Consider the following 144,179-nt stretch of genomic DNA (forward strand, 5'->3'; position numbering starts at 1 on the left):
ATAAAAAAAAGCTAATTAATTAAGCTAACTTTGTTTGTATTATATGCCAGCTGTTACCAGCAATTAACGGTAGATCTAGCGTTAGCAGCTAGCAGTGTTAGCAGCTAATCGCTAAGTGCCCCAAATAGACTGCCGAGAGCCGCTAAATTGCTTTACAAAGGCAGTAGAAGAGGTGGAAATTTGATACTGACCGCCTGACACAATTGCCGTTCCCTACTGATAACTTTTTAGCAAACCAGGCTTAATCAAATGTGCTGTTTTAGCCAGCAAAATCGCTACTGTGGTTCTAACATGACTTTGTCTCAGAGACCAAAATATATGGAAATTAATTACACTAACATTGTTTGTATTATACGGCGACTGTTACCAGCATTTAGCGGTACAGACGCTCCCCAACTTACGAACGAGTTACGTTCCGAGCGATCGTTCGTAAGGTGAATTTGTTCGTAAGTTGCTTCAGTGCTATATTTTGTATTATAATTTATGTTTAAAGAGAATACGTACAGTACTGTACTACGTATGTTAGAGAGAGAGAGCGAGAGACACACACAGTATGTACATGTACGTAATAAGATAAATAAAATTAAGTTTAACTTACTTTTGGAAGATGTACTCGATGCTTAAGGATTTGATGGAGGAGGAGGAGGAGGAAGAGGAGGATTTTATATCATGAGAGGTTCTTCGTCGTCGCTGGAATGGGCTTCAAAAGTTACTTCCTCCTCCGTAACTTCAATGTAGGAAGAAGTTGAGGGTCGCGGAGAAGAAAATGAGGGTTGATGAGTATCTTCCTTGGAGGATTTACTAGAAACTGGCCGAAAGAAGCGATCTAACGACGATTGCACAGTTTTCTTCTTTTTTCATCATAAATGATGCGGTAGCACTGTATGGCATCATTCAATTGATTTGCAACCTTTGTGCAACGTTCAATATTTGGGTCTTGCTGCTCGAAGAGTGCGATGGCTTTATCTATGAGCGACAGGCGTTTCTTCTTCTTCCCCCTCCTCGACACGTTGCTGAGCCTCCAATGCTGGGTGAGCTCTCACAGCGCCAAGCGTCGGTATTAGCGGCGGGAAGAAGCACTACAGTACTCGGAAAAAGGTGCGAAATACAAAATCTAACTTACAGCATCTCTTTCCGAACATTTTTTGACATGCGCGCAGACATGTTCGTATGTACCGTTGTTCGTAACACGAATGTTCGTAAGTAGGGGAGCGTCTGTACATCCAGCATTAGCGGCTAGCAGTGTTAGCACTGAACTCTGCGTGAACATCTAAAATATCCGCAAAATCATCAGAGTTCAAACAGAATTCCCCCGGACGGCGCAACGATCAGAATGTGAGCCAAGCATCTGAGCTGGTCCCGCAGTCTGGGAAGTGATTGAGAGGAACAAGGCTCCCAGGAGACGGCGCTCTAAGTAAGAGCGATTCTCTGGGCTCTCCTCAAAGTACCAACCTCCATGCCAGTGACCTTCTCCAAGCATGCAGGTGGAATTGGATGATTTCTCGCTGCGGCTGAAGAGGAGTGACAGGTGGCCTGAAGGAGAGCCAATCTACTCAATCCACTTCCCCACCGTCGGCATCTTCTCATGTGGCCCCTTTCGTCCGCTGTGATCAGGCAACATCACACAACGGCATCACTTATTTATAAACACATGACAAGCTATCTTTCCAATCTCACTGGACATTTTCGATGAATCCATCTGCACGTGCGACTGCAAATGGGATTTAATAAAAATGCAATCATAAGTGAACCCCGGACTGTTTTTCATGTCGGAAGCAAGTGACACTGATGTTGCACTTCTGGGCGTCGTGTTTATTTACGTGCTTATTATATAGTATGCGTCTTTGAAGGTTCTAAATTCTATCTTTTTGTTTTTCTGTGCTCACAACTCAGTTCTGAGTTGTTTTCTTTTTAGACATCTTCTACTGTGAAGACATGCGAGATTCTCCCTTTAAGGTCTGTACAAGCAAAGGAGGTGAGAGTCTAATCTGTGTTGACATGTTGATACACCACTCGGAGCTGCTTCATTGACCATGAATGGGAGAATGACTGACTACTCATACAATGTTTGTATTGATATTGCTGGAGGTTGCAATGCCACAAAGAAGCCCTCTTTTTTTTTTTTTTTTACTAGGTTGCAGCCTACCATGCGTGCGTGCAAGACGCTTCCTCACGATCATCAACCCTGATAAGTCACCTGACATTAACGTGCAACGTTCTTCTGCTTCGCGCCAATATTGTACAAATGAGTCCTTCAAAGAAACGCAAGCGGGACGGAACAATGGAGTCGCCCTCTGTCTACTGTCGTCTTTGCTCTGAATTTGCTCGGCATTGTGAGTGCAAACCTGCTCACATTGCTGTTCTATTCACAGACAAAATAAGGGAATAAATAATGAATTAAAACCCCAGGGAGGGCTTTTAAATCTACATAATCTCAAACTGTAGCGCCTTTCTTTATTAGTAACAAGGCATACTGTATTGGGTTGTGTGATGTATTTCGTGCATGACTAATTACGAAGATATGAATTATCTTGCGTCCTTTGCAATTTAACAAATAAACCCCAAGAGAGCTCATTTGATGCAAGAAATAGGCCATATTTCTTCGTGGAGAAACCACCGTGCGAGTTTGGTTCCATAGGGGATTAATGCAACCAAATCACTCCTGTAAAGAAGCCAAAATCAAAGCACCACACAACCACAACCTTGTTTACTCGGAGGTAGCGCTTGTACTTGAGCTCAGACAGAAATCTGGCTTAGTAACAACTCTCCCATATGTCAACACATTTGTATTCATTTGAAATGGCACATTAATAATCATGATAACTGCTGTTTGATTTTAAATATAGACTCGTGCCGTCATCTTATACATTATGTGTGATTTGCAAATCCAATACCTTTCATTTATTTGCTTGTAGAGTATGACTGCGCTGCTTCAGACGAAAAAGTATTTTTGCCTTATGAATAGACTGTACAGACAGATATCCTCTTACTTTATCAAAAGGGTTAACTCCGAGTGCATCGCCTCATTCTTAAGCTTTTGACCGCAGAACTGGAACTGGAGAAGTTTGTTCGAAAACGAGATGCAGAAACAGAGCAAGGAGAAAAATTCCCCACCCCCCTTGATTCAACAGACCCACAACCCCTGCCCAGATGCAATGTTTACTGGTAAAGGTAAGTATGGCAGACAGCATCCAGGTAAATAATGCATGTGAAACAGTGAAAGTAATATTTTAGTCATCCTCAGCAACATTTAACAATAATTTTCTAGGTGCCACTGGCCATTTGTTATTATTCAACTCAAAAAGTATATCTTGGACATTGATGCAATACATTTATCCCATAGAAATGTGTCATTAAAATTAATATATATCTGACGGAGGCCCAATTTGCTGACGAATGACAAATGACAAAAAAACTGCATAATGTTTACCAGATGAGTAGTTCTAATAAAGGCTTGTGTTTTCCTATGAGAACATGGATTTTGAAATTTAAACAACTTGGATGCGATCCAGTGCTGTATAAACTTCCAATGTGAATGACAGAGATGATAATAAGATCCATCCATCCATTCGTTTTCTATTACACTGTCATCCTTGGTCTCGGATAAACTGTAGTCCATCCTGTCTGATTCAAGGTGAGAAGCGGCTTACACCGTAGACTGGTCAGCTGCCAATCATTGGACTGACGCACTGAGACTAGGGAGAGAAGAAAACTGCTATTGGCTTCTCAGTCCGTAAGGACTTGGCATACAGCCAAAGGGTCACAGGTTTGAGAACTGAACTGGCAAGGACGGATCTTTTTTTAAATTGGAACAGGTTGTTGAACAGATGTTAGTTCCATTCCTGAGCACTGTCAAGGTGCCCTTAAGCAAGGAACCAAACCCGCAAAACTGCTTAGGGGGGGGGACTGTTATGATACCCCCTTTACTCTGACATCTCTCTCCCTTGACTGCACTGCATTCAATCCATTTTTGTATCCATGGATTAAAGTGAAAAGTGATCGTCCAGAAAATTTCCCAATTGCTTAACAGTAAAATAAGTTAAATTTAAATATGTAGACCTGTTCCGCAGTGAGCGCACACTGCTGTGACACACTTCCCCAAAAATTTATTTGGAACTAAAATTGTCTGGGAATCATCCCCTGCGCTACCGTTCACTCCAGTTTTGCCCCAGAATTTCAGTTTGCATGACGCCCCTGGACCAGCAGGTCAGTTATTCTGGGCTTTTCTGAGCACGCAATGGGCAGCCCTGCAGCAGCTGCTCTCCCTGGCTGAGACCACTTCGGACAGACTGTGTTAATTTGCATTGACAAAGCTGTCAGACGAGAGGTTGCCTCCTGCGTGGTGATGGATGCCGACCTGGGAGTGTGGGGAGGAATGAGGAAAAAAGAAGCAAGGGCTCAGGAAAAGAGCATACGCACACATTTGATATGCGCATGTGAAAAGCTAAACCTTATATATCATTATATAATCATAATAATACTGAATGATCAGCATCAAAATGTTAAGAATTCTCTCACTTCACTACATCTTTGATTGAGGAAATAATGTCAAGGGAAAAGGGCAGACCTCTGCCAAGGTCAAATAATCCAAGAAAAAATACAGAGTCCGCTCTGTCCAAGGCCGAGAAGACTGAATAAAAATGCCTTTGATTTCCGAGACGACACCAAGACCCTTAAAAAGACTCCAGACCAAGACCAATTTCAAGAACTACAACAATAGTAATTAGAGCACCTTTTAATCACAACCTCTTCTGCAGATGAGTACCGCTTTTTGATCTCAACCTCCAAAAGTCTTGATCTTGTTTCAGTGTCAACTTCCAAAAGTCTTGGTCTTGTCTCTGTCTCGACCTCAAGAAGTCTTGGTCTTGTTTCAATATCAACCTCCAAAAGTCTTGGTCGTGTCTCTGTCTCGACCTCAAGAAGTCTTGGTCTTGTTTCAATATCAACCTCCAAAAGTCTTGGTCGTGTCTCTGTCTCGAGTTCAGAAAGTCTTGGCCTTGTCTCAGTGTCCATACTCTTTAGTCTTGGTCTCGGTTGGTGTGGTCTTATAACACTACGAACTACTAAACACAAAACCGTCTCAAATGTGAAAAGGTTTAAAACATATCAAAACATCTTCTCAATTTGTTGCAGCAGCTCTCAATTTCGGAAATAGTTGGTATATGGACAAAGTTCTCTGTGTATGTTATCACATGACTACCAGGAAAATATTCCCTACTTTTCCCCAGCGGTCCTGTCCTTTCTTCACTTTCCCTAACTTTTTGAGAGGCATTGCTGATCAGATGCTCACTACACGCGTGACCAGGTGTTGGATCTTTCCACATCTGCGCCCCCAGTGCAAAGCCCGAGCGAGATTCCCCTAGAGTTTGAAAGGAGGCGCATACGGTAACGAGGGTGAAATGCCGACCATAAAGTACGGGCGAGGAAGAGACAGTCGAAGCACTCCGTCTATCATCGTGGGCATCATCATAATCACTAACAAATAAAATGGAGAAGCGAGTTGACACACTGATCGCAGAAGGAATACCACGAGCGCAACTTAGGCATTATTGTGACGTGGCTACATGAGAACATCACTGATGTCACTAATTGTCGTCCACCATAATCATAAGTGTGCATGCCACCCTCTTCTACGGAGGCAGCGGCTTGTGATAGAATTCATGTACCTGTTGCCAGGTTACAGAGCCTGCACCAGAGGCTCTTGTCATCATAACTGGGGAATTTTATCACTGCAGTTTCGACTTGGTACTACCTACGTTTCACAAGTATGCCTTCTACACAACAAAAGACAATAAAACTTTGGACATGCAGTATGCAAACTCCAGGGATGCATACCGTGCTGACCCCACTTGAATAATCAGACTACAATCTCATCCTGTTAACACCTAAATATGTTCCTGTAGTCCAAGGATTTTTAAGAGGTGGAGTCAGGAAGCCAGAAAGACGCTGCAGGGCTGCTTAGAGTGTACAGACTGGACATACTCTGTTATCCACATGGCAATAACAGACGACAAAGATTGTATCACTAGATACGTTCATTTCTGTGAGGATGTCATCATTCCAACCAGGACTTTGCACTGTTTTGCCAGAAATAAATCCTTGCATAAATCCAGGACCTTCTTAATCAAAAGAAGAGGGCCTTCAGATCTAGCGCCAACTCAATGCATGGTATTTGGCAGGCAACGATTATTTGTGCTTGGTCAGGGAATCCATGACATTCATCAGCACAAAGGTTGGAAAGAGCTGGATTGCGACACGTTCCGAATTTTGTACAATTTTGTGTTATGTCGCTGCTGTAGGAACGGAACTCCATTGTAAGTCAAAGACTACAAGTCCATGAACACCGTCATTTATAATCAGATCATCTGTGGGAAGTCAGGGTGCAATGATTTGTGAAGTGCCCTTCCAATGCATCAGTGTCCTGGGGCCTCATGTATGAAGGGTGTGTTGGCACAAAAAAGTGGCGCACGCACCTTTTCCACAGTCACGTTCAGATGTATTGTACGAAGGTTTTCCGATCACAAATTAATCACTGACAAAATGATGCCCCTTAAACTGCATCCGGCCTCACTTCATAGACGGATGTCCTCTTGCGGCTCTCAGACGTTTTTTTAAGTATCCGGTGAGATCAGTGGAGCTACAACGCTGAATGGCTGAATCCGAAGTTAAGCGGCTACATGCTACAAACACTCAAAGTGCGCATGTGCAGCTAGGAACGAGCACGCACGACGTTGTTACGGCAGATCGATTGAAGGGATTGCGAACCAAATCGTTAAGATGATACACCCGGAAGACGCAGCGACAAAAGATCCAACTTCCGCTGTTTTGAAATGCTGCATGGAGCAACAAATGGCAAAAACAGCACATATTCTTACCTTGCGCTCTTGTACCCCTACAGCAATATGAAAGAATACCTCCAGGAGGCATCAATATTTGATGCCTTGACTGTGACAGTTGAGGTGGTGGCAAGAACTAAATCAAGTTATAGGACAGCCGGACAGGAAGAAACTTCTTACCCTCGTAGCTTTAACTTCCTATGCAGAATGTGCTTACGCCGCGTCTCCGGGGCCAACTGCTGTGCGGTCTCTTGGGCCCCCGGTGAGCAGCTCTCCGCGCCTGTCACCTCGACTAAGGCTGGCCCACATCAGCGGGAGTCAGAGCCAGAGCCCGGGAGCTGCAGCTTCCCCACTCCTCCTGTCACCTGTCCCCACGCAGGCCAAGGTGACTTTAATTCCCTCCCGTTGAAAAACTGTCTACTCAGTAAGGCAAACATCAGAGAGTCAAAGACACAACCAGCTAACCTTTCTATGTCCTTTTCCCTCATTCGTTATTTCTGGCCTACTCTGTTTGGATTCCTGCAGTTTAACGACTGCTCCCCCCTCTGCTCAGCGTATGCATGATGAATCTTCAAGTTATACGCTGTAAGTATTCGTCTGCCGCGTAAATGGCATAAAATTAGGAACACAAATATTTATATTTGTTTTCAACAGTATGCCCTAGTTAACATGCATTTAGTGAAAAATGTGTGCCTTTCTGTAAGACTCCTGCACAGCATGCTAGGTAATAGAGAACGAATAGGCCCTTTTGCACAGTACTTTCTTCCCATCCAAATGCAATTGAAATCCCCCTTGTCCCAGTGAGGGATTATTTCACCTGTCACTGTTCAATGGCTTGAGGCAGACCAATATGGATGCCATTCAATATCTGTAGCTCAGCTGAGGGATGTTGGGAATCAAAGTCTGCTGTTATTTTTTCCACACAGTCACTTTCCACCAATGGAAGGCACTTGCATCTCCCTGTTTACGTGTTCTCTGTAATATTTTAGGTAAAGTCATGTGGATTGCTTTGTGCGGTTTGTCATAGTAGGCTAGCGTCTGGCTCATTAAAATGACACAGGCCAAACTCTTTAGTAAAATTCTGAGGGACCAACTAGGCCCATTCCTGTTGTGTCACTAGCTAAAACGATCATAGATTTTAAGACATTTCTCGTGTTAGGAAAAGTATACAGTTGGTGCTAAAATGACCAGGAAAAATGATTGCACAATGTTTATTTGAAGATACAGCCACCTCTTATAATTATAGAGGCCCACCTGACGTGTGAAGCTAAACATCCCCAAACTCCCCATGAGCAACAAGATGGGCACAACCCACTGCCTGCTCCTAAATGGAAAAAAAAATGCATATTTTATGCTGTGTTAGCATTCAAGCTAACATAAATTGTTTTTGTTTTTTTATCACACATCTTACATTTTTAGAATATATTGTGTTGTGTTAGGATTAGCATTAATGCTACCATTACCAGCTATAATTACCACAAAATGTTCATTTCAAGATACATCCATGTTTTATGTTTTCTTAGCATTAGCACTGGCGCTAACAATACAACACAGGGAAAATAATCACACACTTTTATTTCAAGATACAAATTGATACTATTTTGTTAGCATTAGAAGTAGTACTAACATCACAAGATAAAATGATCCGTTTATTTCAAGACCGATAGCTATAGTATGGACGTAAACATTTCCAGCTAAATTGTTCATATGAACTACATTTTAAACATACATACAAGCATTAGCGCAAATACTACCAGCTCAAGAAACATTTACTCCAATATACACCACTTTATTTGCATGAAGTAGCACTAGTGCTAACGGCACCAGCCATAATGTTTAACTATAATGAGAACTTGTTGCACATTATTTCCAGATACCTTTTGTATTGAGCAAATATTCACATTTGGTGTTAATAGACATGTAAAAATTTTGTAAAATATAACCGTGAGTACCTTTTTGATGCACTAATTGTTTTTAGGGACACTAACAGAACTTTTATTAGTCCCACAATGTGAAAATTGGCAATGGGCGACTGGGTATGGGAGAAGACTGGAAAAAGTGGAAAAAAAACAAGGTTTATTCTTTACTGGTGCTTTTATAGTTGTAGTGGGAAATGTTTCTTTTAAGTTATAGAAACCTCTTCAGTATGACTCGGAGAGTAACTGGTGCAACATGGATGACTCACAGTTGCAACACATTGGAAAGCGCCGGTGATTTTGGGTTCTCTTTCTAAAGCTCACAATGTTGTTTTCATACCAGCTTGATTTTGTCTATTCTTTAACCGCTGCACTGCAGATTGCATCCCGAGCTTTTGAGCATCATGCAGAAAAAAAAAAGTCTGCTGTCAGCGCAGTGTGTCACCTGGACAATGGTTACTGAAATCCTGTTTTGATTTCATTTAATGGGATAAAAACCTGATGAAATGGAACAGAGTTGTATTGAGTGGGCACCCACACCGAGCACAAGAAAAAAGGACAGCAAGAGCAAAAGAGAAAGACAAGAAAGATTTTTGTGTTTTCCATTCTCTTGAGCACAGCAAGCACGATGTGCATGGGACTCACGCTGTGATAAAAGGAGGGAAAGCAGACATCAAACTATGCTGTCCACCTGCTGTCTTCTCTCCCATTCATCATGACATGAACCTGTCAAACAGGCTTTGCGTCACTCACACCTCGCCATCATCTATTTCCCAACATGAGACAAAAAAGTGGCAATCTGCTGCGATGAATGTCGCTCTCCCACTGGTCACAAAGTCTCAAGTCAAGGCTCGGGGCAAACTTTGAAAATTGAACACAAGTAACACATTAATTAGTGCAGCCAGCTCTTGTTGAGTACAACTAGGGTCGCAAGTGGGCAGAGCATTTAAAAGGAACCCCGATTGTCATGACAAGTTGTTACTAACATGATTGTGAGATTCATTTTTCAAAAATCATTTCCAGTTTAATACATTTTTTAAAACTTTATTCGGACGTATGCCGCCATTGTTATTTACGTCGCAACGCATTCCGTGCGTAGTGACGTAGAATGGCGGCAGACACTTTGCCGAGCAATGTGAAACGCCTTTAAAGAAAGCAAGTTAAGCCTCGTAGCGTTCCTAAAGAAACAACATGCGATGGGTAGAGTCACCTTCCCCCCACTTCGTGCTCTCGTCATTCACCAGACGCGTTCAAGAGTTTTGATTGTCCCTTTAGGAACGACACGGAGAGTTACCTTGCTCTCTTTATAGGCGATTCACATTGCTCGGCAGAAAGTTGCCGCCATTCTACGTAACTACGCATGGAATGCTTTGCGACGTAAATAACAATGGCGGCGTACATCCAAATAAAGTTTCAACAAAATGTATTAAACTGGGAATGATTAAAAAAAAAAAGAATCTCAGAGTTGTGTTAGTAACAACCAAATAAATAATATAGAGCAAACTTGTCATGACAGTCGGGGTTCTTTTTAAATTCACTTTTAATAGGAGGAACGTTGAAAATTCATTTAGGTGCCCTCCATTAGAAATGATCATTATTACAGTACAAACTTCTCAGTCACTGAGGTCACAAGATTTTTCAAGGGGAGCATTTACTAAAACGTTCCTCTGAAAAAAAAAATAAATAAATAAAAATACTTGGTCAGCTTAATTAGAATTAGAATAAAAATTCTGGAGGATGTGCATCCATCCACTCCCTAGACTTTGTCCGAATGAACCACATTTTAGGATTTGACTTCCGACAGATTGACCTTTACACTTTCTGATAGCTCAGGGATTTTCCAAATGATACGCGATAAAGGGCTTAAACTTCAAATCGCCTCATGCATTTGCAAAAACGCAAAAAGTCTGTCCTGGGCTATTGATCCAATATTGTTTTCCATTATGCGATGATCTAGGTCCAATTCAATTTCTTCCATTGCAGTATGTGGGGGAAGTGTCAATTGTCAACATTTCTGGAATTCCTTATGATATTCTTCTGTTGCAGAGCTTGCTGCCTCTATGAGAGAGTTGTTATGAATGTTTATCCTTTTCTTGAATTGAGCAAACCAGCCACGACTAGCCTTGAAAGTTTCCTCTTCAAATGATGGATCGGATTTCTTTTGCCGTAGGTCGACTTTTCGCAAATTAACATTCCGTTGATTGGAACTTTCACTAGCATCTTTTAATTCACTCAGATAAGCGGCAACTTCTCAACATCATGCAGTACTTTTGATCCTGACTTTGTTAAGGTTCTGTCCTCTCTACAAGACCCCGGCCTTGTTCAATTCATATTTCCTCTTAAAGCTTGCTGCGATGAGGTGTGGCCGTATTCACGTACAAGTTGTGTCACTGTATCTTTTAAGAAATTATGTTTAAATTTTGGAAAACATTATTTACAGTAGGACAATTTAGTTAACTATTTACTTGCTTAGTTTTTAATTTAGCTTAACACAGGCTGATGACTCTGGAACACCTTCTCAATTTTTGTTAGAATTTTTAAACAAAGCTGTCAATTCTTCATCTGTTTAAAATTAAAAGAAAAAGTCATTTAAAAAATATTATTTTTTTCTCTTTTACTGCAAATGAATATCGGCTTGAAATATGGGTCATCGGTCTCTTTGACTACTAATAATCTGCATCGGTATTGAAGGAATATTTTGATTACTATATTAAGTGTAATCTTTGCGTGTCCAAAATAATTGTATTCGAGATCTGATGAAGAAGGTTCCTTGCAAGGATTTATTTAGAAGCTTCTAAAGACACAGTTAGGACACACACATCTGAATGCGATGTGGACCCCCCAAGTGTGTAACAGTCTACAGAACATCGACTCATTTATACTCAAAGGATAAAAGGATCCTCCTCCCGGCTCTTGATTGAACAAAGGACAGACATGTCATCTCCTAGATTGAACAAAGGTGTAAGGTTGATGGTAAACAGACATCTTTATACAGTTCCCTTTCTTGATTGGGGGAACAGAAGTAATCAAAATCTGACCCCAGACTTTCAGTCCCTAAGTGACAAGAGACTCTGACAACATCATGCACATTCCCCCTCCAACAGCATTGAGGGTACGAAGATCAAATAAAGTTCACAAAATCACCATCCCACTGTATTCTTTTAAACACTCATGATTATATCACATTGATATGCCTATAAGTAAATTCAAAAACAGTAAAACATCAAATTGAAAATGTTAAATGTCTTCAGTATCTGCCTTGAAAAAAAACATATCAGTCTATCACTAATCATGAGCAGATATTTTCTTTCTCCATATTTTGGACTTTCCATCACTTTGGTGGAGGTTAATCTTGGTCTAATTAGTCCATAAAACATTGTTCCATATTCCAAATCAGGACATTCCAACTTGTTGCATCAGCTATGCCCAATATTTGTGCAATAGCGCCGATCGATTTCCCCTCTTCTCTCAGATTTAAAGTGGTTTGCTTTTCCTCCATAGACAGCTCTCTTGTCTTCATGTTTGCATAACAGCAAATTGCAGTTTTCATAAAAGAAATGCAAAGCCCAAAACAGGCACTTCATAATGTTTAAGCAACACCTGAGCAACTGTAAACGCCCATCAGTCACATGTTCCAATTCTTTTGCTCACTAGAGGCATTTATGTAAAATGTAGCCGATCAAAGTGAATGCATAATTGTTTTGGACATGAGCACTTTTTCACAGCCATAACGCAGCACTGCATTTGCGCTATGCTATCTAACAACCTCATGTGGACTCATTTAGCATCTGGCAGCACTCATCGCTAGACGCCACACGTATCTCAGCATGTGGAGGCAAGTGCTTCAAGTTGTCCACATTTTCACCTAATTTTCAAGCTCATTCACACCATTGCTGTTGATGACCTGTGATGACATCATCACTGTGCAGTGTGCGGGAGGGAAGCATCTGCTGAGCACTCGGTCCAAACGCTTATGGACAGTAATTTGCTTTTTGAAATTCCTTTTTGGGATTTCATCATGTTTTTTTTTTGTTTGTTTTTTTCTTCAGGGGCAACAACATAAGAGTGTTGAATGAACGATGTCTAGTATGCTTGATTTTGTTATTTCCTCTTTGAAGCGCAGCTGTGAGAGAGTCATTGCATCATTGTGCAACATTCTTGCAAAGATAGTTTCGTCAAAACAAGATTTAATTAGCTTTATTTGTTGAGATTGTGCTGCTTGTTTCTCTACTCTGACCTCTTTAAACATATTTTTTGGTACTGATTTGCTCGCTAATGATGTAACGAACTACAATACAGAGACTTGAAAGGAAAATTAATGTTTTAGGCCTTTGAAGATTAAAAGCCAATTCATCTGAAATGAATTGATAATTTTCCTTGGAATACAATGCTTTTTCTGATGTTGCTCTTTACTAATCCTTTTTAACGTGTCATGTTCATTCTTCCAGACGTCTGATAAATGCATTTCTTTCTCCCTTTTTTCTTCTTCTCCCGAGCTGTAAGTCAGGCGCGCCTTTATTCACTATTCCTTTGGACTGAAGACTGAAGGCTCCGCTTCTCCCTCCAAGCAGTGATATTGTTGATGCCGCTCATGGCAGCCATTCACCTAAAAGATAGTCTCCTCTTAGAAGCTTTATGAATACTGAATGGTAACAGAACCATCAAACGGCACCAACAAAGTGTTCTTGTGTGCAGCTCGGAGACATTGAGACTTTGATGACATCAATTGGACGTTATTACCAAGCGTACATGGTCATAGTGAATGTTGGCGAAAGGAAAATATGCGCTAGAATGCAGTTGGACAGATTATTAATAAAGTAATTTTGTTGTTGTAAAAGCAAACCGTATTTTATCCGTCATCATTGTCAATGAGAGACTGGCCGATGGCTCCGTTTGCGCTGTAACATTTTTACCATGAACATCATGCAAATCAACTTACGATTGTGATTGGTCTGCTAGGATCCAATCATGAACCTGAAGTGTTGACATCATCCAAATGATGCGTTTTTATTGGTTTCGACACGCAAATATGTCATGTCCACTGCAATCATCAATGGGTCCGAACAATTTCCTCCGAACAAAGGGCTGAGTGAACTATCTTTTATTTATTCATAGCACACTGCAGGAATGTGTGATTTAATGCATATATAATTTTTAACTGGTTTTGCATAGGTTCAGTTGTGGGCTTACGCGTCACATTCCTGGACTATGATTTCTGAGAACAATCCATTTATGTAATAAAAGTTAGCTACAACTCTTTTTGTTTTTCTGATGGCAAAAGACAGGCTGCTTGGACACATGAAGTAGGCCGGTAGGCTCCTAAACACCTATAGGAGCCTAATTAGCTGGACGAGGGCAGCGCCTGTTCAATCCAGCTACTTTCCCTCGAGAAGGACTCACCATATACACACACATGCAGGCATCTCACAGACAGGGACACCTTTTTTGCCTGTGCAGAAGTTACTAAAACACTGATTTATACTCAGGTAGACTTAAGTGTGTATGCCAGTGGTGGCCATCTGGATGGGCATAAAGAGGCATAAAAATACCCATTCTATCACAAAGAAATGCAAAACAAATGTAGGCGTGACTCTTTATGTCCAAACATTACTAGTCTTGAAGTGGTAAAAGTAGTCCACAAGGCAGCCAACTATTAGTTTAGGCTTACAGTTGTGAAGAGCCCGATAAACAGAGAACCCCCCCCCACCCCCCAACCTCTCCCTGTGTTTAGAACGATCGAGTTTGTGTGGGGGGGAAATGACGCTTGTGACCTTGGCTTTCAGCATGGTCAAGCGCTTGCTTCATTTCCTCTCAGTTGAGAGGCAGACAAGGCTGGCACTCGGAAAAACCACTCAACGGAAGGTTTGGTAATTACACACTGGAAACCAATCAGACTGAGCAGCGCTTCTTAATTAGCTGAACAAAAACAATAGTGCATGGATTGAAGGAACCTGGAGGTCACACTCTCCCCTCAGGTGTCCCACCAAAGTGCACTTGAAAGAGGCTCAGCCCTCTTTCACAACGGCCATCTCGTGAACACGGATGGATCTCGGCAAGCTACTGCATACAAACAAACCGCACTGGATGAGGCCGAAGGAAACGTTGACGCTGTCTGAAAGGTAGAACAGATGAGCATTTAAGGTCTCTCTTTATGGATGCCCGCGGGGGCGAGTAGAGGTCACCTAATCCATCCTAATCAAGGCTGCAGCAGCAACACACATGGTCTTCATTAGTAAACAAGGGAAAGAGCTGTTGTACAACAAACAACTTGACCATAATTAGTATGGAGAGGGTCTTCCCATGGACAAAGGCTCTGATAGGGGTCAGGGTAAACAAACTTCTATGTGGCAGAGAGCCACCTTTTACTTACTCTTATGATCACACAGTGCGCTTTCAGCTTTGATGAATGCCTAAGCCGTGTGCAGTCCTCATGGATATTAGCCTTTTTAGATCCTTGGAGAAGGTGCTGGAGTGCACTCCCGCTGTGGACTCTAGTTCTGCTTGAGAGGCCTGCAGGGCAGCATTGGGACGACTATCCCCACCTCCCCACATAATGAAGTTATCAAATGAATTCTGGACAAAATATTAACTTTTTACTGCTGAAAATGGCTCACTGAGTCAAGTATCCCTTTAAACATAAGAGCGTCAGTATCAGGACACCCTGGGCCACAGTTCGATGATCAACTTTGTAGTCATGTCATTGACTTTCAGTAGTGTGTCTTGGTAGTGAAGAGGTTAAATTTATTCCTCTTTTGCGTGTTCCAAAAATATGAAGACAGATTTCTTGTAAGAAAAAACACCATTGCAAAGATGATTTATTAAAACAGAGATCTCCGGACATCGGGACGACCCTGAACATCACGTAGGAGGTGGAATTTTCAGAGTGCCCATTGTGCCCCCTCCCTTACGGAAGAGGCTTCTTATAGTATCGAGCTTGGAAAGTGAAACGCCTTTTAAAACACGTTATACAACAGATTTGCAGCTGTGCCGATCTCCAGACGAAATATACTCTCCGGGTACTTTTTCTCAAAACAATATCTCACAAACAAGTTGAACTAGATTTAGAGTGGCCGTGAGCGATGGCGCAAACAGAGTGTGTGTGTGTGTGTGTGTTCGAGGCAGATTCTGTTCTCACGAACAGAATGTGTTTTCCCACACTGAGAAGGAATTTTAGACTAATCAAAGTGTATGGTTTAGGTTAAGGTCAAATTATACTGAGTTCAACACTATTTCACCTACTTTACACATCTATAAAACATTTCAACATGGTTAATATATGAAATAAAGAATTAAAATGTTAATAATGTCTAACAGTAGACACGTTTCGCTTTAAAAACATTACCACAGCTAATGCTGAAATCAATGTAAAATCCCATTGACATGCTCACGGAAATTAGCAAGCGGGAGTGATACTCATTCAAAAAGGAATATTCACAAATAAACACATACACACTGGTAATATAACAATACTCAAAAGGCAAACATTCTTCCTAATCTATGAAAAACAAGTTATATTAATAGAGCTCAATTGCAACTTTCTTCTTCTACTTTTTTTTTTTAATCTCATAAGTGTGCATGCGCGGCACCACGCTGCCCCTAAGAGGTCAACACGAGCACATCAGGAACAACCGCTACGTATTTTAATGATTGTTTTTAATTGCTATTATTTTACTTTATTTATTATTTCACTTTGTTATCATTATCTGGTAGTTCTAACTGTATCTGGTATATCTTTCAAGTTATATTTAAAGTTGAGTTTTCAAGGAAACACACATTTCCACATGATATGGCATGAATATATAATATAACATAATATAAGATACCCTGAGTCCCAGTTTCGCCTAGGAAGTCCCAATTGTGAAAATAAAAATACTTTTTACCTGAAAAGCAACCTCCTGAGATTTAATTTAAAAAAAAAAGACAAAAAAAGAAAGAAATCCTTAGGTGTGTGCCAGGCCTGACAGAAATTGAGTAACTCTTTTTATAGTTTTCAGCCAATAATATAACCCAGCCAAAAATATAAAAAAAATTAATTCACAAGTTCGGATTCATAAAAATGATATTTAAAGCTTTTTTTTTTTTTTTTTAATTGTTATTTATATCAAATACAAGCATACAGGAGTGTGTGTGTGTGTGTAAGTCAGGGAGCAATTGGAGCTGGCATGCCTGCCACAGTTTTCTGTTATTCTCCAATTAACTTCTAGTGAGAGCATGCATGTAACCGTTTTTGCATGTCTGTGAAAGCCTTTGTCTAAAGTGTGCAGCTACAAGTAGAAGAATTAAAGCTCCGAGCAAACTGGATCGCCAAATTAACTATTCAATAGCTCACGTGTGTTGGTCAATAACTGCTGTGATTATTATTAATGTGCTTTCTCAGTATTGATCAGGCCATATACTGCAGCATGGAGAAGTCTACATGATTGCAAAATACCAGCTGTTAAACTATACGTAGTGCTATTGGGTATCTCAATTTGCACTGCTCACAATTGAAAAAAATGTGCTTTCAGTCTTCTCATGATTGCAACTCATAGTTGCCGTTCGCCCTGCTGTGCTTATTCAATGTATTATGTTGCAATGCAGGCAACTATTGTCGGCTCGTTCTATTTCCAAGCAATAAAACCCAGAGCAGTCGTCTTTCATTTATGTCTGTGAAAGTGGATTTAACTGAATTGATTTAGGCTTGTGAGACAAACAAAATAGAACTTTAAGACTGTGTGTGTATGCACAAACTCACTGAAAAGGCCAACGCTGATACCGCCTCGCTCTATCTACCATGTGTTACTAGTTTATCACGTTTTCATTTTTTTTCTAGTAGGTGTCTGTAACAAGATTAGGCGAGGCGCTGTTGTGTTTAAACAAAATGTTGAATGTGTGTGTCTCTCTCATCTTCAAAATACAGTCATCCGACGAGAATGTTAAATATTACAGCATTACACTACATAGCGTAAAGACTGGTCGCAATCAAACTACCATTCAGACTCACGTCCACAATGAGGGTTCTATTTTCACGCCCAGTGCAAGTCAAAATAAAGGAAAAGGAAAGCTGTTATATTGGGTTATATAGGTCTTTCTTTTCAAATCTAGTGAAAGTTATTTAACTCATTTGCTCCCAAAAACGTATAAACACGTTCTATTTTAAATATTGCCATCATCCCAAAAACATATTTATAAGTTTTTTATGTTTTTTTTTCTATGTTAGAGCATACAGAAGGCTTTAATGCAGCCTCTGACCTCAAGAGGTCGCTTAAAGCAATGATAGTTATTACAAAAAAACGGCCAGCAGGTGATTAGAGATTATATATTATTATTATTATTATAGTATTAGAGATCAACCAGGGCCATGTTGCAACAAGCTCTTTTTGCCAGTGTTTTCAACAGGTTTGTGAATAATGATGAAACTTAGCTATATTCTAATGCTAATTGCTGCAAAACGAAAGCAGATACAAATATACTTTTTTTTTCCTGATGAATGAAAAGACTCTTTTGGTAAGTTCTGTTTTTATAGATAGAACAGAATGTTCTGTGGGCGTTGCATAATCAATCAAAATCCAGTAAAACACCCGGGAGCGAAGGGGGTTGCTTCAGTTAAAATGGCTGGGATTGAATGAGTTAATAATTGAGGAATTGATTGGATTTCTAAAACAAACATTTTAACAACGCTAATTTCTGGGGTTAGACAACTCATTTATTTTTAAATGCATTGTGAAACTATTGTAAAGTAATTCAATGCACGCACCATGTCAAGGTACTCAATCTAGAGATACGACTATTGAGCCATTACAGAAATAGCAACGCTTTGGGGGGGAAAAATCATCAGACAAAACAATGCAATAATCAATTAAAGGGCCTTTTACTCAGCAGGTTGGCATGGTGATAATTAGACACACATAGCTTCCCTGAGGACAAGACGGCAGCGCCTCCCCCATCTTTCCGACGCCATATTGAGTGCCAAGTTGATATTTCAGTTTCAGCTATGTGACATTTGGCTGACTGAACGGAGGTGTTGGGGACAGCCATTAGCGAGAGAGCAGTCAGTGCAGAATAGAGCGGAAGTAACAGACCACGAGCGGGGGGGAGAGCCGGTGAGGGTTAAAAAAATCGTCGTATCTGTCATTGTCATAGCTCCCTGTGGTTTTCCAAATGCCTCTTTTCATATATGAAAAGGGGTGTATTAAATGTGATAGCAGGCATTTTTGTCCGCAATCCCACTGGGCCCGTTCAACTCCTCAATGGCCACGTAACCGACCAGACGAGAAGACCTCACCAGCTTTGAAACATTTGCTGCTTGGAGTTAAGAAAATACATGAAATGGAATAGGTTAAACGGAAGCAGTGGAGTTTTTACTGTAAATAAAAGCAAACCGTGTGGCATCAACCATTCATGCTATTTTTCCACTCCATCGGTATTATCTCAGCTTGACAACGCTACTGAGGTACCGTTTGCAATACAACTTCAGAAGAGCTTCCAGGTAAGGTTGCAGCTATAGAATATTTTAGTATTTGAGTATTCTACTCAAAATTCCATAGGGTAATAAAATAAAATATATATTTTTAGGGGCACCAGGCGCTTTAAATTTTTAATCGTAATTAATCACGTGACTTCAACAGTTAACTCGTGATTAATCGCAAATTTTATATCTGTTCTAAATGTAGAGTAAAATAATTTTCATACTCTTGTTAACATAAAAGTGGAAAGAAATGTTAAACTGCATCTTTTAGTCATTGATACAGTAATTTCATAATTCATAAAATTAAAAATATGTACTGTAAAAAAATAATTTGTGTGTTTGTTGGTCATTTTTCTGCCACAAGATGGCATAATTGTATTTCTATGACAGCTCAGTGCATTTTTCTTTTCATATTAAGCGATAAATCTAATCTTTAACATGAAGTAACTTGCGAAATTCTGCACATTTTTAAAATTGTAATACAACTTGACCTCAGTCTTCACAAATATATGTATGCATTATTTATGCATAATTTATTCCTGCTAAATTTTGACATGGACGTGTACAGGCTTTCTAAGTAAGGGGCGGTCATTAATCACGCGTTTAAAAAATTTGTGGTAATAAAGGAACTTTAAATGAACTCAAAATTAACGCACAAATTTTGACACCCCTAATATTTTTGTTTGGTTAAGAGCAATTATGAATAACAAGAGAATAAAACAATGAATTTAATAATGAACGACCATCCATCCATACAAATATTAATACATTTCAGTTTAAACTTAGAATTTAATGAACGTATCTTTTTTCATCGATCTACACCAGCGACATATAGTGACAAGCAGCACAATCAAATCCTCACTCCAAATGATTTCCTCCAGGTACTATGGTTTAAAAGAAAATAACGGATAGAGTAAATGTTGATTGTTATTCAGCACCACATCCGACAGTTTGAGGTGTTAACCTATTAATATATTGAGTGAAACCATTAAATACTTACTTTTGCATCCATACTTTATGTATTTATTTACATAAATGTATGTACATGGAATTTTTTTTTTAATCAATTTTAATTCTGTTGTGGGACTCCCTTTACTGTGTCATGTGTAATCTCTGGAGGTAGCTGAACTGTCTACATGTAGGCTAACTATCTTAAAAGTGGAAATAGATAACCTTGCTCCGCAGCTCGTTAGGAGTTCAGTTTGTAGATGTAAAATCGTGAGACGCATGAAGCATGAGATAAACAACTTTAATGAATTCCCTTCATAAGACACAGAATGTGAAGGGGGCCACACTGACTACATCATTGACATACTTGTGTAACGTATGCTCAGGTTTTACGTGAGCTATTTATATAATGTCAACATAATCCAGGATTTATACGATTAGTAAAACAGAGGCACTACTTTAGGGTACCAGCTGCAGTGATAGGGTACATATAAGAGTGAACCTGGTTCTTACCCTCGCTGGAGGTACTGGATTGCAAATCAGGCAATTAGGACGCTAACTCCCATCACTCAACTCCATTTTTATAGAGCACTTTAAAACAACCACCACTGTTTTCTTAAGATGGAGCCCAGGGGAATCGGATACAATGAAAACAGCTGAGGCCCCACAATTGAACCCTGTGGAACACCGTTACACATGCAAATTGCACATATTTGTCGGACCACTATCTTTTCTTTTTTGCTTGACTTACAGTAGTTAATAGGAAGGGATGGCAATAATACAATAAAATATACCCTGACTCACTACTACGTGAGGTTTTTGGGTGTCTTAAATTAATTTAAATTAAATTTGTTCTAACAGGAATAATTTATTTGAGATTAGGAATACATTTAGTTACAATCTTGGTTATGTAACAGATTACATTTTGAAGTCAAGGTACCACTGTATTTGATCATATTCAGCATTCCTATGTACAGGGCGTCCTTGGGTTACAACTAGGGGTGCAGCAATTAACCAGTTTTACGATTAACTGCGTTTTTTAAACTTGAGGACTTAATAACCGCAGCACCGGTTATTTCCGCTCACGTGCGGCGCAAAACGAGCCATGCGGCATAGTTCATAGCTCTTATGTTTCCACACGGCCCATTTAGCAGGCGCACAACAACACAGGACTCAGCTTTGAACACCGCCCGGGGAGAGTTGCGTACCCGATGGCTGTGGGTAGGCTTCCGAGGCGATCGGTCCGCACCGGCACCGAGCGTCCCCGCGCCGGCCGCGGCCCGGCCTGCACCATGTTGAGTGGACTTGGGGAAAGGGGAGGCGGAAACGAGGCTGCTGCAAGAGTGGCGGAGGCCACGCGGGACGCAACGGTCGGGCCTTTCGGCTGTCGCCGCCATCGCCGCCGGCGGTGTTAGACATTATTAACATTTTTAATTCTTTATTTCATATATTAACCATGTTGAAATGTTTGATAGATGTGTAAAGTAGGTGAAATAGTGTTGAACTCAGTATAATTTGACCTTAACCTAAGCTGGTACGTTGTTTGGTCTAAAATTCCTTCTCAGTGTTTTGCGCACACACATTCTCTTCGTAAGAACAGATTTTGCCACACATACCCTGAGAGCACCATCACTCATGGCCACTCTAAATCCAGTTCAATTTGTTTGTGAGATATTGTTTTGGGAAAAAAGTACGAAAAGTACCCTGAGAGTATATTTTGTCTAAAAAGATGAACACAGCTGCGGACTGTGTACGAAAATAATATTATGTAACATATTGTGTGAGAACCAATCTGTTTTACTTATTCATGATGGGAGGTGAATAGGTGTTCTCTTACTGATTTGGATTCTTTAAAAGCTGTATTCCGCAAAAGAGGGGGCACACGCGCACCCTTTAATTCCACCTTTTACGTGATGTTGAGTGTTGCCGTGACCGGAGATTCTCTGAAATAAATCATCCTTGCAAGGAGTTTTTCTTACAAGAAATCTGTCTTCAAATTTTTGGAACACGCAAAAGAGGACAAATAATTAGCCTCTTTCAGCGGGAACCACCGGCACACCATTCGCCGTTCCGTCGCCACCGACCGACCGCCGGCCGCCTCCCCAATCCCGGGGTTCCGGTCCGCGACAGGGCGGGGAGCTCCCGCGAGCCTCGCCATCCACGGCCGCCCCCTGGAGACGCCATAGGCCGAGACTTTTAAAGCCACAGGTCGGCCATTTTGGCACTCCTAGGAAACGTATCTCGGCATACGCATTATGGCTGCAAAATGCCTACATGTGTAGCAGTAAACTGCACAAATCGCCAGCTTAAAGGCTGTGGACAAACATTTCTTCTGTAAGTATGGTTGAAATGGAGAGAAATTGAAAGAAAAAGAGAGTACATACCGTCCACTTTTCTGTATTTGTTTTGAAAGGCAGCAATTTAAAAATATATACAGTATATATTTTCAGTTATTTTTTGTTGTTAAAAATAAAAAAAATCAAATGATGCTGATGTGATTTTTTTATGTCTACAATAATAACCGGAAAAAAACGTAAAACCGCATTTTTTTTCTCAACAATAATCGTACAATACGTAAATCTGAAACCGTTGCACCCCTAGTTACAACGGAGTTGTGTTCCCGTGACAACACCATTTCTTTATGCAAATTAGATGTAGCCTCTACCTTTATCCAACACTAATGAAGCAGTGAATTGATGACAGTAATTATTTGGATGAGAAACATTTCTAAATATAGAATTAGATGAAAAGCAGTTATAAAAATTCCTTTTTCAATTAGAGAGCAAACTGGTTCAGTCATAAGCGAAGCGTATTTTTATATTTGTTTTTTGTTTTTTATGGAGGTGTTGGTGCCAAGTGTCAAGATCTCACAACATGTCTGAGCTTGTTGCGTTCACTCCTCCACTAACTTCCCACTTGTCACTCAACCAAGATAAAAGTCATTTCACTCAGAGGAGAAACTACTGTCACAGTGTTTCCCACATGACTTGACTGAAATGTATCAGCGTCGATTGAATGTGTTGGGAAGTTGTGGTCTGAACTTTTCCAATAGATCTTAGCAGTTCATTAACACGGGATGCAACCTGGTTTCTTTTTTTTTTTTACTCTTTAGGGCCACCGTAGTTCATCCTAGTTAGTTAAAGAGATCATCATCAACTTGATAAAATAAATGCCTATCTTCAAATACTATAAACGCCACATCAACAAACAAGTAAGAGATGTTTCGTTTCCATTACCAATCCTGATAGTGTGCAGTTTTAAGAGTAAACAAAGGCTCTTGCTGATTTTCTTTTGATTTTTTTTAATATTCACAGCCTGTATGGGGGTTTTCGCTGCACATATAACTTGACTACTATCAAATCTTCTTCTTCGCTTTGTGTATCATGGCTCATTCCTGTTCCTGCTGTTCTTGTCAAGTCTATCAATATTAGGGCTGGGTATCGATTCTAATTCTTCTCAATCAATTTAAAGAGTTCAGTTTGATTCGTTCTCAATTATTCCCGATTCAATTCAATTCAATGTGATATTGAACAATTACGGAACATCAATTCTTCTTAAAAATCTACATGATTTTTTTTTAAACTCCACAAAAATGTAATTTTGTAGAGGCAGTAAGCAATCACCTAAATGCAACACAAAAATGTACATCAGTAAGGATGAGATGAAGATATTTCATATTTCAAATTCAATAATTGTAAATATAAATTGAAAAGATTCTGAATTGTGCTTACGTGCAATAAATCAATTCATAAATTTAAGAAAATACTTTTAAATTCATGTGAACAGTAAATTTCAAGAAACAGTAAGATACAAAAACACTGGCATTTAAATCGTTTTTTCTTAAGAATTTATGGGGGGGGGAAGAGATATTAACTCATTCACCATTTTACTAGATTTTGACAGATTTTGCAAGGCCCACAGAATATTCTGTTCTATAGCTATAAAAACATGCAACCTATCAAAATAAAAATTTGAGTTTCTTATTTCATCTGGAGTTTTTTTTTTTAAATCCGTTTATGTTTTGCAGCCATTTTTTATCATTATTCACAAACCTGTTGAAAACAATGGGAAAAGCTTGTTGCAACTTGGCCTTGGTTGATCTCTTATACTCTGCTGCTACCTGCTGGCTGGCAGTTTTTTGTAACTACTATTTCTTTAAGTGACCTCTTTAGGTCAGAAGCTGCATCAAAGCCTTCTGTATGCTCTAGCATAGGAAAAAAAATATATATATATAAATTTGTTTTTTGGGCGTGCAGGACAAAGTATTAAAAAAAACATACTTTGGTTTGAATGAGTTAAAATAATCGACTTATGGTTTTATGAATCGATATCATGCTCAAAAAGGAAAATCGATTCGATATTGATTATTCCCCCAAAAAAATTTGACCCTGGCCTAATCAACATCTATTTGGGATTGAGCCCTATAAACCATGGCTATCAAGAAAGGGCAAATACGTGACATGGAAAAGCAATACTGTGGATTTACGTGTCTGCTAGTTGCTCCCATTTCTTTCTAAATGTTGTTAATAGCGCACTCTTCAAACCTCTTATCCACTTCCTCCAGTCTCCTCTTCTTTCTCAACCTTGACCTATGCCTCACCCATCTCATCCATCTCTGCTCAACCCTCCTACGGCCAAGAGGCTGCCCACATTACTACTTTGCCTCCCCCGGCTCTCCCACTTGCACTTTGCAAAATGAGGATCACAATGAAGGACAAGGTGCTAATGATTGTCATACAGTTTAACCACGAGTTTGGGAATATATGTCCCGGATAAATCCTGAGACATCAACAAGTTAACCTCCACTTAAGTGTGGGGTGACTAAGGTGAGGGCTGATGGGGTGGAGAGGAAGTGTGCTCATGGCTGCCTGCGCTAATCCTTTAGTCATTCTTCCAGCTCACTATTACATAACATGAGGATTACACATAAATCCAACACAATTTGGTTGGCTTCCAATTTAAAAAAATAAAAAATAAAAATCCCAAGGAAATTGTCACTAATTAGTCCTAGGCAAAAATATTTAATAACTCGACAGGTGAATCATGAAGTAACATTTTGACATGCTTTAATGCAATATAAGAGGGGTAAACCACTTCATGATAGTACAAAGTAAAACTAATCCCATCCCTGACAGACACATCAATGGAGACATAACAGGGTGTTTGCAGCATCATTAAATATGCAGCTTTGTGGTTGAATATCCTCAACACGGTTTGTTGTTTTGGATTCTCGCTTCTCTGGTCATTTTCATACTAATTCTTACCCATTTTACTTTCAACGAAAGGTCTATTTATGTTCATATCTATCTGCTAAGTAATATATATATTAGGGGTGTCAAGCGTTTAAATTTTTAATAGTAATTCATCGCATGATTTCAATAGTTAACTCACGATTAATCACAAATCATATATCTGTTCTAAATGTACAATAAAATGCACAATAGGTTTTCATACTCTTGTTAACATAAAAGTGGGAAAAAATGTTAAATCGAAATATGGCTGCATCCTAGTCATTGATACAGTAATTTCATAATTCATAAAATTTAGTTAAAACTAAAAAGATGTACTGTACTGTAAAAAAACGAGTGTGATATTGATTTGTGTTGAGTTCCTTTTTCTGCCACTAGACGGCATAATTGCATTTGTAAGACGGTAACAACTCAATGCATTTTATTTTCATATTAAGAGTTATCAAATCTTTAAATTGTAAAATACAACTTGAACCCAGTCTCCACAAATATATGCATTATTATTAAATTTACAACTGCTAAATTTTGACTTGGACGCGTCTGCTGCGTTGCGACTGAAATTCCCCCAGTGCAGGCTTTCTAATCGTGCGTTAAAAAATTAGTGTCATTAAAGGAACTTTAAATTAACTCAAAATCAACGCACTAACATTAGGGGTGCAACAAAAAAAATTTTGAACTGAAAAAAAAAAAAATTATAAAAAAGAAAAGAAAAAACGAATCGTTCCATTTTTAATTGGATCGAGATACGGATCAAATCGTCTTTTATTAAAGAGATATACCTTAGAAGAAAATGGCACATTTACGGTACTGAAAAATTCATTCAAATGTTTTTGTTCAAAAAAGTAATTGCATCATAGGCTCAATATCAAATCGTTCCACAAATTGAACCATCCTTGAATCGTTTTACATCCCACGTATTGAAAACTGAATCGAATTGTTTTTTGTGGAAAGAAGCTTAATCTATTTTTTTTCCTAAATACATTTCCAACATTGTAATTTCCTATTCTGCGGTTACCATGGTTATGGTAACACTTCTACACTTTGCCATCATTGGTAGATCACACAAAAAACAAATACTTTTGAAGTTAAGTTCCTCAATGCTCACTGAGCTAAACTCTCACAATTTGTGATCACGTCTTGATGGTGGTTTGACTTTTGAGGCAAATTTGTACCACTTTTCAGGTGTGCGATTTTCGAGGTTCCACTATAAGAGTTGAAAACGATGCGTTTGGTCTCGATGATTACATTCACAAGTCTCACCCCAAACCTCCACTATTCTTTCTCTCCCTTCACACCTTCTTTTTCTCATCAAAGCTACTTTAAGAAGGAGCCAACGCACCAATGTGAAGTGTTAGCGTGGCAGTAGTTTAATAGTCAGGTGCTAAAAAAAATAATAATAGTCTTTTCATAATTTTGGTTATTTATATGTGCCGTCTGGTTTGTTTTCTCTCTGCTTTCTGAAAAACACTTGGCCTTGGAGAAGCAGAAATAAAAAAATATCGCACCCGTGGATGCAACAGCTCAGACAGACGTCGCTGATTTCCAATCCAATTACATTAATCAACCATAGAAAATCCATACGGAAACTTGATGAACAATCCTTCGCAGCAAATTTCAGGGATTGGATGATTATAATTAAAGTTGGCTTTGCTTGTCACTATGTGTCAAATGAAATAATCTTGTCGAAATAACCTTCTGACCGCCATTGTGACAGACGACATTATCATACGATTAGATTTTTTTTCCCTGAATAAGCTCAGTGTGGAATGTCAGTCAAATGTGACAAAGACGTCATGATAGACGACAAATGAAGAAAGTCAAAGAGGAGCCCTTTGTAAGCGTTCTACTGACTATGTGTGTATTTAAGACATGAAGGTTATGCACTTTTTAAAAGAAGAAGAAAAAAAAACACGTCTCACGTGGTTTGACATGACTTCTTAAGAGTCCTCACTTTGTATTGCACCTTTAATTCACAAGGTCAAAGATGTCAATGGGCAAAGTGTTGCTCATCACGGCAAAGAGCAGAGTGCTGCTGCTCCCTACTGACCGCTGAAAACATTCCAAGGGATAAGAGAAGGCGGCTTAGGTTGGGATTCGATCATCACAGGTTGTCTTGGCATGGATCTTGCGGGATGTAATCCCCCAGGGAAGTGATCTGAGCCCTGTTATGATAACATCTTCAGCCTTTCAGTTAATAGGTGTCTGATTACTGACCGCCGCTGAGCCCCCTTGAGGTGTCGGCCCTCCCTAATGAATGTTGGATGCATGTCTGGAAACTGGGAGGTAAATAAAGTTACAGTATTTATATAATTTCACAGTATCTAGTGTGCAGCTGTGTTTTTTGAAACATCAATATGTTCCATTAGAGTTTTTTTTTTTTTTTTTTTTAAGCGAATGCAGCTCATGTTTGTTGTCAGAGCCTGCAGGGAATTCTGGAGTAAGGGTGTTGTGCTGTTGCCATCTAGTGGTAGTTGCAGTTGAAGCAAATAGTGAGAGATTTTGTGTTTACTCACCTTGATAGCTTTTAGCTTCAAATTAATAAAATAAAATAAGTGTTTTGCACTTGTTTTGTTTTTTTTTATGCTGAAGACAGGAAATGCATATCTCATTTCTCCTTAACATAGGGCTGTGCAATTAATCAAAATTCAATTACAATTTCAATTATTATGCTCCACAATTACAAAATCGACAATTGTAAACAAAATTAAAAGATTATTAATACTAATTTTGAGTTGTTTAAATGTATATATTTGCACCTTTTTTCATTTTAAAATGACAAATTTAATAAATCTTGTTTGGTCCAAAAGGAACTTTCATAATTATAGTATTTCAAAGAAATGTATTTGTCTCAATATTTTTTACATGTTTAAACATTTTCTTGTTTTGTAGAAAAAAAACAAATGATTGTCCTAATTGTGATTACAATTATTACCAAATTAATCATGATTAATATTTTCTTCATAATTGAGCAGCCCTACCTTAATACAGTATGTGCTTTTTTTTATCAGTCTTGGCATAAACCGTATATAAACATGCAGACATACTAATAAATGTCAAGTGAAGTCATATTAATCATTATCCATTTATTTTCTATACTGCCTGCCGTGCTATGGTGTTAAGGCAGGGAGCTCACATAGAGACCAAAAATAAAATAAAATAAAAACAAGCCAAATCACCTGCAGATAACCCACCTAGATTTTGCAAACTGCACACAGAAGGGCCTGTGATGAGATTCGATGAGAGTCGGTCCTCCCACTGTGCACCACCTAAAAGTAATCAAAAAGAATTTCATAAATGAATATTAAATGGGCAAAATGTTCAACCTTGGTTTCATTATCTCCAAAGTCCAATGTTACCTTGGTTGAACTTTTTGGCCAAAAGTTATGTTTGCCGCAAAGCCAACTCTACTCATCACTAAAAGAACTCCATACCTATGAAGCACGGCGATGGCAGCAGCATGCTTCGGGGCTGTTATTCTTCAGCTACAACTGGGGCCTGAAAGAAGGAGAAAGAAATTATGAACAGTTTGAAATAACAGTCACTGTCAGCACATAACCTGGAGGCTTTTGCTGGAAGCGGGAAAGGTAGGGGGGGAATGGCAGGAAAAGCCTACTAGAACAGCTTAACTGTATTTGGGTTCAATCAGAGGCATTTCAAATGGCGTCTGGTGTGTGCTACTGCTGACTTAAAGAGGGTGTGCATACTTCTGCAACCAAATTATCTCAGTTATTTCGGTTGCCTTAATTGACTAAAAATGAATGCACACTACCAAAATGTTGCTTTTTTCCCCCCCATACACCGCCCTTGTATTGGATTAGCTTTTTGACAGTATTATAAAAATTTGTATTGAATAACACCTAAATCCGTCTGCATTTGCTTAGCATCCCTAAAAGCCCCTCTTACAAAAATGTCCTCTATTTTGCATTAAACCTACTCACTTCTCATTAGTGGCTTCATCATTCAAAATGCGTAATTAACGTCACATGTGACAGCCTCTGCATGTTGGACTTAGCTCCTTTCTTGCGGTAGCGTGCCATATGGCAGATGGAGGCGCGCCGAGTAGGCTCTGAGGACACAGTCCATCAAAAGAAGAAGAAAAGCTCAAGACACTTCAGCACCATGCAGACACGCTGAGAGCTGTCACTGGTGGATTAGTACTTAACAACGCGTAATGGATGCTCAGCCTATTGTTTGTCATGACATGTGCATGTATTGTTTTGAGGCTCACGTGTGGGAACTAAAAATATCTTCAACATGGGACCAGCTTTACACACGAGAGTAGTGGCAAGCCATAAAAACACACGACTATGGCCATGACACCCCCGAAAATGCATCTTAAATTCAAATAGGCCGTTGGCATGCTCGCTTTAGAGTGCCTCGTTGTTGGCAAATCCAGGTCCAGAAAGTAAAAACCCTACCACAGTCTTGGTTTAGCCCCCGATGCTTGCTAGCTAGCTCCCTAGCAGGTAAATAAGCACCATGGGAGCTAGCTTGGGAGCTAGCTAGCTAGCACCTGAAAGTAAAAACCCTGCCACAGTTTGGCTTTAGCCCCAGATTCTAGCTAGCTAGTTCGCTAGCTCCCTAGCAACTAAATGGGCACCGTGGGAGCTAGTTAAGGAGCTAGCTAGCTAGCACCTGGGGCTAAGGCCAAACTGTGGCAGGGTTTTTACTTTCTGGACTTGGATTTGCCACATCTGTTGGCCATGAATGCCCGCATGTCACAAGGAGGAAGGGAAGAGCAAAGAGGAGGATTTTATTATTTTTCAGTAAAACTTGACATTAGGCTTCGGGTTGGCATGGCTGCTTTAGAGAAATTCTTTGTCGGCTCCGAGTGTGCGCATATCACAAAGAAAAAGCGGAAAGAATGACATTTTTCAGTTTTTCACAACTCTGAGGCCTTACGTTACATTCTTCCTGATTTTTTTTTTTTATCATTCAAATTTGGCCTAGATGATATAAGATGTACAGTATTTAGCTTTTGCAAAAAAAAATCCATCATCAACATTCATCAACCCATTATTATACTAGTGATCTAACCTGTTTTCCGGGTTTGATCATGTGACGGTCCGTATATTGATTAATTAAGGGTGTGTCGCCGGCATGAAGAAAACCTTTGTCCTTATAGTTGTTGGGTCTGATATTACAGATCCCCTTAGTTACTGACCGTGCACCAAGGAAAAAGGAGGCAGAAGCTGTTGCTTTGTTTTATTGCAACCGCGGCTGGGAGAGGAGAGGAGGCGCGAGACCTTAACTCACGCTCGGCTCCTTCCGACTCTCTCTCCTCCCCCGGCCACCTCGTCGCTTTTATTACAGTTAAGTTTCAGTTTCGTTTCATACGTCATGGAAAAATACAAAACATTAGAGAAAGTTGAGCGGCGCCTCTAAACGACAGTTGATAATATAAAAACACAAAAATATATACAGGATATTCTTTAAAATACACATAATGTTAAGACTACTGTTTTAAGCAACTTCACATTCCCTCCTGTTGTGGATTTAAAAGGATATCAGTAAATACTAAAACAATTAAGTTTTCTCAGTATTACTTCATTAATAGATTCACAACATTTGAACCATTCTCAGGAAATGGCGAAAACCCTTAACTTAAAGGGAAAAATTCCATAACTCCCCCACCGCACGGTGACGAGAACCTCTTGGTCTGAGAATGGAACTGGATTTGAAGTTAGGAAAACACAATAAGATGAGGGTCACACTTTTGTGTCAGTCTCCACAGTGTCAACATAATCCTCTACGCGTAGTAAGTTATATTGATACATCTGGGCCACGAACATACGGGCGACTAATCTCTTAGACATTGGGACAATACAGCAGGAACAAATAACACATAATAAGATAAACATTATAATGATCAAAGTCCAAACAATGTCTGAAAAAGGGTCATCTTCTCCTTTGTTCTTCTTCTTTTTGACAAGAATCAGGGGGTAATCCCTTATCTGAGTTCAGTGACCTTTTTGCAGTGACTCTGGTGGATCCACGTCTCTCTCTCAGCGATTTTGAGAGCGGTGGGTGTGGTCAGGAGAACAACGAATGGGCCGTCCCAGCGTGGGCTCGACCATGTTTTCCTTTTTATCACCTTCACCAACACCAGGTCACCCGGGGTCACCGTTTCCTGTGCAGGAGGAAGAGAGGTAGAGGGCAGATCATTTGCTCTTGACACAGTCCGTTCTTTAAACAAGTCACATAACCATTTAGTCAGTGGATCTGCCTCTCCTGTTTTGTCTGACCATGGCTGATTTTCCCATAAGGGGAGCACAAAGGGTCTGCCTGTTACTGCCTCAAAGGGCGTGATCCCTTGTGGGTTTGGCGTTATTCTCATGTAAGTTTTTACTAGAGATAAACACTCAGGCCATGGTTTTTTGGTTTCTTCCATGGTCTTTTTGAGTCTTAGTTTAATAGTACCGTTGGTCCGTTCAACTAAGCCTGCGCTCTGTGGGTGATATGCACAATGATTTTTTAGGGTGATCCCTAAGTGAACGGCCATATTGTCAACGATGGTATTTACAAAATGGCTACCGTTATCACTCCACAAGACTCGTGGAATGCCATGTTCTGGTATTATGTGTTTACAAATAGCTTTAGCTACTGTGAGGGCGTTTGGATGTTTTGAAGGAACAAGTTCAACCCATTTAGTTAGTGAGTCTACTAACACTAAACAGTACTTGTGCTGACCACTTTTGTGTAGTTCAATAAAGTCCATGTGTAAAACTTCAAATGGGTAGGAGCCCACTGGGCATTTCCCTCTCTGTGGTCTTAAGTTTCCCTGAGCATTGTGACGACAACACACCATACATGACCTACAAAAAGTTTTAAAATAGGTTTGTAAGCCCTGTGGTATTGTCATTGTCTGTTCTACCATAGATACCATCCCTCCTGTTGAGACATGGGACTTGCCATGACTCAATGTGGCTACTGCGTGGAACAGACTGCGGGGGATGACTGGTCGGTCTTCTTTGTGGTAGAGGCCTTCTGGGGTGAGTTTAATGTTCATCATTTTCCATAGTGTTTTTTCTTTGTCTGGAGCGTTGTTTTGCATGTCAATTAGTACTTGTTTTGGAATGTTGTTGTGTTGTTGTGTTTCTTTGTGGTTGGCGAGCATGACGATCTTTGTTTTGTCTTGGCCTGCTTGCTTGGCTGCCAAATCTGCTTTTGCATTTCCTACAGAAACGGCGTCTTTTGCTGAGGTGTGAGCTTTGCATTTGCATACTGCTATTTTGGAGGGTAGCAGTACAGCGGCCAAAAGGTCAGTGAGTAATTTGGCGTGTTGAACAGGTTTTCCTGTTGATGTTTTCATTCCTCGTCGAGCCCACATGGCGGCAAAGATGTGCAATGTCGAGTGGGCATATTGGCTGTCGGTCCAAATTGTTACTGCTTTGTCTTTGAATAATTTACATGCTTCTGTTAGCGCGATGAGTTCTGCTGCTTGTGCTGACAGATTTCCTATTAATCGTCCGCTCTTCAGTGTCTTTTGTTGTGTGACCACTGCATAGCCTGTGTTGGTGTTGCCTAGTTCATCTTTGCTTGAGGAACCATCTACAAACACTGCTTCTCCTTCTTGTAAGGGTGTGTCTAACAAATCTCTTCTTGGTTTGCAGATTTCCTCGGTGGCTTCTGTGCAACTGTGTGGTGTCCCATCTGTCTCCACTGGGAGGAGACTTGCAGGATTAAGAGTGCTGCATCTCTTGATGGTAAGATGGGGTTGAGACAACAGTACAGCTGTTAGGCCAAGATGTCTTGCTGGTGAGAGAAATGACATCTTTGTTTGAGTCAAAAGAACATCTACTGAGTGTGTTACTAGTAGAGTGGTGGGATGGAACAACACCAATTCGGCGGATGCTTGGACAGCCATTGCTGCGGCACACACTGCTTGGACACACTGGGGCAGGGCTCTGGCGACAGCATCAAGTTTCTTTGAGTAGTAGGCCACTGGTCGCATTTGTGTACCATGTTGTTGGAGTAGGACGGATGTCATGAATCCGTCTTTGCAGTCCACTGTTTGGGTAAACAGTTTCTTGTAGTCGGGTAGGCCCAAAGGGCCTGTGCTTGTGATGGTCTGTTTTATCTGATTGAACTTGTCATTAGCTATTTTCGTCCATGTGATGGGATCGGCCAGGGCGATGTCTTCTTGGTAAATTAAATCCACCAGTGGTTGCGTTATTTCGGCGAAGTCCAGAACCCATAGACGGCAAAAGTTCACTAGGCCTAGGAAGGCCATCATCTGTCTTTTGGTCTTTGGTTTGGGGGCATCAAGGATAGCTTGTTTCCGATCAGAGGTTAGTTTTCTTCCTTCTGCCGATATGATGTGACCTAAGAAAACTACTTCGGTCTGAGTCCACTGTAGTTTGGTCAGTGAGGCTTTGTTTCCTGTCTTTGCCAGGTGTTGACACAGTTTCACTGCTTCTTCTTGATTTTCTTCTTTGGTTGGACTGGCGATGAGAATGTCATCTACGTAAATCAAGATTTGAGTGGTTTCACTGTGTTCATGGAGGCTCAGACAGTTGTTGATTTCTTGAGAGAAAATGGTGGGGCTCTCTGCATAGCCTTGGGGTAGTCTCGTATAGGTGTACTTCTTTTGATTAAAGGTGAAACCAAACCAATGACGGGCAGACTCGTGCAATGGGATGGAAAAGAAGGCGTTGCTTAGATCAATTACTGTGAACCATTTCTGTTCTGGCTTCAGCGCATTGAGTAGAGTGTGGGGGTCGGGGACGCAGGGGGCTCTCTGTTTTACTGCCTGATTTACGGCTCTTAAGTCGTGGACCATTCGCCAGGTCGTGGTGTCTGCTTTCTTTACTGGAAAGATTGGAGTGTTGCAAGTTACCTTGGGGGCTTCTATGAGCACTCCAGCTTTTACCATGTTCATGATTACTGGTGTGATTCCTTCTTTGGCATCAGGTTTGAGTGGGTATTGATTGATTCGTGGGCGATAGTTTGTTCTTGGTTCAATTGTTACTTCTGTGGCTGTGGTCATTAGGCCCACATCGGTTTTTGACGCTGACCACAGCTGAGGTGGTATTTGATCCATGGCGTCTTTTAGTGCCAGGATCGTGGTTTCCTCCGGATGTCATGTACTTAGGTGGGTGCTGGGGACAAATGTTGTCACCCAGTTTAGTTTTTTCCTCCAGACCACGTTTCCTGATGACATGATGCGTTTAAATCTTCCATCTTGACATGGGGTCCACGGAAGTCGTTGTTCGGACCATGTTACATCTCTTATTTTTGATCCTATGTCCTTCCATCTCCAGCCTGTTGGTTTTGCCAGTGAAATGTGGAAGGGAATGCCAACGCCTTCATATGTGGTTAATGCATATATGTAATCTGGAAAGATTACTGTGGCTGCCATCCATCCTGCCTGTTCGTCCCAAATTAGGTCTTTTATTTGGGCCCGCATGGTTGTCAATCGGGACCATTGATCAAAGAAGTCTCTGTCCTCTTTGTTCGGGGCGAAGCGGATGGTGGAGTGAAGTGGGTACGTGGTTTGGGGCACCCAATTTGAATTTGGTAGGATTTGTTCTGGCATCTGTTGCAGATTGTTTGTTACTGATGTTGGACCTTTTTGGATCGGATCCAGACTGTAGAATGGGCGTGGTTTGTCTTTTCCTTCTAGTACTAACATCTGCATTGGTGTTTCTTGTCCTCTTTTTGTCACGACCATGCTAGAGCCTTCGACCATTAATACAAGGCTCATGGCTTTTATCAAATCTCGTCCGATGAGGTTTTCAGGACAACGAGGCACGTAAACGAAAGTTTGATCTGGGTATTCTGTTCCGTCTTCATCAATAATGGTCAGTGGTTCGGTAAAGTAATGGATGGCTGGTCTACCTCCCACTCCTATGACCATTATTGTGCTTTTTGACAATTTGACACCTGTTGGTAGATCAGTGATCACGGAGGATTGTGCTCCTGAATCCACAATGAATTTCAATGTTGTAGTAAATGGCCCTAAGCCTAGTTTTCTTACTGCTGGGTCAATAGAGGACATCTGGCTAAACAGGACTGTCAGGTCAAGCACCTCGACGATCGTTCTGGTGTCATCAGGGTTTTCATCACTTGACCTTTCCTGCTCGCGTCATTCGGTTGGATCCCAGTGGTCAGATCTTGGGGTCTCAATTTTTTGTTTGGAGCGGCAATCTCGGGCGAAGTGGCCGTACTTGCCACAATTGTAGCACACATCCTGTCTGGTGGCTGGTCGGCCTCTTCCTCTTCCGCGTCCACGTCCTCTACCCCGATTGGGTTGGTTTTGGTAGTAAATTGGTCCAGAAGGTGGAGGAGAGGCATGTTGAAAAAATGTGTGCATGGCATTGAAGACTGATGATTGCGCTTTTTGTCTTTTTAGGTCTTCAGCGTGTGAGGCCCAAGCTACGAGATCATTCACCGGGGCAGTTCTCCAGGTGTGGTAATGTTTCTTGATAAAATTGACTGTACCGTCCACTAGTCCATCCAGGAATGTTGCCCGCAGTAATGTTTGGTATGTGCTTTGTGCCTCAGTGCTTTCTTCGATGCCACCATGTAGTTTCAGTACGTCTTGGAGGCGGTCCACATATTTTTGTGCGCTTTCTTCAGGTTCTTGGCGGCATTGGCGGACTTTAGTTAAATCAGGTGGTTTCTTGAACACTGCGATGGCTCTTTCTAAAAGAGTATTTAGGGCGTTGTCTAGTTCTTGGCCTGGTTGGTAGACTTGGCCTCGTTGGTTGGCTGGAGCAAAGGCTCCTTGGAATCTTCCAACTCGATGTCCTGCGGTCAGACGTAGGACGCTTAGTAATTCATTGCCATTGAGGTGATAGGATCCATGTAGTTCTCTAATTGCAGCCGCCCATTTTTCAACGTTGTCTTCAATGGGAGGAACTGATGCGCATGCGGCTACTTTTTCTTCTTCGGTCCATGGGCGATAGAGCAGCAAGGTCTGTGGATGAGCAGGTTGACCAGGATTTGGCATTCCATAAGCTGGGTTGGCTACAGCTACCATGGGATATGCTGCCACCTGCTGAATGTCTGGGTATAATTTTGTTGTTGCAGCCAGGACGTCTGCTGTTGGTTTGTTTGATCTTGTACGGCTTCCAATAGGAGGGGAGGCTCCGTCCCCAAAACTCGTGGAGGTGGAATTTGGGGAGGAGGTAGACGGGGTAGGCGGTTCCCGCTGTTGGTTGACGTTTACTTCCTCTTCTGGATCATTTTGCTGTCGCACTTCAGCCGGTGCATTTCCGTTGTCTCTTCGTCTGGCGCCGGTTTCTTCCGTTGGTCTTATCTTCATCTGATACATTTTTCTTTCTGTCTTTTCCTTTTTTCTTTTCTCACTTTCCAAAATGCTTTCTGCCCTCATTTTACACTGTTTTATCCACACTTCAACAGCACGTAGTTGTGCTTCCAATTTTTCTACATTCTATCCCTTTTTAATCTTCTTTGCTCTTTTCTCCACTAAACTTTTCTTAACTTCCTCTTTGTTCCTGACATCTCTCAAAGACGGGTTAAAATCATACTTGGTCACCCAGGATTCCAGATACTTGCACGCATTAGCGTCAAAGCTTGCAACAAACTTAACATTTTGGTGTTGTTCTATTTCTTTTCTCAATGACTGGCCCATTGTTTCCACTCCCGAGCGGGCAGCAGTTACTCCCTTTTTTCCTTATCTCATAAACACGCACAAAGTACACACCCACACAAAAACACACGCACACAACCACACACACACACATAAACTCACACACAAACACACACACTTAGTCTTTTCTGTGGTGCACCACTTTCTAATTTAAAACCATGATTTGTGTTTTAGGCGATTATTTTTAATCGCAGTCAGTTCTGTTCTGACCTAATAAATCTTAGTTATATTGAACACAGATATTTTGGTAACCAATGAGTGGGGAGGTGTAAATTATTACGTATTTACGGCAACGTTTAATTTCCTCTACCCGGGCACCCGAAAACGACACTTTTTTTTAACAAGTTAAAAACTAGTCAATAAAAGTATTTTGGATCTCATCTAATAAAACCGTGATCCCTTTGATGCCCGGATCATGTATACCATGGGTTTTTTTTCTCTTCTTCACGGGCCAACGCCCAAGCGCTTCTCTTTTACTCCCCACTTTTCTATTTTTCTCTTACTTCTTCAGTATATTTAGTGTTCCTTTTTTCAAACTTCTGTGTAAATCGTGATAATTAAACAGCATAATACCTGTTAGTCCTCTGTGCCGGTCTGGTTCGCAGGACCCGGTGTCCGGGCGAACGGCCGAGGCCGGAGCGACGAGACCCGTCACGCAAGGGGAGACGCTGTCGACAGATTCTCGGTGTCCTCGGTTCGGCGGCGGTCGTCCGTCCAGATGCAGGTCCCAGGTTTCGGCACCAATTAAATGTTGGGTCTGATATTACAGATCCCCTTAGTTACTGACCGTGCACCAAGGAAAAAGGAGGCAGAAGCTGTTGCTTTGTTTTATTGCAACCGCGGCTGGGAGAGGAGAGGAGGCGCGAGACCTTAACTCACGCTCGGCTCCTTCCGACTCTCTCTCCTCCCCCGGCCACCTCGTCGCTTTTATTACAGTTAAGTTTCAGTTTCGTTTCATACGTCATGGAAAAATACAAAACATTAGAGAAAGTTGAGCGGCGCCTCTAAACGACAGTTGATAATATAAAAACACAAAAATATATACAGGATATTCTTTAAAATACACATAATGTTAAGACTACTGTTTTAAGCAACTTCACAATAGTGCAGTGGTGACAAACTTCTGTGCTCACATTTGACTTTTGTAATGGACAAAGGGGCCCGGTATTAATTTGTAGACAAGGTTTCAAAAAACACGTATTTGTAAAATATGTTCCAATTAAATAGCTAAAATTTTGTTTTACAAATATTTCATATACAGTAAATAAATTAGCCTGTTATATAATTAGATCAAATGAATAAAAGTACCTTTAATAATTAATTTTAGGAACTTCAGAATTTATCCCAGCAGGTGCAAAGTCAGCTATTTTGTTGTAATTGTCTAATTCAACGGCAAGGGCAAAACGACGACGTTGTAATCCAAACATGTCATTTAATCTTTAGGGCTCCGTCTACCTCCTGCACCAAGAGCCACATGCTAGTGCAGGTACCAGACTTGCTAGCTTTAACACGACGTCCGCGCGATAGACGGACTATAAAAATGTTACTTACATTAAAAAGCGTTCCATAGACCATATAGTTCTTTTACACCATCCGTCAATTAGCTCGACTGACTTAATGAGGCATTACTGCGTCTGAAATATGACTTCCCTTGAACCAAATTAATGAGGCCGCTAATTGTGCTAATTTGCGTGTGGAATGAATCCCCTGCATTAAGATGTGTAATGTATGTGCCGGGGAAGAAAGAAAAAGAAAAAAAAAAGCACCTCCGTAGCTTCGGGTGGTGTGCGTGTGTGGCTAATTACTGACTACATGGCTGACCTCACCGTTCTTCCTCCATTGTAAGAAAATGAGCGAGTATAATCAATCACACCTGCTTAACACTTCACCTTTGTCAACGTTTGCGTCTCTTGGTGCAATAAAGTTTGGTAGTTTGAAAGTTTATAACAGCAAAAAGAAAAATGTTATTAAATTATTAGTAGCTATGCATAGTAGCTGCTAGTAGTATTTATTTTTATTTTTATTCATTATAATTAATTTATAATAAAGGCTCAGTGGCTAAACACTAGGAAAGGCCCTTGTCTGTCCTTTATTTTTTTTTTAACTCGTCTCTAAACACATTTTTATTCTTTGGCTTTTGACTCAGCATGCCATTATTTTAGTATTCAAAGTTTGTTTATTGTTTTTATGTTAATTTCTTGTTTGAAGTTAACTGACTAATTTTCACTTCATGTACAGCACTTTGTGTTTGTTTCAGTGATGGGATGTTTTAAAGCAGGGGTGTCAAACACAAGGCGGGGGGCCATAACTGGCATATCAGGGGTCCAATCTGGACCGTGAGGACAGAACACAAATTTGACTTTTTCACAAAAAAAAACAACTGTTATTGCTAATTTTGTCCACTGGAGGGCACATTGATAACCACTTAAATGACATTCTGAAATATGGCTGTTACTCAGGATTTGATGCAAAAATATTTATTTTTGTTCAGACATTTCAGATTACTCTACAATAAGATAAAAATAAATCGGAATATTTTCAAAATGTAGCCTACTTGTAAATATTTTTGACCTGTTATAGATTATTAGACCACAGACAGGTAAAAGTGGCCCCTGAATTAAAAATCTGTTTGACACACCTGTTTTAAAGTGATCTAGCAATAAAGTTGGGTGGTTTTGAAAATGGAAAACAGCTTTGCTCTGATTGGTCCTCTGCTATATCGCGACATCTATGCCAATGGTTTAGCCTGGGTTTGTCAGTCTCAGGCATTTGGCGTAGGTCAAGAAACATACCCGACTCAAATGTTTCGTTATATGTCAAGTGGTTTCTTTATTATTGTTATCCCTTAATACTATACCGAGCAAAGAAAAGAAAAAAAGTGGCAGAACGAATATGTGCAATATGAATTCACATGTATAACTGAACGTATGGAGTTCCACAGGGTGCAATTCTGGGGCCTCTGCTGTTTTCATTTCCGACCTTCTGGTTACTCAACGACCGTCTCTACACACTGATCCACGGCCGCCACAAGGACTTATTAGCATTAGCTAGCAGCGTTAGCTTCTGAGAAGCGGCACTGAATTAATTTGACATCTTGGGGAAATATAATCCTTAACGTTTTTGCGGGGCCTTACTTGTGCTGCACAGATACAATGTTGAAATTGAAAGGCACTAGCGTAGCCACCAATAGCTCTTCTCCTAGTAAACGATGGACTAGCAGCATGTAGCAGGTTTGAGGACTGACTCACTTGCATAGGGCAAAGCCTCCCTTCAGCCATCATCCATTATTATTATCACCCTTAATTGTGTGATCTCTCTTCATTAAAAGCCCACAAGCTGAGAGGTGACCCGTCACGCGAAACACAAAGTAGTAGCAACATAACAGCTCACCTGGCTGTGATCCATTTGCAAATGTGCTTGAACTGCACACACTAAACGTGTTGGCGTCATGTGGATAAATACAGCAAGGTTGGGATAAACATTCGGGAGAGTTGCCAGCGCCGTTTCTCTACAAGTTGCTGTTATGTCACAAAACCTAGGTTTAAACTCTTCTTCAATCATTACTGGAGCATCACAACTATCTCTAGACATTTTGTTCGTCTTACGCCGTATGTACTGTAAATGTAAAAACTATTGTGATGTGGACCAGATCTGCCCATTAATAGCAATAGCTTGGAGTTCATTTAAATATACAGTACCCGTGCTGGTGCTGTGCTTGCAATCCCTGGGGTCCTTGAAATTAAAATTGCAATGGTGGTGTAAAATAATGATTACACATTTGGATGGTTTGTTTGTTTGTTTTTGTGTGTGTGGCTGTGGTTTTATTTCCCCGCAAAATAAAACAGCAATTAGCGTTAAAGTGTTAACTGAAAAGCAAAAGAATTAAAGCAATATCCCATTGTTGTCGTGCGCATAAAAGTACTGCTGTTTTAATTTCCACTAACTTTCTAACAACACAATTTATTTTACAAGTTAATTCAGTAGATAGCTTTTAATACACAGTAAATTTGACTCTATTTAGAGTAAGACCAAATAGACTCGGTTTTAGAGTAATATTTACACTTGAAAGTGAGTAAAATAAAGATTTGAAAAATAAAATGAAAATCTCTCAAGAGGAACGAACTCACGACATTCAGCTTGGGAGACAGCCGATCTACTCCCCGAGCCACGCAGCTCCTGCTGTATGTTAGCATATCGCTCATGTCAGCTGGAATCTTCGTAACTCCAAGAGACAGAAAAAGATGTTTTTGGTCTCTTGGATGTAAGCAACCAGTAGGAGGGGCATAGCTCAGGTGGTAGTGTGGCAGTCACCCAAACTGAAGGCAGTGAGTTTGTTCCTCAACCCTTGAGTGACTTTTTTTTAAATTCTTTATTTTACTCTCTTCTCTAAAATTACTCTAAAACTTATTTGATTTGGTCCCACTCTAAATAGAGTCAAATTTACTCAAAATAGAGACAAATTTACTCTTTAAGAAAAATGCACTGAGCTGTCACCATCTTAAAAATGCAATTATGCCATCTAGTGGCAGAAAAATGACCTCAGCACAAATCAATATCATACTCGTTTTTTACAGTACAATACATCTTTTTAATTTGAACACAATTTTTTGAATTATGAAATGACTGTATCAATGACTAAAAGATGCAGCCATTTTTCTATTAGTTTAACATTTTTATGTATGAAAACTTATGAAAAATTATTGTACATTTAGAACAGATATCAAATGCGTGATTAATCGTGAGTTAACTATTAAAGTCATGCTATTAATTACGATTAAAATTTTGAATTGCCTGACACCCCTAATAAAAACAGGTGGATTTATTTATTTATTCATATTCCACGAACGCACTTTTAATCAGAATACTGTGTTTAGTGTATATTATGGCAAATATTTTTTGGGGAGTCGACTTCCCCCGTAAGTTGGGCATTAAAGACTTCCCAACAACTTAACTCTTTTGAGGATGAACTTTTCCGTCTCCCCTCCACCGAGAGTTGCAACAGTGTCAGCGTGTGTCCCCTCCCTGGCCGGCGCCTGCTGCGAGGCATCAGTGTCTCCCCTGCAGGAGGTCACAAGGCGTTGACCTTCAAAATGTTCCTCACACCTCCCCGCCCGGCCCCGCACCAGATGGGAAGTGTAGCTGTGTTTTTTGAAAGGCAGCGCGCAGGGCTGCAGGCTGTTGCTCTGCCAGTGGGGCTGAAGGAATGAAATATTCATGCAGTCCCCGAATTGAATGGACACCCCGGGACGGAGTGTGCCAATTTATTCAACTAAAAGCAGGCCTCATTACACTGCTGGCAGCCAGGCAGGTCACGGTGATTTTCACTACTGGGGCTCAGTCATGCTTGTCACACAAACAGCAGACGAGAAAGAGAGATGCTTAATTTGTTCAAGTGCGCGTGGTGGCAAAACACGTCTGATGTTGTGCGCCGGTGCTGAGGAGGTTCCCGGCTTGTAATTGATGACCTAATGAGGCGTTTGCTCTAGTGTCAGAGTACGGCGCGTCGGCGTGAAAGCCCAGTTGCCGCGGTGAGCGGCATATGGGAGACGTGGGGCGGCTCGTCTTGCGTTGAGGTGCCAGGGGACAGCAGATGACAGGCACGCTGGCCTCGGAACGGAATTTGTCTTTTCTCTGATTTGGATATCATCACAACTAAACGAAAGACACTCAGTAGAGCGCAGAGCAAAGGCCTCCAAGGCTGAACTGACAAGTAAATGGGGCATCATGTATTTATTTGTCGTTTTTCATTTATCTGTTTGCTGGAAGTTTATTTCCTGGTCTGTGGAGGAGGCTTAACTCATTCACTGCCATTGACGGCTATAGACGTCAAAAATTAATTTGAACTATTTCTATTAGTTTAACTCTTTTTTTCACTTTTGTTAACAAGAGTATGAAAACCTAGAAGAAAATGATTGTACATTTAGAACAGATATAAAATTTGTGATTAATCTTGAGTGAACTATTGAAGTCATGCAATTAATTACAATTACAAATTTTTGTCGCCTGACGCCCCTAATTTTTAATAATTTATTCGCCTGACGCCCCTAATTTTTAATAATCTTTTCTTTAAAAATAAAATAAAATATTATTTTTAAAAAATGTCTAGGTTTTCATACTCTTGTTAACAAAAGTGAAAAAAAAAGTTAAACTAATAGAAATAGTTCAAATGAATTTTTGACGTTTATAGCCGTCAATGGCAGCGAATGAGTTAATCTGGCCCTCTAAGCATTTACATTATAAAAAGTCATGTGTGATTTTGAAAGCTAAGCTGTGATTTGTTTTCCTCATTATTGCAATTTAATGTGATTCTTTTTTTTAACGTTCTATTCCCACGTATTTGTTGACACGAGCAATGAATTATTCTGTATTACAATAATTAGATTTGTTATACATTCGACCCAGAGGTACGAAAACTAGAAATAATATTTAAAATAAAAGAGAAAAAAATATTCAGGAAAATCTTCTTCTTTTTTTAATCTGGAAAAACGGGGAGGATTTTCAGAAAAATCAAATAAATATATTTTTTAAAAAGGGAAGAATTTCAGAAAACCAGAAAGATTGTTAAAAAAAAAGTTTAAGTAAAAAGTCGTACAACAGAAAAAAATTACTCTGAAAACCGGAAACTACAATAATAATAATAATAATAATAATTCAAAGGCCATAAACTAATTACTCAGATTACTTTATAGATAACAACTTTTTTTATTTAATCACAAATGAATCTGCAATGTGATTGGCACATTTATTGATTTTCATTTTTTTTTAAATGTACATAGACTGTATTAAAATGCAATGTTTTTTTTTTTTGCTTATGTCTGTACAGTATGCTTTGGGTGTACAAGATGTATTTAATGATCCATAAATGGCTTTACTTATCAGCTATCTTGGCTTTACCATAGACAGGTGTGTCTGGGCCCTTTGCCTTCCACCTGTTCCTTTTATTATTCTTCTGCAAATAGTCTTTACAATTTGTTTGAGAACAAACCCGCCTTGAAGGCCAATCAACAAGCATGAGAAATACATTCGAATCTATTTTCCACAAACTGCCATGACAGGTACTTTACTTGGCAATTCAACTTCAAGTTGGAGAAGCCTTCTCCAAATGTTTCGCTAAGGGAGCTCCTTTTTGTCATTTGTTTAATTATTCGCAAAAAGTTCGGGATAGTTGGATTTCGGATGACATTTCAGGATGAACCCAGAACGCATTTTGAGTTGACCTTTTGACCTAGTAACGTTCAAATGCACATTTCCAACTGCTCATACTTTCAGTTCAAATTCCCATGCGTTTGATCCGTAAAAATGTGCAACAATGTCACTTCTATGCCTTTCTGTGACTCCTGAAGACACTCTGCAACAGTCTACGCTCCGAGGTGTTTGTCACAGTTGCCTTTTTTAATGACAATTGATTTGACAATTGCAGAAGCATACTGCATTCACTTGGCCTGGGGAAGCAAGGCAGGGGGTATTTTTTTCTGAGCACTTTATAGAACTTACTTGTTTTTTAGTTTTGATTTTTAAATAGTTTCAGTTTTTCAGAGTTTATATTTCTACTTTATGGATTTTTTTTCTGGGATTCAGAATATGTCTTTTTTTCTATTTTTCAGAATTTTTTTTTCAGATCCCAGACCCACCCCTGTTTTTTTAAATATAATTTCTGATTTTATGAATAATTCAACTCCCCAAAAATATTTAAGGAATAAGGGAAGACCCCCCCTACCCCCCAAAAAAATAAAAAATAAATAAATAAATACATACATAAATAAAACTGAGAAAAATATTCAGGAAAAAAGACAAAAAATGATTATTCAAAAAAATATATTTAAAAAAAACCTGAAAAACAAGAGGGGGATTGGGGGAGGGGCATTGGCAATCTGGAAAAACAGGGGTAAATTTTTCAGAAAAACAATTATTAAAAAAATATATATATATATATATATACTGTATATATATTATTATATTTAAATAATGAGGAAAAACAGAAAAAATAATATTCTGGGGGCGAAAAATAAACAAAACATCCCGAAAAACAGGGTTTTCTGGGGAAGGGTGTGAAAAACGGGTACAATTTTCAGAATAATCAACAAAAAAAATTAAAGGGAAGAAATTGAGAAAACCAGAAAAATATGTTAGAAAAATAACAGGAAAAAAGCAACACAACAGAAATAAATTACTCTAAAAACAGAAACTATAAAATAATAATAATAATAATAAGAAGAAGAAGTAGAAAAAGAATAATTCAAAGCCTATAAACTAATTACTCAGAAAACTTTTTATTTTTCAAGTGAATGCAATACTCTTCCATACATAACAAATAACTTTATTTGATCCCAAATGAATCTTGAAATGTGATTGATGCATTTGTTGATTGATTTAAAGCTGGGCTGCCAATTGTATGTTACAATTAGTTAGGAGTCTTTCTCTAATGGCACGCTGTTAAATAATTCATAGCCTACCTTCTGCGTGGAGTTAATAATAAGGTAGTGATATAGAGTTACAATGCACAATGACAAAAAAAAAAAGACGCTTTGTTTAATTGCTGTGACAGGCTCAGAGGGGGTTGGCTGCTGCGGACCTGTCAAGAGTCAGTGACACTAAGGGGGGGGGGGGTTGGAACAACTTGGGACGGGGGACAGTTATAAATTGTTGCATGCATGTTGCAGTGCAAACAACTTGAGAGCACTTCACCATGAGCACCAAAACAGAGCTTCCAATCTGGACTCAGCATGTGGATGAGCACAAAAACTGGATTTGCCCCAACTCCCTGCGCGTCTTCGCCACAAGAACAGACGCGTCGGAGCACTTTGCGCCGGAGATGCCGGGCGACGTGTCGGCCGCGGGGATCCCGGAGGCGGACGAGGCGCCGCCCCACTGCGGCCCGCACAGACACCGGCGGGTGGCCGCCAACGCCCGGGAGAGGAGGAGGATGCACGGCCTCAACAAAGCCTTCGACGAGCTGAGAAGCGTCATCCCGTCGCTGGAGAACGAGAAGAAGCTGTCCAAGTACGACACCCTCCAAATGGCGCAGATTTACATCAATGAGCTGTCGGAGCTCCTGGCCGGGATGGTCCAGCAGCATCCGGCCTCCGCGGAGAAAACCTCCTGCAGGAGGAACGTGATGCACAGTCACGTGACGGAGCAGAACCCGCGGACAGAGCGGAGGGACTCCGCTTCCTCCCATCTCATCATACTCGGGCCCAAAAGCGGGCTTCATAAAAGCAACTCCTGCCACTGCAGTGATGGAGAATCTTCTCATCTTAGTGACGTAGAAGAGAGTCAACATGGAGGACGTTAAATCACATCACGGGGAGTACCACGAATTGTTAGAAAATGATGGCACGAAGGTTTGGATTGTTTAGTTAATAGTTTTTTTTTTAAAATATGCCTTCGAATGGTTAAGATGTCACTTGATGATTTTTTTTTAAAGCACAATAATAGAGAAAACAGGAAGTTAGATTTTGGGTTGTTGTTTTTTTGCAACTTTGCAGAAAATATACATACAAACCCATCTCATTCAAGGTGCAGGACAACTTTGAAGTGCTGATTGCTCAGGTAGTGAAAAAAGGTTGAGAAGTGATAGTTTGGTAGAATAATTAGAGATAACTTGGAGAGAAAAAAATGGAATATTTCAAAATCTTTTTATGGTCACAATGAACTCTCAGATTGCACTTTATGAGCTTATAACCATCTTTAATGTGATTATTTTCTACATTTTGCTAAAGCATTATTATTTATAATACAGGATATATGAAGTTTTTGCTACAATAAAGAGAATATGGAGCTATATTGTTCAAATGTATTGATTTATTGGTGACAAATTGTATTTCGGTCATAAAAGTGGATTGAGGGGAGTATGTACAGATATGGTGTAAATCAACTACTTTAGTGTTTCTATAGGTCATAAACTAGCTTCATCGTCCAGATATTTCATATAAATAATAATATTCAATAATAACTTAACTCAATCACTCCCAGCCATTTTCACTGAAGCAACCCCCTTCGCCCCCGGCTGTTTTACTGGATTTTGACAGATTTTGCAAAGCCCACACCACAGAATATTGTGTTCTATTGCTATAAAAACATGGAACCTACCAAAAGATAAGATTAGAGTCTCTTATTTCATCAGGAAAAAAAGTATATTTGTATCTGTTTCCGTTTTGCAGCAAATAGCATTAGAATATAGCTAAGTTTCATTATTCACAAACCTGTTCACAACACTGGGGAAAAGTGTTTGTTGCAACATGGCCCTGGTTGATCTCTTATACTCTGCTGCCACCTGCTGGCTGTTTTTTTTTTTTTTTTTTTTGGTGTGTAATAACTACTATTGTTTTAGGTCAGAGGCTGCATAAAAGCCTTATGTATGTTCTGGCATTTAAAAAAACAACAACATAAAAACATATAAATACGTTTTGGGGACCTGGCAATATGTGAACTAGAACGTTTTTATACGGTTTTGGGACCAAATGAGTTGCCTTTTAAGGGATCTGAGGACACTTTTTATTACATACATGCATACATACAGTACATATAAACACACATACATACATTATGCATATGTGCCATACATTGGCATTTAAACACATTTAAAAGTAAATACATAAACATAGGTTTCTAACATTAATTACTACTGAAAAAGACTATCAGAGGTAGTAAATCCAGATCCAGAAAGTAAAAACCCTGCCACAGTTTGGCTTTAGCCCTTGATGCTAGCTAGCTTGCTTGGTAGCTCCCTTGCAGGTAAATGAGCACCAATTGAGCTAGCTAGCTAGCTAGCACCTGGGGCTAAGTGCCACAGTTTGGCTTCAGCCCCTGATGCTAGCTAGCTAGCTAGCTCCCTAGCAGGTAACGCTAACTAGCCAGCATCTGAGGTTAAAGTCAAACCGTGGCAGTGTTTCTACTTTCTGGACCTGGATGTGCCACCTCTGAAGACCGTACTGTGAAATTGATCTAATAAACAGGATTTAAAATCATTCACTGTTGGCAGCTTATTCCATTCGTATGCAGCATAACATCTAAATGCAGCTTCACCATGTTTGGTTTGAACTCTGAACTCCACTAATTGACCTAAGTAATGTAATTTATAGGGTTGTTCAATAATGTTCAGTGCAACTTTATATTTTACCATAAATACATTTTAAAAGGTCTCTTTATGTTTCTACTGCCTCGCAATGAGGCATTTGGTGTCCATTTCAACTCAAGCAAATTTGGTTCTCTTACAAAGATAACATTTTTAGAAATATTTTCAAATCAGACCCCACTTGTGCGGCCAAATAAGATATGCACACACGCGCAAGCTAGAAACACACTCTCCAAGTAAAAGAAAGCAAATAAAGAGTGAGAGTCTAATAAAGCTAATGATGCTGCATGGTTATCTGTCACAGTTAAAGTGGCTCTTGCTACTCTGCTAATAGCCTATCGGGAGAACAAATGGAAACGAGCTCTCTGAAAGAGAGAGGCGCTTGGAACTTTTCCAGTCCCTTAGAAGTGCTTTCTGCCAGCCTGCGTGTCAAATTGGCGCAGACCTCTGCAGGGGGGGGGGGGGGGGGCGACGTCGGCGAAGCAGCTGATGAAGTCTTCGTCTTCCTGCTCCATCTTCTTGATGTCATTGGCAGGCAGGATGTCGTTCCGTGTGGCAGGAAATTTGCTGACACGCCAAGGGAGACTACCACGGCTACAGATTCCCTCTATTTCAGGCTGCTGACCTTTTTTCTTTCTTTCTAGATGGTCGTAATAAAGCTTGTCATCCGTGACATTATCTGGCCTCTGAGCAATGTGCCCCTCATTCTCTCCTCCGCCGCTGTTTGCCTTAACGAGAGAAAGTCGCTTTGCAAATACTACAGAGGCGTCATTAAAGAAGACCTTTCTGAGCCTCCATGCGCATCATCAACAGGTCGGCTGGTTGTGATCAGTAGGAGGAATGGAATATGGTCAGGTAATGACCTTCTGTGGGAACCTCGTAGCTGGCTGCAGGACATGGGAATTGTTTTTCGTTTTGAGCTTGGGCCTTGGGATGAACTCTCCTATCGCATCGGTGGCTTGCTTCAAATCAATTAAGTCCAGCTGTTCCGTGACGCTGATTGACTTCCAAGGAGGGATGAACGATTTTGAACAATAATGTAATTGTGATTTTTCCTCACCCTCAATATTGCTATTGTGATTAAAAAATTTATTTTTAAATAAAATAAAAATCAAGGTCTTCTTAGCATGTATTTTTTAAATCAAACCTAAGCAGTAAATTAATTTGCATTACAACAACAAACAATATAAGATTTATTATACGTAAATGTTTTGTACATTCTGATCTATTATTTTTAATCCGTTATTTTTAATCAGAGCAAGAATGTCAAATAAACAAAAACAAAATTAAAAAGAATGTGCATCTTCACATACAGTATGGCCAAACAATACTACTTTGATTAATAGACAAATAGATTGGATAGCTAGCAAGCTAGCTAGAAAGAGAGATAGCTAGCTACAGGTAACTAGCTAGCTAAACAGATAGCTAGCTAAACAGATAGCTAGCTAGCTTGACTGATAGCTAGCTTGCTAGAAAGATTGTTAGCGAGCTAAACTCATAGCTAGCTAGCAAAACAGATATCTAGCTAGCTAGACAAATAGCTAGCAGCTAGCTATCCAGATAGCTAGCCAGCCAAATAGTCCCCCGCCCCCAAATGCTTTAATTTGAATGTGTGAACATTGAAGGAGGGGGAAAAAAATGGAAACTTACTAGATAGCTCTTCTTGATTTATTTGGCATTGTAAGCACCGGTTTTATTGCAACTTTACTGCCTTCGACGAGTCAGCACTCAGCTGTTTGACCTTGTGCCAAAAAATGACGTGTCATGATTTCATTAATATAGAAGAAGGAGCTACTGTATTTGGCCCATGTTGAGATTTCAAGTACAGTAAGGACTCCAAAAATGGTGGATGATGTAAAATGTGTCAAATGAACATTAGGATTCAGGATTACTTAATGTATGACTCTTACGCGTCACGACAATAACAAACCTTGATTGTAACCACCTGACCAGATGCAAAATATGACATTTTCATTGTAGTGTATAATCTGCAATATTTGTGTAGTGTGCTTCGCCTTTTAGTCTAGTTTTCTACTTATGTCTACTAAATGGGACATTCACTGAGGCCAAATCACAAACGCATCAGCAAAATGGAATATTTTGAGGCGAGGCCCTCTGAAAATTGCTTGCTTTCTACAAATTAACTCACGTGTCTGTATTTTCTAGCTGACGTGTAATCCATTAGGAAAGAAAATAAATAGATGGGTCCGGCTCTGAATAAATTATTGGCTGTAGCTGTTGCTGAAATTTTGTTTTTGCTGACTGCAAGAATTTATAATGCACTGAAAGCTAAATGTTTTGCCTCTGGATGTTACTTTCAGAAGGTACACACTTGATTCTACCATCACAACACGAGGGACGTACACCGGCAAAATTTGATCCAGTACAATATTAAACCTTTGAAAACGTAATGTAATGCGTTAAAGCACAACTGGAAGTGTGCTCATTCTCAACTCATTTCACAAGCAGAAGTAGATTGACAACAACTAAAAAATAAAAAATAATAAAAAGAGTCTCCAAGCTATTTATTGCCATTTTAGGACAATTTATTAAATTAAAAAAACAATTAAACATTTTGGGTTTATCACAACTGCATAATTTTCCTTTACGTCTGCTAGCTTCATGCTAACACATAATAGGAAATACCATAGCTATTAAAATAGCATTGCGGTGGTGTTATAAAGTGTTAAGCAACGGATATTTGAACATTGAACAGGTCCATTCCTTATAAAATATTCCTTATCATGTGCAAAAATGACTATTACTGCACTTACTGAGTCCTTTTGTAGAAGTCGTGAAAGGCTTGGTTTATCTGTGACCAGAGCCGTCTACAGAGAGTTTGGCCAATCACGCTCGTCACATGACATATGGACGCCATCTTGTTACCCTGCAGAAACCGAGTTTGCTAAACTCTCTCTATATACGGCTCTGTCTGTGGTTGTGTCCAAATTAACAAGGCTGTATCCTTCCGAAGGCCGAATATGACGTCACTCCCGTCAGCACGCACGGACTTGCATATATATGAATGGATTGTCAATGCTTCTTGACCGACAGTCCGTTCATGTGTATCTCCGTGCGTGCGCCGGAAGTGACGTCATGCAGCCGACAAATTCGGTCTTCGGAGGACGCAGACTTGTGAATTGAAACACAGGCTCTGGCTGTATTATACTGCCCCCGGTGGCCAAATATAAGAATAATAGTTTTATCCAAGAAAAAAAATACAACTTTATTCGTTTAATACTACAAAATATATAATACTTTTGATGATAGATAGTAAGGATTGTGGCATTCTTAAATAAATTGATGGAGGACCTTGTTTTTTAGACTTACGATGGAGATAAAACACTGTTATAATGACACACTTAGGGATAGGATTTTGGGTTGTGCTCTTATCTATTAACTTTAACATCATCATCATCATCATCACCTCCTCAGTGACTTGACAGCTACAACATCAGTCGTCATGAGAAAGCTCTTACCGTTTTTTTCCCCACTTCCACAAAAGATCATTATTCTTCACGGTCAATCCGTTTGCCTTCTCGAAACCCCCTTCGTGTGATTCACCAGGATCTTTCTGCAAACACGCTGGCATGGTAAATATGACAGTGAGCACGCCACCTTCTTATCACTGCTTTATGGCTTTGAAAGAAGCAAGATGCAAGAAAGTGCAGAGCTTGTGCAAGCAGAAGAATTGGAGAAGTCACATAACAGGAGTTAGAGATTCCGCAATGTGCTATCTACTCGATCTTCCCCAGATGGTTGTACTGGCCTCGGGCTTATCTATATTAAATACAAACACAATAATAAATGTGTTGTAAAATTAGTTCCTTGTACTATAATCACAAGAGGATAATTGTTTGAATTCATGTGAACTATTTCTATTAGTTTAACTTTTTTTTTCCAGGTTTTATGAAAACCTAGAAAAAAATTGGTGATTAATCGTGAGTCAACTATTGAAGTCATGCGATTAATTTTGATTACAGATTTTAATTGTCTGACGCCCCTCATTTTTAATATTTTAAAAAAAATTAGGTACATCAGGCGATTACATTTTTTTATTGTAATTAATCACGACTTCACTAGTTAACTAACGATTAATCACAAATTTTATATCTGTTTTGAATGTACAATAAAAAAAATCTAGGTTTTCATACTTTTGTTAGCAAAAGTGGAAACAAAATGTTAAACTAATAGAAATAGTTCAAATTAATTTTTTAAGTCTATAGCCGTCAATGGCAGGGAATGAGTTAATATGGCCCACCAAGTATTTTTCACATATTATTATTTTTTAATTCATTTTGGGCCTGGTGCGATATATGAGACCTCCTCAGGGAACTTTTTTTTTTTTTTTTTTTACTGTACTAGAATAAAGTGTAATTGCACATCCAATACAGTAGGTGGCACTGTCATTATCAGAAAATACACAAGGAGAATGAGCTCATCTACAGAGATGTACTTAAAGAAATGTTATACACAAATTGATAATATTTTTAATCGTGGCGGAGAGTTCTAGGGATGTGAAATATTTTCTTCCTCCCTGGGGGTAAAAACATTTTAAAAAAAAAAGAGAAGCACTGCATTAAATAATTGGTTAATTTATTGGAACTAAAAAAGAAAACATTTATGAAACAATCTCACATATACAGTCCTAAACATTTTTGTATTTATTTTAGTAAATAACTGGTTGATGATAGGTAAACAAACTGGACATTGAGAACATGAGAAAAATGATAAAATAAACATAAAAAAACGTTAAGTGGTCAAGCTTCAGTTTGCCCACCCATGCCTACAGTATGGAAAATGAGTTTGTTTGGACCCATTTTTATGGTATTTAAAGTGTTTATTGTATTTAAACGAACTGTAAAACTAATCCAATTAAGCACACGTTCATGTTTAAAAGAGGTTGACTAGACCTGAAATGTAGATTTTCCAGAAACATACTGAGTGTTGTAAGGTGACATCATTCCTTCTTTGCAGATGATGTCAGCTTTGACGTCACTACACAACGAAAGTCAAAAGAGGTTTTAGACGTGATTGTCAGACGCAAGTGTTTTTGATAGATCACAAGCCAACTCTTACAGAAGAGAAGATTTATTCAACAGTAGATTTTTTTTTTTTCCAAAAAGAGACATTTATTTACAATTGGTATAAAAAAAAATTATGAAGCTCATCAGTGTTCTGATGACGTTCAGAATTGGCCTGCAAAGCTCTACCTCCTGGTTTGAATGATACCACACACAGGTGGACGCATAATAGCTCGTCAGTGAGCAGTGAAGAATATTCCCTTCCCCAAAGAATCTTAAAAGTCCATTGAGCTGTGAGCCAGATAGTCCTTCCTCCCGATGTTGGTGACCTGCTTGGTCTGCATTGCCTCCAACTTGGGACAGTCCGTAATACGATGACCAAGACCGCCGCAAAATGTACAACCCCTCTCCCCTATGAAAGACCACAAGAATATTTTGTTAGGACACACACAGTCAAATAAAGACGTTTTTTTTTTCATTTATTGTCAATTTGGTGAATGCCTCACCTCCGATATCCAGCATCGTTTCGTCTCCCGACTGGAGCACCTGGAGAACCGGAGGAACCTTTTGCTTGGCTTCAATAAGCAGGGCTTTCAGATCCATCAACACGGACTCATCTGTGAGGTAAGTGGCAAAAGAAAAATGTACAAAGCTGTACTAACCAAAAACATATAAAAACGTTCTATTTTAAATATTGCTATGGAGACGTATTTATATGTTGTTTTTTATGCTAGAGCACTTTGATGCAGCCTCTGAATCGAACAGGTCGCTTAAGGCAATGGTAGTTATTACAAAAGAAGGCCAGCAGGTGGCAGCAGAGTAAAAGAGATCAACCAGGGCCATGTTGAAAAAAAACCTATTTTCCCCAGTGTTAAAAAAAAAACTGATTTGTGAATAATGATGAAACTTAGCTATATTCTAATGCTAATTGCTGCCAAACGGAAACGCATACAAATTCACTTTTCTTTCCTGATGTAAGAAGTGACTCAAATTTTTCGTTTGGTAGGTTCCATGTTTTTATAGCAATAGAACACAATATTCTGTGGGCCTTGCAAAATCAGTAAAAATCCAGTAAAACAGCCGGGAGCGAAGGGGGTTGCTTCAGTGAAAATGGCTGGGAGTGAATGAGTTAATGACAAATATTTTCATTAAAAAAATAAAAATAAGAATAAACTTATATCTCTGAGGAAACATATTGCATTGGTAGCTTCTACAATATTCCAATCAACTGTAAATTTAAAACACTTCCTACCAAAACCTGGATTGAGAAAAAGTATGAATCATTCTTAACATTTTGTCAGGATGTGAAAAAAAAAAGGCCAGTCTTTTTATCACTCTTTGTCTCACTTCCAGTCACAGGATACTCATTTAACAAATAAAAAATATTTTTAAATCAAGGGTATGACTAATTGTGGACCATGCATGGAGATAATTATGTGTGTTTTTGTTGTGGTCGTCATCATTCGTGCAGTTCCTTACCACAGCCTTTATTGATGAACGTTGTGGCGATACCAGTCTGACCAGACCGCCCTGTTCTTCCAATTCTGTGGACTGAAATAAAGAAGACAAATATATTTTTAATATTTTTCACAATCTTTGAAAATGTTTTCATGAATGCTGATGAAGTCCAAACAGAAACGGGAAAAGGCAATCGTGAGTGAAATATGGTTCGATAGTTGACTGCTAAAAGTATGATATACATCTAAGCAATTTCTTAATGGACATTTTGAAGTTTAAGCTGCTTGCTCTCCTTGCAGGCGACGTGGCCGTCACACTATAATGGATAATGACTGTGACTGCCTATACATTTTTCATGTTAACTGAATATTTAAAAACCTCTCGGATCTGCTGCAATTTCTCCAGTAGGTTAATTAAAGAAATGTCCAGATTTAGCCTATAATTCGCTGTTTGTTCTCATATAATGCCAAAACCTATTTAGCAAACACCAACTGGAAGGGCTTTAAGCTACTGCCCTTTAACACACAGAGTCCTCGGGACTCATGAAGCTGGTGTGAAGGCACTCACAGCTGAACCATTATAAGAAGCGAGCCGGCGTCGTCGTAAACACACGAGTATTTTCTCACCATAGTTTTCGATCTCCTCGGGCATGTCGTAGTTGACTACGTGCTGGATGGCCGGGAAATCCAGACCTTTGGAGGCCACATCTGTGGCCACTAGGACGTCTTTTTTTCCTTCCTTAAATGCTTCGATGGCTTTTGTTCTTTCCTCCTGATCTGGAACAAAGAAAAAGAAAAGACTTATGTTATTATTGTGTGGAAATGTTCCTTTTTAACAGCTGTATATAGAGACAGACCAATGTTTTTTTCAGGGCCGATACCGATTATTAGTAGTCAAGGACGCCGATAACCGATATTTGGAGCTAATATTCATTTTTACTAACGGGGAAAATATTGGCATAATTTTTTATTTTTTATTATTACAGCTCTTAATAAAAAAAATAAGCATATGTTTATTGAACAACGTTTAGGGTTAATAAAATATTGGAGTTAAAAAAAAATAATAGGCATCTTTTTACAAATCTAACACAAAATTCAGGAATCTTCCAGGGGCAGTAGCATGTCTTCAAAAATTTAATAAAACCTTAAGTAAATAGCTGCCTATTGTTTGTTACAGTAAATAGTTTTTTTAAAGTACTAAATTTTTTACTGATCTAGTTTTAATTTCAAACAAAGACAGAATGTGCAGAGAGTTCCCAGGGTCAGAAGCATCTATTAAAAAATTAGGTAATTAGTTCCCTGATTTGTTTTCCCCCCCTGAACACTTTTTTAAACTCATTCACTCCCAGCCATTTTCACTAAAAGCAACCCCCTTCGCTCCCGGCTGTTTTACTGGATTTTGACTGATTTTGCAAGGCCCACAGAATATTGTGTTCTATTGATATAAAAACTTGGAACCTACCAAAAGAAAGATTAGAGTCACTTCTTTAATCAGGAAAAAAAAAGTATATTTGTATCTGTTTCCGTTTTGCAGCAATTAGCATCGGAATATAGCTAAGTTTCATCATTATTCACAAATCTGTTCAAAACACTGTGGAAAATAGCTTCTTTTTTGTTTTGTTTTACATGGCCCTGGTTGATCTCTTATACTCTGCTGCCCTTTTTTTTTTCTTTTTTTTTTTTACAATAACTTACCATTGCTTTAAGCGACCTCTTCAGGTCAGAGGCTGCATCAAGCCTTCTGTATGCTCTAGCAGAGTGGTGCCCGTGTTCTGTCCTCGAGAGCCCCTTATCCAGCCTGTTTTCCAAGTTTCTCTCCACTAACACACCTGATTCATGATCAGGATCGTTATCAGGCTTCTGCAAAGCTTGCTAATTAGCTGATCATTAGAGTCCTGCAGCACTGCAGGACAGAAACATTGAAAACGAGCTGGATAGGGGCTCTCCAGGACCGGACTTGGGCACCACTGCTCTAGCATAAAAAAATAAAATAAAATAAAACGTATAAATACGTTTTTGGGAGCATGGTAATATTTAAAATCCCTATTAAAGAACCACATCTATTGAGGAAGATGGGGGAATGGTTGGACTCAATTCAATGGCGCTCTGTGAAAATGATGAAGCAAAAAGGACATCTAGTGGTTTTGATGAGGAACTACAAGCAACACAGACCGACTAAATTGTCCATAATTGTGAACGCAAGTGTGAATGATTGTCTGTTGGCTGGCATTGACGACAAGTTGATGGACGTATTGAACACAATAATGCCTGTACCTTTTCCTCCATGAATGGCCACTGCTTCCACACCTTTCAGCAGCAGATACTCATGGATGGCGTCCACGTCAGCCTTTTTCTCAGCAAATAGCAACACCTTTGGGTAAGAGCAAAAAAAAAAAATGCTTTCACAAATGCATTTTGCGCATGCGTGTCAGATTTTGATGAGTATTTAAGTACTGACGGGAGGTGTTGTTTTCTGGAGACACTCGAGCAGATACACCATCTTCGCCTCTTCTTTGACGTATTCCACTTCCTGTTCAAACAGTCGGTCAACTTTTACACCAGGAAGTGTTTGGCAACTGAATGCAAACACCTGGATGTTGGATGTACCTGGATGACATCCAAGCTGGCAGCACCCGCTCTGCCTACGTTAATGGTGATGGGTTTGACCAAAGCACTCTTGGCAAAATTCTGGATCTTCTTGGGCATGGTGGCACTGAAAAGCAAGGTTTGTCTTTGTCCCTAGAAAGACAAATTAGATGAATTACAACATTGCTCCTCTTCCGCATACTGCACTGCAAACTCAACATTTTCCAGTATTATAAAACTACAAGATATAAACCACTAATCAGCACAAAGAATCTGACTGAAGGTCATACTCGATTTTGCAAAGAAGTACAAAGTTGAGCCACAAAAGTTTGGGCCAGAATATAGAGAAATAATATTGAGGGGGGAAAAAAACATCACATTAAATTCATTTTTCAAAATCGTTCACCCTAGTCTTTACCTTAAAATAAGAAAAAATGGTCCTGATGTCCTCCTCAAAGCCCATATCAATCATCCTGTCAGCTTCATCAAGCGCCAGGTAGCGACAGATGTCCAGACTCACCATCTTCTTCTGTAACAAGTCCATGAGACGCCCGGGAGTGGCGACCATCATGTGCACGCCACTGCAAGCAGAAAACATCTTATAGCACCTTTGCTCGGTTTTGTCATTTCAATACACTACAACAGTGGTTCTCAACCGCGGTCCCCGAGTACCCTTATGCAGCCTGTTTTCCATGTCACTCTCAGCCAACACAGGTGTTCCAATTGATCAGCTAATCAACAAGCTTTACATGAAGCCTGAAAGCGATTCTCAGCTGTGTTGGCTGAGGGAGACATGGAAAAGCAGGCTCTATAGGGGTATTGGAGGACCGACTGCACTAGAACAGTGATCCTCAAAGTGTGGTATGTGAGCGCCCTCTAGTGGTACACGGGGGAAAAAGATATCACATAATTAATCACATCCAGGCAAGCCACATATCATTTAATATTATTTCACAAATGTAATACATAACAAATAAAAGCCTCCCCGATCTGAAGTTGTTAAAAAAAACAAAGCCACAATTTGTGAAAATAAGAGTTTGACTCGCGGGTTTTAAATCAAAGAAATGAGCTGCTGCTGATTACTGTATGTATTGCAACTATGACCTTAACTTACTGCTTCACAACTTCCATTTGCTCCTTGACGGACATCCCACCAATGCAGAGGGCCGTTCGCATCTGAGGGGCTCCCTCCTCCTCCAGCAGTTTGCAGTAATATTCAATGATGCCGTACGTCTGTCGGGCCAGCTCTCTCTGGTGCAAAGTCAAATCACGGTTTCTTGAGTTGCTGAAGAACAACATGCTGATAACCTCTATCATTTTAGGTTTTAAGATTTTGTGCATAGTCAGGGCATTGTAAATCATTTGCCATCAAATCATCTGCATTTGGCAATTTATTATTATATTATATTATTAGTATGGGATTTTTTTTTTAATGGGCTTTAGGTGAACTGATGAATACACACGCACGCACATGCTCACCCACATACAAAAAAAAAAAAAAAAATATATATATATATATATATATATAAAAAAAAAAACATTTTATTATTATTATTATTTTTTTTTTTTTTTTATTTTTTTTAAAGGAGAGCAATGATGATGTCAAATCGAATGAACAATACTGAGCTCTCCTAAAAAAAAGAAAAAAAAAAAAGAAATCATTTTAATTAAAAAAAAAAAGTCTTAAGAGAAAAATAGGCTGTGACTTACTGAAGGACAGATGATGAGTCCATAGGGTCCCTCTCTTTTAAAGAAGGGTAGCCGCTTCTCCTGCTCCAGGGCAAACATGATGATGGGCAAAGTGAAGACCAAGGTTTTTCCCGAGCCAGTGAAAGCAATGCCGATCATATCGCGACCTGATAGGCTGAAAGTACAGGTTAAATTGTATGAACATTTTATACCGTATCATGTATGGAGGAACCACAAGTGGCAGAAATAATATAAAATATTTTAAAAAATTGTAAACATAATTTAGCTTCTACGCTAATAACATAAATAAAAGTGAGCATTCTAATTTTGGCAAAATAAAATTTATGTGTGCACACTTGACTTACACTGTTGGGATTCCTTGAATTTGAATCGGCGTTGGATGTACAATTCCCTTTTTCTTCAAACCTTTTAGAATTGCTGCAAACACGACATAATTGTTAGCAGACATATCTCAGGTGGGTTCACATAGAAAGACCAAGGTGAGTGTGTATACGGGTTGGTCGAAAGGGTGAGGGTTAAGCATATAGTCGAACCTGAAGGAAGCTTCATCTCCCTGAAGGTTTTGATCGGAGGGGGGATGCCGTCTCCATCAACCAGGATGTGAAACTTCTTCCTGACGCGTTCATTTCGTGTCTCTGGCATATGGAGGACATACCGCGGAGCCTTCCAGCTACAAAGAACCATCAGGTTATGAAATGTCGGCTAGGAAAGTTATTAAATTGCTAAAAAGTACAGTAAAATGTTCCCACCTTGTTTTAATTGGATCGTCGTAAATGATACCCTTGGCCATTTCCTTCACAGACATCAGAGCTGACAGAAAAATGGGATAGTTCCCCACCTTGTGAATGGTTTGAATTTATTACAGTATGGTACAAATGTTATTTTATTTTTTACCTCTGCCCTCGGCAACACTTTCTAAAATCTTCTCTTCCTCTTTCAGTTGCTTCTCCTTGGCCGACTCTTTGCGTGCTGTTAATTCAAAACAAAATAAGTGTTAATGAATTTTTGGGGGTGCAACTTTGAATTCCAAAATGAATCTCTTAAAATAGAAACCTTCTGCTTTTTCCTTGAGATGCTGATGCTGATCAAGGAGACTGACGTTGGAACGTGGACCGAGCCCTTCGTCTTCATCCCTGTGTTCCTCCCCACTGTCCCTGTGCTCGTCATCCACTGCTTTACCACGCAATCGCAACATCTTCTGCACCTGTGAAAAGATGTGTTATGTGGCTTATAGGATTACTTCAAAGAAGTACACCCACTGAATGAGGGGCGATAGCATACCATTTGTTGCTTTCGGATTTTGACAGGAACGTAAGGAACATAATCTTCATCCTCCGACCCAGAACCTTCATCTTCTCCATGAGATCTCTGAAAACATAAATTACATTTAGAAAAAATGTCACAGCAAAACGCAGGTGTTTATTTTTAACAAATGACTGAACACGACACTTAATATTGAAACAACTGATGCATAGTGATGAGGTGCTTGCTTTGACAAACAACAGAATGTAAACTGTGTTTCCCCTTGAAGGATTAGAATCAGTAGTCGGTAATGTGTTTTTTTTTTTTTTTACTTTTAAACGTCATTTTAAACGTTGTTTTACCTTGAAATTCGTTAAAGTCTAACACATACAAAAAATACAGTTGATTCGGAAATACCTCATGTGTGTCAAATTATTTTCACAGAACGTTTGACCGGGAGAACAGTAATGGTTTGGCTTGCTAACGAGTTAGCTAGCTGCTAAAGCTAATGCTGGATGTTACCCGCTGTAACATACTTTTAATTGGCGCTTACCTTTTTAAGTTGATGATCGTCTTCCATCTTTTTTAAAACGATGTGCCTACGTGGGCAACTAGTCTGTGACGCTAATTGAGCAATTATCCACACAAAAACGTTCAATTTAATTTACTGTACATGTATCACAAACTCGCTGTCGGCCAAAGCTAAAGTACGGAAAGCTAAAAGGCTCAAAGCTTGCACTACGACACAGTGACGTCAACAGCACTTATGCTACGTTCAAGGAACGTGTAAAATCGGATTCCCCGTTCTCCAGCCAGGAAAAGTGAAGTAGGACACCTCTCTGAACGGGCAGGTCCGGAGAAAAAAAAAGGACCCAGACTTCAATCTGCCGTAACTCAACAATGGCGACCTCCATGGAGACACGGACCGTGAATGGCAAAGCATATCATCGAAATCACATTCGTCTCGAACGCATTGATGTAACTGAGCCAATGAGATTCACGACTCCCCAGATTCATCCAATGCAGCATTAATGATGAAAAACAAACGCCACACTTAATATATGTTTGTCAAAACTGCATCATTTTAATCTTCCGGAACGAAAGATTATTCACAGTATCAAAAGTGAGTTTCTTTTTAAAACAAACAAAACAAGCCAACATACACTTGGCTATTATTGGTATAGTATAAATCTACATTCAAAACATTAAGATTCTCTTTCTCTAAATGAATTAAACCGGGAGAGCATCATGGAAATAAAATGACAGAATAAAGATTGACTTTATCTATCGCAAGGATAACCAACTAAAACTGGACTGTTGATGCAGCTGTTTCTCCAAAAGATGTGAAGATTTTCCTTAAAATATCATCAAGCCTTGTAAATCTAATGGGAAACAGAAGAGTCGTTTGTTTGAAAATGTTTCACTCACACACAACCCCTCGTAAGACATGCCAAAGGCTCAAAATGGCCCAAAATAACCACTTAATATGTACAACCATCAAAATGACTTGAGAGTGGGTTCAAATGTTTAACTCAAAATTCCCTCTGCGATAGATGTTTGATTCTAAAACTACACTGGCTAACACTATAAACGAGAGTGAACACCAAGGTAGGAGTGACGTTGAGGCAATACATTTTGAGTGAGCGACCACATCTTCTCAAACACATCATGCATGGGCACGTCGTCATTGGTAACCATCATGTGTTGGAGTGCATTTTGTGAGCCAAATGTCAAAACGTTCACTGAAAGTGCTTGTGTAATATGAATGAATTTTGCTTACCCTCATTTCATACTAATAGAAAGTCACCAAATATATTGCGTTCTGCTTGTGAGTAAACATTGATGACATTTGTCAAGCATGCTTAATGTGACAACATCAGGGGGGGATGGGGAGCACCAGAATTAAAGTCCAGAAGGTTAACACCGTTCAAATGTAAGATTTCTGATAAAAACATTTATTTCATTTAAGGTAAATGTTTACATACTACATACGTCAGCACATGAATGCAGTGGACAAACACACTAGTTTTCCCATTTCGGACCTGTCACTTGGTGAACATCGCCATAACAGCAAAAAGAAGGATAGAGCTGGCCTTGATATTGATCCCTGGCTGACTAGCCACCAGTTGAACGATCAGTCTTTTGAATGAGTAGTGAAAAAGGTCCCTCTATTCGACAAGAAGAAAACTGGGAATGAGAGAAGGCCTCGGGCCAAACACAGCTCTATTGAAAGAGTTTGTGGTGTGACATATCTCCTGGCTCTCGTCGGTTATTGAGCTGCATTGGAGGGAACTTTTTTGAGGCTGAAGTTGGACCAATTCACCGCTACCTTCTGGCGGGTTTGTTTTGCAGAATCAAGACAGAACCTAAGAAGATGACAGGACAGAGAGAAACAAAAGAGGAAAAACTTTTAAATGACACTTAATTAACGACAAAGTACAGATAAACCTCCAAAGTCGAATGGTTCGAGTTCAACCAAAGTTTCGGGAAAAACTCGAATGAGGAACCAATCATCAGCATCCCCCTCACAATCAAAGTCAGCATATGTTGTTAAAAAATTAAAGTATTGTAAACCCCATCCGTTGCAGAATTATTATTTTTTGGACAGTTAATAACTATTTTGTGCGACCACTAGATGGTGGTACCGTAGTGCAAACACAACATTGGGATTAATATTGAATTTGTGTAACATGATCTAATCAACAAAAAACACCTGTTTTCTCTCCATCTTAGGGGCCATTTTGCCACTTGCTATCTATTGAAAATGACATCACAAAAGTGATAAACCAATCACGGCTCACCTGTTTTCTGAGTTTGGTCATGTGACTTTCGCAAGCTGAGCCGTGATTAGTCGTAAACTAAGCTGACCAACTGTGATGTCATTTTCAATGACAATGACAAGTGACAAAATGGCCGCCCCAAGATGGGTAAAAAGGGGTGGATTTGTATACTTAATTCATACACAATATTAATCAGGATACTGTGTTGAGACTAAGTGGGGCTGCATAGAAAATATTTTAAAATGTTAAATCTGATTATTTTTTAAATATTTTGTATTATTTTTATTAACTCACTCACTGCCATTGATGACTATAGACGTCAAAAATTCATTTGAACTACTTCTATTAGTTTAACTTTTTTTATTTGTGATTAATCGTGAGTTAACTATTGAAGTCATGCAGTTAATTACCATCAAAATTTTAAATCGCCTGACACGATTTAAAAAAGAAAAGATTATTGAAAATTAGGGAATCGCCCATCAGGCGATTACAATTTTTAATCGTAATCGCCCATCAGGCGATTACAATTTTTAATCGTAATCAATCGCATGACTTCACTAGTTAACTCACTATTAATCACAAATTCTATATCTGTTCTAAATGTACAATAAAAAAAAATCTAGGTTTTCATGCTCTTGTTAAGAAAAGTGGAAAAAATGTTAAACTAATAGAAATAGTTCAAATGAATTTTTGACGTCTATAGCCGTCAATGGCAATGAATGAGTTAATAATTTTTGGGTTGACTTCCCCTTTTAAAAATAACAAAACAGGAAGTATTGTATTTCAGGAAAAGATAGTTTTTATAAATTACTGAATGTCATCTGCTGTAAAAGTGATAGCTATAGGTTGATTTTATAATGTACATTTTAGGCCATGATTATTGATGCATATTGTGGGATGCTAAGTTTTAAAGTTTGGAAAAAAATGGCAAAAAAGGTCTCTATCCATCCATCTATCTTTTCAACCGGCTTTGAAGGTTCCAATGTGTTGGAGATTCCCAGATTACCTTTTAAAGTATTCTACTTCCCGATCAATCTCATCCATCGACGTAGGATCCACATCTTTTGGAAGAAAGACATCATCTAAAGATTCAATGAAAATAATTAGAATTTACATTTTGAAAGCACGCACACAAACATAGAAATTGACATTGGCATAAATAGCAAGACTATCCCGCACCAATAGCACTAGCGGATTTTTCACCCTTGCTCTTGTTCTTCTTATTCTTCCCCTTGGACTGCGCCTGATGCTGCCCGTTTGCCGGATTGCCGGGATGCGCCTTGCTTTCGGGATCGTGCTCACATCGCCCCGCTCGCATCTCGCTGTCACCTTTGACCCTGTGCGCATTCGGCGGGGCGACGGTCGCTCCGTTGGCCGCCGCGTGCCGGGATGATCTGTTCTCCTCGGCTTTCTTCAGGCCGTTTCTCTGGCTGTCCGCCGCCTGCTGCAGCTGTTTGAGCGCAGCTTTTGAGCCGTTGCAAATGATTTCCGCCACCCTTGACTCGGCGACTTTGGAATTGTGCTCCGAAGACGAGTGCTCCTGTTTTTGCTGTTGCTGCTGTTTTTTACTCTTCTTGGACTTTGAACCGCCATTCCCAACTGCGCTGCTCTTAGGTTCGGAGATGTCTTCCTTCGATTTGGCTGTAACTTGGGCCGGAACCTGTGGCAAACTCTCCGATGCTGTGGAAGTGCATTTTTCTGGGGAGTGGACTCGAATGAGCTTGGAGAGACTTGGTGTAGTGTTCAAGCGCTGGATGTCCTTGGGCCCGCCCGTGTTCCCTGTAGCTGGGGTGGAGTTGGCGGTGGTATCCGGCGACGGGTTTGTGTCCTCCCATCCGTTCACCAGGTCCATGTGGTTCTTAAAGGTTCCCAGTGAAAGAGGGGCCAGGTCGAGATCTATCTGCTGCATGTCAGAGGAGCCGTTCAGATGGGACAGTAAATGGTTGCTCTCCAGCGTGGCCGCCTTCTTCGGGAAGTCGTTGACGTCCAGGTTGAGGTCGTACATGCTAAACGAGGCTCGGATGGAGTCTTTGATGGTGTTTTTGATCTCTTCCAGGCGACTGGTGAGGAAACTGTTGACCCGCTCGAGTTCCAGCTGCGGCCAATCCAATAAGCGCGACGTCTCGGCGGTGTCGGGCACGGGCTCGTCCATGCACTCTGTCGGATTAGAAGCGGGATCGCTGCCTGCAGCGACCGCGTTGCCCTGCAGAGCTTTTTCCTGAAATACACATGACATGAGGGTAATGAAATTATTGACTTCATCCAAATCATCATCTTGCTTATTTTGTGTACAAATGAAATTGAGTTAAATGATTAGCATTATTATCTGCATCCATTTAAAATGACATCTAGCATTTACCATAAGGACATTTTTTAGTTACATGCAGGGCCCCGAAAGTGGTTTAATTTGGAGTGTGCATGTGTAGGTACCAGTGTGTCCGCAAGGACAACACGAGTAACTGGGGCCTGTTCTAAAAATAGACCACTGGTGATAAGACACTGTCACGTACTAAGAAGAATAGAAGGTCAACATTTATTTATTTATTTAAACTTAGCATGGTACGCATTTCTTAAAGTACCAACAATTATATATTTTCTTTAATAATGAAATAGACTGTGTTGAATGAAATTCACAATTATTTAAAAAAAAAAAAAAAAGAGAGGACATTTTCGAGCTGTAAGTTTAGTTTTTTTTTTTCAACATGAAAAAGCTGCCCTGTCATTGGTTCAGAGCATCCAAGGGCCAATAGGATATCTTGGCTCGGCATGCAGTGAACACGTCACATTTCAGTGAATGTCATGCACGAGCAAGACACAAGATGCTGCCTCCAAAGTCCTATATTAGCGTAGGAAATAATGGTATCGGCAGTTTACTTGTTAGTAACTTGCCGATGCCACTGTTTTAATGCAGTATTGGGGCCTCTCCCGATACTGGTATCAGTATTGGAACAACAACTGATGTTCACTGCATGCCGAGCCAAGATATCCTATTGGCCCTTGAATGCTCTGAACCAATGGCAGGGCAGCTTTTTCATGTTGGAAAAAAAAACAACAACAACCTAGGTACTGATACGGTGGGTATCAGAATCTGTATCGGGGGCCAAAAAACGGTTCCGAGAACAACATTAGTCAAAATCTAATTTCAGCCGATGCCTACTAATTGGTTAGATTTGGAACTTATTGCGACATAAAAAAAGGTCTTAAAGTACTATCTGTCTTACAGGATGAATTAAAGTATCAATCTAGCAAATATCACAACCACAAATCAATCTCACCAAGCAGATGTAGCCAAAACCAATATGACTAATAACTAGCAAAAAAACAGGTAGAAGTAGGGATGAGCGAGCCGAGTACCAATACCAGGTATCGGTATCATTATTTCAAGGTATCTGTACTCGTGATAGCGGTCAATGCGTTTTACGATCAGGAACCAGAATTCAGAAGAATAGAAAATTGCCATTAATTTCAAAATTGTTAAGGAAAAATACTATATTGAGATATATAGGCCTTTCTTTAAAATTATGTCATTGTTTTTGGGGGGAATTTAACATCCCAGTGGTATCGGTACTTGGCATCGGCGAGTATGCAAAAGTTAAGTACTCGTACCGGTATCAATTTGAAACGTTCGAGCTTACACAGTTTTACCTTGTGAATGATTGTAAACCTGAATAAATTCCAATGAATAAGCTACATTTAGCTTCAGGAAAAGAAGTAAAAACCCAATTTTCTAACTAGCATACCTTTTTCTTTTGTTTGTGACGAGCCCTTTTGGCCGCTTTGGCACTGTTGACAGGTTTGGGCTCAGAACTGTTGATGAAGTCCAACAATTCATCCACATCCCGGTTGTCGATGGCACCAGACGCTGCGAGTTCAGAGTCCTGGCGCTGAGGCAGCTCCTCCTTGCGTCGGGTGAGTCGCGACCGGAGCTTCTCGCGGATCTCAGCGTAATTTCGACTGGTTGGGGCGGCTGGAGGCTAAAGTTGAAATATAGATTTCAGTATTAGCTTTTCACTATTTGGGAGAATTAGGATGGACAAATAATCAAAAATACTGTGCTAAACAGTAGAGCCTAACTGATAGATTTTTTTTTTAAGGCCAATGAGATTCTGATAATTTTTAAAGTAAAAACCCATTAACTGACTGATTAAATTAAAAAATATATAGAGTTAATAAAATAACGTATTTTTTGTCCAACAAACGCTTACAACTAGGGCTGAACAATTGTAAAAAAAAAAAATAATTAAAATGGGAAAAATTTTTTTACTCAATATTGCGATTTAACTCTTTGACTGCCAGACGTTTTCAGAAAAGGAATGCCGTGGGTGCCAGCCGATTTTAAGCATTTTGACTGATCTTTCAAGGTCCATAGAAAATTAGGTGTTTGGACTATGGAAACACACGTACTACCAAATGAAAGATTGGACTCTCATATTTCATCAGAAAAAAAAAAGTTTGTTTCTACCTTATTCCGTTTTGCAGTAATAAACAATAGAAAATGGTTAGTTTCACCTCTGTTTTGAAACAAACGTCTTTTAACGTCTTTGGCACTCCTCCATAGGATTTTACTAAACGTTATATAACGTTTTTGGCAGTCAAAGTTAATATATGATTATTTTATTTATTTATTTTTGATTAATTGTTTAGCTCTACTTATAACAATAAGGATATGAAAGACATTTGACTGTTTGAAAATAATAATGTGCAGAATTTTGAACACATATTGGCTGATTATCTGCCAGGCCCTACTAAACAGAGTGCGGCAAAGAATAAAATTGTACGTACCGCATTGTGCCCAAAGAACTCGCAGTAACAGCAGTCGCAGTACTTCCCATCCTTCTGGTTCGTGGAAGAGGAGGCGCAGGAACTCCTCTCAGAGCTGCTGTCTTCATCCTCCACTTCCTCTAACTCTAGTGACGGCTCACACATCGTCCCATTCGTCATTTTGTGCCCCTTACATGCCTGGTCCCTGCAAGAAAAAAAAAGAAACAAGACAAACTTAAAAGTCACCTGGAATCCATCATCTTAAGTGTGTTGATTACATTATCAATACCAACCTGCAGGCCCCAGTCGACAAGCTTCCCAAATTTGTAGAGGCCACCGTCCCCGTACTGTGCCCGTTACAAGGGTGGTTACAGCCCGCCGCTGATGTGCCCGATTTGCCGTGTTGTGTGTTCACAGCGGGAATGTGGGAGTTTTTGCACGGACTGGGCTTGTGGACTAATGTCGGGCTGTCCGGACTAGGAGAGGCCCTTTTAGTTGTGGACCCATGGAGGTTTGGTACCATAGGGGAGAAAGGGGTGTGGCCTGCGACACCAGCGGCAGATGACGAGGTTACGTGGTTGTGTTGTCCCGAAGTCGGCTTCGGTGGCAGGAGGGAGGAATGCTGGGAAGACAGGCCCGTGGGACTATTGGGGGGTACCGACAAGTCTGTGTGTTGATGATGGTCGCTGGCGTGGAAGGCTTCACCTGGAATGCCACACAACCATATTTTATAATTATTATAAAGCCTTGGTGTGTAAACTACGGCGAGTGGGCCAAATATGGTCCAGTCAGTTCTTTAAATTGGGCCACTCGGTTATCATTATTACAATTATTATTACTAGGGGGGGTCAAAATTAGTGAGTTAATTTAACATTCCTTTAGCGCCACAATTTTTTTTAAATGTGCGATTAATGAACACCCCTTACTTGGAAAGCCTTTACTGGGGGAATTCCAGTCGCAACACAGTAAAGCCGTCCACGTCAAAATTTAGCAGTAATAAATTGAATAATAATGCATATATTTGTGGTGAGTGGGGTCAAGTTATATTTTACAATTTTAAAAATGTGCAGAATTTCACAAGTTACTTTATGTTAAAGATAAGATAGCTCAAAATATGAAAAGAAAAATGCACCGAGCTGTCACCAACGTCTTACAAATGCAATTATGCCATCTAGTGGCAGAAATATGACCTCAACACAAATCAATCTCGCAGTCGTTTTTTTACAGTACATCTTTTTAAAGTTGACTACATTTTATGACTCATGATGAAATTACTGTACAAATGACTAAAAGATGCAGCCATATTTACATTAGTCCACTTTTATATTATCAAGAGTATGAAAACTTAAAAAATACATTTTATTGTACACTTAAAACAAATGTAAAATTTGTGATTAATCATGAGTTAACTATTGAAGTCATGCGATTGATTACGATTAAAATTTTTAATCGCCTGACACCCCTAATTATTACATTATCAAAAGTCCTGTAATCTTTCTTTCTTTCTTTATTCCAGACGCGCGGGGGGGGGGGGTCAATATCATAGAGTAAATTAACAATAAAAAGATAATATATGAAAAATAAGAGGAATAAAAATAATTAACAAACAAACAAACAAAGCCTCAAATAAAAACAATATTCTTTGCATTAAATCAATTCAAATGCAGCGAAGTGACATTCCACACTTGACTCCAAATGTACAATAAGAAGAAGCACTCCCCCCACCTGGTGGCGTTGGTCGACGGCACACGTTCTTGAAATGCTTGGGGGTGGTCTTGCACAGGTCAGCTGAGGTAGAGAGAGGGGGCCCAACGGTGGAGCCACTGGAATTCTGGGTCAGCGGGTGACTGTAGGGGCACACTTTGGCTACCGACGTCTTAGCAGATTTCCCAGGTGCTTCGTGGAGTCCTCTTTTCTCGTGACAGGCCGATCCCGTTGTTAAACCTGGATGTCGAAAAGATAACAAAAAGTAATTACAGTCAAATTACAATAAGAAGAGAGTGTACTTTTTTTTCCCCTAGTTGATATTTATTTTTAAAGCCCTGCTCTTTTGTCATATGCAACTGTTATGCAAATGTTCTTCCTCTGCCAAAGAGGATATGTTGCCAGGAGCAAAAAAAAAGAAATAAATAGATAAAAACTTGAAATGATTTCTACAAAACTGTGGGAGTAACGCGTGGGCCAATGTATATATTGAAGTGTGGCTCCAGACTTTTTCTTTTTTTTTTTCCATTTTAATGAGCATTACATGCTGTGGCAGCACATTGACAGTTGCCTTATTCTCTCCGGGAACATTCCATGAATCTTTTTCGAATGTATGCATTTATGAAAGATGTCAAACTGAAATGAAGTGGTAAAAATGTTTTACTGCGATGGGAGAATCACTCAGTTCATGTTCTAAACTTTTGTTTCCATGCCAGTGTGCCAATGTTTTTTCGATGTAGAGAGCTAATCAGCGCAGATGACTGTTGACTTTATACTGTCAAGCATTTAACAGACGGGAAGTGGGACAACAGAGGCGGAGTTTTCCCAGCCTTAAACGGCTATGTAAAAAAAAAAAATTTTTTTACCAGCTAACTTTTTTTTCTGTTTTTTTTCTCCAGAAATTATTATTATTATTAATGATGCACACAAGCCATTGAGTTCAGTACAGTTAGAATTTCATGTTTGTCTAAAAATGAGTCAAAGTTAAAGCATTAATTGATTAATTAATCACAAAAAATGATCGCAAAAATGATCGCAAAAATTATTAATTTTGACCATAGATTAGCCTTTAGCGTGACAGCGGATGGCTACGTTTAAGGTAGCACAGGTTGTGTTTGAGCAATAAACAGAATTTCATGCATCAAAGTAAAGCATTTAGTGAATGTTTGCGTATCACATTTAGAATATTTGTTCATGTCAAAATATTGGGGTCATTTTTTTCCCCCATTTTAAATTATGCGCGTGATTAACTGATTAGAAAAAGAGGAGGATGAGCGTGTGCAGTGGATCTAAAAATGTTGAAGACGTCCTCATAACATTAAATGTCAAAAGAATGAACACATAACCGGTGCTCTTCAAATTTGCCGGGGGAAATTTCTTTGATAAAAAAAGCCTTTTTTATTAGTCGATTAATCGTGATTAATCAGAATTCTAAGACGTGATTAATCTGATTAAAATAATTTAATCGTTTGACAGCTCTACTAAAAATACCCGAGTGACGCATCAGATAAGCACAACAAAGAGAATTGAGACCAGAAGAGGAAGCAATCAAAAAGCCTCCAGAAATAAACTCTTCCTTTTATACTTAACATTGTACTAATAAGTTACATAAAGGGGGGGGGGGGGGTTCAACTAACGCAGCTGCTGAATGAACGTCACTCACGAGGCGACAGACCTTGCTGTAGGTGTAAGGAGGCACTGTGGCTGCAGTGCTCTCCCCCGTTGGTGTGGGCCGAGTTCCACAGCCCAGAGAGTTTGTGGGCTGACAGGAAGGAACTCGGGTCCCAATCCACCGTACTTTGCTCCGGGTAACCATTCCCACAGCCCTGGAACTTGCAAGAGGAAGAGTGTGACAATGGTACCTGCAATAAGAAAACACACACACACACACACAATTATTTCAGCACATGCCTTGTAGTTTATCCCTGGCAGCAACAGTAAGTAGGTGTTGAAACGGAATCAAACTGTTAGTGACTGAATATGCGCGGATGGAAGCTACTGCAAAAGTTCACTTCATGTTGTGAGCAAACCGTTTTTAAATCATTACAGGAGACTCGGCTGCAGTCACACCATTCAACTATTTTTAGCATTTGGAACTGCCAAGAAAATCTGACCCAAAATAACTTTAAACGTTTCAAAAGTTGCAGTAAACGGAGACAATGAGGTAGTCCAGACAAGAAAGCAGAAATCGCAAATACTATCATTCGGAATTGAAGCACATTTCTGGTAAGAAATGCTTGTAAAGTTGAACAGTTAGCATTGACGACTTCCGCAAATCTTGTAGGACTTCAGAAAATAAAGTCAGATTTGCACTTTAAGTGGATAAGGAAAAATATGACCGCAATGGTAAAACCAGTAATTTAAACGGCTAAAGTAACTTTTAGTTGCGATCATTAATCAAAGAAGACATAAAAGACAACTTATTTTATACTTATGAGTTAAGAATGTGAAAAAGTGTGACATACCTTCCCTCTCCTAGCTTCCGTATTGCAATAAGTCAATTTCAATTTATTCCGTTTTTATTACTTAGCTGTTAGGGCTGCTCGATTATGAAGAAAATATTAATCACGTTTAATTTGGTAATAAACGTTATCATGATTAGGACAATCATTTGTTTTTTTGGTACAAAACAAGAAAATGTTTAAACATGTAAAAAAATATATATATATTAAGACAAATACATTTCTTTAAAACACTAGAATTATGCAAGTTCCTTTTGGACCAAACAAGATTTATTAAATTAAATATTTAAAAAAAAAAATTTAAGGTGCAAATTAGGGGTGTGCCCCAAAAAATGTATTCTCATAGGAATCGCAATTCTCATTTAATACGATTCAGAATCTATTTTAAATGTCCCAAAATTGATTTTATTTAAATGTCTTCCCTTTGTTTGTGAGTCCCTTTATTGGGAGCGCTGTTCATGTTGTACCCGATGTGGCCCCTTAGGGGCAGTGTGGTTCCACGCGGTCTGATACACTGTTAAGTTGTAGCCACATTAGAGAGTAGAAGGAAAAAGTCACGATCAAGTTATTCCAATAAAAGTTGTTTTTTTTTTGCAGCGTGGACCTCGTTCTTTTGAGTGATGAAAGTGCGCGCTAATTAGCATTAGCGAGTCAGACTGGAGTAGATCATTATGATTCCTTGAAGAGCTATAAATTGAAGCAAAAATCATTGTCAATCAAATCATTTTGAAACCAAAAATTGTTCTTAATCGAAAATGGATTCTGAATCGAATCGCACACCCAAAAATCGGAATCAAATCGAACCGTGAGACATTCAAAGATTCCCACCCCTAGAGCAAATATATCATCCGGCATACAGTAACGAGCCAGTTCCCTTCACTTGAATTTACCCCAGTTGGCTGCTCCTGGGCGCTCCGTCTCTCCTCCTCCTCCACGCTCTTGCAGCAGCTCTGACATATCCACAGCGGCACCTCACCCAGCAGGGACTGGGACAGCGAGGGCACCGAATCGGCCAGCTTACGCCCCGGCGCCTCGCGCAATAAGGCCTGGGAGAGTGCGGGCACGGCGTCGGCCAGTTTGGTGCCATGTCCCCCGGGGAGCCCGTTCACAGAGTTCGCCCCCCAGTCCTTATATTCACGGTGGCACAGGAGGCAACAGGTATGCATCGGCTGAGGACATAAAAGAACACCAATGTGATTTAATAGCACATTATTAGCTGTCAAACTGCAACACGGGAGACGTCACTTTCCTGGATAATTAACAAGACATGACATAACCTGAAATAACAGGGTGCGCTGCTTCATGTTGGAAGTTCAAATTTAACTACAAGCTGCAATTAATTTTGTCATTTTTTTTCTAGTAAGATACAGTGTGCATTCTATTATTGTAGTTAAAACTACATAACTGGCTGAGCTGAAGTAATGATGTACCAACTCGTTACTACAATGTGACATTATTAATTGTTGGAACAAATATCCGCCCACAGGATAACTAATGATTTTTTAAAAAATTGATTAAATGCAAATTTGGTTGAATTTACACCCTGTGTTGTACGTGACGATGACAGGTGGATACACGGGTAACTGTTTTTCGGAGAATTTAAATTTTATGGAGGATTTTAGAAGCGCTTGAATTGCTCACTTTTTTTTTGCGCCCTCTCAATCGTGTGGTTTCATATATGATTCTTTTTTTTTTTCTTCACATTTATTTCTTAACAAACAAAAAGCAATATATTAATGTGTATTACGATAAACACGATCATGAAATATTATCATGAAATAATATGAAAGATAGTTTATTTATCTACTTTAATTTGAGTTGTAACTTACTAAACAGTAACTCACAGGTTTTTAAGCATTCCCTATGACAAGTTTGCAAACTTCTACCAAAAAAAGTGTGTTGTAAATATAAGTATCTGCCAGATTACAACAATAATGCAAACAAATCTGTGGCTTTCTAACTTTAAAATTTCCATATTCCATGAACAGTGAAATGTAAACATGTGGATTGAACACTATATTTACAACATAAAATAAAGCCTAGCGACCAAAATAAAGCATTTTGGGGGGGGTCTAAGTACAATATTATTATACCTCCCAGTGCATGGGTTCAAGTGTAATTACTCATTAGCAAGCAGCCAAGTTCAGAGGTACCAGGTAAAGTGAGTGGATTTGACAGATATCTCGCCTCAAGCATGCCATCATGATTTTGTACCATTCTAAATGTTTGCACCATGCATTTCAGCGTCTGAGGGTGGATTAAAAACTACAGTTTCGGGTGCGACTAAGATAAAACGTCGAGAGTGTTAGCTACACTGTTACAAAGCCGTTATGCATCGGCGCTAACTAGCCCGATTAGCTGGTAGCGTAGTTAGCCGCCGTTTCCTGTAGTGTGCGCAAAGTGAAGGTAGCAACTACTAGCAAGCACGTTTGCGTGCTAGCCCGCCGATAGCACGACTAGCTTCGCGGCTAACATGAGCGGGGGCGGCTGCACTGTTGTGTGTTTAACATTGGAAACTGGACGACCTGTCTGAAGCACAATGTCACCTGTCTGGCACACGAGATGGGCTTTGCACGGCCACGATGCCAAGCAGCCGAGCCAGGCGGTGTAGCACAGCCACTTGAAGTGAAACAAAAACACGTTTGCTTGAAAGCTTGTCGGACTCTAACGTTCCAGCCACTATTATTGTGTTCGCTTTTAAACCGATCGATGTATAATAAATACACCATTTAGCTTGTGGGATGAACTGTTTTCATTAGGCACATAGTATGAAGGCTAAGCGAGGAGGGGTTAACCGTAGTCGAATTAGCCCATTGTGAAATGGGTAAATAGCTTGCCTGGTTCGCCCTGGTGGTGCTGGTCAGCCTCTCCACTCCAGCATCTCCTCCACCACCGCCGCCGCCGCCAGTTGCATCGCCGGGAGAGACTGTATTCTTTGGTACGGTCTGCTGCCCGGGTGCAAGCTCCTTCTGAGCGACGCCTTGCTGCTTGCTTTTCTTCCTTGCCATCGCGATCGGGTCTGCAAAGCGCTTTGGCCAAGTTTGCACCAGTTTCAGTAATTCCAAGAGTACACTTTCGTTTATTCTCGGACCACAAAATGTTCTCTCTCTCTCCTCCAGTCAAGACAACAGTCAATATGGCGGAGGACTGGTATGGCACACTCGGGAGTTCATAGGTTACTGCTGGCGAGGCGGCTTCGCCTTTGTACGGCGAATACAACTGAAGTCTACGCGGGAATTGAAGCTAGCGCCGCCATCTTTAGTGAGGGCAAACCTCTCCTCTTCTCATTACTGAAAATAATCTTATAAATAAGATATTACACGATCAACTTTTTTTGTGTGTCATTTAGATATTTAACTAAATTCAAAACGTTAATACAATATTCACATTTCCATTCAAATTGATCTTGAATATTTAAAAAAAAAACTGCTGTTGTGAAGTTCAAGAGACGTACCTACGTTATTTCTCAGTTAACGTTTAACATGTTTTACAAAAAATAAAATAGAATAAATACAATTGCCGCGTAAAATAATAGCTTGTACATTTCCAACAGTGCCCGCTCGGAATTGTGCTGTATTTGGAACTTGTTTTATTTGTGAGTTTGATTGTGCACACACATTTTTATTACATATGCCGAGCCGAGGGGGAAACAATATACAGTACTGTACATGTTATTGATCAAAACAAAAAACAATATCAATTCGGAGTAGTTTATTGTTTAAAAGGGGAGGGCGGTGGAGAGGGCGCGACGGTGAAGTTTGTCGTTGTCTCTGGTGAATGCGTTCAAGACATTCCAAAATCGTACAGTCGCAGACTTTATGACAGAAAAGTCGCACCATAAAAATGAATTTTCTATAAATTCTTGCCCATAGGTGTTATGTTTAAGATATGTTTTTCTAAAAATAAATCTGATTCTATCTAACAATTGGTTGATATATATGCACGATGTCATTTTTACAAAAGAGGACGAATGCGATTTTTTTAACACAAAAGTTTAATAATTGTCATATGTGTGCACAAATTAAGTAAAAGGAATAGGATACATTCAATTTATGTATTTCCATTGACAAATATTGTACTAATACGGACATTTTTTCTGGGAGTTCTCAGATGTCCGAGTTTAGCCTGAACCATGAATGCAGCGTCAGTGTTGAGGTTTAGTGACTGGATTGAGGACGTTGCACACAGTTAGACTGAAAGTGCTTCACCCACTTTAGCCTCTTGATTCCTTTAGGTTGTTCTTTTGAACAAAATAAATAAATAACATAATGGAAGGGTCCATTTGCAACATCCAGGTGCTTCTTCGTGCTGCTGAGTTCCTGGAGAGGAGAGAGCGAGGTCAGTGTCTATTTATGCACAACAAACGTCAGTAAAGGCGGCGAAGTTGCCTGTCGTCAAAACAACAAAACGTACAGTGGATCGAGTGCAATTATGATCGGCAAACATTATATGAGGACGAAAATAGGAGAAATAGCACGCGAGCTGATCGATATGCATGTCCAGCTATTTTGGACGAGCTTTCCATTTGACTCAGTGACCTACATATCGCTCACATCATTGTACTCAAAGGCGCCAATCTGCTCTACTTTCAAAAATAATCCGAGCGTCCTTCAGCGATTGTGACGGCGAATGAGCACGTCCAAGAAAATATTTTGCGCTGTTTAATTCATCGGCAGTACTATGTTCGCATTTAAGGCTATTTGACGCGAGAGATTTCCGATGTTAGCTTTTTCAACAGTGGACATTTTGAGGCGGGTGATGGCGCCAAAATCAAACACAGCTGATGCCGATGACAGACTCGACTTTCGTCCATTTTAAACGATCGTAAACGTTCGATACAGTTAACATGTATAAAAAAATATTTAGATAAGGAGTAATGAGTTTTGATGGCTGCGTCAATATTGGAATAGTGGATAACACGTCTGCCTCACAGTCCTGCGGTTCAGGGTTCGAATGTCGGCCTTCCCATGTGAAGTGCGTACGTTCGTGGATTTCCTCCCTAATCGTTCCTCGTTCTATATTAGGATGTCTAAAATCAAAAATATCATACTTGGAGGCTACATGTAGACTCTTACTCCTGTCAGCAGTTTAAGGGTAGGATGGAGGGAGTTTGACATATTTGTGATGATGTGTTTCCCAGAGGCTGAACACGGCTACGCTTCACTTCTGCCTCCCAGTCCGACTCTGTCTGATAAGAGAAGCAAACAGAAGAGCAAGAAGATATCTGCTGGTGGCAATAGGTGAATGCATTGCATAATACACACAGCTGACACCAGGGCGTGGTATGCTTGTATGGCTTTAAGCTTGGCAGTTATGATTACCGTCATTTGTTTGAATTAACACACCTTTCTTATGCTGTTATTGCAGGTCTGCGCATAATGAGCTAGAGAAGAACAGGTGATTATTGACTAATATGTTGGGAAGAATGAGCCACGTTTTGGAACGAGTTGCGGTCATACAACTCGTCGTTATGCTTTGCAGACGAGCGCAGCTGAGGCAGTGCCTGGAGCAGCTCAAGAAGCAAGTTCCGCTATCGTCGGACTCGATGAGGAACACCACGCTCAACCTGCTCAGGCGAGCCCAGTCGCACATTAAGGTAGGGAAGTAGTAAGCGTGTAAACGATGAGTTGTAATCAAACACTAAACTGAAACCTTGATAAAAAGTGTGGAAAAAGCTGTGGTGTCTTTTGTGAGGAGACGTCAAGAAGGGGCCAAGATTGTAGTGTAGGTTGTTTGTGAAAACTAACAAAATAAAAATAAAATTGAAAGAAAAAAATCATTAACAAAAAAAAGATACCCTTTTTTAAAAAAAAATAAAAAATACTTAACTGAAACTACATTTTACTGTTATAAAACTGTAATTATTATAGTGGAAAATCTTTTTATCTTTGTCAATACATTTAGTACATGAGCTTTCAGTGTTCATTTTAATATATTTATTTCAGTTTTACTGACGGTCAAACAGATGTTTGGAAATTGTAGTTTACTTTACTTTATTACACAATAATACTTAGTCGCGTTTTTATATGTTGCACTTGACAAAAAATAATAATAATAATTCAAACCCGCACTAAAAACAAACTGAATTTTAAAAATCTATTGAAAATGAGAAAAACTAAATACTGTATTCTGAAAAATCCCAAACTTTATAAACCCGGTAGGGGCAGTCAATATTTTGACTCTCACATGTAAACACTTTTGGTAGCACATAATATTCCACTCAGCCCTCATTAGATGCAGTGCATTTCTACACCCCCGCAAATTACAAGCACAACCATATAATTTGTTAAATGAATGCGTCTCTTTATTTTTTTAAGAGAGAGCTCAGTATTGTTCATTCGGTAATCTTATCCGATTCGACATGTCATCATCATTGCTCTCTCTCTCTCTCTCTCTTTTTTCTTCTCTTTTTCTTTTTTTTTGTACGTGCATGTGCGAGTGTGTGTGAGTGTGTACTCATTAATTCACCTAAAACCGATAAAAAATCCAATACCGTTCACCTAAACCGAATACTTCAGAATCCAGCTAGAGTCGTGAGGTTGTCAGGAGTCCCGAGGAAGGATCAAAGAAAGGAAAGTGAAACCCAGCACCGACCAGACACTCAACATTCTTTTGTGAGGACAGAATATTTGATGAAGCGCTTGTGATAATGTGGAAGTGGTCATAACGATGTGCATGGTTTGGCTTCCCACAAGTGATTTAAATATGTAAAAATGCTCACATTTTAATGCTACATTCTGTACTGCAAACTGACAGCTGTTCATAATATTTCAGTCTTGTTAACTACTTGAGAGAGTCAAAATATCGAAGTGAAGTTGTCCACGTCTGAAAACGACTACAATATTGTCTTAAATATTGCCCTGATCATTTTGTAGCTGTCCCCTAACGTTTGCTCACATCTCCACTGAACGCCGACGACCTTTTTCATTTCAGAAGCTGCAGGAGCAGGATGAGCGGGCGGAGCAGCTGAAGGGTCGTCTGCGCTGGGAGCAGAGGGAGCTGCAGGTGCGTCTGGAGCAGCTGCAGCGAGGGGCCGAGCGGATGAGGAACAACAGCCAAGGCTCCACCATGTCGTCAGAGAGGTCCGACTCGGACAGAGGTGAGTTTTATCTCCTGGCAGTAACTTTTAAGATTTTTTCTACAAATGGACCCCCCTCCCCGCGTTTTCCTTTTTTCACATCTGTTATGTTTAGATGCCATAGAGAAGTGCTTTAAAGAAAAACAACTGAGTACTGTACCAACAATAGCATGTTCGAGAGACGTGTACACAACTAGAACCTGTGTAAACCGATATGCATTTTTTGAGGCCTATACCGATTTTTGGCAGGAAAAAAATACAGATAAGCAATTAATCTGGTGATTATTAAAACAATATATATATAATGCATAAAATCCCCCCCCCCCATTCCTTTTCAATGGGTGTCACTTACACATGAACTTTCGCTAAGATTTTCTCTGCTGACAAATTTAATGAAGCATACAAGGTTATTGTATAGATTTATGTGTCAATAATAAAACCATTCTTACTTGCTTACAACTGCTGTACTGTATATGGTAAGAGTACATAACAGGGCTGGAAAAATAGCAATCAAGAATATTTGATTGAGATTAAAAAAAATGATTAAAGCAATTTGTGATTTCAAAACTTAGTATTTATTCAACTACTAAAGCTGCTTAACTACATAAGTGTCATTGTATGTATATATATATATATATATATATATATATATATATATATTTAATTCCTGTTAGAATTGAATGGGATCCTCCCTTCACTTGTAGCATTAGCGCTAGGCTAGCGATGTTTTAAAAACAAAGCATGTATTTAAATATACAGTGGATGTAATTGTTAGTGCCATTTGTTTAGTTTTACAGTTAACTCCAACTGGGGTGTCATTAAACAGTTTAAAGGACGCTTAGGGACAACAGAATAACCAGAATAACATAAGATACACACTTGCTAGTTGCTAATGCTACGCAAGCAAAAATGGTGCATTCAGGGTACTTTCACAGCGTCGGAAGTTTTGTTTTTCTTTGATTATAACGTTTTAAAGGGAAATTGGCCGATTGTTTTGGCAGATGTTCGACGAGCAATAATGGGCCGATTATAATCATCGGCCAGTTAATCTGTCAGGCCCTATAAACAACAGCCTAGGGTGATGCTAAGCTAACGTGCAGGCTTTTTGACTTACATTACCGTTGATGGCACATTCACCCCTGCAAACATGGCTGCCACATTGTTGTGCTTCCAGCCTGCTCTAGTCTACTGTAAGTTGATTTATAGCCATAGATCAGCGCATGCTAGGAACACATGACCAGACAGTCTGTTGATGGCGCCACAGGTACTGCACGATGGTTAGAAATTAAAACGGGTGTATGCGTGAACTTAAAATGCCCTCCTTCCTGTTTTTGACGCCGCCTGTCTTTTTTCCTGCTTTCAGAGGACGTAGAGGTGGACGTGGAGAGCATCGTGTTCGACTGCATGGACTCTGACGAGCCGCACATCGCATGCAGCGCTGCTGATCACTGCTACTCCACAATGGACAAAACCTGGCTATGACAGCAGCTATTATCATTCTCGTCATCATCATGGCAGTGGGGAGGGGAGGAGGAGAGAACATTCCAAAAATGAACAGGGTGAGGACAATGATACTGCACAAGTGAACGACCCCCTTTTCTTTTTTTTTACAAAGGCAGTTTTTCAACATTGCTTGAATGTTACACCACAAGCGTAATCATGATTTTGGTTATGAATGAGCTGTGTCTATTTGCACTGAAGAGCAGTTCACATCACTGGGCTAGGATGGCTGTATCAAACATATCCAAAGCCATTAAGACATTTATTTTGTAAGGGATTTGTAAAAAGAAAAAACTCCCCCCCAAACGTAACGGAGACTTTTTTTAAAAATTTTTATATGCCTACACTGACTTCAGCCTTAAACTAGATTTGCTCTAGTTGTTTGTTAGAGCTTCTCTTAAGCATTACAGTTTATCTTGGTAAGGCCACACGTGGCCTGCACTTAAAACATTAATCTCTGCTATGGTTTTATAATACACCATGTCATTTTATGTTTTCTTTCGTTGCACATGAACATCCTCGCATTGCACTTGTCTCCTAAGAGTTGTGAGTAAATCTGAAGTGAAAACACAGGTAACAAGAATGATTTTGGTGGTCATTATTGCACAATGACGTGACTGTGCCTGAGATTCATTTGGTGTATTTCTTTACACACTCTAGTCTGTTATGACGTGTGAGAGTTGTCCATTCTTGCACAGCCATGGCTCTTCTTGATCACTATTAACTTCCTTGGGTAATGATTTTGCTGTATGACATTGTATATTGCTCTATTTAATAACCGAAGGCACATTTTGCCCTCACTTTTTGTATATGCAAAATGCCTTATTACCTTTTCTAATGCTGTTTTGATGTATGCATTCGGACTCTCTCCGCCCAGTAATATTATGTAGCAATTATTTTTTTTGTAATGATGTAAGCTTTTTATGAATAAATATTTTCTATATTTAAAATGTTTGGCTTTATTCAACACAAAAGAACACATAGGTAAAAACATGGTGTTAATTTATTGTTACAAAGAATATTCCATTGATTTTTTTGAAACAATATCTCTTCAAGTGCGATTGTTACATTACTAAACAGCCATTACAATCAGTCAGCTGTTAAGCTAATTTAATAATAATAAAAAAAAGGTAAAAATCTGACACAGGTAATAAATCTTCATTAAACACTGAATTCTGAAATGTTGACCAAAGCAAGCAAAACCAGATTAAATGCAAACAAGATGGGCGTGGAGCTTGCATGAAGGCAACAGGAACGGTTTTGTGAGCTGATGTGAAGAGGAACATGATCAGGATGACAGACGCAGGTACGAGTGGGCTGGAAGAGGCTCGGCTCAGTCATTCACGTGGTCCACCCGCCGCATCAGCAGTTTTCTTCCTCACAGAGGCATCTAGTCAGATCAGTCGGTTTCTCCAAAATGCATCGTTGCATTTAGGAGGGATTAATGACAAAAGTGTCCCCCCGAAATCCGAGGCGAAGGAATCATCACACGTATTGTTTCTTCTGAGCCTGCGAGGCCAAGCCTTTGGCTTTCTCTTTAGCTGCTAGTGCCGTCTCTCTCGCACGCTCGGTCGCTGCCTCTGCTAAACTTCTTGACGGCGTTTCACCTGCACGACAATTCAGAAGAGGCAGTTGCAGTCGGGTTTGGCTGTTTACTGTAGTTATTCAAAATATAGAAGAAGAAAAGAAGAAGACTTTATTTAGAAATTAGAAAAGAAACAGCCATCAGGATTCGGGAAAGTAGTTTCACTTTTGGACTTAGACTACTGATTTTTTTTTTTTTTTTTTTGACGGCATCTGTAAATAGGTTTTCAATCCCTCTTATCAAAATGACCCACTTTAGAGCACCGTTACACAACTCAAGCTTTGTGCTAATGTGTTACTAGATAAAAGAATGCTGTCACTGACAGCAGGCAACCGAGAGCACGCCATAGAATCCATTTTGACTTCAGCTCTAATAGTACCACTTTACGTCCTTCATACCTTGCATTTTGGCCAGCACGTACTCAAAACCCTTCATGGTCTTAGTAACGCTCTTCTTAAACCTTGCAAGACCGAATTCCTGCAAAGACAAACATTTATTTTTTTATTGAACTCAAAGCAGACAGATTGATTTTAGCCATTCCAATCATGGCATACTCCATCACATGATACTATATTATGCACCAATTATCCAAAGGTGCACACCAATTACTCAATTTATTTTCTTGTGTGTTGGTTGGGATAGTTTGCGTTACAGACCTGAACAGCCCTCGAGAGTCCATAAACGTTGGAAGATATCCAAGCCTCCCTGTTTATCTCCGTCCAGCTGCCATTCTCAGGGTTAATTCGGTATTCGCACCGCTCTTTCACAGACTGGGGGGGGGGAAAGAGGGTTGAGCATAGGCAACATGAGGTCATTTAATACGACACCAATAGGCGAGAAACAACGTTGATGAAGAAATCTGGTCAGTGAGGGTGCCAAGAGCTTACAGCAAATTCACAGGAGCTGCAGCAATATAGGGCAGAACAAAATTCAGATTAATTGGAATTTTTTTTTAATATATACCGGTAATCAATAAAATTAACTCATTTTTTGGGTCCGTTTTACGTTACAGCAACAAAGATATAAATTTCAGGCACCACATTTGACTGTTGTACAGTACTTTCTCCTTTAGCAGACTCGGTTCAATAGAGGAGACCAGAGTTCAAAACAAACATGGTGCATCTGCATTTAGCTGTTATGCTGCACGCAAATAAAATAAACTGCCAACAGAAAAGTTAGCCCCAAATGTAAAGGATGAGTAAGGTCTTTTAGAGCATTTCTATATTTGTTTCCCCATAATTTTGTTGTGCCGTACATTGTTTAAAAAAAAAATCTTTGTAAATTATTTTTTATCTACTTTACGTTAAATGGCTGAAAATATTATTTTAAAATTATTTTATTTATTTAATATTATATTATATTGATACACTATTATAATCAATTATTTAATAAAAGGAAATAATAAATGAAACAAAAATAATAATAAAAAACAATTAAAAATAAATCTGCCTTCCCTTTGTTTAATTACAACAGAGAGAAAAATAGTCAATTTTTTATTTTATTTTTTAAAGGGGGGCATTATTGAATGTCATTATCTGTGTCTTATATTGTAGTGTAGTGTAGTGTAGTAATGTGTAAAACCAATAACATTTGGCTCATTTTTGCCAATTTTAAGATATCATATGGGCCAATTAAATCAGTTGGACAATTGCTTGCTCAGACCCTACAAAGAAATAAGCTTGTCTTAAATTGACATTTTGCCAATCCTATGGTTGTCGCACCATGAGACGAGCGTGGCTGATGTTCCACGTCAGCGTGGTCATCGTTCTTTTCTGAGGGTCCACAACGGAGTCCTCCACGATGTACGCACAGCTGGCCATGTGCTTTGGAAGATAGCGCTCCATCCAGCGTGGAGCGTGGCTCGTTTTGGTCAAAAGACGTCTGGAAATGAGGCAGTTGCTTGGAGTCACCTCTCGGAAAATGATGTCTTCAGTCAGGACATGGTGACTGAAAGGGAAACGAAAACAACTTGCTATCAGGAGGATTAAAGGGATTCCCATAAGAGGATTAAACCAAAAAGCAATAGTTGTGTTGATGAATGTCATCATCATTTGCTTTGCTTTACATTTCACTTTCAGTGTACTTTTAGGCAAACTGATTAAGTCATTATCAGTTGGACCATTGACCTCACCTGTAGGGGTTTGGATACCGTTGCCAGAAAGCAACGCAAACTTGGTCCCAGGAGCTTTTCAGCAAACCTGCGCAGCAGAAATACTTCACCATTGTTCCCTCCGGTTGGTCTGGAAACAACCTGTGGAGACGAAACGTGAGGTGGGTTTGAATAAAAAAAATGTTCCGACATAAAGAGGAACTATGGCCGATGAGAATAATTAAATGGCTGCCTTGCCCACTCGCCTTACAGCCAAAACATTTTAGTTTCAAGGGAGTGCAGTACATTTGAGAGTTAAAGTTAAAACGTCTGGCTACCCACGCGAGAACGTAGTAATAGTCAGAATGAATAAGATACATTTTATGTGTAATAGCGTAGCTGTCGTGTCATGTCCGCACTATTTAACTAGCATAGCTAGCACGCGCTAGCCTAGCATACGGAAAATAATGAATGAACGGCTCGAGAACTACGTGTGGTCTCAAACCTAGAAAGCGATCGATGATAATTCCAGAGGTAAAAATAATTACCTCAACGGCAAAAATCTTCATAGGGCGAGTTTATTCATTTTCCCCAACTCGTACCAGGTTGTAGTTATCCGTGTGACAAATGCTGTCAAAAGCAACACGGACGAAAGGGAAGGTCACACGATGACGTCATGTCCGGTCAAATGTGAACCTGCGATATCTTCATTAGGCCACTTGAGGGTAGAAAAAGACTGCGGGTATGTTATATTGCTCAAACAACTCTACATTCATTCACACTAACCGTTTACTAAAGTTACGCTTTGCAATATAACACCTGGGTTAAGTATTATGTATTATTTTTGATCATTTATTTGGAAGCTAACCTAAATGTGACTGGATTTCATGTACAGCATGACTAGTTCTATGTGAAGTACTTTGCAAGCAAGTCCTTCGTGAAAATATAATAATAATAAAATGTACTTAATTATTTACTCATAGTATTTATGGCCATGCACGCGACCATTCACATTATCAAGGGTCTTTTCCACTGAAATGGGTCAAATGAAATATATCAGTAAAAGTGAACTTTTTCTTTAAATAATTGTATTAAATAACTGGTTAATTCATTATAACTAAATCAATTGTGTATTAACTTTATGTTTTATAGAGTAAATGACCTGGCTCATCTGTCCATTATAAAAAGCAAAAGTTTAGGTTGACAACTTTTATGAAATGTCCACCCATCCATTTTCTATATGGATTTTCATGTGCCTCCGTCAGATCAGGCTCACGCCCATTCAAGTTAGCTTGTTAGATCAGCGGCACGTCACTGCCGATGATTAGCAGAACTTCCGGACCCACTACACAAGTTATTTTCACATTTCATGTGTGACATGTTTTCCAAATGGGTCTCTAAAATGCATGTCTCATGAAAAGTTAACTATGTGGAAATTAGGGCCATCTTCGAGTTCACCAAGTTTTGCCCCTTTGGTGGTTGTGCGCAGATACCCAGGTTACACAAGTGGGCATGTCAGAAGTCTGGACGGGAGAATCAGCATACCTTGAAAATACGTAAACAAGGCGCTGTAGCGTGCGGTGGCTGACCGGCCATGGGCGGCGCAGCTGGACAGCAAGAACCGGAGAGCAACAAAGGTACTGGAAGTCCACAGGCTCACTTTATTAACTCATTCACTCCCAGCCATTTTCACTGAAGCAACCCCCTTCGCTCCCGGCTGGTTTACTGGATTTTGACTGATTTTGCAAGGCCCAAGAATATTGTGTTCTATTGCTATAAAAACATGGAACCTACCAAAAGAAAGATTAGAGTCTATTCTTTTATCAGGAAAAGGAGTATATTTCTATCTGTTTACGTTTTGCAGCAATTAGCATTAGAATATAGCTAAGTTTCATAATTATTCACAAATCTGTTTAAAACAATGGGGAAAAGAGCTTTTTTGCAACATGGCCCTGGTTGATATTTTATACTCTGCTGCCACCTGCTGGCCGTTTTTGTAATACTACCATTGCTTTAAGCCTCCTCTTCAGGTCAGAGGCTGCATCCAAGCCTTCTTTATGCTCCAGCATAAACAAAAAATAAAAAAACAAACAAACTTTGAACTACGTTTTTGGGTCCATGGCAATATTTAAAATAGATTTTCATACGTTTTTGGGTGCAAATTAATTAAAAGGCTAAAAAAATTAACAGTGTGCTTCTCGGCGTCACCACGTGTCACAATAATCGTACACGTCCACCGCGTAAACATTGACAACCAAAAAAAATGAAAAAGTGCTACATAAGCCCAACAAAAACAAGGAGGCGCCCCCTTGTGGCGTGGTGCCACACTGCGTATGGTTACAGCGCGTAAAAAAATGACTTAAACGCAAATGACAGAATACTAAATCAGCTGCAGGCTCCAACTCCCTGCCACCCTGAACAGGATAAGTGGTTAGAGAAAATAGATGGCTGGGAGTACTGTACTAATAAGAAGTTTGCTCCAAATTATTCAATAAAATCAATAGGTGCAAATATTTTAGTTTGACTGGTCGTCACCCTTGACACTAATGAGGACAAGTGTAACAGAAAATGAATGGACTGTTAGTATATTAATCATTATAATAATCATAATTGGTATGTGCTTGTGTTGAATTAGCTAATTAACTAAGCAAATAGCTCTCTGATTTTTAATGAACAATTAACGACTTATAATCCTCATGAAGAATTGTTTACACTTGACTGCAAGTGGCAAGTTACAGTATGTAACAATAAAATAAAATAAAAAGCATTATGATTCATTGAACAGTGTGAATGTAAATCTACTCATTTACTCTCTCTTTTTTATTATAATCACCTTTAAGCACTTTCCACAAGGGAACGGATGTTTAATTAATTATGCACACTGAGTATTTCTCAAAGCGTCAGGAAGAAAAAAGATCAAATGCAAGGCGCAAGACATGTTTTTGTGTCTTTTCCCCCAAGATGATATAGGTCAAAGACTGCAGCTTCTATATGTGACTCTCTGGAACATAAAGGAATATGTAGGCTAAGCCATTCTGTGGGTGTACTGTATAGCTATCCTCTACTCTGGCTGCAAGCCTTTTCTTTGCAGGAAAATAAAAACACACGCTTAGTATGAGCCACAATTGTTGTGTTTGTTTTTCAAATGCTTTATTTGCTGTTAATTCCTCGGTTGCATTGTTCAGAAAGCCGTCAAGAAGTTTACGGGCGGAGTTGTTTAGATGAGCAAACAGTCTTCTGTTTGGATGAGGGTTATAGGCCCCACCCCACAAGGTGTTCATTACTGTATTTACCGACGCACCTCTTAAGTGCCTTTTTTTTTAGCAGAAGTGTCTGTTTGACATGGTGTCCAATTTTCCAAGTGGCAGTTTAGCTCATAGATGTGTTGTTGATAAAACACAACCAGCAAAGCACATGCAGTTCAGTAGCTGATAGTTTAGAAAAACAACAATGAGAAAGCAAAAGAGATTCTTAATTGAAATCCCTTTTAAGAGCCCTGTCGCACATTCACCGAGACACCTCGTTGCACTTCACTCACACGATCCCGTTTCTCACTTGCGTTAAAAGGAATCACGCTGTTGCATCTGATCTGGAGCGCTTTCAGGTCAGCATAATTAACTTCCTGTGGAGGCAGAAAAGCAGCAGCACCAGCAGCCTTTTAGTAGACGCCTTACATTCAAATGTCACTCAGTTTGCGGTAAACTCCACCACAATAAAATTGGCAAATAAAGAAATGAGCATTTAGAAAAATAAAATTGGCCTTGTAATCACAAGAGTGTAGCTTCTTCCTACAGGAAGTAGGGACATATTATTCAACAAACGCAGACGACTTCATTATTAAGTGGACATTTCGTACAGACAAGCCATTTGCATTAATAAGGAAACACATTGTACAGATTACAGAAATAATGAACATACTAGTGGGCATCATTTGAATACAATGAGTTCACTATGAACATTTACAAATGAAATATTTGCTTTACATAAAGCAAGTCACAGACTAAAGGCCAGATTGTTAAGGTCAAAATGCTACCTTTGTACCAGGGATGGGCATTACAATCGATTCATCAATTAGCGATGGTAAAAAATTCTGACTATTGCGCGGAATCGATTACACCGGTTAACAAATGTTATTTGAGATGAAAGTAAACTTTTCTCGATGTTATTTTGTGGCGCTGATTTTGAATCTGCCCCGATTCTTTTTTTTTTCCTACAACATCAGGTTTTCATAATATAACAATTTGGGATGTTCTACCCTTTTTTCAGACTGAAAGCAGTACGAGATCTTGAGTAGTCACCGATACCAAGAACCAACACCACTGGTACTTTTGATACATACAATTTCCAAAAGAAAAACAGACAGACAGATTATTTTAAAGAAATACCTTTATATCTCAATATAGATTTTTTTCCTTAAAAGTGCAAGACATTAATGGCAGTTCCTATTCTTTTAATTTCTAGTTTCTGATTGCAAAAAAAAAAGCCACAAGAGGATGGCCATAGCTGTAAGTACTGATACCTTGAAGTAAGGCAGGGCATTAGTCCGATACCAGGTGTAATAACAACAATATAGTATGTCAAATATTTAGTAATATTTATGAATTAAAGGCTGGGTTCAGCAACAGGTGGAATTATTTTCTGAAACGTCATAGCTATGAATTACAACGCATGGTAAAATCCATATTGCGCAAGCTTTTATAGGTCGAACGTAAAAAAAAAAGAAAGAAAGAAAGAAAGAAAATACAAACATTTTTCAAATCAAAAAATACTTTTACTGACCCATAAATCCATCTCCGATTAAAATTTGCTGTTGACCAGTGTCATTGAATAATCTTGAAAATGGAGTGCACTGCTTGGCTGCAACCAGCAAAGGCGCTGTTGAGTCAGTCTCAACTAGTTTGTAGTCTCATGAAGAACATGTAAACCAGGAGCGGTCTTATCATTAGGCAAACATGGGCAACTTGCCTGGAGTCCCGAGATTTCCAGAGGCCCTCAAACGTCTCATAAAAGCTAACTAATAATGTTTTTTTTTTTATTTAAAGCAGCTACTATTGTTTTAGTCTGAATTCAAATAATTAATTTATCATCCTGTCAAGTGCTGCTTGTCATGCAATGGATCATTCCATTATCTTACTGCACATGTGTTGACTTGATTGACGACAATAAACTAGTTGGCCTGTTGTGAAGAAAATGAGACGGAGTTACTGTCCAAGAATAGCGATGAAGAGGTGGGACTAGTTTTCAACAGTTTTTAACAGACCTACTGTATATGTCACTGCTATTAGCAAAAGCTAAATGCTCTTGCTAGCAGTAGTCAAACTGCTGTCAGTGTCAGTTGAGCGGTCCAAATAGTGAACTATATTAAATGTTGATTGAGATGATTCACTTATGCGATAATAGACAGATTTGAAGGACTTTGCCTGGCGGAGAAAATAGCTGAATTTTCTCACATTTACACTTTTTAGTAGGGATGTTGGATACCACTTTTTTCAGGCTGATGACAGTATGATTACTCACCGATAACCACAAGTACTTTTGATACATAAAATTTCTTCCAGAAAAAATAGTGCAAGATAAATTTAAAGAATAACCTATATATCACAATATAGAATTTTTCCTTTATATTACACAAAATTAATGGCAATTTTCTTTTTTACTATTTTTTATCAGCTGCTATCGCGAGTATGGATGCCTGGTATCGGTACTCTCCCATACCTATACTTTTTAGTCAGGATTAACATCAATATAAATAGATGTATATTTTTTGCCTGTTATGCACGCAGTAAATTTTGTAGAGTACATTTTTCAGTTCTCTAAACAGAATAAAATTTAGACTGGGACCACTCAACTCATTCACTGCCATTGACGGCTATAAACGTCAAAAATGTATTTGAACTATTTCTATTTGTTTAACATTTTTTTCTCCACTTTTGTTAACAAAAGTATGAAAACCTAGAGAATTTTTTTTATTGTACATTGAGAACAGATAAAATTTGTGATTAATCATGAGGCAACTTGTAAAGTCATGCCATTAATTATGATTAAAAAATAATAATCCCCCGACGCCCCTAATTTTTAATAATGTTTTCTTTCTTTTTTTTAATAAAAAATAATTTTAATATATATTTTTAAATTTTTAATAATCTTTTTTTTATTTTTAAAGAAAACATTATTTAAAAATTAGACGCATCAGGCGTTTACATTTTTTATCGTAATTAATCGCATTACTTCACGAGTTAACTCATGATTAATCACAAATGTTATATCTGTTCTAATACAACAACAAAAAATTCTAGGTTTTCATACTCTTGTTAACAAAAGTGTGGGGGGGGGGAATTTTAAACTAATTAATCGTGAGTTAACTATTGAAGTCATGCGATTAATTACAATTAAAAAATGTAATCGCCTGACGAGATGATTATGAAAAATTAGGGGCGTCAGGCGATTATTTTTTTTAATCGTAATTAATTGCATGACTTCAACAGTTAACTCACGATTAACCACAAATGTTATATCTGTTCTAAATGTAACGTCAATAAAAAAATAATCTACGTTTTCATAGTCTTGTTAACAAAAGTAGAATTTTTTTTAAACAAATAGAAATAGTTAAAATGATTTTTTGATGTTTATAACCGTCAATGGCAGTAATGTACGCTACAAAATTTATTGCGTATGGCCCTGTGATTAGATGTGTATTCGACCCCCAAATACGCCGCTGCATGCTTCATGAGTTTGCTCATTACAACACTGACATGACAAGTTCAGAACATTCACAGAAAGAGATTCTGCAGTCCCATTGGAAAAAAATATCAAGGTCATTTGGTGAAATGCCCATCCCTACTTTGTACAAGTACCACAAAATAGCAACATGTTGAACTATCTTCCGGCGTCTCACACAGCAGTCGGCGGGTGTCCGCCGTTACGGCCGTTGAGCGTCAGCCGCCTCATAGAGCGAGTCCTGAAAGAGCCCTCGGGGTGGAAAGAATCCGGCTTATCCTCGCAGCGGAAGACCATTAAGAATCCATTTCTGTAATTTTTATTCATCCAGCCGTAGAGGAGCGGGTTGGCAAAGGTGGAACACATAGCCACGATATGGAAGACGGTGTAGATGAGTTTATACTCATTGAACACGAGGATCAGGTCCAGATCGCTGGCCAGCTGAAAAACGTGGAAGGGCAGCCAGCAGATGGCGAACACCACCACCACCAGAGCCAACATCTTGGTGGTCTTTTTGCGGCGCAGGATGGCATCGTTGCGAGTCGACGGGCTGATGTGATTCTTCAGCTTGACCCAGATGCAAATATAAGCATAACTGATGATAGCTAGGGGGATAATGTACTGCAGGAGCAGCATGGAGAGGCTGTAGATGACGCCGTCCCTGCTGGTCCCATGCGGCCAACTCTCGAAGCACACGGCGAAGTGCAGATTGATGTTGGGGATCTCTTCATAGCGGTACTCCCTGAAGATGGCCAAGGGTGCCGCCAGGACCGCCGAGATAGTCCAAGTGAGAGCCATGATGAGGAAGCTGGCGTGCCACGTGAGGCGCTGGCCCAAGTAGAAGACGATGCAGCGGTAGCGCTCCAGGGCGATGACGGTCAGGGTGAGGATGGACACGTGCACGCTCAGGGCCTGGGCGAAGGGCACCATGTGGCACAGCACGGCGCCGAACTTCCACTCGTCGAGCAGCGTGTAGACCAGCGTGAAGGGAAGGCACAGAGTGTCCACCAGCAAGTCCGCCAGCGCCAAGTTGGCGATGAAGAAGTTGGTGACCGTTCGCATATTCCTGTAGCGGATGATCATGTAGATGACAAGCGCGTTCCCCAGAAGCCCCAGCAGGATGATGAGGGAATAAGCCGTGATGAGGGTGATCTGCACCCCAAGGTGCTTGGTGATGTCCGTTTCGAAGCCACGGTTGTTTAAATCCTTGCTTCCGTTGGGGAGAATCCACACGCCCGTTTCGTCAGGCTCCCATACCCCTGTGCCGTTGGATGCATCCGGGGGGCTCATTTCTTCTCCAGATTGTGCAAACACCTGAGGGGGAATCGGGCCCGCCTTGCTTCTGTCAAAGAAAGAGAACATTAAAAGAAGTCACTGCAAGAATATTTGTTTTCCTTCCAATTACTGTCATTTCTACTGCACTGAAACCATCCGGCATGCCACAATTCTACACGTCAACCCAAATCATCAGCGTATATCCTGAGCAAAGATTCCTAAACCCTCTATGGCCTTCCTCATCCAAACTCTCCAAACTGAAAGTGAATCTCAGACCTATTTATTTCAATGTGGGTCACCTAAACATTTCTCATGCTGTTTGTTTCCAAGTGAACCTCATTGCTGTTTCTTTCATTATGAAAAATACTGCCAAATGGAGCAACCCGAAGCATTCCAACACAGATACATTCAAGTAAATAAGGTGGTCAAGAAAATGAGGTCTTGCTCCCCCCACCATCCCATTATTGCATAACCACTTAATCCAAAATATGTCATGAAAAACCCATACAGTATATATATATATATATATAAATGCTGCTCTCCATGCCTCTTCCTGTAGTTTTCAGCATTTAGTTTCACCTGTCTCCACTTCAAATGAAATATACTCATAAGAGGGACACAATGAGATGAAAATGAGTTTTTGCATGCACATACCCGCCAATCAAATATGCTCCTATTTCTACCTTTATTTTATTTGTTAAATCGTCTGCTTTGTGAATGTTTATTTTGGTATGCACCAAACCCTGTGCCATTTTATGGGCTACATGAAATAACGATAATGTCAGTCATTTCAATGCACCATTAGACCTGCAGATGCACTTTTCCCTCTCACTAAAATACACATTTAGGGCATTAAAATATACAATTTATTCTCATCAAATTGAACACCACATAACGTACTATCTACATTGTCAGTGAATTGCTTATATAAAACCAATGTAGGATTTCTGGTTTGTTTCAGAGAAAGAAACATGCAGCTTTGTTGACATTTTGATAAGGATGCATTATGCAAGGTAAACTGTGTCGCTATTTCCATTTGGGTTAAAGCATGAATGCGTGTGTCTCAAATTTGAAGATAGGCTACATCTGCTTGCTTATATTAAAACTCAAAACAAAAAAAGATGAAATGTAACATAAAATAACTTGAATAGTATGCGTATCAAAGCACGATAAGCACGTTAAGTACTTTACTAAACACCGACAACGTGTTAAAACATCCCTGTCTGATCAGTCTTGATGTCCAGTCTGCCGATCTATCCAATACACCTGCTGGAGCGAAATCCTCAGTTAGTTCATTGCAATGTTATTAAAATGAACCCATGCCAGAATATTCCGTGCGTAATTTCTCTCCATCCAAGCGAACGTTTTTCAAATACTTTCCATTTACGCATGTTCGACAGGTGCACATTCACAAATAAAACAACCCGTGACTGACCGGTACAATTTGTACTTTTTTTTTTTTGAACACCCTCCACAAACAATTGGTTTGAGGCTACGCAGACACAAGTAACGCCAAACAGTACCTCATTGATTTTCTTTCAAACGGAGAGATCCGTGCCACCGGCCGTCATGGAAAAGTTGAAAATCACACGAGCACTTGAACTCACCTTTCGCTTTATATCGCCTTTCCAAAGCGTGTCTTCACCCGACAGTGGCAAGAAACAAGCGGGGATATGCCAAGCTCCTCCCAAACTGTGAGTTCCTGGTGCGCATCTTGGGTGGCTCAGCGTTGAGTCCCCGAGCACATCAAGCATCAGGCTGGTCGGAATTAAATCAGCTCGGTCTTCATCGTCAAAAAAAAAGTACGTGCCATCGAATGGGAAGCACGTGCCAAGCATATTGCATCATTAAGTATGATGCAGGTCCTCATAATCAAATAGACACGCCCAGGGGGCAATCTAGGACGAGAATGTTTGGGGTGGGGACCTCTAATCATAATGCACATTGCAAGTTCAATATAAACACAAGTGCCTGTAAGATAGCCAGGCATCTATAACTATATATCTATGCTGTTCTATAAGTTGTTATTTTTCTTTTTTTTTGTATTGTTATAAAAAAAAAAAAATACACATTTTAACTCATTAGTATAGAAAAGGCACAAATTCATAAATAAGTTAATACTTTGACCTTTTGTGTCTTTAAGGCCACCATAGTCGGGGGGTCTCAAAGGCTGACCAAATGCTGCATTTGAGGAAGGTAGGAAGTCGGATTTTTCTAAACTCCAACCAGGAGAACCGCACCGGAACGCCCCTTTAGACTCGGAGGTCCAAGTTGCGAAGTCAGAAAAAAAAAAAGGACCCCGACTTCACTAACTGGCTTCAATTTGACATCACTCAACAATGGCGACCCCCAGACATAGACTACGAATGGCCAAGCATAATTTACAAGCTTGTGAACATCACTATTTATTATTACATTAATTTAGTTATTCGAAAAAAAGTAACTTCACGTAATACAACATGATTTGTTTTGAACAAAAACAACAATTAATTCATTGGAATCAGCCATCTTTGTTGTTTATATCCACCTTGAGCGCTTTGAAGTCGGAACTGGGACAATCCAAGTGGGATAATTTGGACTTCTCACCTTCCTCAAATGCGGCATAATATCTTTGTGTGTGCCATCTTACTGTGTATTTCAATTCGAATCTAAAAACTGCATCACTGATTTTGTTGTGTCGAATGAGAAACATGAGTGATGACTTGTGGTTTTCCCATCAACGAAATAGATACATTTCAGGTCAAAATAACCGGTTCTCTTTTGATTTATGCTTCTGTGCCACTTAAAGAAAAGTGTCGAAAATGTTCACACCATACTGAAATGAGATCTACACCATCAAGCATGAAACAGATAAAGGATCATGAATGATGAGACAAGTCCTCCTACCATCAGTTGTGTGACTGGTCCTTATCATTAAGCATGAGGCAGTTTCATCAAACATAAGTCCTCATTATCATATACGCGAAACAAGTCCATCAAATATGCGACAAGCCACGCCATTAAAGACCATGTAAAGTGAATTCAGTTTTTGGTTTCTAAATACATTCAATGCGTTTGAACATAAGCGCTGAAAACGTGTACAAAGACTGAACAATTAAGAATTGCTAAGCTAGCACATTACACTATTTCATCTTGTCAGTTGTCCGGATTTTTGGGCATGGCTAAAACCAAGTCCAAGTACGCACTTGGGCTTTCTAGTTGAGTTGGCCGTCTCCCACTCTTGAAGTATTGAGCACTGAGCGTCATTCTATTAGTAGCTATCTGCCGCAATTGTGAGCTACTTAATAATAATAACCTAATTATACCACTAAAGAATGGAGCTAGCTAGCAAGCTATGCTTAAAAAAAGGCATCATAACTTAAGTTTTATGTGTTTTGTGTTAGTTGGGCTACAGTGTCGCCTCAAGGTAGCAAGCTAATCAGACCATGACTAATGACATTAGATAGCCCGCAAGCTAGCTACCTAGCTTGTTTTTTGTGCCATGTATGGGTCCATGTAACAGAGCCACTTCAGGGAAAAGTTAACTGTTTATTAAGCACAGCAGCACACGACATTCAGGCTGTGACTCACACTATTTGCGCACATGCTGGAAGAACGTATTTGAGTGACAAGTAAGAATCGAGCCGGGCATGTTATCAGCGCATTCAGCGGACATGACCACAACGCCTGACAACTGGTAGGGAGGCTTTATTTTTCATGATTTTGAGCCTCATTTTAAATACTTGGCGGTTTATTTATTCATTCAAATTTGGCAGGCTTGTTAACAACACTCTTCTCTGTGGTGAGCCCAATTTACAAGACGTGTTTATTTTCACTTTACAGGCATTTTAACGACTGTCTCAAGGGCTCAAGAATGAGGCTGGTCTACACAACCAAGAATAAGAAACATCCTCAAGTATCAGGTTGGGCCAAATCACATATTAGAAAAGACAATCAAGTATGAGGCCACTATAAACCCTCAATTATGAGGTCAACAGCAGCAAGCGTGTGGTAGATCCATCAGTCTATGCAGTACAGTATTAGGCAGGTCCTCCTAATCAAGTAGGAGACATAATCAATTTTCCACACTGTTAAACACTGTCATGAGGATGTACTTTGTTGCCTTACCCTAGCTCAAGTGGAACAACACTATTTCATTTTGAATCTCTCCTAGCATGCCTGCATGTGTGTGATCTGGTTCTACTGCATGTGTGGTGTGCATTACAAAGCATACGTCAGATTGTAAGCTGAATTCCCCCCCACGAGGGACTATAATGACTAACGTTGTAAACTATGATGTAGCATCAAGTATCAGGTAGGTGCAAAGGCAAAGCATACGCTACGAGAGTATGAGGCAAGTCGATCAGTTATGTGACAGGTCCTCATGATCAGGTGTGAGACAGTTCCATCACATTTGAGCCAAGTCCTCAACGTCAAGTACAATATATATATATTTTATAATATATATTTTTTTCCCCATTAAAACCCTGACGTATATGATCTGACACATGCATTGCACGGATAATCCATTAGAGGGCAGTATCACCCAGCAGATGGCAGAGCCGTTGCGCGAGAGAGTTTGGCCAACTTCAGCAGGTTAACAAGATGGCGTTCATATGTCATGTGACCAGCAGTTGACCAATCACAGCGTAGTGATTGGTCAACTGCTGGGCACATGACACATGGCTCTGGCTGATGGCTTTTCTGTCAGTAAGGTGGGGGCTTTAGGACCCAGATGCGGGAAGGCAGAGCAAGGAGGCCGAGGTGCAGTCCAAAAAAGAGGTTTTAATTTCTAATCAAAAAGCTAACTTCAAAGTGCAAAATAAACGGAACTAACAAAACATGAAGCTAAACATGGCAAAACAACTTAGGCAAAACTAACAGCATGACATGGATCCTGATAAGGCAAAAAGGTCAGCGTGACGTGGCGAATGACTTACGACAGTGGCAACAATGAACCGACACAGACAGGGGGGAGACAACCGACTAAATACACCAACACTAATGACATAACAAGACACACCTGGATGAGGGCACTGATTGGATGACACATGAGGGTAATGGGGAAAGGTGGACACAATCAGGGATCAGGGTTGACACAGACACCACACAAGGAAGGGCACGTGACCTGAAACGAGAGGAGTCAGACTTTTCACAATAAAACAGGAAATGACAAGACAAGGGGAAAACACAAGCTAAACATGACAGGGACTAAACAAGACTGAAAATAAACATGACATTTTCCAGCGACTTTGCAAGATCACTCCAATTGAGAAAGAACAGACACCTATACTTATTACTGGTGCGAAATGTTCTTTCTGATTTTTGGAAATACTAATATACGTGATATGTCTGTTTATTATCATATTTTTGACAGTTACAAATGTACAAATTTAAAGCATTGTAATCGGATGTATCAAATATGACACAAATCAAAAGTCATATGTTGTAAAAAAAAAAATGTTCAAAAGGACCAATACATACTTTATTTACAAAGAATCAGAATTTTCTCCCATATATTTCATCAGTCAGGCTTTATAGGGTTAACTCCTATTTAATTGCACTTATTTGATTATCTGCTTTAAAGTCCAAGAGTCAGCGTATTCACACCATTAGCAGATATGTAAGAGAGGGTAATCAAGTATGAAAGTGTTATGAATGGCACAGCCTTACCATCATGTACCGGCATGAGGTCAAAAACCTCCATCACACATGAAGCAGGTGATTCAAGGATATTAAGCATGTCCTCTTATCGTAAATTACGAAGCACGGCCAAAGGGTCAACAATCAAGTATGAGACAAGTCGATCATGTACGTATTTCGGTTATACCGTCAAGTACTTGCACGAGCTCCATAGCGTGAAGTCTGAGGCAGTTCTCCGCTCTCCATCATCCCCGGCAACCAGCACTTAGAGATTTGTGCAGCGTTTACACATTTGTGATGACTTTTCCAACTCATCTGCTTATCATTGTGTAAGGAAATAAATGATATGCCAGATCAGCTTAAAAGTCATTTATCTTTACAGCTTCTTCCTTGTAAGTCACATGCAAAACACCAAAGGAACGGCTGTAAAAATGAATCTATAACGCTTTATAACATTCACCTAATGATATTTTAATTTATCACGGCTCAGACCTGATCCTCATCTGTTATAAATGACCTGTCAATTATTGAGGCATTTATAAGTCCTTCACAAGGACTTTTGTATCACTGATAGTTTAGTAAGCCGGTCATGCTTTCAACTCTAACCCTGACACATTTCTCTTAATGCTTTACTAAGAGTGGATGTGGGCCCAAAGCTTCTTACAAACCTTTCTGCATCTGCCTTATCTGAAGAGTAAACAATTTGTCACCAGCGAGGGCGTTACGCATCATTTGTTCTCTCCACCTCCAGCTACGAAGGAACATTAGATCCAAGTAAGTTATTTGCAAACTTTTAAGCATCCCGCATTTCATGCACCATATAACATTATTTGGATGCCAAGTGGGCCTTTTGTAATTGTATTCAACACCAGGAAATATGACTTGTTTTATGATGTGAGAATTTCTTGATGAGTCAAAATAGACGTTCAGGACATACGGACATAGAAAACTGTGCAATGTTTTAGTTAGAGGCTCATAGAGAAAAAAATTGGGCCAAGTTTCTTTTTAACTACTGTACAGCAAACAAAGCTAAAAAAAAACTGGGCGATATATTTGACTCTGAGCTAAATTCCATCCCACACTTCAATAACTTAAAAAAATGGATTTTACTACCTTAAGAACTTTGCCATGGTCTTCCCGTCTCTCTCTCTCTCTCTCTCTCTCTCTCTCTCTCTCTCTCTCTCTCTCTCTCTTTATCTCGAGCCGCATTGATTACTACAAAGCTCTACTCGCCAATTTAAAAAAAAAAAAAAAAATTAGTAATTTGCAATTACTGCAGAATTAAGTAGCCCATCTGTGGATAAAGACCAGAAAGAGAGAATATGTTACCCCGGAGAGGCCCTGCCTTTTGCTCCCTGTTTATTTCAGGTTCGATTTTAAGTTTTTTTTTTTTATACATAATTTTTTTTTATAAATAAAACATTTCACGGTCTTGGGCTATCTTATTATACCCTTTCAGATGGATACTGAAATTCTCTGGTATCAGTATTTTAGCAATATAAAGTCAGAACTCAGACCGACTGCGAAGCGGCACTAACCTTTGATACAACTTTCTATTAATAAATCATAATTATTTTAGCTATGTTATATGTTAATTTAGCACTATGTGCTGCTTTTTTAGTATGAAGGGTGCTATACAAGTAAAGGTCCGATTGTTTGATTGATGCTGATGAAAACAAGGACAAGCTTGCCTGAACTGTTTTGTAATACGATGTTCTCCTTTTGAGGCAATAGTCAATCCAAATAGCTTATTATTATATTTGTGCATTTCAATTTGACTCTGAAATCAGTAATCAGGTTATAACCAAAATGCTAGTTGGGATGTTTCAAAGGAAACATAGCTGCCTCCAGGAAGACATTTGTTTTGCTCGCAAAATGAAAGCGCACAGCGCCATAGGCTACCCCGAAAATTACTTTTTGGAAAATAATCGTAATTCCTTCGCGTCCAACGTTTAGCCTTAAAAACAAAAACAATAAATAACCCAACTACCCCTGCATAAATGGGATGTCACATAACAAGTCCAGCCTGGAATGAAGCTGATTAATGACTGCACATACAGTGGCTGAAATTCTGGCAGTTTTCATAGTCAGATAATGAAGGAAAGTTGGACTTAAGTAGAAACACAAGCCATGGTGGAATGGAAAGACGTATGCAAACTGAAACTCTTTTGTCTGCTAAAAAGAGGTCACCTAATTTGAATCCGACTTTAACAATCCGAGCGAGAGCACTGACTTTTAAAGCCGTGTTTATATATCCACGTTTCAAACACTGGAGTGTTTTAAGTCTCGTCTTAAGACCCGCTTTTATTCCTTGACTTTTAGTTCAGCGTGAATTGTGTGGTCCTCGGGGTTTTTTCATGTTTTTTTAATTTCTAATTAATTTTTTATATGTATTTATTTTTATTTCTATTTCTAATCGATTTATTTTTTAATTATTTTTTATTATTTTATTTTCAAGTATTTATTTATATATATTTTTATATGTATTTATTTTACTTATTGTATTTTAGTATCTTATTGGCAGTTTTTTTAATAATTGTTTTTTTACTATGTGTATGATAGTGTGCGGATCTCAATGTGCAGCGCCTTGGAAACACTTGTTTATAAAATGTGCTATAGAAGCAAAGTGGAGTCAATTGGATATAAGAAGAGACATGCAGACTTAAAAGCCATTACAGTAAGTCCCATAGCTACCAAAAATAGTTCTACATAAATACACTAATTGCTATTTTTAGTCTCAGCTCTAGGCAGACACATGCAAGATTATCTGTTGGCCTGATTGTTTACAACTTTTGGTGGTTGCTCTTTTGTTTACGGTCACCATCATTGATGGCTTTTCATGTTCTGAGTCATGAGACACAACTTTAACCTTTTCCGGGTTGAAATATGGGCGAAGAAATGTTATTTGGGAGGAAATAATAATACATTTTGTGCCCGAGGGCATATGCAATATAGCAACATGGAGCAGTGTGATTGTTTGATGGGGTTCGGGGATCATTTTGACATTTACACAGCCGAGGGTATTGAATTAGTACCTTAAACGGATGAAACAAATTGAGATGAAACCCATGAGCAAACATTCTCAGCACACATATAAGGAAAGGAAATAAAGCCATGCAGCCAAAGCAGTGACTTATTTTTATGAGACCGAAGACCTGTTGATTGTTAACTAATGATAATTCAGAGACGGGAGCTGCCATCAAAGGAAGACTTTGACCAGCTTGAGAGTTCACCCACGAAAATGACGTCTTGGGAATTTAATAGCAGAATGTCAGGTCATCCAGGAGCATTGCATCTAAGCTGTTGCCTTTTAACTGATCATCCCAGGTGATCTTTGTGTCGTGCAAGTGGGATTTAATGATACAATAATGATTGTCTCAGCAACATGAGCTGGCCTTGTATTGACCAGGGCACCCTGGCTCTCCACCTCAATTTATTCCTTCAAGTACGGGAGCCATCCCCGGCCTCTCTCGATGTGTACTAAGTCAATTTGCAGTCAAACCCGTCAGACATCCTTGCTTGACCTGCCTGCAATATGCGATGTATGTCATTGCGAGAAACTTTGTGATCTCTATCAATCCTCTGAATTGCGCCGGGCAGCTTTTAAAGAGTGCTGGGGCAGAACAATCCACTCAACGAAGGTGATTTTAATCTTCTTTTGCTGCTTCACCAGTGGCGGTATAAATCAGTGTTAATCCAAACCCAGAGCACGGATTCTGCGTGTATACTTTACATCTAATGGTTTGTGACTGTCCGGGGCTGTGAGACTGATTTGAGTGCACTAGAGTAATCTTCTGTGACGTCTTCTCGTCGCACAGACACAAAACCCGATGCATACACAGCTCGGCTAGTTCTGTCTTTGTCTGTTTCTGTGTGAAGTGAAGGCCTTATGGATAACTGAGGGAATGGAAATGCGGAATGTCAATCAGGCTTCTTATGCAACTTTCAATGGAGAGAAAACTTGACCTCGTTGCATCCTCGACTTCCAAGACAGATGGATTTTAGTTCTTCTTCACTCATTACTAAGAATTGATTAAAGGGACTGACTGTGTGTGAAGTTTTCTAATTGGATGCCGGGTAAACAATTGCGTGGGATGCTTTGATTGCACCCCCCACTGTTTTCCTTTCATTCTAAGTCTGGGTTGACAAGGAGTGAGTAGATATATTTCATGAAGGACTTTATCAATAATATCTTTTCTTTTTTCTTTTTTTTTTGTCATTTATTTTCTCAACACGTCTGGCCAGATCGTCAGCAATTAGTCTGGAATAAACAATCAATGGAAAAGCTAGACTGGATTCCAAATCATATACTCAAAATCAAATCAAGATAACTAATAATGTTGTTTACACTGTGTGATTGATATATGTAAGTGAATATTTAAATGAGATTAAAAAAATTGTCCCGTGAGGGCTCTTCATCTGAACCTTGAGGAATCAGATTATCAGTCAGCTCAGATGTCGCCGCCAGCAGAATTTTCTCCAAAGCATCTCCCTCATCTCTCGCTCAGAGTGAAGGTGATCTCATCTGGAAAGAGACCAGGGTGTCAATGATGTATCTGACAACTCGGGTGTTGACTGGAATTGCCCTAACAGGCTCTCCTCCTGCTTCTCCTTTCTCCATAACAGTCGGGTCAAAATTAACCCAAATTGGCTCAAAAAGGGACCAAACTAAATTTTTGGGGTTAATTAGATAAACCAAAAAGTTAACACCCCTAAAATTGGGTTGATTTGTAGATTATCAATTACATTTGACTAAACTCTTTGGGCTAAATACCTCAACAAGTTGGGCGGGTTATTTTTTTCAATTCAATTGGATTAGTCAATGAACCCAAAAAGTTGGGTCAAAGGAATAACCTACAATACAACCCCAATGTTGGGTTGCTTTGTGAGTTATTTATTTAATTTGACCTAACTTTTTGGGGGTTAAATACCCAAAAAAGTTGGGTTGGTTCTTTTTTAGGCCAATTCAATTGGGTTATTCAATGGACCCCAAAAGGTTGGGTTAATTGAATAAACCAAAAAGTTAACCCACAAAATAACCCCTAAATTGGGTTGATTTGTAGGTTATTAATTTCATTTGACCCAACCTTTTGGGCTAAATACCTCAACAAGTTGGGTCGATTCATTTTTTACCCAATTCAAATGGGTTAGTCAATGAACCCAAAAAGTTGGGTCAAATGAATAACTTACAATACAACGTAAATTGGTTTGCTTTGTGGGTTATTTATTTAATGTGGCCCAACTTTTTGGGCTAAATATCTCAAAAAGTTGGGTTGATTAATTTTTTTTAGCCAATTCAAATGGGTTAGTCAATGAACCCCAAAAGTTGGGTCAAATGAATAACTTACAATACAACATAAATTGGTTTGCTTTGTGGGTTTTTTATTTAATTTGGCCCAACCTTTTGGGCTAAATATCTCAAAAAGTTGGGTTGGTTCATTTTTGGGCCAATTCAATTGGGTTATTCAATGGACCCAAAAAGTTTGGTCAAATGAAAAAACAAAACAACCCAAAAATTGGGTTGTTTTACAAATAAACGTCAAAACTATTATTAGTGTCTGCGTTTTTGGGATCCAACACCTGAACATAACACAACTGTTTTTAGAGTGTGGTAATGATGTGCTTCCTTTATTTATTTGAGCAATGTATGATTAAAAGTCAGTTTTTTTTAAAAAGCTGCAAAATTTTAATTATTCTGAAATGTATTCCCTAAAAAAATCTTCAAAACCATCATTATTGTTTTTATTGTTTTTAGCTTTAATAATTTGCAAGGGTAAATTACACAAGTTAGAGTCAATAAAGTCTCCAGGCTGTCATGAGCGGTGCCGATCCGACAATGAATCACAATGACTTTTCTAATTACTTCTATGTTTGCGCAGTGGCAAAATACAACTGCTGTCAAACTGTTGAAGAAATAGGCTCAATATCTTTACAACGCATGCAGGGGCATAGCCATCATTTTAGAAGTGTGGAGGGGACATTTGTCCTGGAACAAGTCAACTTTTATGAGCAAAAGATCATCCTCTCATATTCAATTACGCCTCCCATAGTGGTCAAAGACCTAAATAACCAAACTGTCAAACTGAGGAAAAACACAATGACAATAAAACACAAGTGGTGACTTGACACAACTTCCGGACCATTTTCAACTAAATATAATCTCAATAACAGTTAAACAAAAAGCCTTTAAAGAGTTTGTATTGTTAGTTAAAAAATAAAATAAAAGATAAAAATCAACATTTCATGACATCCTCGTTACTCGTCACGTGTGATCCTTATTGGCGACTGCTGTTATACTGAAATGAACACTTATACTGTAAAGTATTCTATTGTTGCTGTGGAATCAAGTGAGTCTAGCCATCAATCAAACGTCATGTATTATTTTAGCTTATTATATAGAAAATAACAGTATGCACACACACACATACACACACGAGGCGGGCATTTATTTTTTTTTTTAGTATCACAAACCTGAGTGCTTGCATGGGGATGCACATACAGTACACTACCTGCATCATTATTATATATTACTATATGCTTTGTCTGTGTCTCACATTGTCAGTTTCCCACCCTCAGCTGACTCACACTCACTTCTCTTTCCTGCTGCGTCCTCTTTTGAAAACCAGCGTCTCCCAAGCCCTCTGGCTCGCTCTCTGTGGCGCTCTCTACTTGCTTCTCTTCTCTTGCTCTGTCTGGTGTAGAAATAGGAGGTAGAGTCTTTTTTTTTTTTATATGGACAAGGGGGGTGGGGGAGCAATGGAGCGAAATGCCGAACATTGACAAACATTTCAGTAAACCAGACTATATATAACATTTACTAAAATACGCTACAGTTGCAGGTATGCTTGGTTTTGTGTTGTGGTGATACTATCTTATGTTAGCTGGAAGCATATTGAATGTATTCGCTGACAAAATAAAAATCGTAGCCCCTTCCAGGCCCTTTCAGTAAAATTGAGCAAAAAGAGATTGTTGACATGCCACCTTTCATGTGTGTGATGTGGTGATGTGTGCAGCATAAATTAGTCAGGTAAATACTTGAATTAAAACCTTTGTTTTCAGTTCATTAAAATTGAATTAATTTAATTATTTGTGTACTATAACAAAAACAGTTAAATGATCATTAACCGACGTGTTCCCAAAAACGTATATATATGTTTTTTTTATGCTAGAGCATACTGTACAGAAGGCTTTGGTGCAGCCTCTGAACTGAAGAGAACGGTTGAAGCAATGGTAGTTATGACAAAAACGGCCAGCAGGTAGCAGCAGAGTATAAGAGATCAGCTAGGGCCATGTTGAAAAAAAAAGCTGTTTTCCCCACAGTTTTGTGAATAATGAAGCTTAGTTATATTCTAATGCTAATTGCTGCAAAATGGAAACAGATAGAAATATACTTTTTTTTCCTGATGAAAGAAGAGACTTTAATCTTTCTTTTGGTAGGTTCCATGTTTTTTAGTAATAGACCACAATATTCTGTGGGCCTTGCAAAATCAGTCAAAATCCAGTAAAACAGCCGGGAGCGAAGGGGGTTGCTTCAGTGAAAATGGCTGGGAGTGAATGGGTTAATATCACGATATTGCCGTTATCGTTACATCCCTAATAAACACATACCTATATGACTGCCGATACTTGATTGACACCCGAATGGGCCTATCACAGGAGTGCACTTTCAGTTCCCCTACACTTAGCATGCTGTGGCAAAACAAAGTAGATCAAACTAGATCATAATTGTTTTATTTGCCCAGAATCGATATATTTTGTAGCCATTTTATGGGTTTCTAGTGGGCTAAAAGCTAAACAAATCTTTTGAGACTAGGTTCTCAGTGACAGATCATCCGATTTCATTTCAGGTAGTTGTTGCCTGTATTTGAAGCCGAACATTTATTTTGTATAGGTGCATTCTTTGTTGCGTTATCGTCAGATTTGTCTGAGATTATTTATGCGCCTACTCGTGTTATTCTGGTTTGTCCTTTTATTTCTTGTAACAAATCAAGTCAAAATAAAACAAGATGTGTGTCTGTAAATCATTCTCTCTCTCTCTCTCTCTCTCTCTCTCTCTCTCTCCCTCTTTCTGTCCCTCCAGCCTGGAGAAAGTGTTACTTCATCATGGCTGTTCCTGCAACAACCATCAATTCCACAACCCACCAAAGGCAACATTCGGGAGGAGCTGACATGTGCCATTTGCTGCGACCTTTTCCAGGAGCTTGCATGCATCTCCAGATACTTGATGGGCAACACAAAGGCCCGTGACCTGGCCACAGTGCCTTCAGGACTTCATGTGCCAGTACCGCGACGCAGCTACCAATGGTGGGAGGAGTCAGGGCCATGAGCGAGGGCACTTAGATCAATAATGCTGAGGTGAGGCCACAAGGGATCATTTCGCTAGTTTTTTTACACAAAAAAACAAAAATGTCAGGAAAAATGAGTAATACTGAAATAATGATAAATCTCAATTTAGTCACAAATGTGAATACGTTTCTGTCCAAAATAAAACGAGACCACGTGTGGCTCTCCATTTTCTCCGCGGCTACAGTAGGTTGCGTCTTTTCCACTCCCAAAGCGTGCTGCTCCCAGAGAAACAAGAAGCATGCAGTGAAATCTGGAAACGTTTTTGGGTCCCTTGTCAACAGCCAGGGCAAGCCGACAGACGTGACAAAGCCCGTCTGCCAAGCTTACTAATAAGCGCCTCAGGCAAAAGGAGGGAGCACATTGGATACTCCACCAAAGCATATTTTCTACATTTCTAAGGATGCAAAAAATTATAAATTAACATTTAGATATGATGGTAAATATTAAAGTTTATAAAGCATATTTTATCTATCTAAGCACCCTTCTTGTCAGAAACTATCTTTCTGACGATGCAAAAAATAAATAAATAAATCAATGAAGAGAGTTCATGCCTTGATCAGGTGCCAATGTATAATGTTGAAAAAAGTGGATTACAGAATCTTGTGCATCAGTTGGATAACATTCCTTGGACAAGTTAACAAAACAAAATTGATAAAAGCCTGCTGTTCACCATCAAGCACGAGAAGGCAAGTGGGGTTTGTGTGTGTGTGTGGGGGGGGGGGGGGGGCTAGTCAGTTCTTGTACAAACAAAAAAAAGCGATAAGTGCCTCTAATGACCCACTCACCTGGTGGACAAAGCCTCAGTCACCCGACTAGCCCTTGCGTATTTTGTACATTTCAGCCTCAAGGTGTGCTTCAGATCGAGTTCAGAAAATTCACGGGGAAAAAAAAACAAAAACAAAACACAGAACAATATGAAATTCCATGTTTTGTCGTCTGGTGTTTTTATTTTATTTTTTGTTTTATTATATTCATATTTTTATATTTTTTTGTGCGTGTGTGAGTGTAATTTTTCAGACTTAGTTTTTTCTAAATTTTTAGACTTTTCCAGCTTTCTGTCAAGTTTCTGACATTTTTGGTAATTTTATGGACATATTCTCCCTTTTTTTGCTACATTTTATGGATATTTTCATTTATTTATTTATTTACATTTTTCTGGCTTTTTTTGTGCTATTTTTGGCTTTTTGAACATTTTCTTTCCTGCCCCTTTAAAAAATAATGTTTCTAACTTTTTGGGCAATTTTGTGTACATTTTGTGGTAATTTAATGCCTTTCTTTCCCTTTTTTTTTTTTTTTGGTACATATTATAATTACTTTTTAAACACTTTCCACTCCAGCAAAAAATAAATAATGCACCAAAAAAAAAAAATGAAAATGAAGAAATTTGTTGTATTTTTATTTTATTTTTTGTTTTATTATATTCATATTATTATATTTTTATATTTTTTTGTGTGTGTAATTTTTCAGACTTAGTTTTTTCTAAATTTTTAGACTTTTCCAGCTTTCTATCAAGTTTCTGACATTTTTGGTAATTTTATGGACATATTCTCCCTTTTTTGCGACATTTTATGGATATTTTCATTTATTTATTTATTTACATTTTTCTGGCTTTTTTTGTGCTATTTTTGGCTTTTTGAACATTTTCTTTCCTGCCCCTTTAAAAAATAATGTTTCTAACTTTTTGGGCAATTTTGTGTATATTTTGTGGTCATTTTATGCCTTTCTTTCCTCTTTGTTTTTTATTTTTGGACATATTATAGTTACTTTTTAAACACTTTCCACTCCAGCAAAAAAGGAATAATGCACCAAAAAAAAAGAAATGAAAATGAAGAAATTTGTTGTATTTTTATTTTTTTTTTAAATTATATTCATATTATTATATTTTCATTAATTTTATTTTTATTATAATCCTTTTTTTTGGGACATATTATAGTTACTTTTTAAACACTTTCCACTCCAGCAAAAAAGGAATAATGCACCAAAAAAAAAAAAAAGAAATGAAAATGAAGAAATTTGTTGTACTGTATTTTTATTTTATTTTTTGTTTTATTACATTCATATTATTATATTTTCATTATTTTTTTTTTAAAAATTATATTCCTTTTTTGGGGGTGGGGGGACATATTATAGTTACTTTTTAAACACTTTCCACTCCAGCAAAAAAGGAATAATGCACCAAAAAAAGTAATGAAAATGAAGAAATTTGTTGTTTTTTTATTTTATTTTTTGTTTCATTATATTCATATTATTATATTTTCATTATTTTTATTTTTATTATATTCCTTTTTTCTTTTTTTGGGGGGACATATTATAGTTACTTTTTAAACACTTTCCACTCCAGCAAAAAAGGAATAATGCACCAAAAAAAAAGAAATGAAAATGAAGAAATTTGTTGTATTTTTATTTTATTTTTTGTTTTATTATATTCATATTATTATATTTTCATTATTTTTATTTTTATTATATTCCTTTTTTCTTTTTTTTTGGGACATATTATAGTTACTTTTTAAACACTTTCCACTCCAGCAAAAAAGGAATAATGCACCAAAAAAATGAAAATCAAAAAACTTTTTGTATTTCTAATCCAAACTGTGCCAGAAATGAAAGCAACAACCTTTCCAATCGATTTTGCCTTTTCACTTGACTAGACTGAATGAGGCACACTTATGTTTTTGTTGTAGCACTGATCACTATATCTTTTGTTTGCGCAGAAACAGCTGAAAGAGGCAATGCGGAGCCATCGCCTGAGGAAAGACGGCTTCACGGTCGGTACCGCATAAAGATGCACTCCTGCAGAGCACTTAGCAGATAAGAACGCAAGCGTCCCTCCATAATGGCTGTGTACAGTACGCCATTGTATATATGTAATAATATTTGCCGATGAAGTAAGTGGCGCGTGCTTTGATGTGTACGATGACTGTTTTACAGCCTGTTTGCCTAATACGCTCACAGGAATAAAAAAATGCATCGTGATGAGCCGCATCAATGATCCCAGCGGCCTGCCGGTCGGAGAACATCTGCAGACACCCCCCCCCCCCCCCCCCATCAGTGGGGAATTACCAACCCTCCATCAGATCCTGCGTGAGGAGGCTTCTCTGCTGGAGCACTTAAAAGACGGAGATGGAGAAAGTCCGGCGTCATGTGGAGCGCATCGAAATGATGGAGGAAAATATGACGGGCGGCGCTGAGCCGCCGTGGAGGTTTCAGCCATGGTTGAGGTGAGACGTTAATGGCAAAATGGTGCGTGAAATAAGTCAAGTGTATCACTCGGTGACAATATTCCTCACGATTACTTGTAGTAAGACCTCCATTTTGTTTTCCTGGCCAAGCAAGCAAGCGCTTTTTTTGATTTAAAATAGGAGATAATCTGACTCAATCAAAGCTATCTGTCGGAGGAGCCGTCAAAAGATTTTGAGTGAGGCTCAATCCAAGATGCGAAAGAAAAACATGATGCAAGGTTACCATTATTCTGGAAACTGACTCTACCTTGATGGAACTAACTAACGTGCTGTTGATTCGGTCTTAAATAGTTTGTTGTCCAAATTTAAGAAGAACATGGCATCAATTATGGGAGAGGGATTAATGGATGTGCATGCGTTATGTACTCAAGAAAAATTCTGTAATGTTCTCAAAAGGGAAAAGTTAACCTGAAAAATGTTCTCTCCAAAAGTCAAAAAGCCCCTCTCGTCTAAACATGGCGTTCTGATTAATACTGCGTTTGTTGAACAGCAAAATCCGCCTGTTTTCATCTCACTCAGGGGGCGGCCATTTTGTCACTTGCTGTCAACAGAAAACAACATCACTTGTTCAAGGCTCAGGTAACGACCAATCACGGTTCACCTGTTGAGTTTGGTCATGTGATGTTTGCAAGCTGAGCCCTGGTTGGTCGTTAACCGTAAGCCCTGAGTAGCTGTGATGTCATTTTCAGTCGACAGCAAGTAGCAAAATGGCCGCCCCCTGAGATGGATAGAAAAGGGTGGAATTTGATACTTTATGCATATTGCACAAATGCAACATTAATCAGAATACTGTGTTTAGACTTGTGGGGCTGCGTAGAACATATTATTGCAAATACATTTTTGGGGTTGACTTTAACTCATTCACTGCCATTGACAGCTATAAATATCAAAAATTCCTTTTAGCTATTTTTATTAGTTTAACATTTTCTTCCATTTTTGTTAACAAGAGTATGAAAACCTAGATTATATTTTGTACATTTAAACAGATGTAAAATTTTACAAATTGATGCCCCTAATTTTTAATTACCCTTTTCTTAAATAATTTTTTTTTTTTTTAATAATGTTTTTTTATAAAGAAAAAATTATAAAAAATTAGGGGCGTCGGGCGATTACAATTTTTAAACTTAATTAATCGCATGACTCACTAATAATCACAAATTTTGTATCTGTTCTAATACGGAAAAAAATTCTAGGTTTGTATACTTTTGTTAGCAAAAGTGGGAAAAAATGTTAAACTAGAAATAGTTAAAATGAATTTCTGATGTCTATAGCCGTCAATGGCAGTGAATGAGTTAAGTATAAAAGTATTTAATTATATGAGAGAGTACTTATTTTTATTACTTGGCCCGTGAAATATTTCCCCTATTTTATAAACTTTTCATAGTGCTTGAACTGAAAAAAATTAAATAAAATTTTGTGTGAAAATGACATCACAGTTGCTCAGGTCTCAGGCAACGACCAATCACAGCGCAGCTTCAGAAAACAGGTGAGCTGTGATTGGTTGTTGCCTGAGCCCTGAGCAGCTGTGATGTCATCTTCAGTCGACAGCAATTGGCAAAATGGCCGCCCCCTGAGATGGATAAAAATGGCTGGATTTTGCTTCATAACTCATATTCCAAAAATGTAATATTAATCAGAATGTCATGTTTAGACTAGTGAGGTCACATATAACATATTATTGTCATGACATCTTTAAGGCTGACTTCCACTTTAAGTATCAAAATCATAATATAATAATATCATACATTTAAACATTTTTAGTTGCATCTCATTTTTCAACATTTACATTCGTTAAAGAAAAATCACTTTATTGTCAGTATGCTATTTGTCCAACTATATACAAAATACTTGTGGAAGGTGGAAAATAACTGAAATATTCTGCACTATTCCAATTTTTCCAACTAGTGCTTTTCCAGAGATAACGTTCCTGCCTGCAAGCAAGCGATTGCCTGGCGGGGAACAAATCACTGTCGCATGTCCTTTCAGGTTTTGAAAATATTCCATCCATCCTAACCTATTTCTGTTCCGTGAATACTCCCGTATAATAATGGTGTGGCAAAAGCACATTTCAAAGCGCTGGTAGGAATTCTGTGGGAGAGAAGATCGCGGGAATGTCAGCTTTCCAAATCAAGAGCTCAATTAGCAAGATTTGACAATTGAAGTGCGACCTCCCGCTGCTCTGAAACTGCTGGAGTAGCAGAAACGCTGAATGCTGCTGCCTGGAAGGAGGTTAGAAAAGAAATATGTGCCTTCCTTCCTCGCGGGCAGCGGAGTGTTTTGTGAAATAAATCCTTGTCAGGACAATAAACGAGCAGACGGGACGTAAAAATGTGAATTTTTATTTTAGTTTTGACGTGTCAGTGAAACTTCTTGTGCTCTTGTTCTGTATAATGCAGAATGTTGAAAAAAAACTTTGATGAGTCATCTTTGTCACTTCACATTCATGATAATTACACAAATTTCAAGTTTTTGTTGCTATTTGAGTTGTCAGTCATTAATGGAAGTTTTCCCTCCTGTTTTTAAAAAAATAATAAGTTATAATAAAATAAAAAACAAATACTAAATAAATAATAAATACATAAATAAATAAATAAATTAATTAATTCATAAAAACATTTTTTTTTCTCTTCTGCAGCTCCCACAACTACGTATGTTTTCTTTTTGATGTGATAACTAATTGAATTCAATTAAAAATAATAATTTTTTTAATTTGTAATTTGACTTAAATTAAATTAAGATAATTATTTACTAGGGGTGTGCCCAAAACATTGATTCTCATAAGAATCGCGATTCTCATTTAGTACGATTCAGAATCAATTTTAAATGTCCCAAAATAGATTTTATTTAAGTTATTTTATGCTGTCTTGCCTTTGTCTGTGCGTGCCTTTATTTGGAGCGCTGTTGATGTTGTACCCGATTTGGCCACTTAGGGGCAGTGTGGTTCCATGCGGTCTAATACACATTTAAGTTGTAGCCACATTAGAGAGTAGAAGGAAAAAGTCACGATCAAGTTATTTTAATAAAAGTTGTTTTTTTGCAGCGTGGAGCCATGCTTTTGAGTGCTAAAAGTGCCGCGAGTAGCGCGCTAATTAGCATTAGCGAGTCGAAAATCGATTCTGAATCGAATCGCAGGCCCAAAAATCGGAATTGAATCAAATCGTGAGACATTCAAAGAATCCCACCCCTATTATTTACTATTATTATTTACTTATTATCATCATTTGTTAATTTTTTATTTAATTCAAAAAAATATGTGACTCTGTTACAAGACATCACATGGAGAAAGACGTTTCAGTCACAGAAATCAGGTGATCATTTTTTTGTGGGCTTCCTTAGACCCGAATTAGATCTTGACTGAAAACTATCTCAGCTTCCATAAAGGGAGTTAATTGCCGCGAAGAAAATTGCTATGGTGTCAAACCTAAAGGGGTAGATGGACGACACTAATGAATTTATTGTTCCACTGGCTGGCGATGTTTTCAATTTAGAAAGCCATTACATCAAATATTATCAGTGCAGCAAGTTAATGGATTCTTTCACCTGAAAGGTCTTCCGCCATTAACTTTCAACGTGGAGACAGAGCAACCGAGTATTGTCGGCTTCTGAGACAAAACGCTGGCAGCGGAATATGATGGTGTCGTCAAACATGTTTCTGGTGTCATGGGAAACGGCCTCGCCCGTCATCCAGTGTGCTAGAACGAAATAAAGTAATAAAAATTAGAATGCTTTGAAGAACAAACGTCATTATATGTTTAGAATATAAAGAAAATGTATATAGTATATAAATTAGGGGGTCAGGCGATAATTTTTTAAAATCGTAATTAATCACATGATTTCTATGGTTAACTTACGATTAATCGCAAAAAAAAGTTTGAAAGTTTTTATTTGATTAAATAACATGGTTTTTGTCATCATTTATTAGTGGACAATGTGGGACTATATTATAGGAAAATCTACTAACTAAAATGCCTTCTGAACGAAATCTTATTTAAATATATATACAATTTTACCATGTGATGCCCAGGGGGAGGGGCTAAGAAAATAAAGAGAGCCCTTATTGAAAGGTTCAGTTAGTAGGTGTTGAGGAGGAAGGTATGCCGATGACCTGCTCACATTTTTTTTTCCACCAAAGGGCCAGGCGGCAAATCATTCCCCTTCTTCAGTCCCGAGATCAATGGCAGCGGCCAGAGGCCTTGGCCCATCGATCACCTCCACTACTCACCTGTTGCCTTACCTTAATAATGAAGTTGCAATTGATATAAAGCTACTCCTTCTTTTATTAATCAAAGGCTGTTATCACTTCCAAGGTTTATGGATAAGAAAAGAATCTATTTGAGAAGAGACTGAGGATAGCAACGCGGCAAAATCATCGGCCGACTGATTTGAGTTGTCGAACCCGCACACTTTGGAACGTCCATGGCGCAGAGAGGGTAAATCAAATTCCCAAACAAATGCATCAAAGCATGGAAATCAGGATACGCCAGTTTTTATGCACGATAATGAGCCCTGCGTATTAAGCTCCAATACTCATTCCCTTCTTTATTGTGGTTATTTGAGTTTGTATTTAAAAAAGAAAAGAAAATGTTCAAAAAGTAACCATAGAATGTACAAATCAAAAGAAGAAAGGCAGAAAAATACCATAAAATGTCTTTGGAATTGCAAAAAGAAGTAAGAATTTTTTTTTTCAAGCAGAAAAAAACATTAAAAAAGTATAAACCATCAAATGTCCAAAAACAAAAGTCACGAAAATTACTAGGGGTGGGAATCTTTGAATGTCTCACGATTCGATTCGATTCCGATTTTTGGATCTGCGATTCGATTCAGAATCAATTTTCGATTAGGATTTTTAATTGTAATTAATCACATTAAGATTTTTAATTGTAATTAATCACATGACTTCACTCGTTAACTCACGATTAATCGCAAATTTTATATCTGTTCTACATGTACAACAAAAATGATAGGTTTTCATATTCTTAACAAAAGTGGATTTTTTTTAACTAATAGAAATAGTTAAAATACATTTTTGACGTCTATAGCCGTCAATGGCAGAAAAGGCAGAAACAAAAACTTCAAAAAGTAACTATAAATTGTAAAAAAAACAAACAAACAAGAAATCCCCAAAATTACCGTAAAATATCAAAATAGCAAAAATATCAGAAAATTGACAGCAAAAGGGCAGAAACAAATGCCAAAAATGTCTAAAAAAAGGACAGGCAGAAAATCGCTATGTAATGTTTATGCCAAAAATGACTGAATTGACAGAAAAGTCTAAAGATGTATGAAAAGGTAGAAGAAAACCAATCTCAAAGTATTGGATGCTGCATATTTTCTGTTATGGCGCAGCTCTAATTAGCTCTTGGGCTTTCAGTACAGTAGACTAACACTAACACACTGTTTCCTTCCTCATAATGTTCAAAGCTTTTGCGGCTCCACACAGTTGTTTCTTTGGCCTAAAATGGATTTTTACCAGGAAAGATTGCCGACCCCTGTCCAATAATTATGTACTGTATCAACAAACTACTGATACGTATTTTTTTCTTGCCTGTGTCCTGTTAAAGAATAAACCCCCGAAGTGGTGATTTAGCTGCTGCAGCTGCAACGCCGGCATCGCTAACGGGAACTAATCAATGAAACACCATCAAAGCGTTGTAAGGGCCGCCGGGCACCTGGATAGGATACGCGGGCTCATCTCTTGACACTCAAACTACGAGTCGACGTGCGCTCTTCGTGGTTATCAGCGCAAACACGCCGGGGCACTCGCGTCCTGTTTCCTCCCGCCGTGTCAAAGGTCGCACAAACAGAGTGACAGTGGGGATGGCTTGGCAGGATGTCGCTGACTTCTCTGCGAAGTTGACCGACACTGCCGGGGTGAGATCTTTTATTATGTATGCGGTGGTTTGTGCAGATTACTAGCGGGTCATATGGACTTATGTAGTGAGACAGTTAATTATTCATACACGGACCAGGCTGGGGTGTAAATGGTTTCCAAGCACAAATTGTGCTGGGAGGCTGCAGCTCTGTGAGCCTGAATGAGGATAAGCGCTACAGAAAATGAAAAAAAACAAAAACAGAAAAACTTAGACCTACCAAAGAAACTGTTAAATGTAGTCTTACACAAAGTAAGTAAAATACGGAAGTGTATTGCATTCACTTGAAAAAAAAAAAAAGTCCTGTTTTTGTGACTAGTCTTTTGGAGGAGCTTTGTTTTTCTGCTTTATTGAATATTTTTTTCCCTGCTTTTTTAAGTAATTTTTTTTCTGTTTGAAAAAATTATTTTCCTCTGTTTTTCTGAATATTTCCGCCCTTCTTTTTCTGAGTAATTTTCCCTTGTTTTATAAAATAATTATTTTTCTGTTTTTCTAAATATTTTTTTCCTGTTTTTCTGAATACCCCCCCCCCCCCCCCTCCCGTTTTTTATGAGTAATTTACCCGTTTTATAAAACAATTATTTTCCTGTTTTTCTGAATGTTTTTGTTCTGTTTTTCTGAATAGCCCCCCCCCCCTGTTTTTCGGAGTAATTTTTCCCTGTTTTATAAAATAATTAGTTTCCTGTTTTCTAAATATTTTTTTTCTGTTTTTCTGAATACCCCCCCCCTCTGTTTTTCTGAGTAATTTTTCCCTGTTTTATAAAATAATTATTTTTCTGTTTTTCTAAATATTTTTTTCCTGTTTTTCTGAATACCCCCGCCCCTGTTTTTCTGAGTCATTTTCCCTGTTTTATAAAATAATTATTTCTCTGTTTTATAAAATAATTTTTTTTCTGTTTTTCTAAATATTTTTTTTCTGTTTTTCTGAATACCCCCGCCCCTGTTTTTCTGAGTCATTTTCCCTGTTTTATAAAATAATTATTTTCCTTTTTTCTAAATATTTTTTTTCAGTTTTTCTGAATATTCCCCTCCCCGTTTTTTATGAGTAATTTCCCCCTGTTTTATAAAATATTTTTTTCCCTGTTTTTCTAAATGTTTTTTGTTCTGTTTATCTGAATATTTTTCCCACTGTTTTTCTGAGTAATTTTTCCCTGTTTTATAAAATAATTATTTTTCTGTTTTTCTAAAAAAAAAAATTCTGTTTTTCTGAATACCCCCGCCCCTGTTTTTTATGAGTAATTTACCCGTTTTATAAAACAATTATTTTCCTCTTTTTCTGAATGTTTTTGTTCTGTTTTTCTGAATAGCCCCCCCTGTTTTTCGGAGTAATTTTTCCCTGTTTTATAAAATAATTATTTTCTTTTTTTCTAAATATTTTTTTTCAGTTTTTCTGAATATTCCCCTCCCCGTTTTTTATGAGTAATTTCCTCCTGTTTTATAAAATAATTATTTTCCTGTTTTTCTAAATGTTTTTTTGTTCTGTTTGTCTGAATATTTTTTCCACAGTTTTTCTGAGTAATTTTTCCCTGTTTTATAAAAATAATTATTTTCCTGTTTTTCTGAATGGTTTTTCTTGTTTTTCTGAATATTCCCCCCCCCTGTTTTTCTGAGTAATTTCCCCTGTTTTATAAAATAATTAGTTTCCTGTTTTCTAAATATTCTGTTTTTCTAAATAATTTTAAAAAAAAATTCTGTTTTTATGAATATATTTTTTAAAAGGGGTTTTCCCTCAGAGATTAGAGAACAAACCACAATACAGTATGCACATTCATTCCTTTATTGAGAGCCAGTAAGTATAACACGACCATCTTATTGCATATGGAGGTATGCGGGAAAGTGTCCACTTACGCTATTAGCGAGTCTGCAACAAGTCACTCGGAGTTCAGAGGTAAAAAAAATAATAAAAAAAACTCAGAAAAACAGAACACCAGCTCTGTTTTTCGGAATAATGTGTTTTTCAGTTGTTTTTTTTAGATAATCCCCCCCCTTTTTTTTATTTTAAATTGTTTAACTTATTGCAAAGTGACCTTTTTCAACAATTACTGCTTTTTCATCAGAAGTGGATAATCAGCCTTGATTTTCAATTTAAAAAAAACTAAAAAACATCACAAACAAGAGAGAAACCTTTGCAGAGAATGCCCATTGGCTTTTGAGTCCAACCTCTTGCCCTAAAAAAATCGAACCGACATTTTTTGGCGTCCCTCAATGTAATATTTAGGTTAATACGGCTAAGAATGCCCTTAGCTTCATTTTTTTTTTCTTACTTCAGGATAGATCTTTAAGGGTAAGAAAGCCGCCATTGCAGTCCTGGATAAATGGCACGGTAGTAGAACCAACAGTCACGCATAATGGTCAGCGCAAAAGTATGCCTGAGGGTATCACATCTAAATGTCAACCGCTCGTCTGTCGCCTCGTACTCAACTTTCTCTTCATCCAGAGGGAAATCACAACAATATCCGTCGCCTGAAAGGCTGCCCGTATTATTATGATGCAAGGCCTGGCAATGGTTGATGTTTGGGGCCAGCTCGTAAAAAAGGAAGTTCTGGGGGACATTGATTAACTCATTCACTGCCATTGACGGCTGTAGACGTCAAAAATTCATTTGAACTATTTCTATTAGTTTAAACCCCCCCCCCACACACTTTTGTTAACAAGAGTATGAAAACCTAGAATTTTTTGTTGTTGTATTAGAACAGATATAACATTTGTGATTAATCGTGAGTTAACTCGTGAAGTAATGCGATTAATTACGATAAGAAATGTAAACGCCTGATGCGTTTAATTTTTAAATAATGTTTTCTTTAAAAATAAAAAAAGATTATTAAAAAATTAAAAAAATATATAAAAAATTATTTTTTATTAAAAAAAGAAAGAAAACATTATTAAAAATTAGGGGCGTCGGGGATTATTATTTTTTAATCATAATTAATCGCATGACTTTACAAGTTGCCTCACGATTAATCACAAATTTTATCTGTTCTAAATCTACAATATTTTTTTTCTAGGTTTTCATACTCTTGTTAACAAAAGTGGGAAAAAAAAGTGAAACTAATAGAAATAGTTCAAATGAATTTTTGACGTCAATAGCCGTCAATGGCAATGAATGAGTTAATAATGTCAAAGCTGGATGGACAATTCTGCTGCTGGATCTCATCAGATTGTGTTGCGACTGTATTTTGTATCTCTTAAAGACCCTGGACAATTAATCCCGAGATTTGTTTCAAAATACATGATTGCTGTTTGAAGGAAACCGCTGTGACTTCAAGTATTTAGTTACTCTAGGATGAACAGCTGTCCGCTTTAAACTGCACAGTTGCAGTTTGAAGCCTTGTGCCACAAGTCCCGGCGGATTTCACTAGCCACAGTGTTTTGTCCCACCATTACAAAGGTCCCATCCCGGCATTCTGTTTTGTTTTTTTGCTAAAGTCCAGTCAGAAAGCCAATTGTTTTGGGCCATGAGTGATTCCTGTGATAAACCAATTAAAAATTAATTTAAAGGGATACTTGACTCATTGAGCCATTTTCAACAGTAAGAAGAGATTATTTTGTCTATAATTAATGTGATAACTTCAATATTTTTCATTAACAATTAATACCTAAAATTGCACTTATTCTCACAAACAAGGTCTCCCAGGCAGGGATGCGAACCCACGCCCACTGCAGCGTAGGCAAGTGACGGTACCACTCCGCCACCCGTAGCCTTTAAAATCAAAATTTGGTGTCGACTGAAAATGACATAACCCGTGCTGAGGAAACAGGTATTGACCAATCCCAGAAAACAGGTGAGACACAGTTGGTCGTTACCTATTTCCTCAGCACAGGTGATGTCATCATCAGTTGACAGCAAGTAGAAAAATGTATGAAAAATAATGAAGTTATCAAATTAATTCTGGATAAAATATTAACTTTTGACTGCTGAAAATGTCTCAATGACAATAAGTCAAGTATGTTTTTGTCATACCATAACTAGAACTACTTCCTGCTTTCCGAGTCTAAGAATCATGGGAAATGTAGCCCTACTAGGCTAATGCTGAGGTCGCCATTCAGACCCAACCCAAATGGAGCTTTTCTGGCGACATAGTTAAAATTTTACAATGTGGAACCAGTGCTGCCAGCTTCCAATAGCTTCTGGAACCGAGCAGGTTGGATGATGGTGAGTGCACACATTTATTTAAAGCTGTTGAAGTGTCAACCAATAGGTTATAGCATTTAGCATTAGCTAAAGTATTAACACAACCAGATTGACTAGAGAATAAATTGTTTTTCAGCATTTCAAGTTTTCCAGATTTTTGATGCCCAGTAACAACTGGCATGAGTTTCCCCTTCTCAACAATAAGACAACTCGAGCACTTTCATTCACATCAGTTAGCTAGCTAGTAGACTAGCATTCTACATCCTGAAAATAAATCTTTCCTATGAAAGGCCAAATTTGACTCTATTTAGCCTGGTACCAAATAGACTCAGTTTTAGAGTAATATTTACACTTGCAAGAGAGTAAAATAAAGAATCTGGGCGTAGTTGTATATCCAAGTAAAGTTTTTGATTGATGTACCTTTAGAGCAGATGGCCTAGTAAAACCCCAAACGTACTCATTTGCATTGCTATAGTTCCAATGTGTGGATATGAGCGCAGACAAAAACCTGACTCAGCATTTTTCAAAGGAGGACAAACATTGCTTTGTTTTCGCCATTAACTCATTTACTGCCTTTACGCCTATGAACATCAAAAATTTATTTGAACTATTTCTATTAGTTAATCCCCCCCCCCCACACACACACACACACACACTTTTGTTAACAAAGGTATGAAAACATAGACATTTTTTTAACAATCTTTTTTTTAAAGAAAAAAATTAAAAGATTGTTAAAAATTAGGGCCGGCAGGTGATTTTTAACTGTAATTAAATTTTCCAAAAAAGTAAAATAAAATGCAGAAAAGAAGGTGTGAAACTAACCATAAAATGTCCAAAAACAAGCAAAAAAGGGCAGAAAATTACCATAAAATGTTTTGGGATTTGCCCAAAAGTTAGAATATATATATATATATATACATATATAAATATATATATATATATATATATATATATATATATATATATATATATATATATATATATATATATATATATATATATATATAAAAGCAGAAAATAAAGTGTTTAAAAAGTAACTATATGTCCAAAAAGAAAAACAAAAAGGAAAAAAAGGCATAAAATTACCGCAAAATGTACATAAAACTGCCCAAAAAGTTAGAAACATTATTTTTTTAAAGGACAGGAAAGAAAATGTTCAAAAAGCCAAAAAATAGCACAAAAAAAGCCAGAAAAATGTAAATAAATAAATAAAATAAAAATAATATCCATAAAATGTCCCAAAAAGGGAAGAATGTGTCCATGAAATTACCCAAAATGTCAGAAACTTGACAGAAAGCTGGAAAAGTCTAAAAATGTGTAAAAAAAAAAACAAAGTCTGAAAAATTTCATTTACACACGCACGGAAAAAAAAAATCTTTAATAAGTTTTTTTATTGTACGTTTTCACATTATCCCAACAAGCAGGTCTTTATTATCTCATTCACTGCCATTGACGGCTATAGACGTCAAAAATTCATTTGAACTATTTCCATTAGTTTCAAATTTTTTTCCACCTTCGTTAACAAGAGTATGAAAAAATGTATTGTACATTTAGAACAAATATAAAATGTGTGATTAATCGTGAGTTAACTAGTAAGGTCATGTGAATAATTACAATTAAAAATTGTAATCGCCTGATTTCCCTAATTTAAAAAAAAAAGAAGAAAAGATTATTAAAAAATTAAATTTTTTAATTGCATGACTTCAATAAAAAAATTTATATCTGTTCTAAATACTAAGTACAATACATTTTTTCTAGGTTTTCATACTCTTGTTAACAAAAGTGGGAAAAAAATGTTAAACTAATAGAAATTGTTCAAATGAATTTTTGGCGTCTATAGCCGTCAATGGCAGTGAATGAGTTAATCACTCTTGCTAAGTTATACCTCTTCGGCCGGTTTACGTCGACACACGTCAATTCTGCTGTATCGCTCTCCCCGATCATGGTGCTTAAAGTCCAATATTACGTAGCCTGGAGCGCAAGGCCTGTCCAATTAGATTACACCACTCAGATAACCCACTGTCAACCACACGCCACACAAGCTTGTGAAATACAGAATTCTGCAGCCAAATGTTTCCCTCAGGAACAGAAATATGTGAATATTTGACTGACCTGCGTGGCGCTCTATCACTACATATTAATGCAGATGTTTTCCATGCATACAAGCAATCTGGGCTAACATAATTGCTCACATATCAATGATAGGTTCTGTCCAAATGCTACCATAATAATAAATAATAAATCACCGTTCGGTTGACCAGTTACGCCGAATTTCAAACACTTAATTGTGCATTACTGACCCGCAGCTAAGTATGTGGTGCCATTGCACAATGCAATTCAAATATTTGTGAGCCAAAGGCGCCTGTTGTACTCTGAAATTATGATTGTTAAAAACTCTTTAGAACAGTACAACAGGAGGCTGTGAAAACAGACACGTTTGAACAGAGAGGGGGAAATGATGATGTGAGTGTGGTGTGACATGTTGAGCACATCATACACACATTGGGCCATATTGTCCTTTTTTTTTTTTTTTTGCGTGTCTGGACTTGTGCACTTTTCATCTCCGCGGTTTCGCCCACACGGCCACTGTGTGTAAGCTGAGAATGAAATGCCAACGAAGTGTGATTTATCAACAGCTGAGGCTAGCTTCAAATCAAAGCAAGCCGATCTTTTTTCAGCCCTAATTAGAGCTGCACTGGAACAGAAAATATGCAGCATTCAATACATAGAGATGATTATTTTTTTTGTACCTTTCGTCTTTGATTGAGTTTGTGTAATTTTTCAGACTTCGTTTTTCATACATTTTTTTTTGACTTTTTTGCCTTTTTGTTACATTTCTGACATTTTTGGCAATTTTACAAACGTCATTTTCTGCTTCTTCTTTTTTTGGTCATTTAATGGCTATTTTTTTATTTGTTTCCGCCCTTTTTGTTATCAATTTTGTGACATTTTTGGGAATTTTGTGGACATTTAATGGTCTTTTGGGGGGGGGTTTCTTCTTATGTTTTTGGACATTTTATACTTACTTTTTGAATGTTTTATTTTCAGCCTTTTTTTTTAAATGAATTTCCTGCTTTTGGGGGGGTGGGGGGGGCAATTTTCTTTTTTTTCCTTCTTTTTTTTCTGGGACATTTTATGGTCCCCTAATTTTTAATAATCTTTTCTTCTTCTTTTTTTTTTAATTAGGGGCATCAGGTGATTTTTAAATTGTAATTATTCACATGACTTCACTAGTTAACTCACGATTAATCACAAATGTTATATCTGTCCTAAATGTACAATAAAAAATTCTAGGTTTTCATACTCTTGTTAACAAAAGTGGAAAAAAATGTGAAACTAATGGAAATGGTTCAAATGAATTTTTGACGTCTATAGCCGTCAATGGCAGTAAATGAGATAATAAAGACCTGCTTGTTGGGATAATGTGAAAACGTACAATAAAAAAATGATTAAAGATTTTTTTTTTCCGTGCGTGTGTAAGTGTAATTTTTCAGACTTTGTTTTTGTTTTTTTTTGTTTTTTTACACATTTTTAGACTTTTCCAGCTTTCTGTCAAGTTTCTGACATTTTGGGCAAAAAAAAAATGGGGAAAAAAATGTGAAACTAATGGAAATGGTTCAAATGAATTTTTGACGTCTATAGCCGTCAATGGCAGTGAATGAGATAATAAAGACCTGCTTGTTGGGATAATGTGAAAACGTACAATAAAAAATTGATTGAAATTTTTTTTTCCCGTGCGTGTGTAAGTGTAATTTTTCAGACTTTTTTTTTTTTTTTTTTTTTTTTACACATTTTTAGACTTTTCCAGCTTTCTGTCAAGTTTCTGACATTTTGGGCAAAAAAAAAAGGGGAAAAAAATGTGAAAATGGTTCAAATGAATTTTTGACGTCTATAGCCGTCAATGGCAGTGAATGAGTTATTTGCGTCCGACCTTTAACACCTTCAGAACACACAAAATCATGGTTATAATAAAGACTTGCTTGTTGGGATAATGTGAAAACGTACGATACAACTTATTAAAGAGAACACCGTATTTTTGTGTTTGCCCAACCCGACAATTTCTGAGGAGCAGTTTTGTTGCCTGCATAAAGACATCAATGTCGAGGTTCTTGCAAAATTACGCTTTGGTGTCGGTTTCCAAAAAGATGAAATACTCATCCTTTTGGCACATGAAAAGCATATTATTATTATTATTAGTACCAGGTTGTGTTGAGCTCGGTGGAGGTAATAAAGCACGAAGTTTTCCCTCTCGAAAGTCTCTTGGCAAAGGCGCTGCAGTTGTCAGATGAGCGATGTTTGCTGCCACAATCTAAGCAAAAGAAGAATGTTCTATATATAAAAGCGTTGGCATGCTGCACACTGCCATGCGCCTCATAGTAAACCACTCGCAAGCATGAGCTACATCCTTCCTTTTGCCCCCTCGCTGTGGATCCCTAATGTGTTTCCTGGCCTGGAGATGAGCCGGATGGAGTGTTGGCACCTCAAGGACGCGTCCTTGACTCTTTAAGTTGTCTCTTCGGAGCGCGCTGCATTAGAAACTTTTGGAAATGACACAGCAGGGACCACCTCGGAGCCCCGACGCCACCGCCGCCGTTGTTTGTTACCGGAGGTTTTTATTTGCGCGGATGGCTTGTCTAAATGCTGATGTGCGCAGTGCAATATTCTATTGGACACTTGAGTGTTTTCTCAACTTTATGACATTATTGGTTTTATATTTGGGATGAGATTTGGTAACTCCCAGCATAACGTTTTGTTAAACTATCAATGTGATTTAGTGTGTTTATCTTGCTCTGAAGCTACGGAGCCGGGAGGTGGTGGGGTGGGGGGGGGGTCGGGGGGCGGTTTGAGAGCTGGGGAACATTTTAATTACAACCATTCAATCTCAACATTGTGCTTTAAGGTCACAGAGGTGGCTTGCCGTGAGGGATCCGGAGGAAAAAAAAAACCACACACAATGATCTCACCGCTGCCTGTTAGTCCACACACTCCTGATATTAGTTTCTTTGTGCCTGTGGATTACTCGCTATCACTGAAGATAACAACGTAATAAAATTGTGAAAGATAATCAGGCTTATACTGGGATTCTGTTCGGAAGCGTGACTGAGTCTGGAGTCACGCAGCTATATTATTAGGACAGAGGATTTCAGATCGTGGGGGAAAAAAAAGAAGCTCGGGATTGAACATCGATCATACCCGGGTTTCAGTCAGAGGCAGACATTCTTAACAAATGACACACCTGGGCGCAGTGTGTGTTGAGTGTGTATCAGTTATAAGCATCCCTTGTTGTATGACAGCATCCATCTGTTTACACAATCACATTTAACGGACTCACTTCCCTTCAGGGGACACAAAGTAATGACACAGCAGGGAGTAACCAGTTTGCACTTTTCTTCTATATTGTGCTAAACTCAACTCATTTACATTCGAGAGCAGAGGTCTGCAACCTGCGGCTCGGGAGCCACATGTGACTCTTTTGTCCCTCTCCCCGTGGATCTAAAAAAAATAATACTAGAAGTTAGCAATTTTTTGGGGGACATAGTTATTTTTTATTATTTAGATAAAATATTATTTAAAATAATTAATGAATAATAAAAAAATTTCTGTCAAAATTTTGAAGTAGTTGAAAAGTTTCAAAAATTACCTAAAAATATCCCCAAATTACCATAAATGTCCAAAAAAGGAAAATAAAATGCAGAAAAGAAGGTGTTCAAAAACTAACCATAAAATGTCCAAAAAAACTAGCAAATAAGTGCAAAAAATTACCATAAAATGTTTTGGGATTTGCCAAAAAGTTAGAATATATATATATATATATATATATATATATATATATATATATATATATATATATATATATATATATATATATATATAAAATCAGAAAATAAAGTGTTTAAAAAGTAACTATAATATGTCCCAAAATAAAAACTAAAAAGAAAAAAAAGGCATAAAATTACCGCAAAATGTACACAAAATTGCCCAAAAATTCAGAAACATTATGTTTTAAAAGGGAAGGAAAGAAAATGTTCAAAAAGCCAAAAATAGCACAAAAAAGCCCCCAAAATTTAAATAAATGAATAAAATAAAAATAATATCCATAAAATGTCCCGAAAAAGGAAGAATGTGTCCATGAAATTTCAGAAACTTGACAGAAAGCTGGAAAAGTCTAAAAATGTATTTAAAAAAAAACAAAGTCTGAAATATTACAGTCAGACGCGCAAAAAAAAAACTGAAGACAAAAGGTAGAAAAAATCCATCTCTACGTATCGGATGCTATATATTTTTCTGTTAGCTCCCGGTCATCTGTACATTAGAATACTAACACTAACAACACACTGTTTCCTTCATCACAATGTGCAAATGTTTTGCGGCTCCAGACAGATTTTTTTGCAATTAATTTGGCCTAAAGTGTCTCTTTTGCCAGAAAAGGATGCTGACGCCTGTTCTGGTGTGGGTTGACGAGATATATTGTGTTGGTCTGAGCAAGGAAAAAAGTCTTAAATTACTTTCTCTTGTCTGGAATTCATATTGTATAGAACAATATGTACAGTCCAAAAGTTAGTGTGCTTTCAAAAAAAAATGAATAGCAGACGCTTTGACCTGCACGGATAAAGCTTTGTGGATAATGGAGAGATTTATTACCTTGTGGATAAATAATAGCTGACCTTACAAAATGGGTGCAGAATGCGATTCATCTTGCATTTATTTGCATCTTCTAAATGCCTGCGGTAACTCTGTACAAATGTCTGTTGACATTAGGAATGCTGAGCAATTAGAAATTCCCCCAAAACACTTCTGGCACAAGCGCGAGGACATACGGTATGGTTACCTCAGCCAAGGACGGGATGTTTTTCTCTGCATTAATTATTTTTGCCAGAAAGTATACGGTTATACAAAAACAAGTTTTTGTAAGGAGGTGTGGGACATCAATAATAATGACAAGGTTTGGCGCACATTATATTAGAATTCCCGCACACTGAATGGCAGAAACATGCATGATAGTGTTAGAAATATTTCAGTTTTTTACTATATACAGTACACTGGTTAACAGCTTTGTACACTTGTGTGATAATAGCAAGGTTTCCATACATCCACCTATTTTTTTCTTGAATTAAAAAAAAAAGTGAAAACAAACCTGAATGGGGAAAAAAGCCGAACATTTAAAAAATAATTATTTTGTGGATTTTTTAGCTTATCGATAACAGGATTTGCAAATAAACGATGTCAGATCCGGATACCATTCCGCATATTTTGACTGGATATTATGTCATACGACATACGTACACATTGTAATCACAAAAAAATGTTTGGGGGACGAAGAAATTGAAATATTTCTGGAATTAGTAAAAAAAAAAAGAAGAAAAAAAAAGGCTCCTGTCAGTATTCACAAAATAACATCAAATAGAAACTTGCATTGTTTTGCGCATTTTCATAAAATTTGCTTATCTTTTTTTTTTTTTAAATCAAATAGAAACTTCATTAATTATAAATATTACAAAGGAGAACTTAACAAAGATGTCAAAACTTCCTGTTATTACATCATCATCTTTGCTACTCTAGATCAGTTCTAGTCCAAATTTGTTGCAGATCTGGGAAATGAGTCCAGACCACAACAGTCCCTTTGTTGAAAAAGACACCAGAGTACCGGACTGGATCCATTTTGCGAAGATTTGGACTGAATTCCGTAGCACATCTGGCGCATGTCTGATCCAGTTATATTTTTGCTATCTGAAGACCGAGATATGAAGCAATCTGGATTTGATTTTTGCGGATCTCTTTCACATCGACAAGTTGATGTACAACGCGTTTACGCTACACTTCCTCTGATGGTTTTCATCTCACGCATGGCGTACACACGATGGAACGATTAAAACGCTCTCAACAATCTCCCAGCCCAAATAAATTAGCCCGCTGTATTAGCTAGCAAGACGCTGCTCGCGCTTCAACGTCTTGTCAATAACGTTCATCTTGTCTGTACAATCTTTTTTTTTCTCTCCTTAAGACAATAAAGTTTATATTTACCTTTTTACGTCTTTTTTTTTTGTCAGCTGATGTCGCTGGACGTAGCTGGCTACATCCACGGAGGACAAAGCCGTGCGCGTCACATGACCGCCCTGTCACACCGGCTACATACAGCTAATTAAAGGTAAATACAAACCTTATTGTCTTAAAGAGCAAAAAAAAATAATTACTTGAAGCGTTATTGTATTGAATTGAATTGTTTGCACTTCAATGTGTTTCTTAAAAAGAAGTTGTACAACCACATATTTTGATTGGGACTATTTGTTTCATCTTATTTATCTTTTTTTTTTAAATTCATTTTATTGTATGCTCTATGCAAAATGACTTTTATGAGCAAATTGAAAAAAATATATTACTGTCATTAATTTAATTAAATTTTAAGGAAATTTGCTGTAGTTGGGATATATGTCATTAAAAAAAAATCTGTGATTGTTTTTTGGGAAATTTTATGTATCATAAGTACTGATTGTATCGGCCCTTGGTATTGGTATCGCTGAGTGCTGAAGATTTGGTATCGATAAAAAAAAAGTAGTATCAAACATCCCTAGTTTTTATTCGGCACATACAATGCATGTTTCCTATTACACATAATCATCATTGGTTTAATTCATCGTCCAATCTATGGAAAACACATGCAGGTCATTTGTTATCAGTAGCTAATTTAAATTTGTCGTTAGCCATTTCACAACATAAGCACATCTATGGAAATATTTTTTCATTGCTGTATCAAGGTTTCAAATATTGCCTGCGCAGTAAAATATTGTTTGTACTTTCATTTGCAGAACACGTCAGTCTGTACTTTAAAAAATTTGTTTTAAGTATTAGAGTTGTGTACTTTTACTTTGAGTGAAATGACCTTTACTTATACTTAAGAGTGAGCGTGAGTATACTTTCGAATGTCACTGTCTTTAAGCCATTAGGATGACATTAAACTTTAGTGTCCCCATTATTGGACACGCACGCTCCAATGATTGCTCCAGTCACGAGCAAAGGAAAAGGGAACTCATTCACTTCCTATGCATCCTTTCCACAAAGCTCCCCCCCCCCCCTACACACACACACACACACTTACAAACGCATGCAGCATTTGGGATCTGCCCTACGGCCAGAACACATGCACGCAGGCAGCGCACGCGTCGCCCGGCCGAGTTTCACCTGAGCCAACTCCGCCGTGGACTCACAACAACATCAACCCACACAGAGGAGTTTTCCCTCCACCTCCTTTAATTCATTATTTCCACGCACGCAAATTAGTGGAGGCGTCGGCCAACCTGTTGCTCTTGCACAGAGGAGTTATTGGAGATGAAGACGCATTTGAAGTTTTTCTATCGCACGTGGATTGGAGTTGCTTGCGCAGCAGGTGAGGAGACTTCAAAAACTCATTTTTTGCGCGCGCTAAAAGTTGGACTTGAGGGGCGCAAAGTTTAAAAGTGTATTTTTTTTAATTATTAACATAGATAGATACATTGAATTTTTTTTTTTTTTTTTACCATTTAAGTCAAATGTTCTATTGAAGAACAAAAGAACTTTCATGGAAAGGGCACATTGTCACAACAGTGGCCTTTTTCTTTTATGCTTGTCATATTATTGTTTTGTCTTCATATTAGTACATTTTATTTGACCTGACATGAAGGTGCAGAGGTTTCTCCATGCTTTTTGCTTCACCCGGCTTTTTTTTTTTTTGTTCAGGCCCATTAAAATATGAATTTAATGTACATCAAATGACTATTTATTTATTTTATATATATTTGTTTTATGTTATGGACAATTTCCTAATCTATTTCTGAACCATGTTTGGATCACTCACTGTCACTACACACTGTAATAGTGCTCTTTGATTAACAGTACAATACAACGTTCACAGCACAAGTGTCAAATTGTAGTTTTGTGGGCCAGATGCGGCCCTGCACGTCATTTTCTTTAGTCCTTTTGTTCATATATACTTATCCATTAAAAAAAATGTATACTATTCAATTAAATGCAAAGGTAATGGCCCGACGATATGTGTTCCCTCACAGAACTTACTCGGCACGAGTTCTCACTACACATTTAGTCCGTTAACAAACACAGTGCAGCTCAGCTTCTGGCTGTCCAACGTTATGGCTAGCAATATACTTTTGTCACAATGTCAAACTTGTTATCTCATTAGAAACAGCATCAGCATTTATGAATGTAATGCTGTGCAAAAAAAGTGGCAACCGTGAAAAATAGCTTTTCAGATCAAGCTAAGGCAATAACAAATACCATTGGTGTTTTGATGGATGGATGGATGGATAGATAGATAGATAGATTGCGACGTAGCTAGCTAGCTTGCCATAGATAGATAGATAGATAGATGGATTGCGATGTAGCTAGCCAGCTTGCCATAGATAAATAGATAGATTGCGACATAGCTAGCTAGCTTGCCATAGATAGATAGATAGATAGATAGATGGATTGCGATGTAGCTAGCCAGCTTGCCATAGATAAATAGATAGATTGCGACGTAGCTAGCTAGCTTGCCATAGATAGATAGATAGATAGATAGATAGATGGATTGCGATGTAGCTAGCTAGCTTGCCATAGATAAATAGATAGATAGATAGATAGATAGATTGCGACGTAGCTAGCTAGCTCGCCATAGATAGATAGATAGATAGAGAGATAGATATATAGATAGATAGATTAGATAGATTGCGACGTAGCTAGCTAGCTTGCCATAGATAGATAGATAGATAGATGGATTGCGATGTAGCTAACTAGCTTGCCATAGATAAATAGATAGATAGATAGATAGATAGATAGATAGATGGATTGCGATGTAGCTAGCTAGCTTGCCATAGATAGATAGATAGATAGAGAGATAGATAGATTAGATAGATTGCGACGTAGCTAGCTAGCTTGCCATAGATAGATAGATGGATTGCGATGTAGCTAACTAGCTTGCCATAGATAGATAGATAGATAGATAGATAGATAGATAGATAGATGGATTGTGATGTAGCTAGCTAGCTTGCCATAGGATAGATAGATAGATAGATAGATAGATAGATAGATAGATAGATAGATAGATGGATAGATAGATAGATGGATTATGATGTAGCTAACTAGCTTGCCATAGATAGATAGATAGATAGATAGATAGATAGATGGATTGTGATGTAGCTAGCTAGCTTGCCATAGGATAGATAGATAGATAGATAGATAGATAGATAGATAGATAGATAGATAGATAGATAGATAGATAGATCGATAGCCACATGCAGCCATAGTTAGCTAGCTTGCCATAGATTGATAGATAGATAGATTGAGCAATCCCGCAGTGTCCCAGCATTTTGTAAGGCACCAGGTGGAGGCATGATGTTGTCATGTGTAATGTAATGTTTGTTAATGCTTGTCCAATTGGGTTAACGCCACAGGACTGACTACACATTTAGTACATGTAGGCTGTGCTGTGAATACAGTGTCAGAGTGATGTAGATTGGATTGACATGGGCAGGAGTAACAGAGGGTCAGATTTGTCTTACGTTGGTGAAAAGTGAGGGGATGTCACCTACTTGTTTTGTTATTTGGCTGTGAAGTGAAGCTGCAAATCGGTTTTAGAAAGCTGTGTGATGTGTGAGTACAGCTGAGCTTATTTGCAGTCTCGCTCAGAGAGACTTGATACGCACGTTGGAGTTGTTCATCGCTCATTACTGCTTAACAGCTGCTAATGAAGTTTTTTTTTCTTTTGTTTTTTTTAAGGTACAGTCACTTTCTAAAATCCCAACTCCAATATGTAGCATATTTCACAAACTGGGGAGTGAACAGTACTGCATGTGTAGACAGCTCACTGCAAATGATGACATGTCATAAAACCACGACATTGTTGCTGTCCGTATTTTGTTTGAACTTGTCAAGAAAGAGAGAAAAGACCACTGACCACCTTGAGGGATGCTGAATCTCAATTGTGATCTTTGCAGTGGGCGGAGGTTTGACTGTAAACAAGTACAGTTTTTTATTACCAGCGGTTAGTTTGTCCATTGGCGAGTAATATAGGGTGACCAGAGGTGGCGTTTTAACCGGGACATTCCCACTTTTGAGCCTCGTGTCCCAAGTCCCAGCACATTTCGCCAGCTCTATTGTTTTGTCCCAATGTTACGCAGATCCCGTCCCGGCGTAGCACTTATTAAGCCGTTTGTTTGGGCCATGTGTATGTCAATCACACAGTTTTCATAGCAATTCATACAATTAACCAAATAAAAAGGAATTTCACTGTTAAAGTCCTTCCTATTTACTTTCACGGTTGAATTCTTATTCTCATCCGCTAGAAGGCGTGGTTTCATCATACCGGAACTAAAAGTACTTCTTGCTTCTGTGTCTAAGAATCGTAGGAAATATCAACATTTCCTCCAACAAATCCGACCTTATTGGTTATTTTGCCATGCACAAAAAAAAAAAAAAAAAAGACCAAATAGAGCGTATTCCACGACAACTCCCCCTAGAGGAACAAGACGCACTATTAACTCATTCACTCCCAGCCATTTTCACTGAAGCAATCCCCTTCGCTCCTGGCTGTTTTACTTGATTTTCTTGATTTTGCAAGGCCCACAGAATATTGTGTTCTATTGCTATAAAAACATGGAACCTACCAAAAGAAAGATTAAGGTCTCTTCTTTCATCGAGAAAAACGTAAATTTCTATCAGCTTCCGTTTTGCAGCAATTAGCATTAAAATATAGCTAAGTGTTATCATTATTCACAAATCTGTATAGAACTGTGGGGAAATCAGCTTGTTTGCAGCATGGCCCTGGTTGATCTCTTATACTCTGCTGCCACCTGCTGGCCGTTTTTGTACCATTGCTTTACCCGTTCTATGCAGTGCAGAGGCGGCATCAAAGCCTTCTGTATGCTCTAGAAAATACGACCAAATAGAGCGTATTCCGGGACACTAATGATTGAGGTTAGGAAGAGACTGAGGTTGTCGGATGGTTGACGTTACAAAATATGTAGTCAACAGTAAAATTATTACTGGCCTGTTTGATCAGTCAGATAGATACTCGTCTTCCAAACAGGTGAGTTTTTTTCTTCTTCTTTTTTTTTCTGGAGAGCTCAGTATTGTTCATTCGGTAATTTAACCGATTTGACATGTCATCATCATTACTCTCTTTTTTTTTTCTTTTTTTTTGTATGTGCGTGAGTGCGTGAGTGCGTGCGAGTGTGTGTGCGTTCATTAGTTCACCTAAAACCTATTAAAAAATCCTATACCGTTCACCTAAACCGAACACTTCCAGCCAGAGTTGTGAGGCCGTCAGGAAACCCGAGGAAGGACCAAAGAAAAGTAAATGAGTTGGCAGCGTATTTCCAATGTTACAATGCAGAACTGGCGTGATGTAAACAGTTGCCGGAACCAAGCAACAAAAGGTTAGATAATGGTGAGTGCATTGACTTATTTACAACTATTGAAATGACAAACCAGTATAGCATTTAGCATTAGCTAAAGTAATAACAACCACCAGTCACCAGATTGAGTAGCAATTACATTTGTTTTGCTAGTTCCTGGTGAGAATTTATTGTATATTTGATTTTTAGCAAAATTCTAGCGTCACCATTTTTAATTCCGAAAATACACGTTTAGCTTGTCGAGAAAATGATTACGTCATCACTGTTGGAAACAACACTGCACTTCAAGCTTGACGTGCCATCTTTTTTCTTTAGCGTCCGTTCACAGTCTTCAGTAAGCTTACGCAAGCTGACTTTACGCGAGAGGCACGATACACGTTCAACTTGGTTGCTGGCCAATCACAGTCATCAGTGATGGCTTTCGAACCCACGCTTCTTCTTAACCGTCTTAACAGTTCCACGCTCTTTCTACCATACACAGTCTTGACATGAAAAGAAAACAAGATGCGTGAGGGTGACATAAGTGTTATGTATGCATCGTTGTCATCATAGAGAGAGAGGAGGGGCGACGGTGGGGCCCACATAACGTTATCACAGAGAGACGGGTCGACACATTTGCGAAGCTTCAAGCGTCAAAGCTCAAATCACTTTTCTAATATCTGTCTTTCACGCTTCCCTGCCTTGAGTTTGAAAGACGCCGCTCCTATTAAAAGAGCTGCGGAATTTCTTGCCTCGTAAAAAGTGCAACTTGGCTGGTATAAAAGATTAAATTGCATTGAGTCTGCAGTAAAGGAAAGATTCATCTCTGCTCGGCTTCCTTGTATTTATTGAAGCGTAATTAGCCATTGAAAGACGCGCTGATTAAAGAGGCGAGGCGCGAGGAACTGAAAGATCTTTGACGGCGTCAATGTTGCTTTAAGATGTTTTAAGTACGCGTATCTCCACTTGATCGGATCATGTGACTCTCAGTTCTGGCTGTTATTGCGGTGGTCCACTTTTATGGTTGACTCATTTTGAGCCAACAAAAACCACGATTTCCCTGCGCTGATCTCACGATACGGCCTCGGGACTGCACCAGGGCACGTCCTCGAATATTTTTCTTCTATCAGCTGGAGAGTAAAACCCAGGAGGGAGGAATTCTGCTGGCCCACGTGTGAATTTTGCCGCAGTCCAAATAAATGGAGACCAGTTCTTCATTCAGCACTAGCGGCCTCTCTGGGCATATACATGTGTGGTCAGTCGCTTTCACATCAGGTTCGAGCACCAACAGCCCAAACATGACCAAAGTTGAGAGATAAGCTCTTTCAACTGCAGGAATTTACACACAAGGCCAAAAATGTGTCCTCGTTGGTGGAAGATTTTTTTTTTTTCTTCTTCTTTCTTTAGAGCTCAGTATTGTTCATTCGATTTGACATGTCATCATTGCGCTCCTTTTTTTTATTTATTTATATATATATATATATATATATATATATATATATATATATATATATATATATATATATTTTTTGTATGTGTATGTGCGTGCGTGCGAGTGTGTGTGTATTCATCAGTTCACCTAAAACCTATTAAAAAAAATCCCATACTAATAATATAATATAATAATAAATTGCCAAATGCAGAAACATCAACGTAAGTTATCACGATGTGGTGGCTCTCGCTAACAGGCAGAATTAAGTAACCAGAATTAGGTTAAAAAATTCTATATACGTAGACCATGTTTCTATAAATTTTGATATTTGGTTTTTATTTGAGGCAGATGGTGGAAGATTGTTGATGGAAACCATCTGTGGCATTTTTTTTGTTTTCATTTTTTTTTTTTTTTGCATTTTCTGTGCATCTATATGTAAAAATGCAGCGTCATCTTTGAAATGAAGCATTTCATCCGTGACAGCTTCATTAACAAAACAGGCAGGGGGAAAATCGACTTTACCTGCTGCACTGGCATTTTTGTGACTCCCATTTGGACAAAATAGCATACGCATCATATCATACCGTGTGTCGCTAGCTCTTATCTTCTAGATGGGTTGCTAACATCACATGAATGAATTCAAGATCAATCCCTCCACTCACATTCCTTCCGTCAATGTTGCCATTCATCAATTCTGCCATTAATCCTCTGTCCATCCTTACCCACCCAATTAACTCCTCACAGCAATCCAGTATCTCCTTTTCCGTACTATTAGCCTCACTTCTTCCCTCAATTCACTCATTCATTCATTCATGCACTGTAGCCACTTTGCTGTCTTACTTTCATCCATCCATCCCCTGCTTGTTTTCTTTGGAAAAAACAAAACATACTCAGGGTAAATGATTAATTTCCATGTTGATTTTCTGTTTTCGACCGTTCCAACCACTTTGCACCTGACTTTGATTTTGCACTCAGCAACTACAAGAGATCCATTTCATTATAACTTATTCACACGTAATTAACCTTTCGTCGAAAGTGCGCACGATTAGACACACAAGTGCTTCCGCTGTGGTAAATTATCATGAAGTAGACATGTTCTTCATTGCTGACCATTTTCACGAGTTCACAACTTCACACATTGTGTTTGAATGTTAATTTATTTACAACATTTTACAATGTAAATGTGCCCAAGTTAGCTCAGCTTTTTATTTTTGGGTGAGTTTTTGTTGGAGACATTTGTAACAAAAACTGGAAAGTCATTAATGTACATTGTGAACAATAAGGGACCCAAAACAGAACCTTGAGGCACTCCCAAGGCAGGTTTATTATATATATATATATATATATATTTTTTTTTTTTTAATTTTTTTTTTTTTTTTAATTAAGTTAGTTTTAATTAGTGTTTAGATTCTGTTAGTTTTTATTAGTTTTAGTTTTTTTTTGTTGGTTTCAATATTAGTTTTAGCGCAATATTTAATGAATACCATAGTAAAATGAAAAAAGTAACACATTTCTTACCTAGCGTTGCATTTCGGCTGAGTTAAATGGAATAAAGCAGGCAAGCCGAGCCATTGCAGCCAAAAGTCAAGCACGCAAAATTGTCACCTAAAAGCGTCGTCATCTGAAGCAGCTTTTTTTATTGGCTGCTCTTAGATGACATCACTTCTATGTGACACACTTTCAAACGTCTTTATTCCGATTGATATCGAAATAAATATGCTTAAAATCACATTTAAAATTATCCCCAAAGGTTCATATATTAAATTAATTACCAAAAACTACAACGAAGGACATTTTCGCTATAATTACAGTGAGTTTTAGTTAATTTTGTAAACATAAAATGTAGTTTCAGTTAGTTTTCGTTTCTTTAAAAGTATTTTCATTTTTTCAAATTCCGTAAAAAATTTTTTTTTTTGAATTTTAGTTTTACATTTTTTTTGTTAGTTTTCGTTAACTAAAATAACCTTGAACCTTTTTAACGCATAATAGACCTGACATCATCTTCTCTACCTTCCAGGTAGGACTTAATCCATATCAAATTCCTACAATTTTGTCATAAAAAATGCAGTCGTCCACTCCATCAAAAGCCTTTTCCAATTAATATCGATGTCAATCATGCATCTTGAAAACATTGAACCGTTTGCAAGTCAAACCATCACACCGAGGAAAATGTTTACTGCCGTCTCGAGCTTCCGTTGCTTGAACATTCCACACACGTTCGAATGGAAACCGTATCCTAAACGCGGGGACTGTTCGGCGAACATTACAATGCTCCAAAGTGCCATGTTGCTTAGCAACAAGCATCATTAGAACACTCGGAAGCGTAAAGAGAGCCACCCTTGCTATTATGTTCCAATTGCTTCCCAGCGATTGCGATGTGGTTGCATACGCACTCTTAACCTATCACACCTCTCGATGCTTGACATTCATAAGTAAGAGGTCAGTGGGAAAAACTTTTCAAAATCACCAGCTTCCCTCCTTTTAGGTAATAAGCATGGTGTTAACCTCTGTCCTGGACTTGTGTATGTGAGCACGGTCTCTAGGAATCGGATAACAAGCGCACTTGAAAGTTTAACCTTTGGGGGAGTTACTGCAGCCTGACAGTTTTAGGACCTTTGGAGACAACACAGGAGCCCTCGTCTTTAGTGCTCTGTGTGCTCAAAGGGAAATTTTCACTGCCTCATCATTGAAATGTCATCCATCGCTCACACTGGATGCCTCAGCAGGGGGACGGCGCTAAGAATGATGGCACGCAAAAAAATGAATCGCGACACAGAGTGTTCCTGTGAGGCAGGTACGGGAAGTAAATAGGCTGGGACCCACGATTTCAACATAGGAAGCCGAGCCAGATGGCTTGTGGCCGCATCCTTGGCAGGATGTTGGAAAGACCAAACTGCCCCAATAGTGGCGAGGACAGCGACGTAGTGGATGTCATCCCCCTTCATGCGAACAATGAAATCAAAGCCGAGTCAGGCCATCTCCTGGCTCCGGATGACGGAGGAAGCCGACCTTTTCTTTTAGGGGAGTCAGAGGGAGTATATTAGAGACCGAGGCTGGGACTCCACATCCACAGAGCGGGTCTGCTCCGTGGCCTAAATGGCCTCCCGTCCTTCACCGGAGGTGCAGAGTGGCCCCAGTTTTGGCCCTTGGCCAGATTTCTCGTCACTGGCATGTACGGACCGTGGAACTGCCAATGTGAAGGGAACATTTTTTGATTGGCGAGTACGTTTGAATGTAGGGCATAGCTCAGGCATGGGGCGGCATGGCTCTGTGGTAGAGTGGCGTCTCCCATCTGTGAGGTTGTGGGTTCGATCCTCACACCTGGTGAGTGGTTACCATGTCAAAGTGTCCTTGAATGGGTGGCTTTGTAAAGCTTTGGGCACCATATGACTTATATATATATATATATATATATATATATATATATATATATATATAAAGCAAAATTAAACAGGAAGACTGGGTTTAAAAAATCAAATAATCAATATTGAATCGATTTTCCTTTTCCAGCCTGATATCGATTCATAAAACCATAAATCGATTATGTTAATTACTCTTTTTTCCCATAAATTAATAATTTTGTATCTTACTGTTTTCTTGAAATTGACTATTCACATGAATTCAAAAGTATTTTCTTACATGTATGAAAGAGCTGACTTATTGCACTTTAAGACAATTCAGAATCCTTTTTATATTATATTTACAATTATTGAATTAGAATTTTGAAAATGTTTTCATCTCATCCTTGCTGATGTCAATATTATAACACATGTTACTGCCATTAATCAACCTCTGCAAAACTGTATTTGGAATTTAATATTTGTGGAGTTTTTATCATGTCCCTTGATATTTAAGAAGAATTGATGGATTTAAGTGAAGTGAATCAAAATCACATCGAACTGATCTTTTGTGAATCCAAATTAAACCAATTGAGGAAATTAGAATTGTTACCCGGCGCGTACACTGGAAATGTATTTCATTGCATTCCAATGTACTCGCAAATATGTTCGAACATACTAATATGCTAAATGCTACAAACATAGCTTATTTTCCCATAATGCAACGCTCAATAACCTGTGGCATTATGGGAAAAAAATGCCAAACCTAAATCATGAATTGTATTTGGAATTTAATATTTGTGGAGTTTTTATCGTGTCCCTTGATATTTAAGAAGAATTGATGGATTTAAGCGAAGTGAATCAAAATCACATCGAACTGATCTTTTGTGAATCCAAATTAAACCAATTGAGGAAATTAGAATTGTTACCCGGCGCGTACACTGGAAATGTATTTCAATGCATTCCAATGTACTCGCAAATATGTTCGAACATACTAATATGCTAAATGCTACAAACATAGCTTACTTTCCCATAATGCAACGCTCAATACCCCGTGGCATTATGGGAAAAAAATGCCAAACCTAAATCATGCACTGCAGACATAACAATAAAAAAAATTCTGAATAAATATTTTACGTATTCGAATAATGTGGGCCAAATGCTTAAAAAAAACTTCTTTTTTTTCACAAGCGCAAGTGATACCCCGTTTGTAGCGTTTAGCCTACCAGTACGTTCGAACGTATTTGCGAGTGTGTTGGAACGTACTCACAAATACGTTTGATCGTATACTCGCCAATCAAAAATGTTGACTCCTGTTATTCTTGTACCGCCCCACGGGAAACAAATCCATTCAGCGTTTTCTCATTCAAGTATTCGACTTCAATAGGGAATATAAACCAAGCCTGTCAATCTCAAGAGTAATTATGGCGTTGTACAGCAATCAGCTAAAACATATATACATAAAAAAAAAAAAAAATCCCTTCATAACTCCCACGATGCGTCCTTTATGCTTGTTTGTTTACGCCATGCTGCTCTTTTCCTGTTCCTGCCGTACGACAGCTCAGGGAGCAAAACGACGCAGGCGCAAGGAAACGCGAGCGGCAACATCGCCTTCGCCGTCCGTGAAAAAGGGAAGTGGGAGACGAGCGACGATGATAAAGAAAACAGGAAATTTGCCGGCCAGGGAAAACATAGCGGCGCTTTCCACACATGCTTTTCACGCGCCTTCCTCCCTTCCCATGAAGAGAAGGATTGTCGTCATGTGCACCTTTTTTGGTGACGCTCGCCTCGCGTTCGTCTGCCTGTCAAAAGGAGCTTTACATTTTTAACTGTCTTAGAGTGCCTTGTGGCAGCTTTTGCTTGCACATGCACGTGTGATTTATCTAGAGTCAGCAGGTGCGTCCCCCGCATTGAAGGCAGAGAGGTCGGTGATCCTTGACGGAGACCAAAACCACAAGGAAGAAAGCTCAGCAATATAGAAGATGAATTCAAATTCGATCTAAAACGGAAAAGATTCATAAGCATTCCTCTAACATAATGCCAAATGTATCTGAATGCTTTTCTTACGGAATATTTGCGCTTGTGTTTTATTTATACACTCATACAATTATGTTTCATTCTTAGCAGGGCTGTGAAACTCTTTGAAATTATAATTTTAGAAAAACAATTTGGAAGAGAGTTGTGGACGAATCAAATATAAACCTACCATTTTTGCTTGGGCTTTAATTTTAATCTTATTGGGGGGGGGGGGGGGGGTAATAGTTCCCAAATGCGGGAAGAATATTTTGTATGCAATAATCCATCCACCGGAGGGATGAGCCAGGATGTTGATTGAAACTGAAGATGAGTCACAAGTTCAAGTATGACAAAATCATGTAGATATAAATACAAGAGTTCAATGACAGAACATTTTAAAGAAAGGTCTACATATGCCAATAGAATAATTTCCCTTAAATTTGCATTAATGCATTAATTTTCTATTCTTCTCATTTCTAGACCGCAGCCTAAAAGAGATACCTGGTATCGGTATTTACTAATCCATTGTACAAATTGACCAGGATGAGAATTTGACTACATTTCCTTAATCTCCATTTGGAGAAATGAACAAACAATGAATTGTATTTATATGAACTGTGTGAGTGTATATATATATATATACTGCGATTGGCTGGCAACCAGTTCAGGGTTTACCCCGCCTACTGCCCGAAGCCAGCTGGGATAGGCTCCAGCAACCCCCGCGACCCTTGTGAGGACAAGCGGTTAAGAAAATGGATGGATGGATATATACTGTATATATATATATATATATATACACACAGTTTATATAAATACAATTCATTGTTTGTTCATTTCTCCAGAGAGAGAGAGAGAGAGAGTGAGAGAGAGAGAGAGAGAGAGAAAGAGAGAGAGAGAGAGAGAGAGAGAGAGAGAGAGAGAGAGAGAGAGAAAGAGAGAGAGAGAGAGAGAGATAGAGAGAGAGAGAGAGAGAGAGAGAGAAGATAGAATATCGCATAAACTTGATTTTTGTGTAGAGTAGTACTGTCTGCGAATGTAACGTTATGTGTTTTTGAAGAAGCGAGTGTGCAGTTTCATTTTTTGGGCCACAGGTGGCAGTAGCAATTCAAAATTCGATGTTCCGAGCTCAGCAACTTAAACATCCATTTTTTTCCCCCAATGTCATTTAACATTATTGTTATAATAAAGCATTCCATATGCATATCAAATATTAGCATTCAGCTATTAGCATTCAGCTATTAGCATTCAGCTATTAGCATTCAGCTATTAGCATTCAACATTCCCATGCAATTTCTCCAGAAATTGCACCTTGTCGAGTTTGTCTGTAAAATTGTACAAAAGTACACCTCTGCAGAGGAGCTAATAATCCTTAGCACACTCTCTGACAATGAGAGCGCCACTGCCACCTACTGTAGTGGATGCGCAATTACATTTTATTCTAGTATGGCCAAATGTATTTATTTATTTTTTTTCAAATCACAGACACTGTGCGGAATATCACTCTGTCATCAATATCTTGATTTGTCGACTGTGGATAGACTGTCGCATTACCATAGCACACTGCGACTAATTTAAAAGTTTGAGATCAGCCTTGTGAAAATCTTAAATTGTTTACTTCAAATGGTGGGAAATGGGAATAATAAAAAAAAACATGTTAATATCGGCAATGAATATACATGGAAATGTTCATTTTCGTAAGCCTCTTTTCATTTGGTGGATAAACCTCTGCTTGCGGGGTGTTGTTTTTAAAAATTCATTGACTTGAATTAGAACGGGGGCAATATTTAAGATTCATCCCTTCTCTGGGTGTGTGCGTGTGCATCTTTTTTAGGTCTTACAATCAGACCAGGACTGTAAATGCGAAAAGAGAGGATAACGCGCCACAGCGGGGTACAAATTACTAGCGGAAGCTATGCAAAGACAATTAAGCCGCCATGAAAGATATTTGCAGTTTTAAAGCAGGATCTGAGCTTGAGGCAAATATGCACAAAAAGTGTATCAGCATATTTTGCAGGCAGTTGTATATATATATATATATATCCCAAACTAATTAGTTTTATTTCCCTTTATACCCAATTACAAATGTTTATCTGGCTTCTGTTTTTCAGTTTAACAGCGGCCAAGTTGCACATCGTTCTTGCCTGGAAGCGAAGCCGTAGCTATAAGCTCCGTCACATTTTCGATCTGATTCACATTCAAATCAAACTAATGCTGAAATGACGGGTATGATGTATTGGGATGTAATGTATTTTTTAAACTGTTTATTTACATTTAGTTTCAAGTGACCCATAGCCAATTATCATCGTGTTAATGCTTACCAAACATCTTAAAGCGCTTGTACGCTCGTCTGGTTTAAAGTATCTGTAATCGATACTTGAGTAAAAGTACTTTAACAGAAAATAACATTGGTAAATTTTAAAGCCACCTTTGAGAATATTAACTGAGTAAATGTTTGGAAGTAGCCGACATATGATGTACTTCAGTATCAATTTTTTTCTTCCTGATATTACAAGTAAATGTAGTAGGCCTACTTAAAAATTAAAGGTAAAAACATTTTTTTTTAAGTAAGTGGTTAGAATTTTGAAGATGATTACAGTATATCTATTGTAATTTATTTATTTTATTTTATTTTTTTATTTTTCCTGGAGTAATTTATTTCATTTAATTTAGTGGCGTATTGGAAGATCTGAATTAGCTAATAAGTGACGTTAGTTACCAGCACATGTTAGCCTAATGGCTAACCAAACTCATGCTAGCTAAAGCAATCTTAATATTTTGACTACTTTTGCTGTACTTCTGACTGATTTCTCCTCACGGGTGAAAAATAGTCTTGCATCCAGCCATAGAGATGTTCTATAATAAAGTTATTTTCTCTTTTAGTTCAGCCTCAAAGTTTTATAGACCACTCAGCTTTTGTTTTTTAATATTTGCTTGGCCCGGTGGGTGGTGGGTGGTGTCTGGCCGGTGCTGGATTTCACTTTCCTTTCTTTTCTTTGGTCCTTCCTCGGGTCTCCTTTTTTAATAGGTTTTAGGTGAACTAATGAATACACACACACTCGCACGCACGCACACACACACATACATACATATACTCACCCACATACAAAAAAAAAAAATAATAAAAATAATAATAGTTTATACAAAAAAAAACAGAGCAATGATGATGACATGTCAAATCAGTAAAATTACCAAATGAACAATACTGAGCTCTCCAGAAAAAAATAAAATAATAATATTTGCTTGCACGAGCTGGCGAAAACTACACGCACATTACTTTGACATTGCTTCACAAAAGCGCAAACACTGCATATCTCAAGAGAAATGTCTTGATTTCGCAAATAAATGTCCAGAATCAGTAAGCTTTTACTTTTTTTTTTTTTTTCTTCCAGCGGTGATTTAATCATTCTATAGAGTGTGAAGTGATCATCGTATTTGAAAGATGGCGTGCTTGTCTTTGCGCCAGCTGCAGGAATGCATGTGAAACGAGAGCATGAAGCTTGGTTATTTGTTTATTTCACCCTGCCACGTGTTTAATTTATAACGTGGCTGTCAACAAGCCAGCCCATCATACAGTTTTTAGGTAATCCCGCGAAAGCCTTCTGCAAACGCTGATTCAATCAAGGGTTAACTGGAATGGTTATAACCACGCACCCCCTCGTACACAGCCTATATATATGGATTAACTCAACATATTTCTTTTTTTATTTTATTTAAAGGCTCTACTTAATGCACATGCAAACATCTATTTCATCTCCTTGCCAAACACTTCTCCCCTGCATGCTTCTTCAAACCGGCCAGCTCAGCTACAGCCCTTGGGCTGATCTCCTACCTAAAGCTTTGCTAAAGCAGCAGTAAGAAATCATTAGTTCCGGTGAGTTGTAATTTATTTCAAAGCCACTGTGGAGACAAAGTTACATTTCATATATTGCACTGACTTTTGCCACTGAATAGGCTGTTTTTCAAACTTTTGACACCAAGTAGGTCTCCCACTCCCAAAAAATAATTGGATCTCCAGGTACCATTATAATGACACTGAAACACGGTAGTGTAGCAAGCTGAGATAGTTACCAAAAAAACAGACAGATGTTTTATCACTAAAATTATATTACAAGAATGAAAGACCAAAGCCCAAATGTTATGTAATTAACTTCAAATGATACATAAAGTCATAATTTTATGAGGACAAAGTTGTGATATGGGGTGGGGGGTTCTCCGTAGGGTTTACAGGAATAAAGAAGATTAAATATTCCAAGAAAAAAAAAATCTGACTAAAGATGGAACACTACAAAAATGTCTGAACAAAAATTATGAAAAGTAAAATCGAAATTAAACTGCAATAAAGTCATTATTTTATGTGAAAGACATTTATCATTTATGCCATTAATGTCAAAATATATATATATATCATGAACAATACTGAGCTCTCCAGAAGAATAAAAAAAATAAAATAAAATTAAATGAAAAAAATTAAAAAGTCAAAATATATATGGTATATGTCATAAGCATTTTTTTTAAATATTATTTATATATATTATTATTAATTATTCAATATTTTAAAATGAATTTGTACAAAAAAAAAAAAAAAGTTTTAAACATTGCAAATACAACTGAACCGTACTTGGGCAGTAATTCATTTGTGTACCACTTGAGGGAGCCCATGTGCCACACTTTGAGAATCACAACATGATGGCGTAGTTGGTCGTAAATTAAGAGTTTGTGGTTGGAATAATGGCTCAGTTGCATGAGAGGACCAACACGACCAATCC

At 38.5% G+C, this 144,179-nt stretch overlaps 7 protein-coding genes and 3 long non-coding RNA genes across 15 annotated transcripts in view; 4 read left to right on the forward strand and 6 right to left on the reverse strand.

The window, feature by feature from the left end:
- Positions 1-27,319: 27,319 nt before the first annotated feature.
- LOC144059332 (uncharacterized) lies at positions 27,320-28,633 on the reverse strand. The gene is made up of 2 exons (XR_013295634.1): positions 28,588-28,633; positions 27,320-27,672 (listed from the first exon to the last, which is right to left on the reverse strand). It is a non-coding gene; the product is annotated as an uncharacterized LOC144059332 (long non-coding RNA).
- Positions 28,634-28,635: 2 nt separating this feature from the next.
- Positions 28,636-38,857, reverse strand: LOC144059333 (uncharacterized). Its single transcript, XR_013295635.1, has 3 exons — positions 38,565-38,857; positions 28,828-28,891; positions 28,636-28,662 (listed from the first exon to the last, which is right to left on the reverse strand). It is a non-coding gene; the product is annotated as an uncharacterized LOC144059333 (long non-coding RNA).
- A 6,838-nt stretch (positions 38,858-45,695) lies between these two features.
- Positions 45,696-46,305, forward strand: atoh1b (atonal bHLH transcription factor 1b). Its single transcript, XM_077578452.1, has one exon. It carries the CDS (start codon positions 45,700-45,702, stop codon positions 46,303-46,305), a length of 606 nt encoding a protein of 201 aa, XP_077434578.1. The 5' UTR covers positions 45,696-45,699.
- A 6,857-nt stretch (positions 46,306-53,162) lies between these two features.
- On the reverse strand, positions 53,163-60,848 carry ddx41 (DEAD (Asp-Glu-Ala-Asp) box polypeptide 41). Its single transcript, XM_077578908.1, has 17 exons — positions 60,660-60,848; positions 60,146-60,232; positions 59,918-60,068; positions 59,759-59,833; positions 59,614-59,674; positions 59,398-59,534; positions 59,209-59,281; positions 58,865-59,018; positions 58,269-58,405; positions 57,573-57,735; positions 57,176-57,307; positions 57,027-57,098; positions 56,843-56,939; positions 55,196-55,345; positions 54,591-54,662; positions 53,618-53,728; positions 53,163-53,523 (listed from the first exon to the last, which is right to left on the reverse strand). Exons 1-17 carry the CDS (start codon positions 60,684-60,686, stop codon positions 53,387-53,389), a joined length of 1,836 nt encoding a protein of 611 aa, XP_077435034.1. The 5' UTR covers positions 60,687-60,848; the 3' UTR covers positions 53,163-53,386.
- A 318-nt stretch (positions 60,849-61,166) lies between these two features.
- On the reverse strand, positions 61,167-74,994 carry fam193b (family with sequence similarity 193 member B). Of its 2 annotated transcripts, none has more exons than XM_077578716.1 (10): positions 74,651-74,994; positions 72,704-72,982; positions 71,027-71,213; positions 69,373-69,591; positions 67,941-68,352; positions 67,669-67,852; positions 66,627-66,860; positions 64,090-65,104; positions 63,893-63,968; positions 61,167-62,472 (listed from the first exon to the last, which is right to left on the reverse strand). In XM_077578716.1, the coding sequence occupies exons 1-10, from the start codon at positions 74,819-74,821 to the stop codon at positions 62,376-62,378; spliced, it is 2,874 nt and encodes a 957-aa protein (XP_077434842.1). In that variant the 5' UTR covers positions 74,822-74,994; the 3' UTR covers positions 61,167-62,375. The 2 variants fall into 2 exon arrangements, with proteins under 2 accessions (XP_077434842.1, XP_077434841.1); XM_077578715.1 differs by having other exon boundaries at positions 64,066-65,104.
- A 988-nt stretch (positions 74,995-75,982) lies between these two features.
- mxd3 (MAX dimerization protein 3) lies at positions 75,983-81,341 on the forward strand. Its single transcript, XM_077577848.1, has 6 exons — positions 75,983-76,151; positions 76,954-77,053; positions 77,181-77,210; positions 77,295-77,409; positions 78,747-78,912; positions 80,255-81,341. The coding sequence occupies exons 1-6, from the start codon at positions 76,082-76,084 to the stop codon at positions 80,371-80,373; spliced, it is 600 nt and encodes a 199-aa protein (XP_077433974.1). The 5' UTR covers positions 75,983-76,081; the 3' UTR covers positions 80,374-81,341.
- A 35-nt stretch (positions 81,342-81,376) lies between these two features.
- Positions 81,377-84,765, reverse strand: prelid1a (PRELI domain containing 1a). The gene is made up of 6 exons (XM_077577847.1): positions 84,614-84,765; positions 84,108-84,227; positions 83,698-83,923; positions 82,633-82,746; positions 82,375-82,453; positions 81,377-81,998 (listed from the first exon to the last, which is right to left on the reverse strand). Exons 2-6 carry the CDS (start codon positions 84,197-84,199, stop codon positions 81,877-81,879), a joined length of 633 nt encoding a protein of 210 aa, XP_077433973.1. The 5' UTR covers positions 84,200-84,227; positions 84,614-84,765; the 3' UTR covers positions 81,377-81,876.
- A 3,040-nt stretch (positions 84,766-87,805) lies between these two features.
- On the reverse strand, positions 87,806-93,852 carry npy7r (neuropeptide Y receptor Y7). 5 transcript variants are annotated; one of them, XM_077578782.1, is made up of 2 exons: positions 93,665-93,852; positions 87,806-92,121 (listed from the first exon to the last, which is right to left on the reverse strand). In XM_077578782.1, exon 2 carries the CDS (start codon positions 92,070-92,072, stop codon positions 90,957-90,959), a length of 1,116 nt encoding a protein of 371 aa, XP_077434908.1. In that variant the 5' UTR covers positions 92,073-92,121; positions 93,665-93,852; the 3' UTR covers positions 87,806-90,956. The 5 variants fall into 5 exon arrangements, with proteins under 5 accessions (XP_077434908.1, XP_077434907.1, XP_077434903.1 ...); XM_077578781.1 differs by having other exon boundaries at positions 87,806-92,124; XM_077578777.1 differs by having other exon boundaries at positions 87,806-93,326.
- Positions 93,853-95,674: 1,822 nt separating this feature from the next.
- LOC144059044 (uncharacterized) lies at positions 95,675-106,382 on the forward strand. The gene is made up of 3 exons (XR_013295551.1): positions 95,675-95,733; positions 95,880-95,959; positions 105,760-106,382. It is a non-coding gene; the product is annotated as an uncharacterized LOC144059044 (long non-coding RNA).
- Positions 106,383-128,452: 22,070 nt separating this feature from the next.
- flt4 (fms related receptor tyrosine kinase 4) overlaps positions 128,453-144,179 on the forward strand; it is a 59,188-nt gene continuing 43,461 nt past the window's right edge. Inside the window, exon 1 of the mRNA XM_077577846.1 lies at positions 128,453-128,648. Within this exon, the coding sequence (XP_077433972.1) occupies positions 128,591-128,648 (58 nt within the window). The 5' untranslated portion in view covers positions 128,453-128,590. The remainder of the gene's footprint in view (positions 128,649-144,179) is intronic.

The sequence above is a fragment of the Vanacampus margaritifer genome, chromosome 10, assembly GCF_051991255.1.
Source record: "Vanacampus margaritifer isolate UIUO_Vmar chromosome 10, RoL_Vmar_1.0, whole genome shotgun sequence".
Taxonomy (NCBI): domain Eukaryota; kingdom Metazoa; phylum Chordata; class Actinopteri; order Syngnathiformes; family Syngnathidae; genus Vanacampus; species Vanacampus margaritifer.

Excerpts from the sequence above, each read along its gene's own strand:
- atoh1b (XM_077578452.1), top strand. The coding sequence starts at position 45,700 with ATGAGCACCAAAACAGAGCTTCCAATCTGGACTCAGCATGTGGATGAG.
- ddx41 (XM_077578908.1), bottom strand. The coding sequence starts at position 60,686 with ATGGAAGACGATCATCAACTTAAAAAG. Across the intron at positions 55,346-56,842 it reads GGCCATTCATGGAGGAAAAG|ATCAGGAGGAAAGAACAAAA; the intron begins GTACAGGCATTA and ends TCTTTGTTCCAG. Across the intron at positions 53,524-53,617 it reads AACGATGCTGGATATCGGAG|GGGAGAGGGGTTGTACATTT; the intron begins GTGAGGCATTCA and ends GGTCTTTCATAG.
- fam193b (XM_077578715.1), bottom strand. The coding sequence starts at position 74,821 with ATGGCAAGGAAGAAAAGCAAGCAGCAAGGCGTCGCTCAGAAGGAGCTT. Across the intron at positions 71,214-72,703 it reads CCCAGGAGCAGCCAACTGGG|GTACCATTGTCACACTCTTC; the intron begins GTAAATTCAAGT and ends TTCTTATTGCAG. Across the intron at positions 65,105-66,626 it reads GTCACAAACAAAAGAAAAAG|GAAAAAGCTCTGCAGGGCAA; the intron begins GTATGCTAGTTA and ends TGTGTATTTCAG.
- mxd3 (XM_077577848.1), top strand. The coding sequence starts at position 76,082 with ATGGAAGGGTCCATTTGCAACATCCAGGTGCTTCTTCGTGCTGCTGAG. Across the intron at positions 77,410-78,746 it reads GAGCCCAGTCGCACATTAAG|AAGCTGCAGGAGCAGGATGA; the intron begins GTAGGGAAGTAG and ends TTTTCATTTCAG. Across the intron at positions 78,913-80,254 it reads GAGGTCCGACTCGGACAGAG|AGGACGTAGAGGTGGACGTG; the intron begins GTGAGTTTTATC and ends TCCTGCTTTCAG.
- prelid1a (XM_077577847.1), bottom strand. The coding sequence starts at position 84,199 with ATGGTGAAGTATTTCTGCTGCGCAGGTTTGCTGAAAAGCTCCTGGGAC. Across the intron at positions 83,924-84,107 it reads CGGTATCCAAACCCCTACAG|TCACCATGTCCTGACTGAAG; the intron begins GTGAGGTCAATG and ends TTTCCCTTTCAG. Across the intron at positions 82,747-83,697 it reads TCAGCCACGCTCGTCTCATG|TCTGTGAAAGAGCGGTGCGA; the intron begins GTGCGACAACCA and ends CCCCCCCCCCAG.
- npy7r (XM_077578777.1), bottom strand. The coding sequence starts at position 92,144 with ATGTTCTCTTTCTTTGACAGAAGCAAGGCGGGCCCGATTCCCCCTCAG.